This window comes from Rattus norvegicus, chromosome Y, assembly GCF_021556685.1.
Source record: "Rattus norvegicus strain SHRSP/BbbUtx chromosome Y, alternate assembly SHRSP_T2T, whole genome shotgun sequence".
Classification (NCBI taxonomy): domain Eukaryota; kingdom Metazoa; phylum Chordata; class Mammalia; order Rodentia; family Muridae; genus Rattus; species Rattus norvegicus.
The window spans coordinates 49,592,094-49,721,470 of record NC_141555.1 but is presented as its reverse complement, the minus strand read 5'-3'; the positions used below and the strand labels follow the sequence as shown (position 1 = coordinate 49,721,470).

Sequence of the window (129,377 nt, the reverse complement as noted above, 5' to 3'; positions counted from 1 at the left end):
ATAGGATGCCTTATGTTATGTTTGTAGACATTCAACCTCATCCTCGCTTCCTCAGTTCTTTTTTCCGCCTGCCCTATGTCCCTCACCACTTATACTAGTCTCTCTTCATTATTCTTGATTCTACACTCGTATTCCACATGTTGAATATCTTCCATACCATACTGTTTAAAACCCTACTTTCTAATCTCTGCAACCTATACCAGTTAAATGAACTCAATCCACCCACAGCTTCACATAAATACAAGTATATTAAAAAGAGATTCTTTGATATATATGAGAAAGAACACATGATTTTGCCATTCTGAGTCTTTCTTATCTTACTCGGTATATTTTCTATTTACATCTATTTTCCTGAAATCATCATAGTTTAATTTTCCTAGGGCTGAATGAAATACCATTGTGTATATTTTCACATTCTTATGTATCTACGTATCAATAAACATTCCTTACTCTTCTCAATAAAAAAGCAATAGATTTCTTTGTGAATAATGATGTGAAAGCTCAGATAGGGCTTGGGGATTTAGCTCAGCAGTAGGCCCTGGGTTCTATCCCCAGTTCAAAAAAAAAAAAAACTCAGATAAAAAAGCCAAAATTAATTACTGACAAATTTTCAAAGAGAAAAATAACTAACATATTTTTGTTCTATGAACTAGAGCAGTGTATGTTAAAGTTAAAAAGGATGTGGTATTCATACTATTTTTATACTAATTAAAAATGTAGAATATTCAATACTTTAGAGAATGCTTATAAAATTGGACATCACTAAGTGATATTTCCACTAAAAATTTAATCTTTTTATAAAATATTTTAGTTACATATATATATTTTCCTTCAAAATAAAGAAGATTAAGAAGTTACTGTCATAAAATTCAATAACAACACCAATGACTGGTTATATGAATAAACAACAGACTAGGAGTTATTGAAAACATCTCCAGTTAAATAAAGAGACTTATAAAAGAGATAGAATTTTAACAGAAATGCACATGTCAATCAAAATACAATAAAATCCTGAAACTCTACTAAGATGATTACTATGCATTCCTATGTCCTAAGTTTCATCAACTAGCATGGTACAGGAAGAGAAGTTATATGTCTGAAAAATGAATTCATATTTAACATAGTAACTTTCTTCATAAAAGCCAAGCAGACACTTCTCTATTTTGTTGCTTAAAAAGTGTGTACAAAGCACGGCTTTTGAATATAACACTAATATTTCAAAACTATGATTAAATATGCAAAGATCTTAACACAAAACCCAGGGTTTTCAGAGCAACCATACAAACTGAAGAAGGAAAAGAAAACATTTTTAAGTACATAGATATGCGTAACGAAGTCCCCAGCTAACCAGTAACAGACGGGTCAAATTTATTGTTCTATATATTGCATAGAATACTCTCTCCCAGTTCTTTATTCCTTAGCATATGTTATTGCGTATGTTTCTCTGTTTCTTATGTTCTGAGAGCAAGTGGTATTTCTCAAAAAATTAGTTCAAATCATCTGATCTTCACTCACACAAAAAGAAGCTGTTTACATTAGAGAAAAACAATTAAAGGTTCTCGTTCTTTATTGTGCAAAATTTATATTTGATTTTGTATGCTTAATATGCTTCTACACCTTAGTGATGACCATTCAAGATTGGCCTGAAATCCACCATTTTTAATTCACAATGTAATAGCCCTCTATCTAATCACAGAAAAGCCTTCAAAGTGTATTTACATAGGTTTATTTAATACAAATTCAGCTTATAGTTTAAGGGGAATAGTGATGGAAAACATCTTTTCATACATTTTCGGTACCTTCACATTATTTTATAGCTAACACACTGCAATAGAATCAAGATCAAATTATTAACATCTTACTAAGTTGAAATGAGAATTTTTTCTTTGTATAGTACAGAACGTATCATTGAACATTTTTGAGACAGTATTTCTTTTATATCCCTGGAGGTACCAGAAACTCTCTCTCTCTCTCTCTCTCTCTCTCTCTCTCTCTCTCTCTCTCTCTCTCTCTCTGTAGACAAAGCTTGCCTCGAACTTAGAGTTCTGCCTGCTTCTGCTCTCCAGTGCTAAGTTTAAAGGCCTGTGCCACCACACCCCGTGATTTTCTACATCTTTAACAAGCTCTTGTCTGATTTTATTCCAAATCTTATGAAGTTAGTTCCCTAAAGAACCTAGAAGAAATCCAATAACAAAAATGTATTTTACATATATAAGTCCCTCTTCCCGAGTTCCTGATTGATCTAGTCACTTAGCAAGCTCTCTGAGGGAACTGAAAACAACAAAATTTTGCTTTCATTAGAGGAATAAAGAAAAGGCCTTCTGACTGCACAATCTCATGATATCACAGAACAATTCTTCCAATACTACAAAGTGAAATCTTATAATGACTCCTCTACCTGAAGCCAAAGTTTCTTACCTTCTATTTGTTTGTGCACACTGTGACCACCATTTCATTTTAACCAGGTTTAACACAAAGGTATTCTCTGCCACAAGAATCCATTTCTACTATATTGACATATTCAGCCATGTTCAGTTAAATTTAAGCAACAACCACACCAAAGTCAGGATTTATAAAATATCTAAAAGATACATGGGAAGAAATCCTACAAAAATAAATTTATACCAAATAAATAAACAAAATGTCTTTTACTTTTTGTAACACAACATCTATGAATTTTCATTTTATTAATTGGTTCTGTGTATATTCATAAGCCAAGAAAATTGTATTTAAGCCAGGAAACCACTTGTGAGATTTAATTCTCTCTATTATATAGACTATGAAGACTAAACTTAGATATCAATGCATTTTACATGTTGTGTCATTTCACTGTTTCTCAGATTTTTTTTGTATACTTGAAAAAGTATAGCTGAATCTTGTTATTTAATATTTTTCCCATGCCTTTTCATTTTCTACTTAAATTCTGAGTGATAAGTCCAAATGGGATCTGATTATATATATTGACCCCATACGTATTTTTGTAAAAATTATAAGGCAAAGTTTTATATGCTAGATAGTATACATTTGGGAGAACTTTATACTTGAAATTAGGTCATTCATTTTCATTAGTTTTCTCTGAATGACTATTATTTACTAATTTGTATTAAATTTTTAGAAATATTTTGTGTGTTTGTTTGTGTGTGTGTGTGTGAGAGTGTGCCTGTGTGTGTATACATACATACATATGTGTATATTTGATAATTCAAACATAATAAGACCAGAGAAAGATGCTTGAGTGTTATTGATAATTTATGGATGCAGTGAATTTTTGTATATGCTGTATAAATAACCTTGAAAATATTTTCTGTGTATTTTTTAAAAGCAATTTTTATATATGTATACTAGATCAAACCTGCTAATTGCAGTTTTAGCTTTTTCCACACTAATTTTATCTCATTAGATGTCTAGAAAGAAATTCATGGATGCATGAATCAGATCTTAACACCAACTGTAGGTAGACTCAATGATATATCATTCTTTTGTCAGCTTTAATTCATAAATTATATATTTAATTTGGTCTATTTATATTAAAAACGTGTGCAACATTTTATATATATATATACATACATATGTATAAATATATACATACATATGTATAAATATATATATATATTCATTGATAAATTCCTTCTGTCAACAAACACTAAGAATTAATGATTTATATACATTATTACAAAATCTAAGAACATTCAGTTTCTTCCATAAACAACTACCATAATGCATAAATAATAGAACCATTTCCTGATTGACACGATTAACAAAAATCATTTGATGTACCATTCCTATAAACATATTTTGATATTATCCATCAGTGAGTTATTATTATTATTATTATTATTATTATTATTATTATCATCATCATCATCATCATCATCATCATCATCATCATCATCAAGGAGTTATTTAACTTTTAGTAAAGGGTAATATCGTAAAACTGAATCACAAATGAAGTCAGTATTTTTTCAATTCATATTCCTTTAAATTGTAAAATACAGTTTTGTTTAAATAGGTCATAATAAAAAGGGACATATTGGCTATAGACTGCAAAAGAGACCAAAGGAAAATAATGCCAAACTCTAATATTGTGCCAATATCAGAAATGGGAAATGATATTTTACTATTAATTTAATGAGACAAAATGTCATTTTTATTTAATAATTTTTCTTGAGTATTTTTTTGTATTTTCAGTTCAAATGTTATCTCCTTTTCTCCCTCTCCCATAAATCCCCCTCCAGTTTCTTTGAGGATGTTCCCATTCCCACCCACCCACTTCAACCTCAATGCCCTAGCATTAAACTAAACTAGGGAAACAAGTCTTCACAGGATTAAGGGCTTTTCCTTCCAATCATGCTGGACAGTGCATTTCACACATGTGGCTGGTATCATGGGTTCCTCAATCTGTACTCACTAGTGGGTTGTTTAATCCCCCGAATTTCTGGTGGGATCTTGTTGGTTGATATTTTTGTTCTTCCTGGGGTTTTGCAAATCCCTTCAGCTCATTAAGTATATTCTCTAAAACCTCCATTGAAACCCCCTTGTTTAATCCAATGTTTAGCTGCAACCATCCCCTTTTATATCAGTAGGGATCTGTCAGAGCCTCTCAGGAGACATTCACATCTGCCTTCTATCAGCAAGGGTTTGTGGGGATCAGCAATAAAGTCTGGATTGGTTGGCTGCATATTGGATGGATCCCCACGTGGGGCAGTCTCTGGCTGACCCTTTCTTCAATCCATGCTTAACTCTTTATCATTGTATTTCCTCTCATGAATATTTTGTTCTCCCTTCTTAGAAACAATGTAGCATCCACATTTTGGACTTCTTTCTGCTTGGGCTTCATATGACCTTTGACTTTTTCTTATGCATTCCACACTTTTGGGTTGATACACACTTTCAATTAATTTATACTATATGGGTTTTTACATCACACAAAATAATAATTTCAAGTTCCATCTTAAGAATTTTCTGAAAACATTGATTTTGATAGCTTAGAAGTACAGGTGTGTAAATGTACCGCATTTCCTTTATCCATTATTCTGTTGAGGGACATCTGGGTTCTTTTCAGCTTCTGAAATATATATATATATATATATATATATATATATATATATATATATATATATATGTGTGAATATATTATGTGTACATATATTATATGTATATATTATATGTATATATATGTATATATATGTATATATGTGTTCATATATATGTATATATTATATGTATATATATGTGTGTGTTTATATATAGTTGTTATCAACATATAGCATCATGTGTCCTTGTTATATGTTGGAGTATCTTTTGGGTATATACCCAAGAAGTGGTATTGCAGGAACCCCATGTAGTCCTAATTTTGTGAGAAAATTCCAGACTGATTTCCAGAGTGGTTATACCAGCCTGCAATCCCTCCATCATTGGAGGAATGTTCCTCTTTCTCCACATCGTTTTAGACATCGTTTTGTCAACTGAATTTTCTATTTTTTATCTTAGCCATTCTGATTTTTATGCTGTAGAATCTCAGGACTTTTCTTGATTTCCATTTACGTGATGGCTAGGGATGTTGATATTACTCAGTTAAGAATTCATTGTTTAGCTCTATACACCATTTTGAAAGGACTATTTGATTTCCTCTAACATAATTCTTTGAGTCTTTGTATATATTGAATTTAGCGCTGTATCATATGTAGGATTGTTAAAGATCTTTTCTTATTGTGTTCGTTGCTCCTTTTTCCTAATGACAGTGCCCTTTGTCTTACAAAATCTTTTCAATTTTATGAAATTCCATTTGTCAAATCTTGATCTTAGAGCATAAGCCATTGGTTTTGTGTTCAGGAAATTTCCCCAGTGCCCAAGTGTTCGATACTCTTTCGCATTTTTCCTTTATTAGTGTTAGGTTATTTGGTTTTATGTGGAGATCCTTGATACACTTTGACTTGAGCTTTTTACAGGGTGAAAAGTGTGGATTGATTTCCCTTCTTCTACATGCTAATCTCCAGTCTAAACAGCACTGTTTGTTTAAAATGCTATCTTTTTTCCATTGGATGGTTTTGGCTCCTTTGTCAAATATCAAGTACCTGGTGTGTGCCTTCATTTCTGGGTCTTCAAATCTATTCCATTGATCTGGGTATCTGCCTCTGTACCATAACCATTAAATTGTTATCATTATTTTTCTTTTTTCTTTTTCTTTTTCTTTTTTTTTTTTTTTTTTTTTGGAGCTGGGGACCGAACCCAAGGCCTTGCAATTGCAAGGCAAGCGCTCTAACACTGAGCTAAATCCCCGACCCCACTATTTTTCTGTTATACAGTTTGAAGTAAGGGATAGTGATTCTCAAAGCGTTCTATTATTGTTGAGGATAGTTTTCCCTATCATGGGGTTTTTGTTATTCCAAATGAGTTTTCAAATTTCTCTTTCTACCTCTATGAAGAATTGAGTTGGAATTTTGATGGCGATTGCCTTGAATATGTTGATTGCTTTTGGCAAGTTGGCCATTTTTGCAATATTAATGCTACCAACCCTTGAGCATGTCAAATCTTTCCATCGGAGATTTTCTTCAATTTTTTTTTTCTTCACAGACTTGAATTTCTTGTCATACAGACCTTTTACTTGCTTGGTTTGAGTGGCACAGGAGTATTTTTTATTATTTTTGACTAATGTGAAGTTGTCATATCCCTAATTTCTTCTCAACCTGTTTATCCTTGAAGTAGAGGAAGGGTATTGATTTGTTTGAGTTAATTTTATATCCAGCCACTTTATTGAAGATTTTTATTGGCTGAATGAATTCTCTGGTTGAATATTTGGGGTCACTAATATATACTATCATATCATGTACAAACCATGATATTTTTACCTCTTGCAATCTCTTTGATCTCCTTTTGTTTTCTACTTTCTGTGAATAAGATTTCCAGTACTATATTAAAGAAGTAAGTGGAGATTGGGCCACATTTTCTATTCACTGATTTTTGTTGTATTTCTTCAAGGTTCTCTCCATTTAAGTGGATGTTGGCTACTGATTTTTTGTAATATTGCTTTTACTATGTTTATGTATGGATATTGAATTTATGATTTGTACAAAATCTTTAACATGAAAAGGTATTGATTGTTTTCATTTTTTGTCAGCATCTAACAAGATGATCACTTGTTCCCCTACCTTGTGAGTTTCTTTATGCAATTGATTTTTTTATATGCTGACCTCCAGTTGAACCATCACCATTTCTTGAAAGTTCTGTCATTTTTCCATTAAATGATTTTAGCACTTTATCAAAGATAAAGTGACCATAGGTGTTTGCATTCATTTCTGGTTCTCCAGGCTTGGATATCTGGTAAAACTTTCAATTACCATGGGTGGAGAAAACAAGATATTCCATGACAATGCCAAATTTACAAAACATCTTTCGACAAATCCATCCCCACATATGATAGTAGATGGAAACTTCCAACACAAGGAAGGAAACTACACCCTAGGAAAGAGTAGGGAATTAATCTTTCAACAAACCCAAAAGATGATAGACACAAACGTAATTTCATTTCTAACAATAAAAATAACAGGAAAAAACAATACATTTTATTTATTATCTCTTACCATCAATGGACTTAATTCTCCAATAAAAAGATATAAACTAAGGGATTGGATACATAAAGAGGACCGCACATTTTGCTGCTTACAGGAAACAAACCTTAGTTATACAGACAGTCACTATCTCAACGTAGAAGGCTGGAGAGAAATTCCAGGCAAATGGTCCCAAGAAACAAAATGGAATAGCCTTTCTAACATTGAATAAAATTGACTTTCAACCAAAGATATCAAAAATAATAAGGAAGGACAAAATAATTGTAAAAAAAATAATACTAAGATGAACTATCAATTCCGAACAACTATGTTTCAAATGCTAGGGCACATAAATTCACAAAAGAAACATCAATAAAGCTCAAAGCTTATATTGTCCCGGAAACAATAATAGTGGGAGACTTCAATACTCCACGTAGATCAATGGATCATTTGTGGAAACTGAAACTAAACTGATACAGTAAAAATAACAGAAATTATTATCCAAATGGATTTCTCAGATATTGAAAGAACATTTCATCTTAAAACAATAGAACATACCTTTTTCTCTGCACCTCAAAGTAACTTCTCCAAACTTACCCATATACTCAGTAACTAAACAGGTCTCAATAGATAACAGAATATTCAAATAATCCCATGCACCCTATCAGATTATCATGGACTAGGGCTGGTCTTCAATACTTTCTTATTTTTATATATATTTTTTTATTATCGATATTTTCTTTATGTGGTATTTTTCAAACATCATCTTTCTTGATAGTTTGGCACTACGCCTTCCAGGTTGGGTTTAGCCTAGCAGTAATTTTTCCATTTTGCCTCTATTGTACCAAGAGTGAGAGCTAAATTCCATTCTTGGTTATATACTACATTTTGAATGAATTCTTTGGGCACACAGTGCATTTAATGTTTTCCTCTTTACTAAATATATATTATTACTATCTCATCTTACAAATTTGTAGTTTGATAATGACATTTTTAATATCATGATTTCTGAATGGATCTTTTGATCTTATTTTGTTTATATTTTATCTCCATTTTAAGTGGATTTTTCTTTGTGAATACTTTCTGTCTTTAAGTGTGTTTGTGTCTTTAAGTGATTTTATTATTGTTTATCAATGACAAAATGCAATTTATTTACACCAGCAGCCATACAGGAAGGGGAACACAAGAGTTAGTTGGCTAATTGTATAGTATGGGTTACTTATTCAAATATAAAAATCTCTGAAACAAAGGACAGTGATGAATTACACACTATCCTCCCCCAAAGATCCCAGCATAAAATAATTCCCAGTAATGGCCTGAGGTCTTGTGCTTTTGGGTAGCAGTTTATGGAAGAATAAACCCACTAACCACAGAAAATTTAAAAAGCACTTTCTTCCATACACACAGATACATAATAGGATTACAGTGTGGTCAATAAAGTCAATTGAAGAAGATGTAAAGAAGTATGTTGTTACAAGAAAGTGAGGACAAGGGAAGAATTTGAAACCACTGTCAACTATACAATGGTGAACATTTGTTCCCAAAAAGTAGTTTGTGTGCCAGAACAATAATAGCTGGACTGAACCCACCTTTTATCTACACAGAGAGGGGAGCTAAGGCTCTAATGGGAACAATGAAGACAGAAAACGAAAACAATAGCAAAAGGGGTATTAATATAAGCAATCTGTTAATGCAAACTACAACAGACATCTTTATGTTCTAACCAGAAATCGCAGAAAAACTAAAGTCATATTTCAGCGACCTATCTGATAACAAGAGTGAGCGAGCCATGGTCTTTCTCGCTTTCATGTTTTTCAAGTACTTTACAGAAATTAGAATCTCAGACTCCTTTTTCCATGATTTACTAAAGGGTTTTATATGCCTCAATTTATTAAGGAATCATTTAAAAGCATATGTAGCTCCTGACAATGTTTTATTAAAGTTCTCAAACTTCTTGGACTAAGATTCCAAAGTATAAGTAGGCCCAACCCTGAGCTGTAAAACTATGACAAGGCAATAATAACAGATATTTTCAAGGCCCAAGCACTATAGCACTGTACTATTGAGTACAGTGATCCAAATTAATTCAAACAAGAGAGAAGGAAGAAAAAGGGTTAGAAATGTTGTGAAGTATCAACACCTTCATTGTGTATGTCAGCATTCGTGGTTCTGCAATAAGTATTAAGAGGCAGTATCCAAGTAGCAATGGGAGGAAAGAACTCAGGAGAAGACAGGGAGATAAACTAGCATGGCAGGTGTATGTAAGAGAAAATGTAGACATGAACATGTCCCGTAATTTTGAAAAAAGATTTTTTCATTATTTTCTCATTCCAATCAAAACAGACATCCCTGAATGATTCTCTTGTAAGACTTCCATAAAAGAGTTAAAACAAAAACCAACATAAAAATTGAAAGTTTGAAAAGAAAAAAACAAACAAACAAACAAACAAACTTGTGTATGTTTCAGAGCAGGATCACAGGGAAATGAGCTGAATCTGGTCAATATGAAACCTAGAGTGGCAAGCAGGACCTAGAATTAAGAGCTGCAATAGAAAGGAAGGGGAGCAGTGATAGGAACATGGCCAGGTCTGAGAGATAAGGCTGGTCCTTTACAGGGGCACAGAATGAGGTAAGAAAACATTTCAAGTAAAGCAGCACCTTTCATTTCTGCTCACCTCAGTATTCAAATCTTCCAATAACCCCCATTTAGGGAATAATAAAGAAGAGTTATGGTATGTATGTCATTCACTTCCCATTCACTTTTAACCCTGCACCAAATTCAGGAAATTACAAACTTTCTAACTTCCAAGAAAAAAATACAGCCCCAGGTATAAGGAGGTCCTGAGGATCAAGTGACAAACTGCAATATGTGAGAGTAGAGAATGTGGATACATCTCATTCAACATAGCAGAAGTGTGATGGCCCAAGCTAAGAAGGGAAAAGGCAACTATATCAGGTAAACCAGGTCTGCTTCTCATAACATTAAACTCATTTGTATTATTCTTTCCTGTATAAAAGAAATAATTTATTTGGACTTACATTCCAGAATATAAGAATCAGTGATGGATGATATCAGAGCAAAGATACACAGGCAGAGGTTGCTGAAAGATTACATCTCAGAACACAAGCGGAAGGTGGAGAAAACTGGATTGAAATAGCTTATGTCCTTTGAAACATCAAAACCTACCCATAACTACATACCTCCTGCAACAAAGACATACCACCTAGTAAGATTGCATTTTTTGAAATTTTCATATTCTTAACTGTACTTAGTTCAAATCACTTTCCACCTTAATCTTCATTTTGAATGAAGCTGATTTATCCTGCAATGTGGCTGTACCATCTTCTCTTCCTAATATTGGCTTTCATCATGTGGATAATAGATGGTTCTGGATGCATAGGGGATGTTTTTAGTCCTATATATCACTCCCTTTATGTACTATACGAGTAGTGACATTTCAATGAGTTTCATTTGGAGAAGGTATAAATGGTTGAGCTTACATATACGGTTTAAACCTCTATTGACATTTTTTAGAAAATATCAGGTATCCATTCTTTGTTAATAATTTCTTCTTTATATGATAAACAAACAATAAAAATTTACCCAAATCAAAATAATTCTCTATATTTTAATATCCAAAGATACAGAAGAACATTAAGATAATGTGTAATATTAAATCAGCTGAACTGCATGTTCATTTAATTAAGAATAACCAGAATCATTGATACGTTTATGGAACATATTATACGATCAAATACCAAAGCATTGAATAAATAGTGGCAGAAGAAGAGGGTCATTTTATAGAATGTACCTTACCTTCAGATCCAGTATTTTCTTTCATGTAGCAAGAATTCAATTTAACTACTCTTCCTCAGTATTTTTCATCCTCTCATTGATTCTACTTTCAAAGCTCTATCCTATAACTCGCACGATTGTTAAATTTAAAACCAAGAACAGTACATGTGTCAATCATTTTCTGCCTTTCCTGATTTGTGTTTTATTCGGTTCAAAATGGTCATGATGTGTTGAAGTCATGAAGAATTTCTGGCTCATTTGATGAAAATTTTCTGAAAGCATATGTTATTCATAGTTTTAAAATACTGTTGATATGCTAAATAGTACTGGATATTATAGTTAAAAATCATCTGGATAAGGAATTTTTGCATGTATATCATAACACACTAAAATACTAAAGATAAAAAGTATAAGAGCTAGAATTTATTACTATTTTTACTCTTCTAGTGTTTGTAAATTTACAAAATCTGAGCAAATGACTTCTTTCGGTGAAATTCACATTCATGAGCTAATACATTCTAATCAAGCTGCTGTGTCATCTCCCATAAACTTGGATTAAATTCTAATTGCAATCCAAAATGTTTGTAGTAAGTAAATGGGCAAATACTTTGTCTGAATACACTAAATAAGCATGTAGTATAATCATAGGTTTCCTCTTAATTAAATATGAGGATATAACTTGAAAAAATACAGATATTAAAATAAGTTTTTGTTATATATCAGCTAATTATGGTCTGAGTAATGACTTAAATCACCAAACCATGAACAGTAAATAGGAATGTCTAGTGAGTTAGAGGTTCTTTCAAGCATCTTCAAGTAAATCGATCTAAAATAAATTCCTTTAAAATTCTCCTAAACCCACTTATCATGATATATTTCACATCTTAGTAAATAACACCAACATCTTTTCATTTGCTCAAAAAAAAAAGACATTGGCTTTCTTTTCTTCCTGCCCACCCCAGCCTCATTCTACTACAAAACACATCAATTTCCAACATAGCTCTCTGATATGACTCTTTTTCATTATCATTGACACTACTTCCATATAGACTTCAAAAACTTCTTTCAAATCATTCTCTGTAACATTTCATAATACATAAGTAACCAGAGTCCCTTACTATATACATACTGAGTTAAACAAACTTATTTAAACCTACTCAATGATTTCTAATACATTTTCTGTAAATGAAAATTATATTTATAATATTGTTTCTATATTCCCATATGTGACATTGCCTAAGCATCAGCTTTATTTGGACTGCTCTTCTATCTCTTAATCAATACAAACTTCTCTCATATGTACTTTTGGATAGGTCAAGGTCTTCATCCTTTTATCGACCTTATATTTACAGTGATTTTGCCCAAAATATAGTTCAATTCTGTTTCATTTAATTTAACTTAAATGTCACTTCCCTAAGAAAATCTCCATGACCTTATTTCTAAAATAGATTCTTCAATTACTTGCATGCTATTAACTCCAACACACTGATTTATGCATTCATTTCTTTCTTTTTCCTTGTATATAAAGCAGTATTTATAAAAGAAAGTTCATAATACTTTTTATTCATTCCTAATCTATACCACTATTATGAAGCCTGGTACATTAATGGAGATTTATTTAATTATTTATTGATTGATTGATTGATTGATTGCACGATTTAGTAAGTTGTAAAAAATAAACTTTATACTATTCTTCGTTTTAATGAATATGCATTCCATGCATTGGTTAAACCATCATGAAGTAATTATGTGAGTTCATAAATATATTACAATTCAATGACCTAAATGACATTGCCTAAACATTTTTTTTGTCAGCGATAGTCTATTTCATATTCAACAGCAATGCTTTGTTGACTGAGCAATTATCTCAGCTAGGAATACATTGACATGAAAGAATAAGATACCTAATTTTAATTCATAGCACCCATTTAAAATGCCAGGTGCAATTCATTTGTGGTCCCATCTCTGAAGATACAAAGGGATGATCATTCCTAGGGGCTGACTGGTCTTGGAGTCAAATTTTATTTGTGAGCTGTTCCAGTGAAAGATTAAAAACCAAGAGGACATACAGCTGTGTTTCCAGAGCTGAACCTGTACCTCATCTCTCTGTGGCCAGACACCACCAGAAAATGGCTGGACTTCCAGGAGTGATGACACACTAAAGAGCACAGGAGAGATTAACACTCTTCAGAGGGAACTTCCTGGAGCCCTCAGAACCCAGGAACAGAGGTGCAGTCTGTCACAATATACTTTTGGTTTCTATCTATTCCTTGTAGCTGATCCTGATCCACAGCTCTTGGTAGACAAGATCCTTCCAGAGAGATTTAGTATCCCTAGAGTGCTAACCCACAGGCTTACAGGAGGTTCAATCCATTGTCAGAGACAGTAAAAACAGCTAACCCCAGAGATAATGAGATGGCGAGAGGGAAGTATAAAAGCCTAAACAACATAAACCAAGGCTACATGACATCATCAGATCCCAGTTCTCACTCCAACGCAAGGTTAGGATATCCTCAACAAAACAGAAAAGAAAAAGAAATGTTTGTACTTCAAATCACTTAACATGATGAGGTTAAAGGATTTTAAGAAGGACATAAGTAACTCTGTCAAAGAAAAACAGGACAACAGATGTAAAGAGATAGAAGCCCTTATAGAGGAAACGCAGAACTCCCTTAAAGAATTCCAGGAGACAATAACCAAACTGGTGGAGGAAGTGAACAATCCATCAGGAAAAAATATTTAAACAGAAAGATCAATAACAAAAACAACAACAACAACAATATTAACAACAAAAAAAAAAAACACACAAAGAGATACACTCTGGATATGGAAAACCTGGGAAAGAGATTAGGAGTCAAGAATGCAAGCATCAAACAACAGAATATAAAAGACAGAAAAGATTATCAGGGTCAGAAGGTACCATAGAAAACATGACACAACTGTCAAAAAATGCAAATCACAAAAAACTCCTAACCCAAAACATCCCAGAAATCCCAGAGAAAATGAGAAGACAAAACCTAAGGATTATAGGTATAGAAAAGAATGAATACTCCCACCTTGAAGGGCCAGTAAATATCTTCAACAAAATTATACTAGAAATCTTCCCTAACCTAAAGATAGAGACAACCTTAACCATATGAAAAGAATAAAGTACTCCAAAAAAATTGGACAAAAAAGAAATTTCTACCATCACATAATAGTCAAAATATAAGTGCACAATTCAAAGAAAAAATATTAAAAGCAGTAAGGGAAAAAGTTCAAGTAATATAAAAAGGCAAACCTATCAGAATTCCAACAGTCTTCATAAAAGACACTATGAAAGTTAGCAGATCCTGGGCATATATCACACAAATCCTAAAAGAACAAATGTGGCACCCCAGGCTACTATAAAATCTCTCAACTACATAGATGGAGATACCAAGATATGCCATGTAAATAGCAAATTTACAAAATATATTTCCATTAATCCAGTCCTTCAAAAGATAATAGATCCAAAATTCCAGCACAAGTTGGGAAACTACACCCCACACAAAGCACGAAAATAATCTACTTTTAAAAAACACAAAAGAAGTTAAAAAAGATAGCCACAGAAACATAATTTGACATCTAAAAAAAAATAGAAAAAAGCAACAATTGTTCCCAAATACACTAAACATCAAAGGACTCGATTCTACATAAAAAGACAAACACTAACTGAATATATATATATATATATATATATATATATATATATATGTATGTATGTATGTATGTATGTATGTATGTATATATATATATATATATATATATATATATATATATATATCATTTTGATGCATGAACTGAACACAATTCAATGACAAAGACAAATGCTTCCTCAGAGTGAAAGGCAGTAAAACAATTTTTCAGCATATGTTCCCAAGAAAGAACCTGACGTAACCATTCTAGTATCAAATGAAAAAGACTTTCAAGCAAAAGTTATTAAAAAAGGTAATAAAAGACATTTCATACTCACCAAACGAAAAATATACCAAGAAAAACTCAATACTGAATAACTATGCTACAAATTGAAGGGCATACACATTTGTCAAAGAAACTTTACTAAAGCTCAAAACATATATTATATCATAAACAATAATAGTTGGACATTTCAATACACCACTCTCATAAATAGACAGATCATGGAAAGAGAAACTAAGCAAAGACACAAAGAAACTAACAAGGTATGAACCAAATGTATTTAACAAATATCAATACAACATTTCATCTTAAAAAATAATATACCTCCTCATGGGCCAGCCCTAAGATTGATCTTCTTTCTCCTGTTGGTTCTTCTTGAGGCAGCTGAGGAGGAAGAGTGTTAGTGGAGGGTGAGACTTTGTCTTACGATATATGTGGTCAGTTTTTGTCTTTCAAGATATTTCTGGTTGCTGTATGATAATATGTTTACTTATCTAAGTCTAAGTTACTATGTTACTGTACCTGATTTACTTATCTATGTCTCAGTCACTATGCTTTGCTACTGTAACTGGTCTGCCTTCTGAGACCAGAAACTGCAGTCTCTGGCACTTACCACCTCATTCTAAAACAGCAGGAGATAAAGTAGAGGATTACTTGCTGGAGCCTTTTCCCTTTTGTCCTTATGCTTCTTGCTTGTCAGGCTAGGGAGAAGCTTGGAGCAATAAACTTCTACTAAACCATGAGAAGTGCATAGCAATTACAGAAGTAAAACTTTTACATAGTCAAATATGCATAAACATAATTTCACACCTGGATTCAATAAACGTGCATTGATACATTTCCTCTCAAATTCAGCTGGGCCCAACTTACATGCAATCTCACAATTACATTCTTACACACAAAAACTCATAATTACATACTTACACAGACATCCATACTTACATATGCATATTGAGCAAAAGACCAAGGACCAGTGCAGAAAGATGGACTCCAATCTTTATTTCAGAGAGAAAGAAATCGCTTCTACACTTTTAATGCTAAGTTTATTCATCCCAAGTTTGTAAGAGAAAAGACTTCTTCCTTTTAACAAGACTAAGCCTGCATTAGTACTAAGAAATGACCTTTTCTGTCCCATGGTAAGGACAAACCTGCCTGCACCTTCTTTTCTTTCCAGCTTCTTCTTTTTTCCTCTTTTCCTCTGCATTCTGCTGATTGCTCTCTTATGTTACATAAGTTATTCCTCTCTACATTTCTTCTCAGCCCAGATCTTTTTGTATCAGCTCTACTTAGCTCAGTTCTCCTTATCTCAAACCGGACTTTTCAGCTCAGCCACTATCGAGCCCAGTCCATCTGTCTCTGTCCTTCCAGTTCAGACCTTCTGTCTCAGTCCTTCTGTGTGTCTTCTCTTTGTCCTCAGCACCTAAACATCTTTCAGAATACATGATCACGTCTTACAATGATTATCACTATTTCATATGAAAGATCAAAGCATAAATTGATATACAATTTTACAACCGAGAATGTTTACGTGAATATCCATCAGGAGTAATTATCTGGCTAAACCTTCATCACCAGTGTCAGCTCTACAGGTTCACTGAATATCCAAAACCATAGTTGATAGAGAAGTTATTTACAGATAAACCCAGTCAATATCTTATCCTCTGTCCTTGCACCTGTAACAAATCATTTGTTCTCTTTTTATGTCTCTTGATAACTGTTTTGCAACCTCTTGGAATGTGTCCTAAGTAGGGGAAAGACTGTTTACTATCTCAGAACAACTAACTGGTGATACCTGGGAGACTGGCAGAGTTGTCACTGCAATTTTGACTATTAGAAAGAGACTTATAGAAGTCCCATTATAAAAAGCTAAATGACCATTGATATAGTATTAGGAATTATTGTAGGATCATTATTAAGACTAAAGATTCATCTATTTGTCTGTATAGCATCACTGTGGGACAGTACAACTTTGTGGCCTGCAGAGATCTGCTCCAAATGTGTGTGATCTTACTCAAGGATTGTTATATATATCTAATAATAACAACAGGAATAGCACTTCAATAGCAGGAAACTTTCCCAAAATGAATCCCTTACAGCCTTGCTTAATAAGGGCAAACCAGTTGTGGATTATAAAATAATCCGAGGCTGTCCATCTGAGGATGATCACCTGCTAGTTTTTAGCTTGTCCTGTTATGGCTCCTGACACTTTATTCTCAGTCCTACATGGTACCTTCTCCAAAACTGAAATTATGATCCATCACAAAACCGGCATAAGCAGATACAAGAAGATTGAATTAATCCCATTCATTCTATGAGATCACTACAGACTAAGAATGGTCTTCAATAACAACAAGAACAACCAAAGACCCACATATACATGGTACCTGAAGAATGATTTACTCGATGAGAACTAGTTCAAGGAAGAAATAAAGAAAAAAAAGTAAAGACTTTTTAGAATTTAATGACAATGAAGGCATAACTTGGGAACACAAAGAAAAAAAAAAAAACAATGCTAAGAGGAAAACTCATAGCTATGAGAGATTCCACAAAGAAACAGGAGCTCTGGTACACTAGCAGTTTGACAGAACACCTGAAATCTCAGAACCAATAAAAACCCAAATGCAACAAAAGGACTAGAGAGCAGGAAATAATCAAACTCCGTACTGAAATCAACCAAGTAGAAACAAAAGGAATTATGGCATTTTTTTTTTGCATATGGGGTCTTGAGCCTCTTCAGCTCTTTCAAGCCATTCTCTGATTCCTTCAGCCGGGATCCCTTTCTCAGTTCAGTGGTTTGCTGCTGGCATTTGCCTAAGTATTTGCCATACTCTGGCTTTGTCTCTCAGTAGACAAAGTTTCTGTTTCTGTTGGCCTGCACTTCTTTGCTGCTTCATCCATTTTATCTAGATTGGTTGCTGTATATGTATGGGCCACATGTGGGGCACGCTCTGAATGGGTATTCCTTCAGCCTCTGTAAACTTTGCCTCCCTATTCTCTGACAAGGGTATTCTTGTTACCGTTTTAAAGAAGGTGTGAAGGATTCACATTTTGGTCATCCTTCTTGAGATTCATTAGTTCTGTGCATCTAGCGTAATTCAAGCATTTGTGCTAATAGCCTCTTATCAATGAGGGTATGCCATGTGTGTTTTACTGTGATCGGTTTACCTCACTCAGGATGATATTTTCTGGTTCCATCCATTTGCCTATGAATTTCAGAAAGGCATTGCTTTTGATAGCTGAGTAATATTCCATTTTGAAGATGTACTACATTTTCTGTATCCATTCCTCTATTGAAGGAATCTGGGTTCTTTCCAGCTTCTGGCTATTATAAATAATGCTGCTATGAACATAGTGAATCATGTGTCTTTTTTATATGTTGGAGCATCTTTTCGGTATATGCCCAAGAAAGATATAGCTGGTTCTTCAGTTATTTCAATGTCCAATTTTCTGAGGAACCTCCAGACTGATATCCAAAATAGTTGTACCAGTCTGCAGCCCCACCAACAATGGAGGAGTGTTCCTCTTTCTCCACATCCTCGCCAGCATCTGCTGTCACCTGAGTTTTCATCTTATCCATCCTGACTGGTATGAGGTAGAATCTCAGGGTTGTTTTGTTTTGCATTTCCCTTTTGACTAAAGATGTTGAACATTTATTTAGGTGTTTCTCTGCCATTCTAAATTCTTCAGCTGTTAATTCTTTGTTTTGCTCTGAACTCCATTTTTCAATAGGGTTATTTGTTTCCCTTTAGTCTGACTTCATGAGTTCTTTGTATATTTTTGATATTAGCCCTCTATCTGCTGTAGGATTGTAAAGATCTTTTTCCAATCTGTTGGTTGCTATTTTGTCCTAACAACAGTGTCCTCTGCCATACAGAAGCTTTGTAGTTTTATGAGATCACATTTGTCAATTCTTGATCTTAGAGCATGAGCCATTGGTGTTTTGTTAAGGAAATTTTCTCCAGTGCCCATGTGTTCGAGATGATTCCCCAATGTTCTTCTATTAGTTTGAGTGTATCTGGTTTGATGTGGAGGTACTTGATGCAGTTGGAGTTATGCCTTCTACAAGGCAGTAAGAATGGATTAATTTGCATTTTTCTACATGCTGACCTTCTGTTGAACCAGCGCCATTTTCTGAAAATGCTATCTTTTTTTCCATTGGATGGTTTTGGCTCCTTTCTTAAAAATTAAGTGATCATGGGTGTGTGGTTTCATTTCTGGGTCTTCAGTTCTATTCCACTTGTCTATTTGGCTGCCTCTGTCTCAATGCCATACAGTTTTTATCACTATTGCTCTGTAATACTGCTTGAGTTCATGGATAATGATTCCCAAGGAAGTCCATTATTGTTGAGGACAGTTTTAGCTATTCTGTGTGTTTTGTTATTCCAGATGAATTTATGAACTTTTCTGTCTAACTCTATGAAAAATTGGATTGAAATTTTGATGGGGATTGGAATGAATCTGTAGGTTGCTTTTGGTACAATGGCCATTTTTACTCTATTAATCCTGTCAGGACATGGACATTGGAGATCTTTCCATCTTCTGAAATCTCCTTCAATTTCTTCAGAGACTTGAGGTTCTGCTCATATGCTCATATCTTTTATTTGCTTGGATAAAGTCACCCCAAGATATTTTATATTATTTGAGGCTATTGTGAAGAGTGTCATATCCCTAGTTTCTTTCTCTGCTTGTTTAGCTTTTGTGCAGAGTTATTTTTATACCCAGCCACTTTGCTGAAATTGTGTATCAGGCTTAGTAATTCTCCTGTGGAACTTTTGGGGTCACTAAGTATACTATCATATCAACTACAAACAGTGCTATTTTGACTTCTTCCTTTCCAATCTATATCTCTTTGACCTCCTTCAGTGTGTGCTTGCTCTGGCTAAGATGTTGAGAACTATATTGAATAAGTTGTGAGTGAGTGGGCAGCCTTGTCTAGTCCCTGATTTCAGTGTGATTCTTTTAAGTTTCTCTCCACTTAGTTTAATGTTAACTACACATTTGCTATATATGTTTAGGTATGGGCCTTAAATTCCTGTACTTTCAAGGACTTTTATCATGAAGTGATGTTGAAGTTTGTCAAAATCTTTCTCAGCATCTAATGAAAGGATCATGTGGTTTTTATCTTTAAGTTTGCTATATAGTGGTTATGTTGTTTGTTTTCTGTATATTAAAGCATCTCTGCAAGCCTGGGATGAATCCTACTTAATCATAGTGGATGATTGTTTAATGTGTTGTAAGATTAGGTTTGTAAGAATTTCATTGAGTATTTTTGTGTCAATATTGATAAGAAAATTCGTCTGACGATCTCTTTCTTTTTTGGGTCTTTCTGTGTTTTAGTGATTAGAGTATTTGTGGCTTCATGAAAGCAATTTGGTAGTACTCCATCTGTTTCAATTTTATTAAAGAGTTTGAACAGTATTGTTACGTTATTTTCAATGAATTTTGGATGGATATCTGCACTAAACCAATCTGATCATGGACTCTTTGGTTGGGAGAGTTTTGGTGATTGCTTGTATTCCTTTGGGAGTTATGGGTTGTTTAAATGGTTTACTTTTCCTGATTTAGCTTTGGCACCTTGTATTTGTCTAGAAAGTAGTCCTTTTTCACCAGATTTTCAAGTTTCATTGAACATAGCCTTTTGTAGTACAATGATTTTTTTTTAATTTCCTCTGATTCTGCTGTAATGTCTCCCTTTTTAATATTTGATTTTGTTAATTTGGACACACTCTCTGTTTCCTCTTGTTAGTCTGGTTACGGGTTAATGTATCCTGTTGATTTTCTCAGAGAATCAGGTATTGGTTCTGTTGATTCCTTGTATTGTCACTTTTCTTTTTTCTACTTGGTTGATTTCAGCACTGAGTTTGATTATTTCCTGCCTTCTCCTACTCCTGCATGTATTAGCTTCTTTTTGTTCTAGAGGTTTTAGGTGTGCTGTCAAGCTACTGATGGATAGTCTCTCCTGTTTCTTTCTCCAGGCCCTCAGAGCTATGAGTATTCCTTTTACCACAGCTTTCATTGTGTTCCAAGAGTTTGGTATATTGTACCTTCTTTTTCATTGAATTATAAGAAGTCTTTAATTTCTTACTTTAATTTTTCCTTGACCAAGTTATAATTGAGTAGAGCATTATTCAACTTCCATGTATATGTGGGTGTTCTTTCCCGATTGTTTTTGAAGGCAGCCTAAGCCCATGGTAGTCTGGTAGAATGCATGGAATTATTTCTATATTTCCATATCCTTTGAGGCCTGCTTTTTGACTGATTATATGGTCAATGTTGGAGAAAGTGCCATGAAAGGCTGAGAAGGAGTTAAATCCTTTTGTTTTGGATAGAATGTTCTCTAAATATCTCTTAAGTCCATTTGGTTTAATCCTTCTGTTAGTCTGTCTATGTCTCTGTTTAATTTCTCTTTCCGTGATCTGTCTAGTGGTGAGAATGGGGTGTTGAAATCTCGTACTCTTATTATTCGTGCTGCTATATGTTCTTTTAACTTTAGTAAGATTTCTTTCATGTATGCAGGTGCCCTTTTATTTTGAGCATAGATATTTATGATTTCAAGTTCATCTTGGTGGATTTTTCCTTTGATGAATATAAAGTGTCCTTCCTTATGCTTTTTGATGACTTTTGGTTGAAAGTCAATTTTATATGATATTAAAATGGCTACTCCAGCTTGCTTCTTCAGATCATTTGCTTGGAAAGATATTTTCCAGCCTTTTACTCTGAGGTAGTGTCTGTCTTTGTCTCTGAAGTGTGTTTCCTGTAGTGCAAAATGCTTTGTCCTCATTACATATCCAGTGTGTCAATCTGTGTATTTTTAGTGGGGAATTGAGTCCATTGATGTTGAGAGATATTAAGGAATAGCGATGATCACTTTCTCTTATTTTCATAATTGGAGGATAGTTAATGTTTGTGTGCTTCCCTTCTCTTTATTTTGTTGTGAAAAGATTAATTCTTGCTTTATGATTTTACTTGCCTCCTTGTTTTGGGATTTGCCAGTTAGTGTCCTTTGTATTACTGGATATTTAGAAAGATATTGTGTAAATTTGGGTTTGTCATGGAATATCTTGGTTTCTCCATCTATGTTAATAGAGAATTTTGCTGGATAAAGTAGCCTAGGATGGCGTTTCTGTTCTCTTAGGGTCTGTATGATATCTGTCCAGGATCTTCCGGGTTTCATAGTCTCTAGTGAAAATTCTGGTGTAATTCTGATAGGTTTGCCTTTATATGTTATTTATACATATACTTACTGCTTTTAATATTTTTATTTTTTTTGTGTATTTGGTGTTTTTACTATTATGTGATGGGAGGGTTTCCTTTTCTGGTCCAACCTATTTGTAGTTCTGTAGGCTTTGTGTATGTTTATGGGCATCTCTTTCTTCGGATTAGGGAAGTTTTATTCTATAATTTTGTGGAAGATATTACTGTCCCTTAATGTTAGCAGTCTTCACCCTCTTCTATACCTGTTATCCTTAGGTTTGATCTTCTTGTTGTGTCCTTGATTTCCTGTGTTTTGGGCTAGGAGGTTTTTTTTTTTTTGTTTTTTTTTGTTTTTTTTTTTTACATTACCTTTGACAGTTGTGTCAAGGAATCTTCTGCTCCTTAGATTATGTCTTCCATCTCTTTTATCCTGTTGGTGACGCTCACATCTATGACTCCTGGTCTCTTTTCTAGGTTTTCCATCTCCAGGGTTGTCTTCCTTTGTGCTTTCTTTATAGTATCTGTTTCCATGTTTAACTCCTGGATTTTTTTGTTCATTTTCTTCTCCTGTTTTTTTTTTTTTTTTTTTTTTTCATTAGTTCTTTAAGGTACTTTTGTGTTCCCTCTTTCTGGGATTCTATTTGTTTACTTCTGTATTTTCTGTTGTCCTGTATTTTCTTAAGGGAGTTATTTATGACCTCCTTAACATCCTCCATGATCATGATAAAATGTGAACTTAAATCTAGATCTTGCTTTTCTGGTGTGTTTGTATATCCAGTGTTTGCATTGTTGGGAGATTTGGGCTCTGATGAGCCCAAGTAGTCTTGATTTCTGTTGTTTGAATTCCTGTTATTGCCTCTATCCATCAGGTTTCTCTGGAGTTAGCCTGTCTTGCTCTTTCTGACAGTGGCTTGACCGTCCAGTAGGCTCATGTGTCAGGACTGCTGTAGACATGTTTTCCCATTTTGTTTTTACCCAGTTATGGGAACAGAGAATTCTTACCTCATGCATGCAGTTTTTCCTGTCCACTGGCTTTCAGCAGTCCCTGTGGGCTGGAACCAGAAGGAACTTCACATATTTCACTTATATCCTTCTGTGGGGGGGAGGGAGCACAGAAGGCACAAGGTGTTTTCCTATTGAGCCAGTAATCTGGGCAGAGAGTAGTCTCCTCTGGTTTCCCAGTAATGTCTGCTCCTCTGAAGTTCTAGTTCTTCCACTTTCAGGATTTGTGTGCAGGGAGCTGTTTGACCAGTTCTGTTCAGATCCAGGCACAGTCTGGAACATGGTGCTCCTGCAGTTTTACTCCTCCTATATTCCTGGGTCCCAAGGCACTATGCTGTTTTTCTTGGGCCAGAGATGTGGGTAATGGTGGGCAGACGTTGCGGTCTCTGTGCCTTGTATGCTCAGTATTGCCCAGACTCCTGGGTGATCAGCTCTCTCTCCCACATCCTCTAGGATTAGGGAGCTCTGGGCCAGGATCAGCAAGGTTCAGGAGCCAGCTAGAAACTGGAAGTGCCTGGTCCCAGAGGAGTTCTGCTTTTGCATGTCCTGAATCCACTAGTCAGGTCACTTAGAGCAGAATAGTTGTCCTCACCTCTGGTCTCAGGCCTGACGTTGCTTCTCAGGCTGCCATTCAGCTCTCAATGAGAGTTACAACCAGAAATGTCTACTAGGTCACTATGAACAGGAGGCCCAGATGGAGCCAGGTGTTTTTTTTTTTTTTTTGTCAGGAATGTGAGCAGAGATCTCAGGAGTTTCTGCCCTTCTGATGGTCTAAGTGTTCCCCACCCCACAGAAGATTTGTGTGTAGGATATTGTTTGGACCAGTTCCAATCCATATGCCATTTGTACTGCAGGACTCCTGCAGCTTGACTACTCTTATATTCATGTGTCCAGCGGCACTATGCAGTTTCCTCTTGGGCTAGGGATGTGGGACCAGGTGGGCAGAAGTGGCAGTCTCTCCATCCCTGAAGTCTAAGTACTGCCCAGTCTTCTGGGTGATCAGCTCTCTGTCAGACAGAGTTTCCAAAGGAGTTTCAAATGTTCATTCCCTATACTACAGGTCTCCAGTCTTTCCAATTCTCCTCCAAATGTTTTGGAGAAGACATCTCTTGTCAAGGCGAGGTACAACAAGCCCCATCAGACAAAGAGGGCTGCAAAATTTCTACTTTTAAAGGTAATCTCAATGATTTCTCATATTCCACAAATAGATTAAGTCCTGCCCCCTCTCCACATGTGACTTTAATACCTTCGCCAGCTGCAAAACATGGGAGAAAGCTATGTCCACTCACAAAGACAGTCAAAGATGTCCCCCATCTCCACCAAAGTGCCTTATGCAAACTGCTTCGGGTTAAAAGCATTTGAAACCTGATTCTGCTAACAAAGGGGATTTCATAACTTCTCTATTAAACCAAGAGAACGTTCAGACTTCTCCACTGTTAAAAATGGCTTAAATCATCACTTATTGTCCGAGGGGGACAAAATGCAGTCACAAATACTCAAGTGAACCTCATAACACACATAACACCCCAAGCATTGACAAAACTTTCTGCATTTACACCATTAGATCAAGGACAATTGTCAATTTCAGAATGGGTCTTGAGAGTTCCACCCCCATGCAGGATGTGGTAGAAAATTCTGAGTCCAACCAGGAGACTCTTGTGCCTTCTGCACATAAAATAATGTAATCTAGCACACTCAACATCTCCCCCCATACTTCAAATGTCCCTATACATCAAAGAATTATTCAAATATCCTCTACCACTGAAAAGGACCCTCCTGACTTGTCATCAGGACCAAAAGAGACAAGTTTGTCAGAACACAGTCAATGAGCCATGCAGACTCCATATTTATACAACGTGCAGAGAAGATAAAACATCACCTAACTCCTCAGGGGACTCTAGGTCATTCTGTCCTGTAAGGAAGGGTTCCAAAATTTTCCACATATACATCAGAGGTGCTAGAATTTCCCAAAACTGTGAAGGATTCTCTGAGTAGTAATTTATCTCATAAAGCGACTGTGGGACAAGAAACATCTACAGAAGGAGTTCTACCCGCAGCCACATCTTGAGAAATGTCTTGTGGATGTGACACATGTACAAAAAATGTTCTAGGAAATATTCCATCTGTAGAGAATGTTATGGATCCAACTATATGTGAAGCAGGAGTGGTGTAACATGATTTGCAAACACCAGTGTCTGTAGTATCCTCGACATCTGAGGAAACGGATTCCTTGTATTTCATTAGTGAAAAAGAATGCATACGACCTCCTCAAACTTCACAGGAGGCTATAGGAATTTCCTTATCTCCTGAAGATCAGCCATTTTCCCCAACTACAGAAGATGCTACACGCTCTTCCAAATATGCACAAAGGGTTGCCAGTCCTTCTTTATACACAAAAGCAGACCAGAACATCTGCCAAATACCTCAAAAGCTCTGGGTTTTACTTCATCTTCTGAAGGGGCCTTGGAACCTGTTTTGACTCTCAAGCAGGCTAGGGAACCTGACACATCTGTACAAAAGTTGGTTTCCACTTCTGCAGAAGAAGAATTTTCTTTTGGAACTTCCACAATTACACAACAATATCTACAAACATCCTTATCTGCTCATGAGGCTCTCAGATCTCTCAAATATGTCCATGATGCTCTAGGAGAAGTCACATCTTCAGACATAGCTCTAATAACTTACTGCAATTCTGACGTCAAGCAGGATATCTACACATATATATGGTACATTAAGACCTTCGTCATCTGAGAAGGAAATCTTAGGATCTACTGCATCTGAACAGCATGCTTTACAACTATCCCCAGCTACCCAAGTAGATTTATTTTACATATCCACTCTGGGGAGAAATAGTAGACATTCTCCCTCTACCAAAGTGGACCACAGGCATCCAATTTCTAGAAAAACGTGTTAAGATTTGATCCTTCTGATGGAGTCTTGAGAAATTTCTCCTCTAAGGAAGACACTTTCAACCTTCCCCGTTCTGCCAGAAGGGATCTTGTGCCATCTTCTGCTGCCAAAGAGACACCAAAACTACAACTACTCCTCAGGTGAGTCCCACACCTCCATCTGAATAAAGGTCCTTGGAATTTTCAAAAAATGACAAAGGAATTATAACAAATTGCCAATCCTTACAAGGGCATGCTGGACATTACATTTTGTCCCAAGATGCTCAAGTACCTCCTCCTTCTACCCACAAGTCATGTTCACCCTCAACCCTAGGTTTTCAGGCAATTCCTTCACCTCTCTCTGGGGCTCCATAAAGTGATCTCCATGCTCAAAGTGATTTGTAATTGTGCAAATTAGACTTCAAAAATACAAAACCTTTTTTTCCCAAAGGTCTGAGGGATAGTCCACAGCGAAAAAAAAATCATTTAGACCTTGTGCCATTAGTCCAAGTATATCTGAAAAATTCCATGTCTTCTAACGCATCTAAAAATCAATCTGGCTCTAGCACTCTTCCTGGGAAACATTTACAATCAGCCATACAATCCCCGGGACCATCAAAATCAAAAAGGGTTATGTAGAAACTTAACCATCTGCCCAAAGGTCTTTAGGATGTTCAGCAACTTCTCCATGAGCTTGGTTAATCCAGAGAACGAAAGAACTAAAGCCATTTGCCCATGGTGTTTTCCCAAGAACCACACATCTCTTCTTTTCTTTTATGCCAAGACAGAGGCCAGCTTCCTTCTCCCCATCTCTGATCTCTTCATCCTATTTGTTCTCTCTCCCAAATGGCTCTTTACTCTGAATTTGAGTCCAATTATTAAACCATAGATATATGAAAGGAATATCTGAGAGGCAGTTGCTGTGAAGACGACACTTGTGACATCACAGAAGAAGCTAGGGCTCATCAGGATACAAGAGATTTTTATGGAGGGCCTAATGATGATGTCACTGAGAATTGCCATAGCCTACCTATAAACACCTACTCTTGCATTGGTCAGATTTGGAGGTGCCATTTCCAGGAGTGTCTTCTGTGACACAGTGGAAACTTTACATGCTACATCTCTCTAAAGCTAGAGACTTCTCTCTGCTTCATGAGTGGTTGCATGTTCTGAATGAAGAAAGTTAGTCAGGGGCTTGTCATGGTAGAAAAGATCTAGGAAACAAAAGGAAAGAGATTTTTCTGGATATTAATTTTTTTCCCAGGTCCAATCTGTGAAATAAAGTTCAATTCCCTAGGTTTTCTCTGTTTCCCATGTCCCTGTATTTTCCCTACAGACCTTTAATTGAATGAATATTGTGCTATATTTTCTCATTGTAAATTAATTGACAGGGGACATTATATATGTTCCTGCATGTGTACTCAAAATTTCATTTTTCCATTCCATTTTTTACAATGAATTTTGTAACAAACGTGGTGCAGCTATAGAGGGAATATAAGAGTAAATATTGTGTACCTCCTTCAAACGATGAACTCCCAAATCCATATTTTATCCTTAAATTACCAGACATCAGTAAAGCAAATGAAAACACGGAGTATAGAATTTGGTTCTGAAGTTCTATTAGATATCAGTTATCTAATATTTACCTTCCTGTGTTACCAGGGAAAGACTTGAGGGTTTTGGATGTATTGCCATGATTCTTCTTCGGGCCAAACATTAGTTCCTGAGTGATGGGCAGCGAGAGGTATGCTTGAGGTCCAGTGAAAACTCAACTTCAATAGGTTACAAGAAAAGGAGAGAGTCTATTTGGCATTGTCATTTGTGGATCCTATACTCTTGACCTAGTTACCCAGAATCCATATCCATGTAAATATTCCATCAATTACATAGTTGTATAAGCCATATATATATATATATATATATATATATATATATATATATATATATATATATATATATATATATATAGAGAGAGAGAGAGAGAGAGAGAGAGAGAGAGAGAGAAAGAGAGAGATAAATATAGATATAGACATAGATATAGATAACATAGATATAGATATATTAGGCACAAAAATTATACAAGATTGTTGAAGCTAAGAAGAGCATGCTGCCAGGAACTGGATATAGAACTTTCATTTGAGACACAGCTAGAGCATGACAAATACAGAAATGAATGCTAGTGGCAAACCAGAGATCTAAAAATGGTCCTCATGTTTGTAGATGTTGAGAACGGATTACAAGAGCTGAATGGACTTTCAACCCCATAAGAACACCAATTCAACTAAGCAGAGCTTTCTGGTACTACACCAACATTTAAAGAGTGTGTATGGACAAACATATGGCTCCAACTGCATATGTGGAAAGTATGGTGGTTTGGGGCATCAATGGAAGGAGAAGCCCTTGGTTCTCCCTTGTTTTTACTGCTAGTTCAAGGGATTGTCTAGGATTCTTTAGGGTGTTATAAAAGTAGGGTAAGGGGAGCGGTTAGGAATCTTATGGACAGGAAACGTGGAAATGAACAAAACATTTGAAATGTAAATATAGAAATAATCAATTAAAAAGAGCTATAAAACATGTGAAAAATTAAAAAAAAAAGAAATAAAGAAACGAAAATTGGCAGCTAACCAGACCTATTGATTCAGAAATATAAAGAGTCTCTGTCAGGTAATTGTAGTCAGAATACTACTGGTGGAAAGACTGAGATGATGAAGTCCACATTTGAAGTACTTCTCTTTCCCAGATATCAGTCTCAGAAACAAACTGCACTATTGGATTCCAAATCGTGGAGGAGTTTACCCTGAGCTGAAGACAGATTACTTGTCTTTTCCTTGTTCCTTAGCACATTTCTCTTCTGGGAAAAGAAATCAAAGCCATGAACTCTCAGGAAAACAACTGGTCCCTTTCCAATACCTGGCTTTTGGGATAAAGATATTAGTGATATAAACTCTCAGCTCTTGATTCTCATATGTTGAGGCACAGATAAAGGCTATCTCTTCAGCAACCCACTCAACCACTAAACAGGACACACTGAGCTTTCCAATGGACCAAGTATTTCTTCGTTTTTATACAAACACGGAAGGCCACTTCAATTTCCTAGGTTTTCGCTGTTTCTCAAAGGCAAGTATTTTCCTTAAAGACCTTCAATTGGATGATTATTGTTTTAATTTCTTTCTACATTACTTGAGAGGGTACATTTTATATATGTTCCTGAATGTGTAATCAAAAACTGTTTTCCAATTCAATTTTTTGCAATGATCTTGGCAGCAAAGGGGGCACAGCTCTAGAGTGAGTATGAAAGTGTAAATATTGTGTACCTTCTTCAAAACTACCATATTCTTATTTTATCCAAAAATTACAAGGCATCATTAAAGCAAAGGACAGCATGAACTATAGAATGTGTTTCTGTAGTCCCATTAGATATCAGTTCTCTAATATCTACCTTCCGGTGAAGAGACTTGAGGGTTTTGGATGTTTTACCATGATTCTTTCTTCAGGTGAAACATAAGATTCAGGAGGATGGGCAGGGAGAGGAATGGCTTGAGATCCAGTGAAACCTCAGCTTCATTAGGTTTGTAAGAGCACGAGAGAGTCTATTTGGCACTGTCATTTGTGGATACTACATTCTTGACCTTGTTTCCCAAAATCCATGTTAAAATTCCATCTAACCTCATATATATATATATATATATATATATATATATATATATATATATATATATATATATGTGTGTGTGTGTGTGTGTGTGTGTGTGTGTGTGTGTGTGTGTGTGTGTGTGTGTGTGTGTGTTTATAGACAAATCACTCACCAAAATTAGACAACAATGATGAAGCATAGAATTGTATGATTAGAAGAAAGGGATATAAGTCATTCCTGAGAGACACAGCTAGAGCATGTCAAATACAGAAGTGAATGGTAGTGGCAAACCAGTGAACTGAAAACAGATCTCTTGTTGGTAGATTTTGAGAAAGAATGACAAGAGCTGAAAGAGCTTTCAATCCGATAAGAAAAACAATGCCAACGAACCAGAGTTCCCTGGTACTATCCGAATATTCAAAGATTGTTCATGGATAGACCTATGGCTACAACTGCATATGTAGCAGAGAATGGCCTTATTGGCCACCAATGGAAGGAGATTCCCTTGTTCTAAACTAGGTTTCATTACCAAATTAAGGGAATGTCAAAGGGCAGTAAGGGGGATTATACAAGAAAGGTAGGGGGACTGGTTAGGGATCTTATAGGCAGGAAACTGGGAAAGGCAAAAATATTTGAAATGTAAATATGGAAAAATCAAATTAATAAAGCAAAAAAATTGTTAAAAAGTAAAAAAAAATAAGGTAAAGATAAGAAGACTGCCATCTATTCACACACATTGACTGAGAAATATTAAGGGTCACTATCAGGCAAAGGGAGTCAGAGTACTAATAGTAGAAAGACTGATATGATGAACTAGAAACATGTCTCTCTCCTAAACACCAGTATCAGACACAAACTGCACTATAAGTATCCAAATAATCAAGGAGTTTATTCTGAGCTGTGGACACAATACTTGTCATTAACTTCTTCCTTAGGACCTATTTCTTCTGGGCAAAAAAAAAAAAAAATAAAAGCCATGAGCTCTAAGGAAAGAAAAGAGCCCTTCCAAACACCTGCCCTTTGGGATAAAGATATTAATGATATAAACTCTCTGACTTACAGGATCCACTAGAAGCAGGGAAGTCCAGATGCTTCTCACAGGCTCTGAGCTCCTGATTCCATGTGTGGAAGGTTCAGATCAATTCTATATCTTCAACTTACCTACTCGATACCTACCAAGGACTCAGTGAGATTCCCCAGGGTCGCCATATTTCTTCCTTTTTTTTTTTATACCAAGACAGAAGGCCATCTTCGTTCTCCCCATCTCTGAGCTTTACATTCTCTTTGTTTTCAATCCCAAATTGATGTTTCCTCTGAACTAGAGGCCAATTAGTAAACCCTATATGTACTGAATGAATATACAAGAGGCATTTGCAGACACAACAACACTTGTGACAACACAGGAGAAGATAGGGCTCTCCAGGATACAAGAGATTTTTCATGGAAGGCCTAATGATGATATCACTGAGAACCGCCATGGCCTACCTACAAACAGCTTTCCTTACACTGACCAGATGTGAGAGTGCCTTTTCCAGGTATGTCTCCTGTGACACAGGAAAATCCTTTATGTACTCCATCTCTCGCTTCAATAGTGTTTACATGCTATGAATGGAGAAAGTTATTCAGGGTCCTGGCATGGGTAGAAATGATCTAGGAACTTGGAGCAGAGAAGATTCTTCTGGATAATATTTTTATTCCCAGGTCCAAACCTGTGACATACCGTTCAATTTTCAATGTTTTCTCTCTCTTGTAAAGGCCAGTATTTTCCCTTCAGACCTTTAGATGAAGGAATATTGTATTTCTCTGATTTATTGTACATTCTTTGATAGGTGACTTTATAAATATTCCTGAATATGTATTCAAAAATTATGTTTCGAATTCCATTTTATGCTACGTTTTTGGCAACAAATGGGCCCCAGCTATAGAGTGAGTATAACAGTGTAAATACTGTGTACCTACTTCAAATGACAAACTCCCAAATCCTTATTTTATCCAAAGATTACCAGACATCAATAAAGCAAAGGACCACATGACTATACATTTCAGTTCTCTAGTCATATTTGATATCTGTATGACACTATCTACCTTCCTGTATTCTCATGACCTGACTTAAAGATTTAGATGTGTTTCTGTGATTCTTTCTTAAGGCCAAATATAAGAAACAGGAGGATGGGCAGGGAGAAGAAAGACTTGAGGAACAGTGAATCCTCAACTTCAATACCTTCATAAGTACAGGGGGAATCTATTTGACATTGTCATTTGTAAATTCTACATTCCTGACCTATTTGTGCAGAATGCCTGTTAACATTCAACCTAACCACCTATGCAAATAGTTGTAGGAGCTACCAAAATATATATATATATATATATATATATATATATATATATATATATATATATACATATATAAAAATATAAATATAAAAACACACACACACACATCAGCCTCCAAACTAGATAAGTGTGATGAAGCTAAGAAGTGCATTCTGCCAGGAATCAGATATAGGTATGTCCTGAGAGACACACCTAGATCATGTCAAATAAAGGAGTGTATGTTTTTGGCAATCCAGTGAACTGTAAAGGACCTCTTGTTTGTAGATTCTGAGAAAGGATAACAAGAGCAGAAGGGGCTTTCAACCCCATAAGAACAACAGTCAATGAACCAGAGCTTTCTGGTACTAAACCAATATTCAAAGACTGTACTTTGACAGACGTATGCATCCAACAGCATATATAGCAGAGGATGGCCTTGTTGGTCATTAATGGAAGTAGAAGGCCTTGGTCCTTCCTTGGTTTGAATCCCAGTTAACGAAAATGTGAAGGGAGAGAAGAAATGGAGAGGAATCAGTTGGGGATCTTATGAGAGGAAACTCTTAAAGGAAATAATATGTAATATGAATATAGAAATTAGTTTCTTTAATAAAAAAATAAAATTTGTAATATATATATATATATATATATATATATATATATATATATGTGTGTGTGTGTGTGTGTGTGTGTGTGTGTATGTGAAGTAAATAAAAAAAAAAAAACTTCCAGCTAAAAACAGCTGTTTACTCAGTAATGTAATGTGTCACTGTCAGAAAATGGTAGTCAGAGATATAATAGTGGAAACAGTGAGATGGTGATGTCTCAACTAGAAGCACTTCTCTCTTGCAGATATCACTGTCAGACACAAACTGCACAGTAGATATCTAAAGCATGGAGGAGTTTACTCTGAGCTACGGATATAATACTTGTCCTTCCTTTCTTCCTTAGGGCCTTTTTCTTCTTGTCAAAAAGAATAAAGGCCATGTGCTCTCAGAAAAACAACTGTGCCCATCCCATTACTTGGCTTTTGGAATAATTAAATGAATGGTATAAACTCTCTGACTTCCAGAAACCATAAGAACAGAGAAATCCAGAAGCTTCTGAGAGGACCCCAGCTCCTGATTCCCATATGTGGAAGGCTAAGACCAATGCTGTCTGTTCAGCAATACCACTCAGCCCCTACTAAGGAGTCACTGAACTTTCACAAGCACAGATATTTATTCCTTTTTTTAGACAAGGAGAGAAGGGCCTCTTTCTTATCCCCACTTCTGATCTCATCATCCTTTTTGTTCTCACTCCCAAATAGCTGTTTTCTCTGAATTAGATGCCAATTACTAAACACTAGAGGTACTAAAAGAACACCTGAGAGGAAATGCAGTCACGAAAACACTTGTGACATCAAAGAAGAAGTAAAGCTCTCCAGGTTACAAGAGATCTTTCAGGCAGAACCTCATGATGACATTACTGAGAACTGTCATGGCCTCCCTGCTAAACAGCTTTCCTTACATGGACCAGATTTGAGGTTGCCCTTTCCAGCAGTGTCACCTGTTACATAGTGGAATACTTTATGCACTCCATCTCTCTAAATCTAGAGACTTCTCTTTGCTTTATTAGTGGTTACATGCTCTGAATGGAAAAAAGTTAGTCAAGGACTTAGAATGGGTAGAAAAGTTCTTGTAACATGGAATGGAAGACATTCTTCTGAATATTAATTTTATTCCCAGGTACATTTCGTGAAATACAGTTCAATTTTGTAGGTTTTCTCTGTTTCCCAAAGGTCAGTATTTACCCAACAGATCTTCATTCGAATGAATATTGTACTTCACTTTCTTATTGTCCATTAATCAATATGGGACCTTGCAAGTATTGCTGAATGTGTACTCAAAAATTCTGTTTTCCAATTCCATTTTCTGCAATGATTTGACAACAAATGTGCCCAGCTATAGAATGAGTATAAGAATGTAAATATGGTGTACCTACTTGAAATGATAAACACCCAAATCCTTACTTCATCCCAAAATAACCAGACATCAGCAATGCAAAGGACAACATGGACTATGGAATTCACTGACTCTATAGTCCCATTTCCTCAGTTTGCATTATCTACCTTATTGTTTTCCAGTAAAGAGACTTGAGGGTTTTGGGTGTTTTACCATGATTCTTTCTTCAGGACAAACATAAGATTAAGGAGGATGTGGAGGATGAGGAATAGCTTGAGGTCCAGTGAAACCTCAGCTTCATTAGGTTCATAAGAACTGGAGAGAGTCTCTTTGGCACTGTCATTTGTGGATTCTACTTTCTTGACGTTGTTTCCCAGAACCCATGTTAAAATTCCATCCAAGCTCATAGCTATAGGATATATATATATATATATATATATATAGATAGATAGATAGATAGATAGATAGATAGATAGATATATATATATAGATAGATATATAGATATATAGATATATAGATATATAGATATATAGATATAGATATAGATATAGATATAGATATAGATATAGATATAGATATAGATATAGATATAGATATAGATATAGATATAGATATAGATATAGATATAGATATAGATATAGATATAGATAGGTATAGGTATAGGTATAGGTATAGGTATAGATATAGATATAGATATAGATATAGATATAGATATATTTAGATAGATATAGATAGATATAGATATAGATATAGAATTAGATATAGATATAGATAGAGATAGAGATAGAGATATAGATATGCATGTGCATGTGCATGTGCATGTGCATGTGCATGTGCATGTGCATGTGCATACGCATACGCATACGCATACGCATACGCATACGCATACGCATACGCATACGCATACGCATATGCATATGCATATACATATACATATACATATACATATACATATACATATACTTATACTTATACTTATATACATATACATATACATATACATATACATATACATATACATATACATATACGATAGATATATTAGCCACCAAATCTAGGTAAGATTGACGAGTCTTAGAATTGCATGATTAGAAGAAACAAATATAGGTATTTCCTGAGAGACACAGCTAGAGCATGTCAAATACGGAAGTGAATGATCGTGGCAAAGCAGTGAACTGAAAACAGATCTCTTGTTGGTAGATTTTGGGGAAGGATAACAAGAGCTGAAGGGGCTTTTAATCTGATAAGAAAAACGATGCCAAAAAACCAGTTTTCTGGTACTAAACAAATATTGAAAGATTGAACATGGATCGCCTATGGCTCCAACTCCATCTGTAGCAGAGAATGGCCTTGTTGGGCACCAATGGAATGAGATGCCCTTGGTCTGTACTAGGTTTTATTACCAATTCAAGGGAATGTCAAAGGGCAGTAAGGGAGATTATACAAGAAGAGTAGGGGAACCGGTTAGGGATCTTATGGACAGGAAACTGGGAAAGGCAAAAATATTTGTAATGTAAATATGCAAAAATCAAATAAAAATTGCTAAAAAATAAAACAAATAAGTTATAGATAAGAAAAGTGCCATCAAATCAAACCTATTGACTGAGAAATCTAAAGGATCACAATCAGGCAATGGGATTCAGCAATACTATTGGAAAGACTGATATGATGAACTAGAAACACGTCTCTCTCCTAAATACCAGTATCAGACACAAACTGCACTATAGGTATTCAAATAGTCAAGGAGTTTACCCTGAGATGAGTACAGAATACTTATCTTTCATTTCTTCCTTAGGACCTTTTTCTTCTGTGCAAACAAAAATAAAAGTCATGAGTTCTAAGGAAAAGAACAGTGCCCTTCCCAACACCTGGCTTTTGGAATTAAGATATTAATGATATAAACTCTCTGACTTACAGGAACCACTAGAAGCAGTGGAGTCCAGATGCTTCTGACAGTCTCTGAGTTCCTGATTCCATGTGTGGAAGGCTCAGATTAATTTTATTTCTTCTAAGTACCTACTCAACTCCTACCAAGGACTCAGTGAGATTTCTTAGTGTTCACATATTTTTTTTCCTTTTTTTTTATACCAAGACATGGCTGAGTTTTACATCCCCTTCATTCTCACTCCCAAATGGCTGTTTGCTGTGAACTAGAGGCCAATTAGTAAACCCTGTAGGTACTGAAGGAATATCTGAGAGTTATTTGCAGATAGGACAACACTTGTGACATCACAGGAGAAGCTAGGGCCCTCCAGGATACAAGAGATTTTTCATGGAAGGCCTAATGATGATGTCTGTGAGAACTGCAATGGCCTACCTGCAAACAGCTTTCCTTACATTGACCAGAATCTAGAGTGCTTTTTCCAGGTATGTCTCCTGTGACACAGGGGAAATCTTTATGTACTCCTTCTCTTTAAAGCTAGAGACTTCTCTTTACTTCACTTGTGGTTACATGCTCTGAATGGAGAAATTTCGTCAGGTTCCTGGCATGGGTAGAAATGATCTAGAAACTTGAAGTGGAGGAGATTCTTCTGTATAATATTTTTATTCCCAGGTTCATTCCCATGACATACATTTCAATTTTCTAGGTTTTCTCTGATTTGTAAAGGCCAGAATTTTCCGACCTGTCCATTTTGTAAATGAATATGGTATTCCACTTTCTTATTGTATATTCCTTGATAGAAAACTTTGTAAATATTCCTGAATGTGTACTCAAAAATTCTGTTTTCCAATTCCACTTCCTGCTATGATTTTGGCATCAAAGGGGGCCCACCAATAGAATGAGTATAAAAGTGTAAATACTGTGTACCTATTTCAAATGATAAACTCAGTAATCCATATTTTATCCAAAGATAACCAGACCTCAATAAAGCAAAGGACCACATGGAATATACATTTCTGTTCTCTAGTCACATTTGATATCTCTACTACACTATCTACCTTTCTGTGTTCCCATGGCCAGACTTGAAGACTTTAGATGTGTGACCATGATTCTTTCTTAAGACATATATAAGAAGCAGGAAGTTGGGCAGAGAGATAAAAGGCTTGAACAGTGAATCCTAAACTTCAATACCTTCATAATTACAGGAGGGAGTCTATTTGACATTGTTATTTGTAAATTTTACATTTTGACCTAGATGCGCTGAATCCATGTTCACATTCCACCTAACCAAACCAAATAGCTCTAGGAGGCAACAAAAGTATATATATGCACATACATATGTGTGTGTGTACACACACACACACACACACACACACACACACACACACACACACACATATATATATATATATATATATATATATATATCAGCCACCAAAACTAGATAAGAGTGATGAAGCTAAGAAGTGCAGTTTTTCTCTGTTTCCCAAAGGCCAATATTTTCCTTACAGACCTTTAATTGAATATTGATTGAATATTGTACTTCATTTTTGTATTGTACTTTTCTTTATAGGAGACATTATATGTATATATTCCTGAATATGTACTCAAAAATTCTGTTTTGCAATTCCATTTTTTGCAATGAATTAGCAATAAAGCCTGCCCAGCTATAGAGTGAATATAACAGTGTAAATATTGTGTACATAATTCAAATGATAATTCCCAAATCCTTATTTTATCCAGAAATTATGAGACATCAGTAAACAAAGGACATCATTGTCTATATAATGCAGATATCTAGTCCCATTAGATATCAGTTTTATAATATCTACCTTCCTGTGTTCTCAGCACCAGACTTAAGGGTTTTGGAGTTTTTACCAGGATTCTTTCTTCATGCCAAACACAAGAATCAGGAGGATGGGCAGGAAGAGGAATGGCTTGATGTCCAGAGAATCCTCAACTTCAATAGGTTCATAATAACAGGAGGGAGTCTGGCTGGCATTGACATTTCCTGATTCCACTTTTTTTTTACCTAGTTTCACAGAATCCATCCTAAAATTCAACCTAACCACATAGCTGTAGGAACCACCAAATACATACAAATATATATATATATATATATATATATATATATATATATATAGATAGATAGATAGATAGATAGATAGATATAGATATAGATACAGATATAGATATGGATACAGATATAGATACATAGATAGAGAGAGAGAAATAGACAGATTGATAGATATAGATAGAAAAATGGAGAAGAGATACATAGATAGATAGATAGATAGATAGATAGATAGATAGATAGATAGATAGATACGTAGATAGAAAGAACAATCTGTCACAAAACTACATAACACTGATGACGCTAAGAAGTGCATGCTACCAGGAAACGGATCTAGATCTTTCCTGAGAGACCCAGGTGGAGCATGCCAATTACAGAAGTGAAGGTTATTGGCAAACCAGTGGAATGCAAACCAACCTCTTGTTAGTAAATTTGGAGAAAGGATTACCAGGAGTGAATGGACTTCAAGCACATAAGAACAACAATGCCAATGACCTATAGTTTTCAGTTGCTAAACCAATCTTCAAAGAATGTACATGGACACAACTATTGGGCCAACTGCATATGTAGCAGAGAATGGCTTGGTTATACGTCAATGGGAGTAGAAGCTCTGAGGCCTACCAAAGCTGGAACCCCAATGGAGGTGAATGTCAGGTGGTGATGGAAAAGAGATGGTTATGAGGAGGAACACCTTTATAGAAGAACTGGTGGGGAAAGGAATAGGTTTCTTATGACTGGAAAACTGGAAAAGTGAATAATATTTAAAATATAAACAAAAATATATAATTTTTATATAAGGAAAATAAAATAAAAGTTTTACAATCTGAACTGCAAAAGTGAGGAATCTCAATCCCACTTGAGAGGGAGAATAAATGAACCTCAGGAGGGAAGAGTGAGGGACCTGGTTGAGAAAGGAGACAGTAATGGAAAGAGGGGAACATGGTCAGTTATTGGTGGAGAGTAGGACTGAAACCCTGAGTGTCAGCAGAATGAATGGAAACAGGCAACCTCAGGAGCTCAAGTGTTGGAGGTGGTTGGTGGCTCTAGAATATTCCAGAGACCTGAGAGGTAAGAGATTATCAGGACTCAGTGAAATGTCCGGGAGTGGGTAGAGGGAACTTGAAGAGACTACCTCCATGAGGAAAAGAGATCATCAAGTGAGGGATAAGGTGGCCATCCACAAATCAATTCTCTGACACATATTTGTTCCTGTCTGAAAGAGCTTCAGGGACAAAACCAGAGAAGAGCCTGAGTAAAAGGAATTCCAGTGACCAGCCATATCTGGGAACCAAATTAAGTAGAGGCCCCCAAGGCCTGACACTATTACTCATGCTTTGCCATGTTCACAAAATGGAACTGACATGACTGCCTTCTGAAATACCTAACAACCAGCTGAAAGAGTCAGATGCAGACAATTACACTCAGTCAATGAACAGAATCTGCTAAGCCCTGTGGTCGAACTAGGGAAAAGCTCGAGGAAGCTGAGGAGGGGAGCAACCCTGTAGGAAGACCAGCAGTGTTAACTAACCAGGACCACAGTGTTTTTTTTCAGACACTGTGCCATCAATGAGGCATCATGCACCAGCTAATATGAGGCCTCTAAGAAAGGAGTTCTGGTTCTGGACACAACAAGAGAAGATGCACATAACAGTCAAGAGACTTGAGTTCCAAGGGAGTGTAGAGAGCTGGTAGACTAGGGGTGGAGTGGGAGACATCTTCATTCATATGGGCTTCTGGGTAGTAGGTATGGGATGTAGAACAGTCAGAATATGGGCTGGGAGAGGGATGAGATCTGGATTGTAAAATTCTATTAAATAAATTTTAAAAAAGAAAAGGTAAACTAAAATAAACACTTTCTTTCCCAACTTTTTTTTCCTTTTGGTCATGGTATTTTATAACAGCAATAGAAACTCTAGCTAACACATGGTATTTTGGACAAAAGTGTGCAAATGCTAACTAGAGAAGGATGACATCTCTGTGGAGTCAAGTTGCATGATCTGATTCAAATGTCCTTATTCAGAGGTAGCAACTAACAGGGAATTTCTAAGACTAAGTTTTCTATCATGACAGTGAATCCTTTTTAAGCCAACCATTATGGGAACCGTGATATCTGGAAACAAATCAAAAGACTGGGAATATAAAAGGAAAGTATCTTGGTGAAACATTCATGGAAGATTCCCACAAACTGGTTGATACTTATAAGTTCTTGTTATATGAGATAATAAAATTATCTTTTTTTTTCCGGAGCTGTGGACCAAACCCAGGGCCTTGCGCTTGCTAGGCAAGCACTCTACCAATGAGCTAAATCCCCAAACCCAAAATTATCTATTTTTGCCCTAATAAATAGTGTGCCAACAGTTTGTTCCAATGAAACTTTAGACAAGTAAAACAAAGTTGTTACAAGTGCTAGTGCTATTCAGACCTAAAACTGAAAGCTGTCTATGTGACAGGAAGCATAGGAGGAACACTTGTGGAAAAGAAGAAGAGTTTGTAGAAGACCTCATGCAGGGAAGTGCTTCATGCAATTGTAAAAAAAAAGTGTAAAAGACCTGAACTTTCATATTGAGTGAAAGTTGTTGAAGAATATTTGCAAGTGACTCTGAGTGGATTACATAAGCAGGTTTATTTAAAAATCCATATAAATACTAGAAAAAATGGCACCAAAGTGTAATAGAGCAGAAAAGAAAATAAAGTTGAAATTTGGTACAGGTTACAATATGGATGTTTTTAACTTGAACATGCTGAAGGTTATTTGATGATTTAATGTGATGAATGACTCAGATAATGTAACAATATTGCACGACTCTTTAATGAAATTGCTCTATACTGAGAACACAACAATTATCTGTGACAAAAATCTGTTCAATTATGGTTATATTCTTTAATATTTCTTTTTGAAAACATTCATTTAATTAAATAAAATTCAATAAGGAAGCAAAGATAACCCTTTTCATCTCTGACATATCCAATCTCTAAACAGGGTTATAGTGGATGAAACTTCATACAGCATTTGCCTACTCCAGGTATCATTAATTTAAAATAATAAGCATAGCAGTGTATCATATTTGTAGGCATTTGTTACTAAGATCTAATAATCTCCTCAGAAAGACCTCCAATAAAAGCAATCTAAAATAACTTGCCCATTTAAATATTAAAAATCTTAAATATGAAGCTTGCTTATCTTTTTCACAACATATACACCATTTGTTATTATTTCATTTTTAAATATGACTTTTAGTCACTCTACCCTTCTGATTTTGATATATGCCAAGCTTCACAAGTAGGAGACTGAACGCTTCTCAGCAGTCATCATTTTTCCTCTCATTTTCCACTGCATCTGGGCCATATTACAGTCAATGAAATTAATATTTTAAATAAATGATAATGGGATGCAAATATAGATTTTGATATTTCATACAATAAAACAGATAAAAAGAGGCAATAAACAGCCAGGTACAGATTTTGCTTTTATATGAAATCAATAAGTTAATAATATCTTATAATATCAACCCTAATTCATATTGAGTCAGTGCTGAAATATATGGAACAATTTTTGCGAAAAGATTAAGTAACTTTTCTGTATCTTTCTAAAAACAATTGGACATATTCAACAAAGAAGTGTCAGGCTCAGTTATTTTGTAGAAATAATTATAAAAAAAAAAACACTCCTCAAATATTCTAATAGGTAGATCTAGAACACAAGTTTAATTCTCAGGCTCCAGATAACCAGCTCACATAGTGCTGAGCACTTGCCTTCCCTGTGCATATACAATTTTAATTTCCATAAGAAATATTTTTTTTAAATCTCAAAAGCTATATTTACTTTACAGTAAGATTTTAGGAGAGAAATATTACTTTTTCCATTTTTATTAAATTGGGTATTTATTTGCATTTCAATTGTTTTTATCTTTCCTGTCCACACGCCTAACCTCTTCCCCTCACCTTTTATAGTGGTTGTCCCCTCCATATTGATATCCCCTTTCTTACTGTCCCAGACAACCAAATATCAAAACTTTTATAATTGGTTAGAGAGCCAAACCAAGAATTCTCAACTGAGGTATCTCAATAACTGAGAAAGACATCAAGAAATGTTCAGCATCCATAGTTATCAGAAAAAGGCAAATCAAAATGAGCCAGAGATTCTATATTACACCAATCAGAATGACTAAGATAAAAAAACTGATGCAGTAGCAGAGTAGGCTAGGATGTAGACAAAGTGGAACACTACTCCACTTTGGATAAAAATGTGGAGGTTCAGAGAAAATTGCAAATAGCTTTATCTGAAGACCCAGCTTTACCACTCACTTCAACAAATATACACAAACTTGATCCACATACAACAAGGACATGTGGTTGAACAGGTTCACAGCAGCCTTTCTTACAATAGTCGAATACTGGAAACAAACGTGATTTACCTCAACTCCACTGAGGAATAAATAGAGAAAAAAATGTGCTTTATTTAAACAAAGGAACACAACTCAGGTATTAAAAATGAGGACACCAAGAACTTTGTAGGCAAAGGGATGTAGCTGGAAATTAGTGAAGTAACAGAGATCAAAAAGGACATAACATGGGATGAACTTAGTGACAAGTCGATTTTACCTCATATCTCAGAATGCCCACTATACAGAGCATTTATCACATGAAGGGTAACATGTTAAAAGGTCAAATTGTGGATGCTTGCAACCAACTGAGAAGGGAGAACAAAATAATCATGAAAGGCAGAGGGATGGGGACTTACTTATATGTAGAGAATGATGGACAAAGTGTGGTTAGTTGCAACAATGAAAAGAGAAACGAGAGGATTCCAGAGGAAAAGTGGAATAAATGACAATAAGTATATCAGTGGTGGGTGGTAAACTTGGGTATCCCCAGGAAAGTCCCAGGTGCCAGAAATGCAAGAGGTTCCCATAAACCTAATGGGATAATGGTAGTTAAAATACCAAGCAGCAAAGAGGTAGAACCACTAGAGACTGCCTTCTATAGCTAGACATGCCCACCTGTGAAGGAATGGTGCTGCACACACAGTTCAAAATCTTTATCCTATAAATATCCAAGGCCTACAAGAATGCAAATACAAAAACAGAGCAAAGACTGAAGGGAAGACCCTTAGGAGACCTCCCCACCATAAGAACCATTTAATCCACAGCCTCTAAATCCTGGCCTTATTACTGTTTCAAGATGTGCTTGCAGATAATACCCTAATATGTCTGTCCTCTGAGGGGCTCCACCATCACCTGACCATGACAGATGTAGATACAGCTAACCTTTGGAAAGAACCTGACAGCCAGAAATGAATAGTTAGGGGAATGCCTGAAGGATCTGAAGGGGATTGAGCCTAAAATGAATAACAACAGGATCACTAAGTTTACACTTTCGAGGCTCAGGAAATTTATTACCAAATAGAATATACTTGGGTCAGTCAAAGGGTTCTGCTACATAGGTCGTAGAGCATATGGAGAAGACAACTGCCTCATTTGCCATATCTGGGAAGGGAGACAATTGGTCCTGTGGAGACATCATATCCCAGAGAAGGGGGATGTTGGAGGGCTAAAGTGAAGTGGCAAGGAGATGGGGGAGCACCATATTAGAAACGCAAAGGATCAGAATGGGGATTCAAGAAAAATACCAGTTTGAGCAATGACATTCAAAATATAAAAAAAACGAAGAGATTATTTTACACACATACTGTTTATAATATAAGATATTTATGTTTACAATAGAGATGTTCACATCTGTTCTCCTTAAGGATTTTATATTCATTATCTATACTGTTTCAGGTTTACTGAAAGTTGAAATCCATAATTTTTATAAATTACTTAGTATTGAAATTTAACAAAGATAAACAAAATTAAAGTTTTATCTTTTGTCCTTATAGCTATAAATCTTTAGTTACCTCGATGTTAAATTAAAAAAAAACATATTTTGTATTTCTATCCCATTAGGTTTCCATTCCATGCCTCAAATGTCTCTCAGTCTTTGCTGTACTTCTCTATAATCCCTCCATTGTCGCCCTCTGTTTCTTCACATTTGACATTCCTGTTCCTGACTGTGTCCCTCAGCAATCCATAAGTACATTTGTACTTCCCAAAATGGAGACAGTCTGGACCATGTCCCTTGACACTTACACTAAACTGGTCATACAGATACACAGTTTGGAGAATTAACATTCAGATTATAGCGAATTTGTATCCCATTTTTTCTTTTTGATCTGGATTACCTCATCTATGATGACTTTCACAAGATCCATTCCTATCCTGAAAATTCCATGCTTTCCTTATTCCGATCTGTAAAAGCATCCATTTTCTTTATGTCTTCATTTGTTAAGGAAGAACTTGAATATTTCCACATTATGAAGGGTCTCTATATAGGATGAATCAACATTTGGATATATACCCTCGAGTTATATCATTAGGCGTATCCATTTCCATATTCCTGAAGAATCATCATATTGGTTTCAAAAGTTGTTATAGAATTTTGCCTTCCCACCAGGAGAATAGGAATGCTCCCCTCTCTCCATTATACAGTAAAGATAAGTTGGCTCATGTGTTATTAACCTAGGTTTTCTGAAATGATGAAAAAAATCTCAGAATAATTTTGTTTTGCATTTCCATAATGTATATGGATGGTACATATTTGCCATTAGATTCTTATTGATTTCAGTTCTTCAATTGTGAATTTTTTTGTTTAGATATGTAGCCCAATTTAATTCTTTTTCCTTGATATATAGTTCTTTAGTTTTTTATTTTGGTTTATAGAAGCTCATTGCTCAACGTGTACATGTAACCAATGCTTAGTATTTTTGAAAATAGCCACTTTAATTTAAATATGCTAAGGTCAAATCATAAAATGTGCTCCCATTAAACTCATAGAATTGGCAGATCTGTTGTAGCTAAGAAAATTCATTAAGGTCACTTTATGAAACATCCCTATATCATAAAACATAATCTATGTACATATAATTGTAGAATATACTTTAATTGTTTAATTTTTTGAGAATTTCCACCAAAGTATTTTGAGGACAATTTACCCATTTATTTTGTCAACATCACTCTATTTCTTTGAATCCTACTTTTCTGTAACTTCTACATTAAAATACTGTTTAATAATCCCATGATAATCCCTTACAAAAAATTTTTCAATCCTCCAACAAAAGACACTAACTGTCCATAGTGTGTCAGTTAGGAGTAACAGCTTTCAGGCATTTATACTGCATTTTGGACTGTGACTGGCTTGAAGCTGTGCAGGAAACCACACCTGCTATGTCACATGAGAGTAGCAATTCTTGTATCCAGACGACGCTCTTTATGTCTGATCCCACCCACAATTTGGGCACCTACAGTCTCTTAGCACCTTGTTTCAGGATGGCTTTTTAGTCTTGGGGTATAACATGCATATCCAACTCATTATGGCTGAAATCAATAAAATGTAGACAACTATATAATGAATGAAAGGAAGAGGTCACTCCTGGAAAGTATTAACAAGATTGTCATAACCTCTGGCCATGTTAGGTAATGAAAGGTTTGAATTAATAAAATGAAAGAGAATATAGGAAACATGGAGAAAACACAGATTATTTAGATTTACAGTCCAAAATCTAGAATATATTTTAAAGCATTCGTGATTTATTGTGGGGAGCGGGTGTAGCGGCAATCCCAAGATGGAGCCCGGGACTGCTGCCGAGTTTCAAGACTAGCACCTTAAATTAAGCCACGCCCAATCGTGAGAGCTGCCCAGGCGCACGATGAGGATAGATCAGGCCATGTGACGTGGACCTATGAATGGAGGTTACGCAGACTGGACGGTTGAGGTGGTTGAGGGAGGATATAAGGGAGTGGGCTCAGGGGCTGGATGAAGGCATTGTTCATGCTTGCAGACAAAAGGGTTCCTGAATATACTGCTTTGAGAAGAATGTGGGGTGTCACTCCTTTCCTGCTGGTCGGGGTTGGAAGTGACAGTAAATACTATATGTATTCGATTTATCAATATTAAATCAGCTCATTTTTTATAATTTAAACAGCTCTATACTAAACAATTACATAGAATCGGTATTTAATTTCTCCCACCTCAAATATCATAGGACCACATGTATTCAGTTGAAAAGAAATGAATATACATTTAAATAGCATTTAAAGTGTCTAAGACTATTTCATAAAGTAGAGAAAAGGATTGAATACATTAAAATTATATTTTTGAATCTGGTATTATCTAACAATGACAGAGAAAATAAGGAGAGAGAGTGAGACAGGGGGACAATGAGGCAAAAGGGAAGGTAATGAGAGAGGGAGAAAAAGTTACAGACGACTGACACAAAGAGAGGAAGAGAGAGTATTACACACTAATTTACACCTATACACACATATTCTCAATAAAATACTTGTGAACAGATTCAAGTGAACATTATAAATAATCTTCAACCAGATAAGCTTTCTTCAAATCCCAGACATACAAGTTTGATTAGTCTTGGGGAAGCTGTAAGTATGGAGGATATAGTTCAACATAATAAAGGCAAGGTACAAGAAGCCTACCAAAATCATCTTGCTAAAAACATTAAAATCAAATTCAGTTCCACTACAAGCAGGAGAAGACAAGAATATACACTGGTTTCATACCTATGTATTATAGTTTTTGTAATTTTAGTTAGAACAATATGACAACTGAAGAAGATCCAGGGAATATAAATGAAAAATGAAGAAATCAAAATGTTCTCATTTGCAGATGTTGTGATACCATTTTAAAAACTCTAAAAATGTATCAGTCTCTTAAGACTGAAAAATAGGGTCATAAAAGCAGAACATCATATGAACACACAAAATTCCTTAGCTTTACTTTTTGCCAATACAAACCATACTGTGAGAAAATATGGGTAAAATTCCCCTCACAATAACCTGAAAATATAAAATTAAATATTGTGGATAAAAATATTTAAAATGCAAAGACCACTATGAATCAGATAGAAGTGATCCTGAATAGCGACAATTGTTCTCTAAAAGATTAAATTTCTTAAAGTTGAAAATACATTCATAAATAGTAGAATTCAAAGTGAATACTCAGAACACATTATCTTTCCTGTTTTCCAATTTCAAGCAATGGGAGAAAAATCAGGGAAATATTCCACTTGAAACACTCTTAAAATACATAACAAAATACCCTGGATTAGCAAAGTTATAAAGCATACTATTAGTTAGAAGACATATGAAGTAATTATGATCCATCCAGAATATATATGGAAATGTTCCAGCTGATGTTCTGAAGGACCTTAAAGACTTGAATAAATTAAAGCTTTTATACTTTTAAGTATAAGTAGATAATATAATAATGTCAATTGTTAATTAATTAATAAAGCTAATGCAATAAATATTGATTAGAAAATTTTACTACAATAAATCACCCACTTATATGAAACTCAAGAATTTGACTATAATTATTCTACTATAGGACAGAGGACAACTTTAAAGTGCAAAGTGCTAGAATGCTTATGAGATAATTTTAAAGAGAAACAAAGAGGGAGGAAAAATATCATGAGATTAAAAAATGTAAGGGTTACATACACAGTGTGATGTTGTTGGCAGAGTGAATATTTCAAAGGATTGGAGCGTCCAGGATTTATTTATTGATTTAAAAGGTGAGGTTACATAGCAACAGGAGTCTAGACTATCAGATCAGATCTCCAGAAAATGCCAAATGTTCCTGTTAGTACTACTATGTTATAGTAATCATAAAAGTGCCAAGGTAGGAAATTGAAGGTTTTTTTCACCTCACAAGTTACAGTTCATAATGGAATACAAGAAAAGGACACACGGAAGCAGCATGAAAATTAAGAGGAACTCTGCTTACTAATCTGCTCAGCTACCTTTTCTCTATAACCTCCTCAGCTTACTAGTGTGGGTACCATCCACAGTGTGCAATATCCCCAAATATCATGTACCCATCAAAAAAATGCAAAATACTGATGCCTACAAGCCATTCTGATGGAGTCAGTTGCTCAATAATGCATCATTTAGACAGCCACAATAAGCAATCACAGCAAGCCATAAAAGGAAAATAGAAAATTTAGCCAACAAAAGATAAGAGTACCCCTTCATGAATGGAATTTGAGGTCAAAAGTGAAGTTCTATATGAGGAAGAAATTAGAAGGATTATACCAGAAATCACACTTTATTTAAAACAAAAAGTGACAACAAGACAAAGCCACAAATAAAATATTGTGAAATTTGACATTTTGAAACCTCTTCTGGAGATTGCAGGATAGACTCAGGACATGGTTTTTGGCTGGCAACAACATTGACAATCCAGTGTTTTGGTGGAGGATTTTCCATCAGATGACTTAGCTTTACTACAGATGCTAGGTCCAAATTACAAATCATAGTCAGTCAAGTGTTTGCCACATCTTGTGCTCCAAAGACAAGGAGCAGTTCATTTAGTGATGATTTGTTGATGACTCTAACTCATATCAGAGTCATAGATATTGCCAGCATATAGAAAACCACAAGACCCATTGTCAAACACGTATTCTCCGCATTGCCCACAGTCACCATAGTAATATCAGTGGTGAGCTCTACAGTATGATTTGTTTCTGTTTCCTGTTTTTGCATCGTATAAACCTTGTTTCTTTGTCAAACAGAGAAGATTCAAATAAAATAATGAATAATTTTTGCATTGAAAGCTATTGCTGGCTTGTAGTTGTAGTTGAAGATGAGAACCTCAAACAATCTTTACTCGATCTTCTTTTTTTAGAAATGGGGTTGATTTGCTTTTGCTTTTGCTTATTGTTACATTTTGTTGATTTTTTATTTTATTTTGTTTTCTTTTTCTTTTTATTCTTTTCTACATGCAGAGATCAATAATTGGTCGGAAGAATTTCAAGTACAAATTCAGATGGCCGGAAAAAGCCCAGCCTTTCTGACAGGTCCACATTGTTGGTTATAGTATGTTTTTTTTTTTTTGTTTTGTTTTGTTTTGTTTTTTCTTTTGCCTTTAATGTTACCCATTTCCACTTTCTTGGATCCTTTTATACTGGCATAATTAATACTACATATATATTATAATTATTTGAATTTCGACTCTGAAATTCTAACTGCTCTATCTCCCTTCCATAACCAGAGACATGGATTGAGTCTTGTATGGTCTCGTTTTGATTCTTAGATCGGGAATCTTCCTGCGAACACTGAACACTGTCCTGTTCCCAAATTGATTCTCTATAGTTCAATAAAGAAGCTCTTGGCCAAGCAGTTGTGTGGATATCTAGTATTCCTGCAGTCAGGTTAGTAGACACAGGGTGGAGAAAGGATTTAGTACTTCAGATGGAGTAAGATCTACCAGTCATGTGATATCTAGTATGGAGTGGCAATTGGTGTAGCAGGCAGGATGTTAGAAACACAGTAAGATTAGAGCATACTTGAGGTGGTGAGCAATGACTAATGTCAACTGAGCAACTGAGCTAGGGCAGATTTAGAGGTGTTGAGTAGGGAGTAAAAAGGGTAGCTTGCTGTTTGGTAGAGGCTTAAAAAAATTGAAAATAGAGCTAAAACACATCAAAAGTTCCTCAGCGTATGTGGCTTTCAAGTGCATTCTAAGGGAACCTGATCAGCTCTGGTGGCTTGGTCTTCCTGGAGCTTAAAGGGAGGCAGTAGCAACAACCCCCTGCAGAGTCTTATGAGAGCAATCCATGACCATAATGAGCGTGTCCAAAGTCACTTGACCATGAGAGTTAGAGCTAAACCACATGTATCTTTTGATTATAACCATTTCTTCTTTGTGATCTTTTAGTGTTCCATTTGCTCAAAACTATTAGTGAAGAGGGTAAAATGATTCTAAAGGCTATTCTTGGTTGTCAATTATTCATCTGAGATTAATTAAACTCCAAGGACAGAGGGAATATGTGTCAAATTTCTGCATAAGGTCAAGGTCAAATGTATTTCTTATATGGATCTTTGGAGTAGGATGTTGCATCTTTAACCTAGAACTTTATCAAGATCTAATTGTTACATTTATTTTTTCAGGCATCTGCAGATACATTCATTTGAGGAATGAATCCTTCTCACTGGAGACCATAGAGGGGACCTGCATATCAATAATAAACATCACTTCAAGACATCAAAGCAAAATATCAAAGTGAGAATGTAATAAATTTATTAGGACAGTGTTTTGCAAACAACTTCTTTCACAAACAGTCTTGGAAGGAGAGTTCTGAAATTTTGCATTTCATATTTGACCTTGCTGGTACTCTGATAGAATCAACTCACAACTGTTTGGGACCTTATGGGCAATTAAACACTACAAACAGAGCTGAATGCATCATATGCTCTGCCGTCTGTGTTAATATGGGTACAGTGAAGAACAACTATAATATATCTATTAATCTGTTTTTCAAACAGCATCCTCATACAATTGTGGACTTCTGTGGGTTGTAGGATGGATAGATTGAGAACACTGGCTGAGAGCTGCAAATGCCGAAGTGGGATGGTACATGTTGGGGTGTGAAAGGCCTGTGTGTAGATCATAAACAACTTCACAATATTCATTGCTTTAATAATTACTAGGAGGTGGACTTCTGTAAAATGACTTCAGCAGATCAGCATGGTAGAGAAACAGTAACTGATTCTCTGTAGATTTAAATGCATTGGATTGTGGAACATAGACTTAGAGGTAGAGACATGTCAGCACAAGAAGACTGAATAATCAAACTTCTGTTGCCCCTTAAATTTCCCTACCACAATTTTTGAGGCAAACAGCAACCGATTTTTGCACTGAGTAATAGAATAAAAGCCAATTTGTTGAAAATGTCAATCATAAGAAAATGCTGACATCTTCTGTGACGCACATCAACTCTCTGCCTGGCTTCAGGATGGCTGAATGTCTCCTGTTAGCATGGACTTTTACTGCCACCCCTTTTATAAGTGCAGAGCTCCAATCTGCTTCAGGCACATCATCAGCTCCCCATTCTGTTGCAGGTAGATTAGATCACTGTGTCTGCCTATGCATTCTTTGTCTACATATAATAACCCAAGGAACTATTCTCTCTCCAGTGAGCTGTTGTAAGTAATCTTGAATCCCATTGGTGTTGTTAGTAGATGTAATGTCTTCAAATCTCAGAAGACCATGTTTGTAAAGGAGTTGATTGAGGAAGTCTTGGATATTTCTGTAATAGGGGTAATTGGGATTGATGAACAGGACTGCCTTCCCACACAAGATCTTGCAGTTCACATACACATGAGCCATGCTGACAGGGTGCATCTTCCCAGAAAAGAATGTTTAGTTGAAGATACTGGTCTGTTTGAGAATGGCAATACCAATGTATTCTTAACCATGCATTCTATTTGAATCCCCATAGAAAACATGGAAGAAAGAAGCTTTTACCCTTTCCTGCTTGCAGTTACATTGCTACCAAACCCTCACAGACATTAGAACCTACATACTGAATATTTATCCATATACCAATGACCAGATGGATGAGACATCTAGCCTATTGGACTAATAAACTAATAAAACATTCTAGGACTTTACAAATAGTCAGCCATTGTTAAATTATGTGGTCCATAGTCTGTGATCATTGTGACTAGTCTGATTCCTCTGTAGAGAGAAATTCATCCGTTAGTTGGGGAACAACAACTACTACACCAGGTATCTATAGAAGACCTTCTACAGGAGTTTGTCTCTAGTAAGAGTTTCAGCTCAGTTACAAATTTTCAATGGCAACATTCCCTTAATCTGATTTTCATATGATTCTTTGATACAGTCATTCTTATTTTCTATAGTTCTTGGCAAGAGAATTAAAATAGCAATAATAACCTATCAGTGAAATGCACAGTAATTTATTTGCATGAGTGCATCAGAGAGAAGGATTATAGGATAAACAAGAATTGGAAAACAAGATGTCTTTCCTTCTGAGGACCAAGCCCATGAAACTTGAACTAAATACAAATCTGAGACACATTGTCTGAAGTTTGGTCTTTCCTTCAATCATGGGGCTCCTAGTGAAGGAGCTCAGGTCTCAAGAGTTGGCAAAAATTACCTTTATTGCTGAGTCAGGTCAACTGCTGAATACCTCATTCATGGACCTGAAGAAACTCTGTGTCCATCCTGTTATAATGTGTATATATCTATGTATCATTCATAGAATGGACACTTTACTGTTGGTTTGAAAGCAACAGTTTGTCCCTGGAGAGACACAGATTTCTTCTTTAACACATTATTTCACAGGCTAATGGTGGGTCTCATAAGTTCATTCCGGGAGTTGCTTTACAATAATCACTCATTTATCTGGAAGAAACACTTATTAATGTTGTGAGATCTACTAGAACAATATCAACCATAATTTTCCCTTCCCAGTTTAGTACTGAGTCATACTCCACTAAAGGTCTGTGGTCTCTGATGAAGGCAGCATCTCCCCAGACTAGACTGAATATTGCTCTTGGCACTGCATTTATGATACATCAATATGATTTCCTTACCACTTTCATCATCAGGAGATTTTTTCTAATTCTTCATTTCATCTAATGGGTCTAATCTACATCATCACCCAGGATGAGATTTGAGAGTTTTGCTAAAAAAATTAAAAAATTAAAGAAATAAAAGAGAGGAAAACTGCAAGCTTATCTCACCAATTGACTGAGAAATCTAAAATGTTAGTCAGTGTAAATAGTAGTGGAAAGACTGAGATGTTGAAATCTCAACTAGAAGCACTTCTTTCTCCCAGACATTAGTATAAGAAACAAACTGCACTATTGGCATCCGAAGCATAGAGAAGTTTACACTGACCAGAGGACACAATACTTGTCTTTCCCTTCTTACTTAGGACTTGTTTATAATTGACAGAAAGAATGATGCCATGAGCTCTCAAGAAAATATCTGTCACTTTCCAAACACTTGGCTTTTGGAATAAAGAAATGAATGATATAAAATCTCTGACTTCCAGAAGCCATAGGAACTGAGAAGTCTAGATGCTTCTGAGAGGCTCGCAGCTCTTGATGTGGAAGACTCAGGTCAAGGCTATCTCTTCCGCATTCCCATTCAATCTATACCAAGGTCTCACTGAGTTTTCCCAAGGACCACATATTTTTTCCTTTTATTTTAGACGAAGACAGAAGACCAACTTCCTTCTCCCCTTCTCTGATCTTTTCATGTTCTTTGTTCTCCCTCTCAAATGGCTGTTTACTCTGAATTACAGGCCAATTTGTAAACCCTAGAGGTCCTGAAGGAATATCTGAAAGGGAGTTTCAGTTACAACAACACTTAGGACATCACAGAAAAAGCTAGGGATCTCCAGGTTACAACAGAGTTTTCAAGGAGGGCCTAATGATGATGTCACTGACACTAGTCACAGCCTATATGCTGAACAGCTTTTCTTACATGAACCAGATACAAGGGTGACATTTCCTGGTATATCTCCTGTGACACAGTGGAAACCTTTATGAACTCCATCTCTCTAAAGCTGCAAACTGTTCTTTGCTTCGTTATTGGTTACATGCTCTGAATGGTGAAATTTGGTCAGGGACTTGTCATGGATAGAAAAGATTTAGGAACATGGGATGTTAGAGATTCTCCTAGATAATATTTTGTTCCCAGGTTCATTACTATGAAATACAGTTCAATTTCTAGGATTTCTCTGTCCTCCAAAGGCCAGTATTTTCTCTACAGACCCTTAGTTGAATGAATATTGTATTTCATTTCTTATTGTATATTCCTTGATAGGTGATTTTATAAATGTTCCCGAATGGGTACTTAAAAATTCGGATTTCCACTTCCATTTTTTGCAATGATTTCTCAACAAAGGCGCACAGCTACAGACTGAGAATAACAGTGTAAATATGGTGTACCGACAACAAATGATAAACTTTGAAATCCTATTTTATCCAAAATTTCCAGATATCAGTAAAGCAAAGGACCACATGGAGCATAGAATTCTCTTCTTTAGTCGCTTTTGATATCATCTGCAATATCTACATTCCAGTGTCTCACGGTCATATTTAAGGGTTTAGGATGTTTTACCATGATTCTTTCTTAAGACCAAACATAAGATAGAGGAGGATTGGAAGAAAGAAGAATGGCTTCTGGACCTGTGAAACCTCAACTTCAATAGGTTCATAAGAACAGGAGAAAGTCTATTTTGCAATGCCTTTGTGGATTCTACCTTCTTCACCTAGTTGCGCATAATCCATGTTAAAATTCCACCTAACTTCATACTGTAGGAGTCACCAAAAATACATACATACATATATATATATATATATATATATATATATATATGTATGTATATATATGTATATATATATATATATATATATATATATATGTATGTATATATATGTATATATATATATATATACATATATATATATATATATATATATATATATTTGCCACCAAGAAACCGGATGTAGATAGATCCTGAGGGACACAGCTAGAGCATGTCAAATACAGAAGTGAATGCTAGTTGCAAAGCAGTGAACTGAAAACTGCCCTCTTGTTGGTAGATTTTGAGAAAGGATTGCAAGAGTTGAAGGTGCTTTCAACACCATAAGAACAACTTTGCCAATGAACCAGAGCTTCCTGGTACTAGTACAATATTCAAAGACTTTACATGGACAGACCAATAGCCCTAAATGAATATGTGGCAGAGAATGGCATTGATGGGCACCAATGGAAGGAGAAGGCCTTGATACAACCTAGGATTATCTTCTAGTTCAAGGGATTGTCAAGGGACAGAAAGTCTGGTTAAAGAAGGGATAGTGAATATGTAGGGATCTTATGTGAAGGAAAATGAGAAAGAAAATATTATTTTACATGTAAATATCAAAATATCCAGTTTAAGAAACCACTAAAATTTGCCAAAAAGTAAATAAAAGAATGATATAAATGATAAGAAAACTGTCACCTAATCATGCCTATTGACTCAGAAATCTAAAGTGTTATTCAGAGTAATATTATTGGAAAGACAGAGATGATGAAGTCTCAACTAGAAGCACTTCTCTCTCCCAAATATCAGAGTCAGATAGAAACTGCACTTTTGGAATCCAAAGCATGGAGGAGTTTACTCTGAGCTGAGGACACAATACTTGTCTTTCCATTCTTCTGTGGGACCTTTTTAATTTGGACAAAAAGAATGAAGGCCATGAGCTCTCAGGGAAAAACTGTGCCATTCCCAACACTTTCCTTTTGGAATAAAGAAATGAATGATATAAACTCTATGCTTTCCAGGAACCATAAGAACAGAGATATCCAGATGCTTCTGAGAGGACCCCAGCTCCTGAATCCCCCATGTGGAAGGCTAAAATCAATGTTTTCTGTTCAGCAATACCACTCAACCCTTACCAAGGAGTCACTGAGCTTTCCCAAGCACACATCTTTCTTCCTTTTATTAGACCAAGACAGAAAGGCATCTTCCTTCTCCCCATTTCTGATCTCTTCATCCTCTTTGTTTTCACTCCCTAATAGCTGTTTACACTGAATTATATGACAATTACTAAACCTTAGAGGTTCTGAAGGAATACCTGAGAGGCTGATGCAATCATGACAAAACTTGTGACATCACAGAAGAAGATAAAGCTCTCCAGCTTGCAAGATATTTTTCAGGCAGATCCTCATCATGATGTCACTGAGAACTGCCATGCCCTACTGGCTAAACAGCTTTCCTCACATTGACTAGATTTGAGGGTGCCCTTTCATGGTATGTCTCCTGTGATTCAGTGGAAACCTTTATGTACTCCATCTCTCTAAAGAATATGTTATTCAAGGGCTTGGAATGGATAGAAAAGATCTTGTAACATGGAGTAGAGAAGATTCTTCTGAATAATAATTTTTTATTCCCAGGTACTTTTCATGAAATACAGTTCAATTTTGTAGGTTTTCTCTGTTTTCCAATGCAAGTTTTTCCCAACAGACCTTCAATTGAATGAATACTGTATTTTACTTTCTTATTGTACATTCCTTGATATGGGACTTTATAAATATTGCTGAATGTGTACTCAAAATTTCTGTTTTCAAATTCCATTTTCTGCAATGATTTTGGCAGGGATGACATCTCTGTGTATTCAAGTTGCATGATCTGATTCAAACGTCCTTATTCAAGAGGTAGCAACTAACAGGGAATTTCTAAGACTAAGTTTACTATCATGACATAGTGAATCCTTTTTAGTCCAACCATTATGGGATCCGTGATATCTGGAAACAAATCAAAAGACTGGGAATATGAAAAGGGAAGAATCTTGCTGAAACATTCATGGAGTAATGCAATTCATATCTATTAGATTACCACAAAGAGGTTGAGCCTTCTGATTGCTGCCTGCTACCCAACACAATCCATATTATCTTTTATTCATTCCAAAGTAATAATAGATTAATGAATAAGACTCTATATAGAGAGAAAGTTTGAATTTAATTTGAACTTAAGTCCAAAGATATTACTGTTTGTATGGGAGTGTTTTGTTTACTACATATATTATAAAAAGAATTTGTGTAAGAATTTCAATTGGAATTGCTTGGAAAAGTTTCTGTAGCTTGCAGGAATGGTTTACCTTTAATGAGTTTACTGTAGCAGTGAATTCCATTTTTTATATCATTGTTTTTTCTACATCTACTGATGGAAATGACAATAGTTAGATTAATTTTCACACACTTGGAAAAATTTCACTTACAAAAGGAAACGATTATTGAAGAACTTCAGGAATGATCTTTCTCACTACTTATGGACTTTCTTCATGTACGCTGGTATTGGCTTTTGGAAAAAGAAAGGAAAATTCATTTTTGCATGTCTCAAGTTAGCAAAAGTTTTATAGAAAAAAGTCATTCTACTCTAATTAAAGGAGATATTTATCTAATGGAAAATAAGTTTTAAAAGAATTTCAAAGGATAGCATTTGGGTTCTTTTTAAACTGTCGTACAAGAAAAAAATTCAGTTTGGTTATTTTGTTTTTTAATGTACAAATGAGTACTAATATAAGGGTAAAATTTTGTGACATAGAAATATTACATACACAATAGCCATCCCATCAAATTACTCTTGTTAATTGTGATTTTGCATTCCCTTGCAATTCAGAATGAGTATCTTAATTTTTTTTGCATTTTGCCAATGGGGATTTCTCATTTTCTCAAATAACATGCTCTTACATTTTTATCTCAAAATATTTACAATCAATTTTGCAAAAATATATGTACTACAGAGTTTCTTTATGCATGTACTTAATATCAAAATATATCATATAAACTTTACCTATTGTAATTCCATTCACCATGGCACAACAGATTTATTCTGGTTCTACATGTTTGACAAATACACCTGCACACAAATGGTTGTTGCTATCACAGAGCAGACAAAAATTTGGCAACATAGAATGTTGCAATAAAAATCAATCAATTAGAATTAAAGCAGTAAGTCAGGTAGAAAATTAAAGCTTTATAGCTTGAAAACAGTTCTGACCAACAAAACTTCACACGTGTGAGCTTTGAAATTTAAATACAATATATTGTATGGCAATATGAACCCAGTCTAAAATGATCATCCTTATGTCCTTTTAGAAGATCTAAAATATTTATAGTATTCTTTTGAATGTATAAGGCATTTTATATTTTATAGTGAGTGTTTTCTCAGAGGCACTTGTCTCTTTACATTCTTATTTGATTTATGATTAGATAATGGAGAGCCAGTATTCCATCCCAGACAGTAAGATTTTAGATGCTGTATTCCATCACTATACCACAGCACTTTTAAAATTTTTTTAAATGAATTCAACTCGTAATATTATTCTAATTGTGAAAGTCTTATACAAAAACAGTACTGCTTCATGTAAGGAATTAAAATCGTATGATTTCATTCAATCAATTAATAATTTTATATTTTCACAGTTTAAAAAGCTGTTTGTATGTGACTGAAAATACATGGAAGATACATGTATCCCAACACTGACCCAATACTCTCTATTGCTGTCTTATCCCATAAAAATCTTTCTGAGAGTGTTTTAAGCTATGTTGGAAGATATGCCAATTCTTCTTAACCAATAAAACCAATAATACCAACTGTCTATTTTTCTTTCCAATGAGTTTGTGTGTTCATATAAGAAAATGGAACTATTATTTCAATTACTTTCCTTTAAGAACAAGAAATGCTATAGTCTGCTGACCCTTGTCTTTCATACATAATGAAGATTCTTGAATCTTTTAACTTAAGCCATCATCTAGAAGCTCTCATTTCTTTGAGGTTAGCCTCCTGTTCCTTTCTCACTCATGTCCTTCTTTTTTAATTGGATATTTTATGTATTTACATTTCAAATGTTATAGCCTTCCTGGTTCCCCTCTTTCCCATACACCCTCCCCATGCTTCTGTGAGTTTGCTGCCAATCCTGCCTGTCCACTCACACCTCAACACTCTGGCCTTCCCCAACACTAGGGAAACCAGACTTCATAGGACCAAGGCCTTTCATCCTATTTATGCCGGAAAAATGACATCCTCTTCTACATATGAGGCTGAAGTCATGGATGCATCCATGTGTACTCTTTGATTGGTATTTAGTCCCTCACTTCCTTCATTCACTGGACAACAGCTTATTATGATTCAATGCTGACAGTGCTGTCCTTGCATCAGGAAAATAATGGTCAGTGAGCCTGAACCTCAGGAAGCTGAATGTTCATACAAATGCATGAACACATGCAACCAGAGCTTGATTCACACTGAAAAAAAAAAGCATGCAAATATTTTCCACATAGTGTGCAATGAACACTTGCCATGGGTTTCAGTGCTGTTTCAAAAGACTATTGCCAATATTACTTGGTGGCCAGCTCCATGAGTGAGTGGGTCATCATTTATTTTAGATTATTTACTTAGTGTTGAATATTGATAGCCTCAGAGAAATTACTTCCAGCAGATCTTTATACACAATCATGGTTCTTTATTTGTTTTTTTTTTTTTGTTTTTGTTTTTGTTTTCTTTGGTTTGGTTTGGTATCAAAATATATACAGCAAAAAACTTAGCATTTTACCACTTTTGATATAGTGCTCAGTATCTCTGGTGTGTGCCTGTCACTCCCTCTCTGACCCAGATCTCTTTGAATTTATGGAGCTGAGATGCCATGCATTTTACACATAGTAACCATCTTCCTTCTCTCTCCTCCCAGACGCCAAACCTCCTGCTTCTTACCACTGTTGATAAAAAACTTTATATTCATTGATATATGCAGCACCAGAAAATATCAGTCATTTTGCTGTTAACTTGGCATCCTCAGGTTCGTTCCATGTAGCATACGTCAAATGCCTGAGTGATATTACACCCCAAGGATAGCCCACAGCTCATAATTCTTCAAGATAAACTTAATTTTTTCCAAATATCAATATTTGCCGATGACTCTTAAAAGCTTAACATCCCTGTAGCCCTCCAGCAACCAGAGGTAAAAGAAAGGATGGGGGGTATTGTGGATTGTGGGTGGTGGCCCTGTTTAGAAAAGTTCATTGGAGCAACTCCCATCTGTGATTTCTGGAAAGCAAAATTTTTGTTCTCAAGTTGGAATACGTAGCTTGTTCCATTAGCAAACATTTCATGAATACACTATTAGTTCAGTTCTGTAGAGTTGTCATAACAAACAGGAAACAGCAGCAGTGGCACAACCTAGTAGGACAGCCAGGCTTCTGTCAGTAACCTGGACAGAGAGAAGTTCTATGCTGTGCTTCTCTCAGGGAATTGAAGATCAGCAGAGACTCAAGATCCACAAACATTGTTGCTGTTGCTTTCTTTGTTTCTCTTAGTCTGCATAGCCAGATTTCGATTGGAACAATATAAGATGTTGGCAATGTTTGTTGCTGCTACAAATATATTACTGTAGCTGAGTAATCCTGTGCATCATTTTCTCCTCAGAGGGATAGAGGCTATTCCAATCATTTACACCTATTGCTGCTAATGTTGAAATGGGTAATTCAATATGTGATGAGAGGAGAAAAATCAAGACAGTGTAGATCCTTTGACCATGTTTCCAATATAAAAAGTTTAAAAACAATTACAATCTATGATCTGTAATGGTACTGCAAACTCTTAAAACCACCTCAAAAGCAGTAACTTATTCTTACCGTTGTATTAAATAAAATACAGTTAGTTAGAAAAAGGTGAATATGTAAGCCTGATGGTGCCTTTGGTCAAAATGATAATTATCAAAACTATGATTTCAAGCAAGTTTATAAAATAATGTTTGTAAGACATGAGGCTCTTCTGTTAATTCTCCTATTATGTGTGGTTAAAGGCACATGCCATCTAGTTGTAGGGATAAGGAATGACTTATTTTTGGAGAAAGTGTATGATTGAGTTAGAGTAGCAAAGGACATCATTTTAATCCCCAAGTACATAGAAGTCAGATTGGTAGAACCATCATCATGTTAAACCAGCAGAAATGAGTACTCAGTCAGAACCATTTAGCAATAACATCATTTTACTCTTATTTGGCTAAACCATATACGTCATGCCTAGGCAAATTCTTTTAAAGCAAGGATTTTGCTTTGTAAAAGCATGTATGTATGTAGGTATAGATGTATGTTTGTATGTATGTATGTATGTATGTATGTATGTGTATATTTGTATATATGTGTATGTGTACATAAGGACATATGTTTATATTTTGTATACTTGTTTATATATGTGTATATGTATATATGTGTATGTGGCCACATGAGTATATATATATATATATATATATATTTGTATGTGAATTTGTGTATATATATGTAACATACAAATACACTCTATTTTCTAATATTATGAAATTTTTCTCATATATTCATCAGGACTCAAGAATTTTAAAAGCTGCTTCATTAATTTTGATTCATTTTAAAGTACTGCTCAGAAAATAGATTCAATATGGGTCATTAATTTTTTTGCTATCAATTTTTTTATCTTTTTCATAAAAACACAAATATTTACTTTAGTTATGTGACTGTATATATGTTTTAGCATGAGACATAACTAATTAGCTTTTCCAGCATGTGATATAATTTCAGGATACTATTAGACCTATGTGAGGTAGAAACTATATCAAATGACTTCAATATGTGATAGATCAGAGTGATAGATAGAAAGATATATAGATATATAGATACATACATACATACATTCATACATGCATAGTTACATTGATGAAAGATCACAGATGATAAGTAGACAAATATCACAAACTCAGAATCATCAATTATGAAATAATTAGTATTGAAAGATTAAAATATCTTCTAATATGGAGCAAAATTTTAAATGTGAATTTTGTTCATATTTTAATACCTAAGGGAGATATGTCAGACATAATCTTTAAAATAAAATGTCTATTTGACACTTCCACCCAGGTAGATAAAAACATGAAATACTTAACCTCATTTACATCAATCTGTCAAATTATTCCATCATATTGTCTTTGTTCCTTAAATGCATAACATCATACTTTTTATCCCTGTTCAAATCAACCATCAATTTCCACCCTGCTCTGAATTCTACCTCAAATCCTATCACTATATAAGTCTCTAATAGATCCTCATATGCTATCATGAAAATTATTCATGATGAATCACTTTTAATCTTTACTAACATTGCTCTCGTAGAGGTAACTATTATTTCTCTGTCACAAATGTGATCACTATCCCCTTCTCTGTTTTCAGTACTATTTTCAACATCAATCATTTTTTAAATGCTCGTTATATGAGATAATAAAATGATCTTTTTATTTTTTTCGGAGCTGGGGACCGAACCCAGGGCCTTGAGCTTGCTAGACAAGCACTCTCCCAATGAGCTAAATCCCCAAAACCAAAATGATCTATTTTTCCCCTAGTAAATTATGTACCAACAGTTTGTTTCAATGAAATTTTAGACAAGAAAAACAAAGTTGTTACAAAGTGCTGGTTCTTCTCAGACCTAAAACTGAAAGTTGTCTATGTGACAGGAAGCATAGGAGGAACACTTGTGGAAAAGAAGAAGAGTTTGTAGAAGACCTCATGCAGGGAAGTGCTTCATGCAATTGTAAAAAAAAAGTGTAAAAGACCTGAACTTTCATATTGAGTGAAAGTTGTTGAAGAATATTTACACGTTACTCTGAGTGGATTACATAAGCAGGTTTATTTATAAATCCATGGTAAATACTAGAAAAAATGGCATCAATGTGTAATAGAGCAGAAAAGAAAATAAAGTTGAAATTTGGTACATGTTACAATATAGATGTTGATAACTTGAACATGCTGAAGGTTATTGGATGATTTAATGTGATGAATGGCTCAGATAAACTAACAATATGCATGACTCTTTAATGAAATAACTCTATACTGAGAACAAAACAATAATCTGTGACAAAAATCTGTTCAGTTATGGTTATATTCTTTAATATTTCTTTTTTAAAACATTCATTTATTTAAATAAATTCAATAAGGAACCGAAGATAACCCTTTTCATCTTTGGTATATCCAATCTCTAAACAGACAGGAGTATAGTGGATGAAACTTCTTCCAGCATGTGCCTAATCCAGGTATTATTAATTTAAAATAATAAACATAGCACAGTATCATATTTGTGGGCATTTGTTACTAAGAGCTAATAATCTCCTCAGAAAGACCTCCAATAAAACCAATCTAAAGTAACTTTCCCTTTAAATACTAAAAATCTTAAAGATGAAGCTTGCTTATCATTTTCATACATATACACAATTTGTAATAATTTCGTTTTTACATATGACTTTCAGTCACTTTACTTTTCTGATTTTGATATATGCCAAGCTTCACAAAGAGGAGATTGTATGCTTCTCAGCAGTCCTCATATTTCTCCCATTTTCCACTGCATCTATGCCATATTACAATATATGAAATTAATATTATAAGTAAATGATAATGGGATGCAAATGTAGATTTTGATATTTCATAAAGTATAAAAAATAAAAAGATTCAATAAATTACTAGGTACAGAATTTGCTTTTATATGAAAACAGTAGGTTAATAATACCTTATAATATCCACCCTAATTCATATTGAGTCAGTGTTGAAATATATTTGACAAATTTTTGAAAAGATTAAGTAACTTTTCTGTATCTTTGTAAAAACAGTTGGACATATTCAACATAGAAGTGTCAGACTCAGATATTTTGTACAAATAATTTTTAAAAACAGTCCTAAAAATATTCTAAAAGTTAGATCTAGAACACAAGTATAATTCTCAGGCTCCAGATAACCAGCACACACAGTGCTGAGCACTTGTCTTCTATGTGCATATACAATTTTAATTTCCATAGGATATAAATTTTATAAAATCTCAAAGCTACATTTATTTAACAGTAAAATGTTAGAAGTGGAAGATTACTTTTTTCCATTTTTATTAAATTGTGTAATTATGTGCATTTTAATTCTTTTTATACTTCCTGTCCATCACCCCTAAACTCTTCCCCTCACCTTTTATAGTGGTTGTCCCCTCCACATTGATATCACCTTCCTTACTGTCCCAGACAACCAAATATCCAAACTTTTAAAATTGGTTAGAGAGCTAAACCAAGAATTCTCAACTGAGGTATATCAATAGCTGAGAAAAACATCAAGAAATGTTCAACATCCACAGTTATCAGAAAAAGGCAAATAAAAATGAACCAGAGATTCTACATTACACCAATAACAATGATTAAGATATAAAACTGTTGCAGTAGCAGACTAACCTAGGATGTAGACAATGTGGTACACTCGTCTATCGCTGGTGAGATTAGTACCTGTACAGCCACTTTGGATATCAATGTGGAGGTTCAGAGAAAATTGCAAATGGCTTCACCTGGAGAACCAGGTTTACCACTCACTTCAACACATATACACAAACATGATCCACATACAACAAGGACATGTGGTTGATCAGGTTCACAGTAGCCTTACTTACAATAGTCAAATGCAGGAAACAAGTGTGATATAGCTCAATTCCACTGAGGAATAAATAGAGAAAGTGTGTTATATTTAAACAAAGGAACACTACTCAGGTATTAAAAATGAGGACACCTAGAAATTTTAGGCAAAGGAATGGAGCTGGAAATTAGTGAAGTTAGAGATAAAAAAGGAAATAACATGGGATGAACTTAGTGACAAGTGGATGTTAGCCCCAAAGCTCAGAATTCCCACTATACAGACCATTTACCACAAGAAGGGTAACACGTTAGAAGGCCAAATTGCTGATGCATGCAACCAACTTAGAAGGGAGAAGAAAATAATCATGGAAGGCAGAGGGATGGAAGGACTTATTTAGAGGTAGAGAATGATGGACAAAGTGGGGGGATTTGCAACAATGAAAAGAGACAAGAGAGGATTCCAGCGGAAAAGTGGAATAAATGACAATAAGCATCAGTGTTGGGTGGTGAACTTGGGTATCCCCAGGAATGTCCCAGGTGCCAGGGATGCAAGAGGATCCCATAAACCTAATGGGATGATGGTAGTTGAAATACCAAGCAGGATAGAAATAGAACCACTAGAGACTGCCACCTGTAGCTAGGAATGCCCCCCCCACCAGTGAAGGAATGGTGCTGCCCACACAGTTCAAAATCTTTATTCTATATATATCCAATGCCTACAAATATGCAAATACAAAAACAGAGCAAAGACTGAAGGGAATACCCTTAGGAGACCACCACACTATAAGAATCATTTCAACCACAGACTCTAAATCCTGGCCCTATTCCTGATTTCAAGATGTGCTTGCATATAAGACCCTAATATGTCTGTCCTCTGAGGGGCTCCGCCATCATCTGACCATGACAGATGTAGATACAGCTAACCATTGGACAGAACCTGACAGCCAGAAAAGAAGAGTTAGGGGAATGCCTGAAGGATCTGAAGGAGATTGGAGTCTAATATGTAGAACAACAGACTCATTAAGTTTACATTTCAGAGACTCAGGAAATTTACTACCAACTAGAAAATACTTGGTTCAGGCAATGGCTTCTGCTACATAGACCGTAGAACATATGGAGAAGACAACTGCCTCATCTGCCATATCTGGGAAGGTAGTCAATTGGTCCTGTGGAGACGTCATATCCCAGAGAAGGGGGATGTTGGAGGGTTAAAGTGGAAGTGGGCAAGGAGATGGGGGAGTACCATATTAGAAACGAAGAGGATCAAAATGGGTTTGGGAATTCAAGAAAAATACCAGTTTGGGCAATGACATTCAAAATATAAACAAATGAATATACTGTTTATAGTATAAGATATTATTTTTAAAATAGACATAATCAGATCTGTCCCCTTAAGGACTATTTATTCATTATCTGTAATGTTTCAGGTGTACTTAATGTTGCAATCCATAATTTTCATAAAATACTTAGTTTTGAAATTTTACGTAGATATACCCAATCAACGTTTTATCTCCTGTCCTTATAGCTATAAATCCTTAGTTACCTCGATTTATAATTAAAAAAATATTTTGTATTTCTATCACATTAGGTTTCCATTCAATGCCTCAAATGCCTCTCAATTTTTGCTGTACTTCTCTATATTCCCTCCATTGTTGCCCTCTTCCCTTTTTCTTCACATTTGACATTCCTGTTCCTGACTGTGTCCCTGAGAAATCCTTAAGAACATTTGTACTTCCCAAAATGCAGAAGGGGCACTAAGCTGATCATACAGATACACCGTTTTGAGAATTAACATTCAGATTAAAGTGAATTTGAATCCCATTTTTCTTTTTTTATCTGGATTACCTCATTATGATGACTTTCTCAAGATACATTCCTTGTCCTGAAAATTACATGCTTTCTTTTTTCCAATCTGTAAAAGCACCACATTTTCTTTATGCCTTCATTTGTTAAGGAACAAGTAGAATATTTCCAAATTATCAAGGGTCTATATACTAGGATGAATCAACATTTGGACATATACCCTCGAGTTATATCATTAGGCATATTGATTTCCATATTACAGAAGAAACATCATATTGATTTTAAAAGGTGTTATAGAAGTTTGCCTTCCCACCAGGAGAATAGGAATATTCCCCTTTTCTCCATAACACAGTAAAGGTAAGTTGGCTCATGTGTTATTAAACTAAGTATTCTGAAAGGGATGAAAAATCTCAGAATAATTTCGTTTTGCATTTCCATAATGTAAAAGGATGATACATATTTGCCATAAGATTCTTATTGGTTTGAGTTTCTTCAATTGTGAATATTTTTTAGATATGTAGCCCAATTTAATTATTTTTTCTTGATATATAGTTCTTTAGTTTTTTATTTTGATTAATAGAAGCTCATTGCTGAATGTGTACATGCAAATAATGCTTAGTATTTTTGAAAATAGCCACTTTAAATTAAATTTACTAAGGTCAAATCATATAATGTGCTCCCAATAAACTCACAGAATTGGCAGATCTGTTGTAGCTAACAAAATTCATTAAGGTCACTTCATAAAATCTCCCTATGTAATAAAACATTCTGTATGTACATAAAATTGTAGAATAGACGTTAATTGTTTAATTTTTTGAGAATTTCCACCAAAGTATTTTGATGACACTTTTCCCATTAATTTTACCCACAACACTCTATTTCTTTGAATCCTACTATTCTGTAACTTCTACATTAAAATACTATTTAATAACCCCATGATAAACCCTTACAACTAATGATCAAACCTCCATCAGAAGACACTAACTGTCCATAGTCTGTCAGTTAGGAGTAACAGCTTTCAGGCCTTTTCACTGCATTCTTGACTGTTGAGTGGCTTGATGCTGTGCAGGAAACCACAGCTTCTATGTGTCATGAGGACAGCACTTCTCATATCCTGAAGACACGATTTCCCTCTGATGTAACCCACAATTTTGCACCTACAGTCTCTTTGCCCTTTTTTCAGGATGGCTTTTAAGCCTTTTGGAAGGGGTATAATATGTATATCCAACTCATCATGGCTCAAATCAATAAAATGAACACAACAATATAATGAATGAAAGAAGAGTTCATTCTTGGAAAGTATTAACAAGATTCTCATAACCTCAGGCCAAATTAAGTAAAGAAAGAGTGGGATTAACAAAATAAAAGAGAAGAGAGGAGACGTGGAGAAAACACTTTTTATATTTACAGTCAGAAATCTATAATATTTTTTAAAACATTAATGATTTACTATATGTATTTGTTATACCAATATTAAATCAGCTCAATGTGCATAATTTAAACAGCACTATACTAAATAATGACACAAAGTCAGGTATTTAATATCTCCCACCGAAAATATCATAGGACCACATGTATTCAGTTTAAAAATTTGATTAGACATTTAAAGAGCATTGACAGTTTCTTAGACTATTCCATAAAGTGGACAAAAGCATTGAATACATTAAAATTCTATTTTAAATCTGGTATTATCCAACAATTGACAGAGAAAAAAGGAGAAAGATTGAGACAGGAGGATAAGAAGAAAACAGAAAGGTACAGAGAGAGGGAGAAAGAATTACAGACTACTGACAGAAAGAGAGGAAGAGTGAGTATTACAGACTAATTTCCACTGATACATACATATTCTCAATAGAATCCTTGTTAACAGATTCAAGACGAAGTTAAAATTATTCTTCAACCAGGTAAGCGTTCTTAAATGCGAGACATACAAGTTGGTTTATCACATATATATATCATATTATATATATATGTGTGTGTGTGTGTTTTTGTGTGTGTGTGTATACATATATATATATATATATATATATATATATATATATGTATACACACAAAAGTACGGTAGTATATAGATTGATAAAAGGCACAAAGACACCATTATTTTATTAGGTGCAAAAAAAATTAAAAAATTACTGGTAAAAAATAAATATATTCATTCAAGGCAGAAGTCCTGGAGAAGTTATAGCTATAGATGATATAGTTCAACATAATAAAGGCAAAGTAGAGCAAGCCCACCACTATCGTTGTGATAAAGGGAGAAACACTTCTCTCTCCCAGATATCAGTGTCATACCCAAACTGCACTATAGGGATCCACAGCAAGGAAGAGTTTACTCTGAGCTGAGGAAAGAATACTTTTCTTTCCCTTCTTCCTTAGGATCTTTCTCTTCTGGGAAAAATTATAAAAGCCATGAGCTCTCAGGAAACAACTGGGTCTTTTCCAACAACTGGCTTTTGGAATAAGGAAATTAATGATATAAACTCTCTGACTTCAAGGAACCATAACAAACAGGGATGTCCAGATGCTTCTGGGAGGACCTCAGTTCCTGATTTCCATATGTTGAAGTCTCAGATAAAGGCTATCTCTTCAGGGAACCCACTCAACCCCTAACCAGGGCTCACTGAGCTTTCCAATGTTCCAAGTATTTCTTCCTTTTTTATACAAATACAGAGGGCCAACTTCTTTCTCCCCATCACTGTAGTTTTTACCCTCTTTCTTCTCACTCCCAAATGGGTGTTTACTCTGAATTAGAGGCCAATTAGTAAACCTTAGTGGTACTGAGGGAATATCTGATAGGCAGTTGCAGACAGGACAACACTTGTGACATCACAGAAATAGCTAGGGCTCTCCAGGATACAAGAGACATTTCAGGCAGTTCCTAATGATGATGTCACTGAGAGATGCCATGGCCTACCTGCTAAACAGCTTTCCTTACATTGAACAGATTTGACCATGCCTTTTCCAGGTGTGTTTCCTGTGACACAGTGGAAACCTTTACATACTCCATCTCTCCAATGCTAAGTACTTCTATTGTTTCATTAGTGGTTACATGCTCTGAATAGAGAAAGATAGGGGTTTGTTATGGGTACAACGGATCTAGGAAAATGGAGTGGAACAGATTCTTCCAGAAAATAATTTTATTCACTGGTCCATTCCTGTGACATACTCTTCAATTTCCTAGGTTTTCTCTGTTTTTCAAAGGCAAGTATTTTCCCTACAGACCTTCAATTGATGAAATATTGTAATAATTTTTTTCTACATTTCTTGAGAGGGGACATTATATATATTCCTGAATGTGTACGCAAAAATTGTATTCCAATTCAATTATTTCAATGATTTTGCCAAAAAAGGGGACTAGGTACACAGGAGTATGACAGGGTAAATAATGTGTACCTACTTCAAATAGTAAACTCCTAAATTCTTATTTTTTTCAACAAATTTCAGACATCAGTAAAGCAAAGGACCACATGGAGTATCGAATTTGTTTCTCTTGACCTTTTTGATATCAGTACTACAGTATCAACTGTGAGGAGCTGTCCGAGGAGCTGTCCTCACAGATGTGAGGAGCTGTCCGAGGAGCTGTCCTCACAAACTCCATTACAAGATGGCACCGGCATCCGGCAGAACGCACCTAGTAAAAAGGGCAATATGCAGGCGCCTGGTAACTTCCCTACTCAAAGGGACACGTACGTTTTGGTACGTCATCTGGAATAATTGGCAGCGACCAGTCAGAGAGTGACACGTCCTAGGCGAGGATAGTTTCCTATATAAGGGACGGTTATTCCTCACTCTCCGTCTCCGCATTGTAAGCTTATGCTCTCCCTCTCAAGACGCATTAAAGCTTTTATGTAGTAGGATCCTGTGTGTGCCGCGTTGTTCCTGCTGGCGAGACGAAGCGCGGGACATCTGGTGCTGAAACCCGGGAACGACCTCGCCATCGTCAGCACCTTCGGAGATCCCTTGGCGACAAGGAGGATTGAGAACTGCAGGTACATACATTCGGAGAGGCAGCCCTCTCTTGGAATTTGGTCTGGGGTTGTCACCGCCTTGGGAAGAATTTGTTGAGGCTATAGTATTTGTCCTGGGAGCCACCCTACTCTTTATGTTCTGTTTTCACCGTTTTCGCTGTTAAAAGGATGATCACAGCAGCTGAAGGCGCGTCTCAGTCTCTCGTATATAAGTGAGCTTCGCGCAGCTCCCTTTTACCTCGATTTTGACTGTTGAGGAACAAGGACGCGATGAGGCCGACGTAGATAAGCGGCACCGTCCGGGGAGGCGCGTGTAAGACTCCCATACATAAGAGAACAGCGTGTCCGTCTCTACCCTTTCACCTCACGCCTTGTCAGACGGACGTAGATAAGCCGCCGGGGTTCCTGGCCCATCATGGGATCCTCACAGTCTGTGGTCACGGCCTTGGAAACAGTGTTAAAGCAGAGGAACATCAAAATTGGAGGAGGAACACTTAAAAATTTTGTGAAGGAGGTGGAGAGGGTGGTGCCTTGGTTTGCCTGTTCAGGCTCGTTTACGATTGCCTCATGGAACAAACTTGGAAAAGACCTTGACAGAAAATTGGCAGAAGAGGATCTGCGCCTAGGGACCAAAGCTATATGGAAGCTGGTTAAGAATTGTTTAAAGGATGAAACGTGTAAGGCAGCAGTAGTAGAAGGACAGGCCACTCTCAAGGTAGTCCGGGAAAGTCTGTCAGAAACCAAACGTAGTGAGAGGTTGGGCGCGCGCAAGAAAAAAGACGTTCTAAGAAAGAAAAAGTGCCCTCCCGGTAAGTCCACAGACAAGGGAGCGTTGAAATTTTCAGATTCCAGCACTTCCTCCTCTACACATAAACCAGGAGGGGGAGCCAGCCTATACCCTGTGAAAGAGCTAGAAGCGCTGAACCTCGACAGTTCTGAAAGCTCTGAAAATAAAACCTTAGACTCAGAGGAGGAGGCTGAGCTAGATGAGGAAGCAGCTAAATATGAGGAGGAAAGATATTACCCAGATGAATGTAGGGGAAGTAATAGAAGCCTTCTAGCGTGGCCGCCACCAACGGCGCCTCCTCCATATGAGACACGCTCACGCGCCTTCTCACTAGTCCCCGAGAGGGTGAGAAGAAAGCTGAGTATGACATTTCCTATCTTTGAGACTCCAGAGGGAGGACGGGTCCATGCCCCTGTTGAATATAATCAGATTAAGGAATTAGCGGAATCAGTTAGAAAGTATGGAGTCACGGCCATCTTTACTCTAACACAACTCGACAGGTTGGCCATGACAGCATTGACACCAGCTGATTGGCAGATGATTGCTAAGGCAGCCCTTGCCAGCATGGGCCAATACATGGAATGGAAAGCGCTCTGTTATGAGGCAGCCCAAACACAGGCCAGAGCGAATGCTACGGCCTTAATACCTGAGCAACAAGAATGGACTTTCGAACTCTTAACAGGACAGGGCCGCTTTGCAGCTGATCAGTCTGCTTACCACTGGGGCGCCTATGATCAGGTCTCCAGCACAGCTATTAGAGCCTGGAAGGCACTGTCCAGGAGAGGAGGGATTGATAATCAACTTACAAAATCATTCAGGGACCCCAGGAAAATTTCTCAGATTTTGTAGCTAGAATGACAGAGGCTGCAGGACGAATCTTTGGCGATCCTGAACAAGCAGCACCACTAATAGAACAGCTCGTTTTCGAGCAAGCCACCCAGGAGTGCTGAACAGCCATAGCCCCCCGAAGAAATAAAGGGCTACAGGATTGGCTTAGAGTTTGCAGGGAACTTGGAGGGCCCCTTACTAACTCAGGCCTGGCGGCTGCCATTCTCCAGTTCCAGCAACCTTAAAGGGACGGATAAAAGATCATGCTTTCAATGTGGGAAAAAAGGCCATCTAAAAAGAGACACAGGATGTCAAAAAGAGACAGGGGGTCTGCAACCCTCTGTGTCCGATGTGGCAAAGGCTACCATAGGGCTGACCAGTACCAATCAGTGAGAGACATTAAAGGCAAACTAGTCCCTCCTTTGGAGACTCGACCTAATGAGATGTTAAAAAACGGGCTGGTGGGCCCCCGGTCCCAGGGCCCTCAAAGATATGGGAACCGCTTTCACAGGGCCACGACCCCGGCAGAGGAGGTCCCCCAAGAGGCGACACAAAATTGGACCTGCGAGCCGCCTCAGACTTCTTTCTAATGCCCCAGATGGGCATTCAGCCAATTCCTGCTCAGACTGTGGGGCCTCTACCCCCGGGAACCATAGGCCTTGTCCTTGGGAGAGGATCTCTCGCCCTACAAGGACTGATAGTCCAACCAGGCCTTGTTGAAGCTCAGCGCTCTCTTGATATTCAGATTCTTTGTTCAAGTCCCCATGGGGTTTTTTTTCTATAAGTAAAGGAGATAGAATAGCACAGTTATTACTCCTTCCGTGCTTCCAGGCCACGATACAGGGTACCAAGGGAACCATGGGGTCCACTGGTCATGATTCGGCATATTTGGTGGTTCACCTTAACAACCGCCCAAAATTGAGCTTAGAAATTAATGGAAAGAAATTCGAAGGCATACTGGATACTGGGGTTGATAAAAGTATAATTTCCTCAAAATGGTGGCCTCAATCATGGCCTACCACAAAATCTTCTCACTCACTACAAGGATTAGGCTACCAGTCATGCCCTATGATCAGCTCTGCCACTCTAACTTGGACAACTGCCGATGGCCAACAGGGACAATTTATTCCTTATGTACTTCCCCTGCCTGTTAATCTTTGGGGGGGATGTTATGCAGACCATGGGACTGACCTTACCTAATGAATACCCTAACAAGTGGCCCACATGATGTCAAGGATGGGCTATAAGGAAGGGAAAGGCCTAGGGCTATTAGAACAGGGTTGTCTCACGCCCATTGAACCGATCGCCAACCCCCATAAACAAGGCCTGGGTTTTTCCTAGGCGCCATTGGGGCAGCACGACCCATACCAAGGAGGACGGAAGACACAGTGTGGGTTCCCCAATGGCCATTAACCTCTGAGAAATTACAGGCAGCTACAGGACTGGTGGATGAACAATTAAGATTGGGACATTTGGAGCCCTCTACCTCTCCTTGGAACACCCCAATTTTTGTAATAAGGAAAAAATCAGGAAAATGGCGACTACTCCATGACTTGAGGGCCATTAACGATCAGATGGAATCCCTTGGACCCATTCAGCGGGGCCTTCCTATACTCTCGGCCCTACAAAAAGATTGGAATTTGGTAATAATAGATATCAAGGATTGTTTTTTCTCTAGTCCTTTTTACCCCCCAGATAGGACCAGGTTTGCTTTTACTGTCCCATCAATTAATCATATTGAACCTGATAAAAATACCAGTGGAAGGTCCTACCTCAGGGCATGGCCAACAGCCCTACGATGTGTCAGTTATATGTTCAGGAAGCCCTCAAACCAATCAGGGAGACCTATCCAAATTTACTGTTAATCCATTACATGGATGATATATTGATGTGTAATAAATACTTAGAATTACTCAAACAAACCTATTCCTTATTACAAAAAAACCCTTAAACAATGGGTCTTACATATTGCTACAGAAAAGGTCCAAATTCCTGACACAGGTCATTTTCTAGGATCCATTATTTCCCTGATAAGATTATACCCCAGAAACTGGAAATCCGTAGAGACCACCTCCATACTCTTAATGACTTTCAGAAGCTCTTGGGAGATATCAACTGGTTGAGACCATTTTTGAAAATCCCTTCCGCGGAATTAAAACCTTTGTTCGAAATATTGGAAGGGGACAGCCATATCACCTCCCCTCGTGTGCTAACTCCCGCTGCAACCAAGGCCTTACTAAAAGTAGAAGATGCCATAAAACAGGCCCAATTGCAACGCATTGATTGGTCTCTACCTTTTTCACTCTGTGTACTAGATACCAAGGATTTACCACTGCCGTTTTATAGCAACAAGGTCCACTCTTATGGATCCATCCACATGCTTCCCCTGTGAAGATTATTGATTGGTATCCAGCTGCAGTAGCACATCTGGCTATTAAGGGCCTAAAAGCTGCCATCTGTCATTTTGGGACTCCACCCCAATCCTTGATTATCCCATATACACCCTACCAGGTCCAAACTCTAGCCGCTACCTCTGATGATTGGGCAGTGCTGCTCACATCCTTTACAGGGAAGATAGATAATCATTATCCTAAACACCCCCTATTGTGTTTTGCAAGATCACAACCTATTGTTTTCCCTCGCATCACATCCCACAGACCATTAAAGGAGGGGATAACGGTGTATACGGATGGGTCAAAAACAGGGGTGGGAGCATATGTGGTAAACTCCCAAGTATTCTCACGACAATATTTTGAAACCTCACCCCAAGTGGTAGAATGCCTAGTGGTCATGGAGGTCATTGAAAAATCCCAGGTTCCTCTAAATATTGTTTCAGATTCCTCCTATGTGGTTAATGCTGTTAGTATTCTTGAAACCGCCGGTATAATTAAAACAACTAGTAAGGTGGCAGATATTTTCCGAAAAATCCAAATTATCCTATTAAATAGAAGATTCCCTGTATACATTACTCATATACGGGCCCATTCTGGACTCCCTGGCCCAATGAGTTCAGAGAATGATTTGGCTGACAAAGCCACAAAAATGAAAGCTGTGGCCCTGGCCTCTCCTTTAGAGGCCGCTAAAGCTTTTCATGGCAATTTCCATGTCACCTCAGAAACTTTACGCCGCCGCTTCTCTATAACTAGAAAAGACGCACGTGATATAGTCACCCAATGCCAACAGTGCTGCCAGTTCCTCCCAGTTCCTCACATCGGGGTCAACCCGAGAGGAATACAGCCATTGCAAATCTGGCAAATGGATGTTACTCATAATTCTTCTTTTGGAAAATTACAGTATGTGCATGTATCTATAGACACGTGTTCTGGCATTCTACACGCCACCCCACTTACAGGAGAAAAAACAACACATGTCATTCAGCACTGCCTTGAAGCATGGAGTGCTTGGGGAAAGCCAAAATGTGTAAAAACTGACAATGGCCCCGCCTACACATCTCAAAAATTCCGTCAGTTTTGTGCTCAGATGCAGGTTACCCACCTGACGGGCCTGCCCTACAACCCTCAAGGACAGGGAATCATAGAGCGTGCTCATCGGACGCTCAAATCATATTTAATAAAACAAAGAAGGGGAAATATGATAGAACTCCCCCCAACACCCCGAGTGGCAACTGCTCTGGCCCTTTTTTTTGGGGGGTGGTTCTTTTTTTCGGAGCTGGGGACCGAACCCAGGGCCTTGCGCTTCCTAGGTAAGCGCTCTACCACTGAGCTAAATCCCCAGCCCCTGCTCTGGCCCTTTTAACCTTAAATTTTTTAAATCTTGATGAAGCTGGACAAACAGCGGCTGAGCGACATTGCTCAGAGCCCAAGAGGACAAAAGAATTAGTTAAATGGAAGGATGTATTAACAAATGAATGGAAATGCCCGGATCCTGTTTTAATAAGATCCAGGGGAGCTGTTTGTGTTTTTCCACAGGACAATGAAAATCCCATATGGATCCCAGGACAACTTACTAGGAGCATCACAGCAAGTGATCAAGAAGGGACTGGGACTCCTGCACCTCCTCACTCTTCTTCCATGGATGCCAGCAATGGTGCAGAGCGAGCTACGATGGGGAATAATCTCAACCTTTCCACTCCCGATGCCGGTGACGTACCACTAACAGGGATTTAGGGTTGGCCTATTTACCTAAGGATCCACAGGTTGAACGACTAAAAAAAAAAAAAAAAAGAAAGAAAATAGGACTATTCCCCTTAAGGGCAGCCTTTGTTTTGGCATATTCAAAAAAACATCTTTTGATCTCCCTTGCATTATGTTATATAATCAATCTTCTGCTTGGTTAAGGGAGGCCTCATGGGGAACTGGTGAGGAGGACATTGTGGCTAACGCCACAGTTCTCTATGGTGGTGGCCTTACATTGGGTTAATGGTAGCTGCACTGATCTTACGCCCATGGCGATGCTACTTGGAGAAAAGGGCGAAAAGGGACAGTTGTCATTTTCCTGGACGGGCAACATCAAACCTGCTGCCTCTGTCTGGACAGCTACTCATATAAAATATCGCAGTAGTTACCCGCATGCCTCGCTTTATCCCGATCCCTGTTGATGCCCCGGGGACCATGACCTTATTTAGAGGAAAAAGAGACTTTGGTACTTCTGCAATTATTGCTGGCATTATTGCTACAACAGCAGTCGCTGCCTCGGTTACTGCCTCGGCATTGGCCTTGTCAAATTCAGTACAGACAACCCAAACTATCAATGATTTATCGGCCACCATCTCTGTGGCTCGGGACAGACAGGCCTCAGCCAATACTCAGATATAGGGAGGCCTTATGCTTGTCAACCAACGTATAGATCTGGTCCGAGAGCAATTAGACATTCTATGGCAACTGGCCCAGCTTGGCTGTGAGCAAAAACTCCCAGGCCTTTGTGTCACCTCCATATAATATGACAAATTTACCCGAGCTGCTAATCTAAGAGTCTTTCACAGCATCTGTTACAGAATTGGACCTCGGAGTTTGAACAGACACTTCGGCAGCTGAGAGCGACCATCATTCAAGTAAATTCTACCCGACTGGACCTGTCTTTGACGGAGGGATTGTCGTCCTGGATCACCTCAGCAGTCTCTTATTTCAAGGAATGGGTGGGAGTGGGACTTTTTGGAGTGATCCTCTGCTGTGGATTAGTGTTACTCCCCTGGTTGCTTTGCAAATTGAGATCTCAAACAAGAAAGGACAAAGTAGTGATCGCCCAGGCGCTTGTAGCCCTTGAACAAGGAGCGTCAGCCGATATCTGGTTGACCATGCTCAAGCAACAGGTCGCCGGCTGGACAGCTCTTGCACTCCTAGAACCTCGGTTCATTGCACAGGATTAGAGTGTCCGGCTTGAGCAGCCCATGAGGGGTGACGAGCTTAGCATTGCACACGGAAGTTCTACCAAATATGCTCCCTGGAAGGCATGTCATATTACATGAGGGTTCCTGCCACAGTTTTCCCTCCCTCAAAAAATGGCAGTGCGACGGGTCGGGAGTGCCCTGGGTCCCAACAACAGCCTAAGGGTATCTCTCTTGTAGAGGTTCGCCAACTTTGTACGAGGATATGACCTCTGTCTTCACACTCCTATATCTGGGTGTCCTGTTTGCTTAAAAAAAACAGAAAAGGGGGAGATGTGAGGAGCTGTCCGAGGAGCTGTCCTCACAGATGTGAGGAGCTGTCCAAGGAGCTGTCCTAACAAACTCCATTACAAGATGGCACCGGCATCCGGCAGAACGCACCTAGTAAAAAGGGCAATATGCAGGCGCTTGGTAACTTCCCTACTCAAAGGGACACGTACGTTTTGGTACGTCATCTGGCATAATTGGCAGCGACCAGTCAGAGAGTGACACGTCCTAGGCGAAGATAGTTTCCTATATAAGGGACGGTTATTCCTCACTCTCCGTCTCCGCATTGTAAGCTTATGCTCTCCCTCTCAAGACGCATTAAAGCTTTTCTGTAGTAGGATCCTGTGTGTGCCGCGTCGTTACTGCTGGCCAGACGAAGCATGGGACAATCAACCTTCCAGTGTCCCATGTAAGATTTGATGGTTTTGGATGCTTTTCCATGATTCATTCTTCAGGCCAAATAAAAGTTTCAGGAGGATGGGCCGGGAGAGGAATGACTGATATCCAGGGAACCCTCAAATTCAGTAGGTTCATAAGAACAGGAGGGAGTCTCTTTTGCATTTTATTTGTGAATTCTACCTTTTTATTTCTTTTTTTCGGAGCTGGGGACCGAACCCAGGTTTTTGCGCTTACTAGGCAAGCGCTCTTTCCCTGAGCCAAATCCCCAACATTTATTCTACATTCTTGACCTAGTTGAACAGAATCCATGTTAAAATTCCACCTTACTTCCTCACTGCAGGAGCCATCAATGTGTGAATATATATATATATGCCACCATATATATATATATATATATATATATATATATATATATATATATATATGCCACCAAAACTAGATAATATTGATGAACCTAAGAAGTGCATTCTGCCAGGAACCAGATATAGATGTTTCCTTAGAAAAAATTCAGAAGTGAGTGCTAGTGGCAAACCAGTGAACTTAAAATGGACTTCTTGTTGGTAGATTTTGAAAAAGTATTACAAGAGGTGAAGGGGCTTTAACCACATATGAACATCAATGCAAATGAATCAGTGCTTTCTGGTACTAAACCAATATTCAAAATAGGTACATGGACAGAACTATGGCTGGAACTGCATATGTGGCAGAGTATGTCCTTCTTAAGCATCAATGGAAGGACAACCCATTTGTTCTCCCTGGGTTAGACTCACAGGTCAACGGATCTTAAATGAGGAGTAAGGGGCATAATAGAACAAGAACAGGAACATGGCTAGTGGTCTTATGGGCAGGAAATTGGGAAAGGAAATAACATTTGAATATAAATATAAAAATATCCAATTAATAATAAGGAATAAAATATGGTAAAAAATAAAAAAAAATGAAAGAAATTAAAGAAAAGAGCACAACCAACTAATAACACCTATTGACTCAGAAATCTAAAAAATCATTGACAAGGAATGGTAGTCAGAGATATACTAGTGAAAAGACGGGGACAATGAAGTGTCTAATACGATCACTTCTCTATCCCAGATAACAGGGTCAGACAAAAACTGCACTAAATGAATGCAAATCATGGAGGAGTTTACTCTGAGCTGAAGACACAATACCTGTCTTTCCCTTCTTCCTTAGAAACTTTTTCTTCTGTGAGAAAAAGAATAAGAGTCATGTGCTCTCAGGTAAACAACTATGCCCTTCGTAACTCACGGATTTTGTAAGAAATTAATGATATAAGCTCTCTGATGTCCAGGAACCATAACAAGCATGGAAATACAGATGCTTCTGAGAGGCTCACAACTCCTAATACCCATATGTGGAAGGCTCAGATCAAGGCTATCTCTTCAGTGAATTCACTCAAACCCAACGCAGGACTCACCAAGCTTTCCCATAGACCATGTGTTTCTTCCCTTTTTATACAAAGACAGAAGGGCAGCTTCCTTTTCCCCTTCTCTGATATCATCTTCCTCTTTGTTCTCACTCCCAAATGGCTGTTTACTCTGAATTAGGAGCCAATTAGTAAACCCTAGAGGTACTGAAGTAATATCTGAAAGGCAGTTGCAGTCAGGACAACACTCGTGACATCACAAAAGAAGCTAGGTCTCTGCAGGATACAAGAGATTTTTCAGGGAGGGCCTAATGATGATAACACTGAGAATTGCAATGGCCTACCTGCTGAACTGCTATATTTACATTGACCACATTCGAGGGTGACCTTTACAAGAGAGTCTACTGTGACACAGGAGAAACCTTTAAATACTACATCTCTCTAAATCTATAGAATTCTCTTTGTTCATTATTGGTTACATGCTCTGAATAGAGAAAGAAAGGGCCTTGGTATGGGTACAAAGGATCTAGAACCATGGAGTGGAAGAGATTCTTCTGAATAATTATTTTATTCCCAGGTCCATTCCTGTGCCGTACAATTCAATTTCCTAGTATTTCTCTGTTTCCCAAGGGCCAGTATTTACCTTTAATTGAATGTATATTTTATTACATTTTCTTATTGTACATTCATTGATAGGGGACTTTATAATATTCCTTAATGTGTAATCATAAATTCAGTTTTCCTTTTCAATTTTTTTGCAATGATTTTGTCAACAATGGTGGCACAGCTATAGAATGAATATAACAGTGTAGATACTCTGTACCTACATCAAATGATCCCAAATCCTTATTTTATCATAAATTATGAGACATCAGTAAAGCAAAGGACAACATGTGCCATAGAATGTGGTTCTGTAGTCCCATTATATGTCAGTTCTCTAATAACTACCATGCTGTATTCCCAGTGCCAGACTTGAGGGTTTTGGATATTTTATCATGGTTTTTCTTCAGACAAAACATGAGATTCATTTGGATGGGCAGGGAGAGTAATGGCTTCAGGTCCAGGGACACCTCAACATTACTAGTTTCATAAGAACAAGAGGGAGTCTATTTGGCATTGTCATTTGTGGATTCTAAATAATTGAGCTTGTTTGTTCCAAAGAATCAATGTCAAAATTATACCTAATCTCATTTGTAGGAGCCACCAAAATATATATGTGTATGAGTGTGTATATATATATATATATATATATATATATATATATATATATAATCTATTATATTATCACATATATATATATATATATATATATAATCTATTATATTATCACATATATATATATATATATATATATATATATATATATATATATATATATACACCAGCCACCAAAACTAGATAAGAGGGTTGAAGCTTTGAAGTGCATGCGGCCATTAACAGGATATAGTTGTTTCCTGAGAGACACAGGTAGAGCACGTCCAATACAGAAGTGAAAGCCAGTGGCAAACCAGTCAACTGAGAATGGACCTTTTGATGTTAGATTTTGAGAAAGGATTACAAGAACTGAAGGGGGTTCAACACCATGAGAACAATAATGCCAACGAGACAGAAGTTTCAGGTTAAACCAATATTCAAAGAATGTATATGGACAGACCTAGTGCTCCAACTGTTTATGTAGGAGAGGATGGCCTTGTTGGGCACCTAAGGAAGGAGAAGCCCTTTGGTTTCATTCCTAGGATTAACTCCCAGTTTATGGGAATGTCAAGGGGCAGTAAGGTTGGTTATAGAAGAATTGGATGGGGACTGCTTAGGGATCTTATGGACCGGAAACTAGAAAAGTACATAACATTTTTAATGAAAATATAGAAATATACAATTAAAGAAGCAAAAAAAATGTTAAAATGAGAGAAAATGAAAAAAGTTATAAAAAAGAGAACTGCCTACTAATCACATGTATTGACCCAGAAATATAAAGAGTCACTGTCAATGAATGGTAGTCAGAGTAATACTAATTGAAAGATTTAGACGATGAAGTCTCAACTACAAACACTTCTCTCTCCAAGATATTAGTGTCAGACACAATGTGCAGACTGTAATTTCTTCATCCCACACATAACTGTTGCCTTTTATTTTGATGTTGAAAAATAAATCGAGGTTTGGATTCGAGAAGCATCACTGATCATAGTATTCTGCTAATGCAGTTTATCCAAGATTCTTAAGAATTCAACTGCCAACAGATCCCAGAACGTATAATTTACTTATTACTAAGCAAAATTAGCACTTTAAAGTGTATTTCAAGGCTGTGTCATTTTGGTAAATAGAACTAGTAGGTACTAAGCTATAGTATTTATTTAATTTACTGTTGAAAAGTATTCTTCTTTTATGTGTGTGTTTGCTGTCATGTATATATGTGTACCTTGTGTGTACCTTGTCCCTTCAGAAGCTAGGAGAAGAGAATGAGTTCCTGGCATTGGAATTGCAGATGGCTGTGAGATGTCATGGGGTACTAGGAACTGAGCAAGTTCCTCTCAAAGATCAGCAGGTTTCCTTAGGTCCTGAGCCATTCCTCCAACCCTATTTTAACTTTAACCAAGTGTATTCATCACCACTAGAAAGTTAAGAACCTACAATCAGTCCCCTTGTACTGCTTTCTTTTTCCACTCCCTAGAGACAAACATTTGTAATTATCCATCCCATTTGACTCCATAACTGTAAATGTTTTGATTATTCAGTATTAAACATTATCAATGAGCTGACAATTAGCTTTCAAATAAAAAAATTATGCCAGCAAAAATCAGCAAAAGTTTTTGGTATGGCATCTCCACAATCTCCATTCTGAATTTTTCAGATTCATTCCTGCCCCGCAGCCCTAACCCCTCTTCTTGCCACACAGTGGCTGCTCTTCTATTTTCATGTCACATGTGGTGTTCACTCCCATGCCCTCCTGGCTTAACAGCTTATTTTATCCCTTTCGTGGTCCCCTTCCCAGTTTCATTACACACACACCGAACCTAGGTTCCCCATTGAGAGGAGGCAGGCAGAATTTGAATGAGGACTGTAACAGAATTTCAGAATGAAGGTAAACTGGACTGCACACTGGCTTCTTCACGTTTTTCTTAAAAATTTGCAATTATATTTCAAGAAAGTATAACTTTATTTTCTATCGCATTAAATATGTAATAATAAAGAAACTGACTGACAGAATCTATTCGCCAATCTCACTGTATGGAAGTCTATAAATGAGAAGTCTATGACAGAAAACAAACTACATTCATATAGAGACACTGATCTTACACAGTCAGCACAGGAAACAAATGTGTCCCATTTTTTACCAAACAGCACAAGAGTAATAAGAAGCACACATGTGGTGAATATGAAGCAGCTTTACCTGACCCTGCTTTCTTTCTTTCTTTCTAACGGTACTAGGGACTGAAATCTCCATCCTGTGCCTGATTGTGCCTGCCTGCTGTCACCTGGCCCTGCCCTTTATTTCCCTTTATTTTAGAATTATAAAAAGTATATTCAATGAACAGTGATGTTTCCTAAATTCTCATGTCAGGATCACTGCTTCCCTGCAAGGGTTCACCCGAGGCCCCTATGCATACAGCATTCTGCTCACGCATGCTGCTCCAGTCCTCGCATGCAACTTTCTCTACCCAGCACCCCACAGTCACATACTTTTCAAAACACAAATCTGACATAATGGTGACATTTTGATATAGATCAAAACATTAACTCAGGCTTAGAGAGATGGTTCAGCAGTTAAAAACACTGACTGCTCTTCAAGAGGTCCTGAGTTCAAATCCCAGCAACCACATGGTGGCTCACAACCATCTGTAAGGGGATCTGATGCCCTCTTCTGCTGTGTCTGAAGACAGCTACAATGTAGTCATATACATGAAATAAATATAAAAATCTTAAAAATTATTAACTATATATCTATGCTATCCAAAGAGAACTTTAGGCCAATAAAAATATAAAGAGCTAATGTAGTCTAACATCCTTACTTTAATAATCTTCTATGGACTTCTCTGTCTGAATGGCCTAGTTGTTGTACAGCTGGGATTGGATACAGACAGCTAGATTCCCAGTTCTTGGCTTAATGTTTTCAAGATCTAATCACCACATTTACCTTTACTAAATCATCTGTGTAAGGATCTTTTCTTTTAATTTAAAATTCAGCATCTCATAGTCCTGTAACTCTAATATACCAGTAAAATCATAAAATATTATATTATATATAAAACATATTATATACAATATATAACATATATATTTTTCTCCCACTCTGATTGGGTTGGTACTCACTTCTAACAAATGTCCCACTGCATTTACTAAACAGTAGAAAAACAAGATAAGGTGTTTTGGGGACTAGATTGGCATCTGGGATAATTGTTTTGTAATCATATTAGTTAACTAGACCTGTGTCAGTACTGCTGTATAACCTAACTGCAGATATATCTAAGATAAGTGTGAATATTCCATACATGCTTTTTGAGGGTATATAATTTATTCCCAGAGGAAAGTGTTTTCTCCTGCATTCTTATCAAAGAGACCCCAGTCCATCTTGAGATCGCAGATGAGGGCATAGCAGGAACTGATAATACAAAAGAAGACCGCAGGTAAGAGAACACCATGGTGTCAGAGTGACATCATTGTGGAGAAAGAGGAGAGAAAAGCAAAAGGAAAGAAAAAATTACTAGGTTGAATTATAGTTCCTTAGTAAAGGTAGATTCTTCATAACACCAGAAAGAAATCAAACTGTTAAAATAAACATCCTTAAAAGAATCATTATGAAACAATGGTTAATAAGAAATATGACTTCTTTGATGTGCCATTACAATCATTGAACTAACCATAAACAAAATTATACAAATGTTTACTAGGGGTCTGCAACATTTCAGTGTACTCTTTGGATGTCTAAACATGAAATTTAAACTTCTAATACTAGGTGACAGCTTAGGGTAAAAGATTGGGAGAAAAAAACAATGCAGAACCACAGGAAGATCCTGCACCACTTTCTCTCCAAGAGCACCTGGGGTGTTTTTTTACTTTAGAGCCTCCTTCACACACTGGATCATCAATGCTTAGCCTTCAGGAGCACAGAGGACCCCAGAGAAAGCGCTGAGAACACAACAGAGGCTGTGATGAGGCACTTTCTTGCCCTTTATGTTCATGGAACCGAGCTTCCCTCAAGCTACAGAGATCCATGCCTTTCACTCCCCGCTTCCCCCAACTGAGGCATCACCCATACAAAGGCTAATCTGTCATTATGCTGGAAACTTTTGGCTTTATTCTGAGAACACAATAAAGCACATCAAATCAGAATAAAAATAATTTGTAAACATTGTTATACAATTTGAACTTTTTGGTTTTGAGTGCCATTTGTTCTCTGAAATCCTCCTCTGGTAACTTCTTGAGTCCCCATGATGTTCTCCAGTTTCAAGATATGGCTAGATATCCAATAAACTGGTTCTGCGTTACCAGGAAAAATAATGATCACATCATCTAACCTCAAAAAGTTTTAAATTTTGGTCAGTTTCTCATACTGTCTCATGCATTCTCCACAATTTGTCCTATTAAACAAGTATTTACAGATCATTTTAAAGTTATTAATGAGTTGAGTATGGAATGATACAAGGGTAACTGATAATTTGCTGAGTAACAGACGTTTGCTACATAAGTGAAGCTGAGTTCAAATGAACTACAAAGAGCTGCAAAAACATCAAGGAGAATGGGAGTTTCCCACAGAAGGTAATGGATGCCCGCAGCATTTGTGATATTTCTAAAAATAGAAATATACAATAGTGCGAATGCTAGGAGGATAAAGTGATGTCATTCAAGATTGAAGACATTTTTGAAAAGGTTTAAGGTATAAAAGTGTGTTATGTTTAAAAAATTGTTGTTGGGGTTGGGGATTTAGCTCAGCGGTAGAGCACTTGACTAGGAAGTGCAAGGCCCTGGGTTCAGTCTCCAGCTCCGAAAAAAAGAAAAAAAAATTGTTGTTTATATAGGGTTTATAAGACATAAGACAACACACAAGATAGTTTGTAACCACTTGAAATAACATTGGAAGAGACATAGGCCTTGATTACTGAATGCCTTCTTGGACCTTAGGATCATTATTTTAGTCAAATAAATGCTCAGACATTTACTGACACCAGAATTGCACAGTCAGAAAGACCTGATACCTTGCAGGTCTAGAAAAACTGGATTCAGTATGTCTTATCTCATAAGATACATAACTGTTTGCTGACACAATCATTATTAAATGGTAAGGCATATAAACTTACACTTAGGTATATGTTAAAATAATAGACACTCACAATTTATCACTTCTTCCTGGTGTAAACTGTGTTGTTCTCTACCCTTCCCAGGTTGCATACATTCTATCTGCATGACACTGTGTATTGCTGCTCCACTGCACATCTTCTTTCAACTCCACATGCAACAGTCAGTGGCAAAAACTGGGTCTGATGGAAAAATTTATACCAAAGAAATCAAGAAACACTACAACCCAGTGTTCTCAACCTATACTCCCACACCAGAGCTGGTTTATTAAATAAATATACACCAGCATATCACTTATTTAGCGTTTTTTTAGACAGTTAGTAGGAGGTAAAGGCATGTGATCCTAATTGGATCTATCAAAAAAAGAAGAAAATAGAGGAAGATGAGGAAGAAGGAAAAAGGAGGGAGAGGAGGAAGAAAAGAAAGAACAGAACAGAAAGTCTCTGTTTGGATAGGAAACAATCTTCAGGTTTAAATTATAATCACTGTGGTTATTTGAATAGTTTTGGCCCAACAGACTGAAACCTGGGTCCAAAGAGAGTGGCACTATTAAGAGGTGTGTCCTTGGTGGAAGAGACAGGCTTTTAGGTCTAATATGTTCATTCCAGGCCCAGTGTAATATACAGTTTCCTTATGTTCATAGTGTATCAAGGTTTAGAACTCTCAGCTCCTTCTCAGTGTCAGTCTGACTGTACTCTGTCATGCTTCACACCATGAAAATGGATTAAACTTCTGAAACTGTAAGCCAGCCCCAATTAAATGTTTTCCTTTATGAGAATTGCTGTGATGATATTGTTTCTTCACAGAAATAAAGTCCTGAAAAGTCATAAGAATTTTCTTCAGAAGCATATTGGTCTAAATATTTATATTAGAACACTGAATTTGAATTCTATGTGTCTAACACATAATTTGTTATCTAGGTATGTTTGAATTTTTTCAGAGGTCAGCTAAGTAGTAGGTATTACCAGCTTCATGGGTCATTAAAACCCGCTCACAATTTATCTACCAAGGTTTGCAAAAATAAAGCAATTTCAGGAATGGAATGAAATCCAGTCTTCAATATTTAAAAAATAAGATGAATATAGAGATTAAAAGACAAGATATTTGATGATAAATTAGAAACCTTTAAAATGAAATGTGTATGTTAAGTCATGTAATCCACACATTTTATTTCATTTCTCATAATGGAAATATAATAATAATAATAATAATAATAATAATAATAATAATAATAATAATAAATTAACCAGCTTACTAGTAAGTGAGGACTTGCACAGAATAACAGGCATATATTCAGTAAGTCACACGCTGGTGTTAGTCTAGTGAGCATAAGTAGTATCAAGTCTTATTACTGAAAGCGGATGCTCTTTATTAGTTACTGAAGAAATAAATATAAATTGTTGTCAGAAGAAAGTAAATTAATACTGAAACAAAACACAGTATACTAATCTTCCTGTATTTCTATAATTTTGCCTTGTCTTTATAATACAATTTTTAAGATGGTGTTAGCAGCTTCCTGTTTCTAAGCCCATTTATTCTATGACACTTGTAGGAGAAACACATGTAGATGTACTGGCTTTTAAATATCTTCACAGACTATTCCAGAGTAGGTAATATTTACCTCAGATTCCAATGATGCACCCATGCTACATTTTGGTCTCATTTTTTATCTTCCCTATTTCCCTAATAAAGAATATTCCTCCTTTAAGTCCTCCTCCTTCTTTGGTATTGAGAGGATGTCCTGGAAGGATGCGACCACCACTTTAGTCAAGCAATTACACCTTATTCTTTCTTGGGTTACCCTGCTAGTCCACTTCAGTAATGATAAGAATCACAGTAAATCAAATCATTGCTATTCTACCAGAGGAGTCTCTCTGTTACACATATGCCAAATTTGAAGCATAATATATGGAACTAATTTATAGAACTGACATCTATTGAGTTTAAAATAAATATAAATTTCATAAGAGCTGCGGACCCATAGCCATGATAGGAATGAAAGTGAAATAAGAAGGGAGAGAAGTGAAAGGTAGGAAACCAGAGCACCAATTAGCAATCCATCTCTTTTTGAGGGGTGCTTAAAGGGTCTGCATGTGAAGGGTGTCTAGTCTCTCAAAAGTCACCCACTCTGATAATAAACACTTTTCAACCCAAATTTAGATGAAAAGTAAAATGGGGCAGACATTGTTTTCAAAATCCAAGCTTTGGAGTAAGCTGAATTATGCATAAGGTTTTCACCTAAAAAAAAATTGGATTTTGTCCTATAGTCCCCCAGATCAAACTACTGATTTTTGAGATTACTACTGTTCTCTGAGAAATAGACAGAAAATCTGCAACATATAATAATGTAAATCTGTATGAACTCAGAGGAAATTATAGCCTGTATTCTGACTAGTTATATGCTGCTTGACATTCTCATAATGACAGGCAGCAATAGTGGGCACAGCTCCAGCGGTCATGAGTTCATGACTTCCAGCAGCTGGTTCTCCCCAGTGCAAAAGCTATGATTTGTGGTCGTCTAAGTGCATGAAATCCACTTGGACTGACCATATTCTCAATGCCCATTAGTTACAGGACACAACTTTCTCATCTGTCAGAAGTATGGGTGTTCTGTCACTGGTCATCAGTAAGTTTATGTGCACATATGATTGCACATGGTACTCCTTAGGTTATGACAATTTTCATCTTGGAGTATGAAAAGCAGCCATTCTCAGTTTCATTCACAGTTAAAGATAATACAATCCTAGAGACAGGAGGTAAAAAAAATAAATGGTTTAGATTTGAGTTGGAATCCAGACACTGTCTCTTCCCAAACTTATGTTTACAGGAGACTTGTACACTTACGTAATTGGAAATAGAATGGGGCTAACCAGTACTAAGAATAAAAGAGGAAAAGGGAAATAGCAATTCTATTTACACACTTTTGTACCTCACAGAATGCTTCCCTGATCCCCTTTGACATTTAAAGTGAAAAGGAATTCTTGGAGTATGGAGTACCATTAAAATATGTCTACGATAATTCCGGGAAATTATGTTAAACCATACATAGAGGCTAAGGGAGCAGTACTGTGGTAGAGCAATGCTCTGCCTGTGTGAGATCTGGACTTGACCTTCACATCAATAAAAACACAGCTGGTGGGGATGTGGATAATGGGAACATTCCTCCATTGCTGTTGGTAGTGCCATTTGGAGGTTTCTCAGAAAAATGGGAATAGTTCTAACTCAAGACATAGCTATACCACTCCTGAGCATATAAACAAAAGATTCTCCACCATCCCACAAACACTTGCTCAATTTTATTCATGATAGTCAGAAGCTAAAAGAACCTAGATGACCCTCAGCTGAGGCATGGATACAGAAGATGTGGTACATCTACAGAATGGAATACTATTCAATTATTGAAAAAAAAGACATCATGAATTTTGCTGGCAAATGGGCGGAGAGTATCATCCTGATTGATGTATCCGAATCCCAAAACGACATGCCTGGTATGTATTCACTAATAAATGATATTAGCCATAAAATACAGGATACTCATGGTACATTCCACAAACCCAAAGAAGTTAAACAAGAAGGAAGGCACGATGGAGAATGCTTGGAACTCACATAGAGGGGGAATAAAAATGTCATTAGAGTCAGATGGAGGGAGGGAACTGGGTGGAAGAGGGGATAACAAGGGAAATGTGGGGGAATTCAGGAACAGGTGTGGGGAGGAGAAGGAGGGATGGCCAAAAGGACAGGAGAATGAGTGGAAAACTGCAATTGACAGGGGTAGGCATGGGCAACTCTAAGATGAGAAAGACCTGGGATAAGGGAGGTCCCCAAGATCAATGGAAACATCCTTAGCTGTTACTCACAGCATTGGGGATATGGTACCCAAAGAGGCCACCTCCTGTAGCCAAGGCAGGAATCTCAGTGGAACAACAGAGACACCATCCCATCCAAGAAACTTGACCCAAAATCTTTCCTGTCTTCAAGAAATGCAGGGACAGGGGATGGATCAAAGACTTATAGAATGGCCAACCAATAACTGGCCCAACGAGAGATGCATCCCATGGGCAAACACTAATCCCTAACACCATTCGTGATGCTCTGTTATGCTTACAGACAGGAATCTAGCATGGCTGTCGCCAGAGAGGCTCCAACGAGCAGCTGACTCAGACATATGTAGGTACCCACAGACAAACAGCAGGCAGAACTTGAGGACTCTTATGTAAGAATTAGAAGGAAGGATTTGGTGACCAAGAGGGGACTGGCACACCATAAAAAGACCAACAGAAGCAATTAACTTGGAACTTTGAAGCTCCCACAGACTGAACCACCAATGAAAGAACATACACAGGTTAGACCTTGGCCTCCCTGCACAAATGCAGCCTGGATTTCATATCAGTCCTGAATAACTTGGGGTGGGTGTTCCCAAAAGCTGTAGCCTGCATGAGGGATATTTTCTAACAGGGCTCCCATGTCTGGTTTCAGGGGCAGTGGATATGCCTAGCCTTTTAGACACTTGACGTGTAAGGGTAGGGGGAAATCCAGGAGGAACCCTAATTGTCAGAGGAAAAGGGATGGGGGAATTCAGAGAAGGAATGTGGGAGGGGTGATGAGGAGGTGGCAGTGGGCAGGATGTAAGGTGTATTAATTTAAAAAAATAATAATAAATGGGAAAAACATATATATATATATATATATATATATATATATATAATTCTAAATATAATATAATTCTAAAACTAGGAAAAGAATGCAAAGAATTAAAAGAGGCAAAACAACCTGGAAACGAATAGTAAGGCATGGGGAATCTTCTTACCAAATTGAGATTTAATACACATTTTACAGTATTGGCAAAAAAGAAACACAAAGGGAGAATCTGGGAATGGGCCCCACTGCCCCCAAAATGCCTAATTGATTTTTAAAGCGGACATTCAATAGAGCAGAGACAGCTCTTTGCAATAACAGTAGTGTTACTCAAAACTGACAGTCAGAGATCTAACAGAAACTTTGACTATTTCAGAACTTACATGGGAATTCAATCAAAATAGATTATGGACTTACCTGTAAAACAAGAAAATAGGACACCAATAAAAATGTTAAGACCGAGATAGAAAAAAAAAAAGAAAAAAAAAGAAAAAAAAGAAAGAAAAGAAAAGAAAAGAAATCTTAAGAACAAGGCCTTGGTAAAGAGTCATTCATACAAGGAAATATTGATAAATTAAACTTTGCCTGTTAAAGGCCACGTTAGGAGAAAAGCTGCAGCAGAAGCTTCTTTCTGTAGCCCTGGCAAACCTGGAATTCTCTGTAGACCAGAATGATTTGAAACTCAGGGATACACCTGCTTTTGCTTCCCTAGCACTGGGATTAAAGGCATGGGTCTCCACAGCATGTCTCGGGTAATATTTATTTATAAAAACTTCCAGATTTTAAAAACTACCAGATGAATTCTACCTAATATGTAAAGAACTCAACAAATTAAAAAAACTAAGAGGAAATTCAACAAAGGGTGGATTAAAAATATACAATGATAATTCCTTAAAAAACAAGAAATTCCAAAGGAAATGACTAAATTCCAAATTTATCATCTAGCAGAGTGGCACCTGTGCTTACAAATTGCTCTGCAGAGTGACAGATGAGAACTGAAGCAACCTCTGATCTACTGAAGTTCGCCAGAAGTGTGCTAAAAACAAGACAAAGCTTCTTTCTGGGATTGGGTCAGTGTTTAGATGGCTGGTTGTTCTTCCAGAGGACCCAGGTTTAATTCCCAGCATCCATATGGTTGTTCACAGCTACCTAGAACTCCAGTTCCAGAAGGTTCCTTATCCTCTTCTGACCTCTAAGGACATCAGGCTCACACATGGTGCAGACATACATCCAAGCTCAACGTTCACATTCATAAAAATATTAAAGGAAGAGAGAGACATTCTCTGGTATTTCACTTGTGTTTTCTACATGCTTGTGTCACACCACGGAGCTCAACCAACCAAACTCAGAAACAGGAGTCTTACACAGAAGGTAAATCTTACAGGTAGCAAAAGACGGGTATTTCACATTTATAAACCTATAATATAGATGAGTGCCTCTTTCAGGGTAGCACAGTTCATAAGGGAGCAAAGTAAGCCAGGCCCACTCTGTCTATTATCCCAAGACCATGTTTCAGCTCTTGACACATGAGGACTTTTCACTCAAATGCTTCTTTAAAATTCTTTCTGGCAGAGGACTTGGTTAAATTGAAAGAGGAAGGTAATTAAACCTTACTGTAGGCAATGCAAAATTAGGTGGGAGATTAGAAAAAAAAAACAATTAGAATCTTTAGAGTTGTGTTTGTTTGAGGAGGAAGACTTGGGTGGGGAGGTGTTTGAGACAGGGTCTTGGTGTGTAGATTTGGCTGTCCTCAAACTCAAAATCCTCCTGACTCAGGCTCTCAAGTGCTGGGATTACTGATCTATGCACCCACACCCAGCTGTGAAGTTCTTGATATAGGAAACAGAATAGTGTGTGTGTAAGTGTCAGGGACAAGAAGAAACACCCAGCAGTTTCTACACTTTGTATCACTTTACTTTGCTTTAGTCTTTCTGTAGCAGAGATTAAATATGTTGAGTAGGTGATAATATTTCACTTAATTTGGTAAGTGTTGATTCCCCTTGTGTAAACAGGTAAAAAATTTGCCTTTAAAGAATATATGCTCTAGGATATCCTTCAAAGCCATTAAAAATATGTACTAAGCACTGAGAAGCCTGCCTGACTCAAATGCAAATGCTATGTGTCAGTAAAATACTAGGTGATGATAAAATTTTTCTTTTCTTTTCCACTAAATAGAACAGAAGCACTATTTTACTGTACAAAACAAATTTTCTTTCAACGTTTCAATGAAAACCATATACTGCATACTATTCAGAGTATCACTGAAGACTCCACAGCATAGCTGAGTATAAGGATATGCTTAGCATGCTCAAGACTTTGTTGTAAATCCCCAACATGTGTATGTGAAATGTGTGGACATTTTTTGTCCACTGGATTCTAAGAGGTATATAGATGACATGTCTTATTTATTAGCACAATAGCCAAATTCCTAATTTTTTTCCAATACTACCTTTAAAATGTATTTTATTGGGGCTAGACTGATGGCTCGATGTTAAGAGCAATGGCTGTTCCTCCAGAGGATACGGGTTTATTTCCTAGGACTCACATGGCAGCTTACAACTGTCTGCAAATCCAGGAATATATATATATATATATGTATATATGTATATATATATATATATATATATATATATATATATATATTCTTCTGGAACTTGAGATATATATATATATATATATATCTCACACAAACTCACACACACACATGTATGTATGTATCTCCCTCCCCACTTAAAATGGAGGTGAACACAGACTGCACAAAGTTGTCTTCTCATATCACATGCAGATAACGGCAAGCACAGAGCCCCCATTACATATACGTTAGAAATGAAATAAAATTGTACAAAGATCATAATGCTAGGCAAATTAAACATACTAGCTAAATCATTTCCAACTTGAAATAGCATTAATGTCTCTATTTTCCTCTTATTCAGAGATAATGTATTCCCTTGCAGAGGGAGGACTTACTTTCATATTGGAGCTGACTCCACACTGCCTGAACCAATGCTGTGGCTGTTAGTGTGACTGGCAAGTTCCTGGCTTGGCACTCAGTGGATGTGGTGATTAGGACAAGGAAGCAGGAAATGGGTATATCTTCTGATAAACACACCTGCATTATTCTTGCTCACTGTACTTCTGTGCTTTCTCAAACACAGCTCTGTAACATAGAATGAAACCACAACACCCTATCTGATTGGTTCTCTATTGTTTACCTAGATTTTAACACTGTGACATTGGGTAGTACTCAGGGCATTTGGCAAGCTTACAAAGAATATTAGTACAACAGAAATGATCACAAGTCCTTGAAGTGAATTCTAGCACTGTTATCCATTTGGTAGTGTGGATTTTGAAGTTCAATCTTTTATGCATATTCATTCCCTTGGTTCCTCTACTTCCTAACTGGGGGGCTTGGCTAAATATCTTAACCACTGCTTTAATTCCCTTCCCTATAAAATGAAAGTCAAGTGTTTGTCTCTCTCAAAGACTTTCTCCTTGATTTGCTTAGCTAAGTTTCTTTAACCTCTCCAGGCCACAGTCCTAGCTCTTGTAATTTGTACATGGGGTCTATGTCACCTAGTCCTAACAAGCATCTTTCTAAGTAAGTCTAGACTGTGCAAACCCAACATTCATCGGAGCACTTACACCTGTCTTCAGCAAGAATCTGCCAGGTTGGCTTAGACAGGGTCTATAATCCAATGTTTCCTTTTAGGAATTTCCTTTCCTTAACTGCTTGGCTATAAGCCCTCATTTCTTTGTTACTATTGTAAGTCGAGTTGCAAACACAGAAGAATAATAATCACTTTTCCACAATTGCAATGTTTCTCAATAAAACGCCACCTTTAGACCTGCCTAGCTCTGCTTTTCGTATCCAGGGCTGCTATTAGTACATGTAAATACTTCCAGTAATGTCTAGCCATGGGCACAGTCTGTCTTCTGTGGGCCAGAGGACAATGTTATTGGTCTTTGATCAGGGACATCCATCTTCATTTACCCCCTGAGATAGGGCCTCTCTTACCCTTAAATTTCCCAAGTAGGGCTGGTTGGCCTACTCCTCCAGGTGATGGAATTATCCTTTGTCAGGCTACCATGTGATGTTTCATGTCCTGCAGCTGCTAAATCTACTGTAAACTTGTTACATGCTTTCATTTTCTTACTGTAGAATGCCATAATCATGTCTTAGCTTTCCCCAAGTTCTCTTCCTATTCTAGTTATGGAAAGGGATTTACTAGATCGAAATATATATATTTTGGTTTTTCGAGACAGGGTTTCTCTGTGTCAAACTCGCTCTGTAGACCTTGCTGGCCTCCATCTCAGAGATGTGTCTGCCTCTGCCACTTAAGTGCTGGGACTAAAGGCATGAACTACCACACCTGCATAGAAGACATATTTTTCAAAATAATAACTGCCTGAGAATAAATAATCACCACCCTGTAACTTTACTGGCAGTGACATCATCACCCAGCAGATATTATCTTAACTTCCATTATTCTGCTACTAGTGAATGGAAACACTGCTAATGTGTTTATTCTGCAAAATTATGGTTAAGACCTTGCCAATTAAGGAGTCAATTTGGAATGTTTTCCATGTAGAGGTCTGGCTGCAGCTGAAATATCGTTCCTTTCAGCTCTCCATTCCCAAGGCAAGAGTGTTCTTTGCCTCACTGATGCTGGGTTTGGTGATTGCTTTTGCATTAGGCAGGGTAGGCTTCCTTTGGTCCTGCTGTGGGAATTCTTAGACAGCAAGAAAAGATGCTTTAAAAGTATTTGTGCCTTAGGACTTGCTTTCCTCAGTGCCACACGAGGAGATTCACTTCCCAAGGCTTGCTTCATGGGGTGGGGCTCTAGAATTAACACCCATGAAACAACCCCACTCCCAATTGAAAGGTAAGAGCTAAGCACAAATAAAACAGGGCAGAAGCAGTTCTACTGGATGAGTTCAACCTACTCCAGTGAATTTCCAGCTGACCCAAAGTGTTTCCAGCAAGAACAATTTACAATTATTTAATTTACAAAATTTTGGGTGCATTTATATGTGGCAACAACAGCTGATGAGTATTCTTACTATGGTGAACTATAAAAGACTTTGAAGAGACTCGTATATAGTCTTGTCTGCTCCCAAAATACGATATAGTAGAAATGAGGCCTTATTGTCTATTTGTCTGCTCATTTCTTCTGCCTTTTCTTTTCCAGCTAAAATATGTCAATGTAATAAATTCATTGGTTTTCACTGATAGCATCAATATGAAGTCATATGTACAGATTAAAATGAAAATTTAGAATTCTACCAAGTCTCAACTTTCTCTCTAATCAGATATTGTTGTATAAGTTAAACTCAAATAACAATCACTTTGCTTCCTTCAAGACTCAAAAATCTTACAACTTCTGAACAATAAAATATTATAGATACTTTACAATCTTTAAACTATTTTGTAGGAGTATTACAAAGCTATATAACTTATATTTAAATTGCTGTTTTTTTGTGGTTGTTTTGTTTAGTTTATTTTGTTTTTTGTTTTTCTTTTTGTTTTTATTTTTTGAGACAGGGTTTCTCTGTATAGCCTTGATTATCCTGACCACGCCTAGAACTCACAAAGATCAGTGTGCCTCTGCCTCCCAAGTGTGGGAATTAAAGGTATGTGCCACCACTATCCAGTTGAAATGTTGTTTTTATTATAAGAACAATTAAGAAAATCAATGTGACAAGAGAAAAGAATCAAAGAAAAATTTAGGTGTCAACACAGTTGTTACTTTTTACAAGTCTTCAGTGAAGAAGAAGATAAAGGTTTAAATTTTTTCAAAGCTATAGTTAATATTATATAGAGACATAATTTATGTATACATGATTTATATGTAAAAAACAACTATACTTTTTTTTTAAAAATCAGCATAATAACAGCAGAAAAATGGCAATTACTAGTTAGGAAAATCCGAGTATATTTATATTTTAGTTTCCTGGTATCCACAGGTATTTAGCCAATTTTTTGAGACAGATTGTAAATCAGTTCCTTCCCATGTGAGGGCATTACAAAAGAGTGTAATAACTTCCAAAAGAGATAATGTTTTGAGCTACTTTCAATAGTAAGGCAAAAATGAGAACATTTATCCAAATGAGTTTTTTTTTTTTTTGCTAATACCACATATATCTTTTAACGTTAATAGAACAAAGATTTACCTAGAAAATTAAAAGCCAAAATTACCATTTTTATTATAGTATAAGCAGATTAAAATGTGGATGAGAAGTCTATTTTTCAGGGCAGCAAAAGAGGAGCAACTGGCTGAACCCCAGAGAAGCAGCACTTCAGGACTATGTGTGCTTATTCAGAATAATAAAGCAGCTACTTCTGCAGAGGTCCAGACTGGAGCCGAGAAAACCTCTCTGAGAGCATCAGCCTTCAGAGTGCACAAAGATACCCAGACAAGAACTGGGCACCAATAACATGGATATGAGTGAGCTCTACATAGGGTCTCCTTCAAAAATGTAATAGCTAATCCTACCTCAACCTAAGAAGTCTGAGGAAACATGACATGTAATTCCCCCACACTCACCTGCCAACAATCCCTATTATGTATGTGAACAGTAAGGTTCTAATTCCACTAGGATATTATGTGAATTACAAAACGTCAGAAGTTGCAGTTGGGGATTTAGCTCAGTGGTAGACTGCTTGCTTAGCAAGCACAAGACCTGGTTTCAGTCTTCAGCTCTGAAAAAAATAAGCTACAAATGCAATACAATCTAATGAAATACTCTCTCCTTAAAATTGCTAGAATCAATAGTGTTACATCTTTCTTCTCCTATATTTCCCAAATACCTTTCTTTCCAAAGCAAAGAAATCTTAAGGAAATGAGAACCTAATTAAAATAATAACCACATTTTTCAATCCAAATTTCCAAGAAAACACTTGGAGTTGTTTCAAATGTGATCATGAATGAAATATGAATCTTTGAACAGAGATTGGCTGCTAGCTGAATTCTTTTGATTCCAAAAATTAATGACAGCAAATAACTTATTTCAAATATGTTTCTTTTTTAATGTAACAAAAGAGGTCAAATAAATATTATCATGATTAATCTTTCTTTTTTTTTTATTAACTTGAGTATTTCTTATATACATTTCGAGTGTTATTCCCTTTCCCGGTTTCCGGGCAAACATCCCCCTCCCCCCTCCCCTTCCTTATGGGTGTTCCCCTCCCAACCTTCCCCCAATTGCCTCCCTCCCCCCATAGACTAGTTCACTGGGGGTTCAGTCTTAGCAGGACCCAGGGCTTCCCCTTCCACTGGTGCTCTTACTAGGATATTCATTGCTACCTATGGGGTCAGAGTCCAGGGTCAGTCCATGTATAGTCTGTAGTGGCTTAGTCCCTGGAAGCTCTGGTTGCTTGGAATTGTTGTACTTTTGGGGTCTCGAGCCCTTTCAAGCTCTTCCAGTTCTTTCTCTGATTCCTTCAATAGGGGACCTATTCTCAGTTCAGTGGTTTGCTGCTGACATTCGCCTCTGTATTTGCTGTATTCTGGCTGTGTCTCTCAGGAGCGATCTACATCCGGCTCCTGTCGGTCTGCACTTCTTTGCTTCATCCATCTTGTCTAATAGGGTGGCTGTATATGTATGGGCCAAATGTGGGGCAGGCTCTGAATGGGTGTTTCTTCAGTCTCTGTTTTAATCTTTGCCTCTCCCTTCCCTGCCAAGAGTATTCTTTTTCCTCATTTAAAGAAGGAGTGAAGCATTCACATTTTGATCATCCGTCTTGAGTTTCGTTTGTTCTAGGGATCTAGGGTAATTCAAGCATTTGGGCTAATAGCCACTTATCAGTGAGTGCATACCATGTATGTCTTTCTGTGATTGGGTTAGCTCACTCAGGATGATATTTTCCAGTTCCAACCATTTGCCTACGAATTTCATAAACTCCTTGTTTTTGATAGCTGAGTAATATTCCATTGTGTAGATGTACCACATTTTCTGTATCCATTCCTCTGTTGAAGGGCATCTGGGTTCTTTCCATTTTCTGGCTATTATAAATAAGGCTGTGATGAACATAGTGGAGCATGTGTCTCTTTTATATGTTGAGGCATCTTTTGGGTATATGCCCAAGAGAGGTATAGCTGGATCCTCAGGCAGTTCAATGTCCAATTTTCTGAGGAACCTCCAGATTGATTTCCAGAATGGTTGTACCAGTCTGCAATCCCACCAACAATGGAGGAGTGTTCCTCTTTCTCCACATCCTCGCCAGCATCTGCTGTCACCTGAGTTTTTGATCTTAGCCAATCGTACTGGTGTGAGGTGAAATCTCAGGGTTGTTTTGATTTGCATTTCCCTTATGACTAAAGATGTTGAACATTTCTTTAGGTGTTTCTCAGCCATTCGGCATTCCTCGGCTGTGAATTCTTTGTTTAGCTCTGAACCCCATTTTTTAATAGGGTTATTTGTTTCCCTGCGGTCTAACTTCTTGAGTTCTTTGTATATTTTGGATATAAGGCCTCTATCTGTTGTAGGATTGGTAAAGATCTTTTCCCAATCTGTTGGTTGGCGTTTTGTCCTAACCACAGTGTCCTTTGCCTTACAGAAGCTTTGCAGTTTTATGAGATCCCATTTGTCGATTCTTGATCTTAGAGCATAAGCCATTGGTGTTTTGTTCAGGAAATTTTTTCCAGTGCCCATGTGTTCCAGATGCTTCCCTAGTTTTTCTTCTATTAGTTTGAGTGTGTCTGGTTTGATGTGGAGGTCCTGGATCCACTTGGACTTAAGCTTTGTACAGGGTGATAAGCATGGATCGATCTGCATTCTTCTACATGTTGCCCTCCAGTTGAACCAGCACCATTTGCTGAAAATGCTATCTTTTTTCCATTGGATGGTTTTGGCTCCTTTTCAAAAATCAAGTGACCATAGGTGTGTGGGTTCATTTCTGGGTCTTCAATTCTATTCCATTGGTCTATCTGTCTGTCTCTGTACCAATACCATGCAGTTTTTATCACTATTGCTCTGTAATACTGCTTGAGTTCAGGGATAGTGATTCCCCCTGAAGTCCTTTTATTGTTGAGGATAGCTTTAGCTATCCTGGGTTTTTTGTTATTCCAGATGAATTTGCAAATTGTTCTGTCGAACTCTTTGAAGAATTGGATTGGTATTTTGATGGGGATTGCATTGAATCTGTAGATTGCTTTTGGTAAAATGGCCATTTTTACTATATTAATCTTGCCAATCCATGAGCATGGGAGATCTTTCCATCTTCTGAGGTCTTCTTCAATTTCTTTCCTCAGTATTTTGAAGTTCTTATAGTACAGATCTTTTACTTGCTTGTTTAAAGTCACACCGAGGTACTTTATATTATTTGGGTCTATTATGAAGGGTGTCGTTTCCCTAATTTCTTTCTCGGCTTGTTTCTCTTTTGTATAGAGGAAGGCAACTGATTTATTTGAGTTAATTTTATACCCAGCCACTTTGCTGAAGTTGTTTATCAGCTTTAGTAGTTCTCTGGTGGAACTTTTGGGATCACTTAAATATACTATCATGTCATCTGCAAATAGTGATATTTTGACCTCTTCTTTTCCGATCTGTATCCCTTTGATCTCCTTTTGTTGTCTGATTGCTCTGGCTAGAACTTCAAGAACTATATTGAATAAGTAGGGAGAGAGTGGGCAGCCTTGTCTAGTCCCTGATTTTAGTGGGATTGCTTCAAGTTTCTCTTCATTTAGTTTAATGTTAGCAACTGGTTTGCTGTATATGGCTTTTACTATGTTTAGGTATGGGCCATGAATTCCTATTCTTTCCAGGACTTTTATCATGAAGGGGTGTTGAATTTTGTCAAATGCTTTCTCAGCATCTAATGAAATGATCATGTGGTTCTGTTCTTTCTGTTTGTTTATATAATGGATCACGTTGACGGTTTTCCGTATATTAAACCATCCCTGCATGCCTGGGATGAAGCCTACTTGATCATGGTGGATGATTGTTTTGATGTGCTCTTGAATTCGTTTTGCCAGAATTTTATTGAGTATTTTTGTGTCGATATTCATAAGGGAAATTGGTCTGAAGTTCTCTTTCTTTGTTGTGTCTTTGTGTGGTTTAGGTATAAGAGTAATTGTGGCTTCCAAGAAGGAATTCGGTAGGGCTCCATCTGTTTCAAGTTTGTGGAATAGTTTGGATAATATTGGTATGAGGTCTTCTATGAAGGTTTGATAGAATTCTGCACTAAACCCGTCTGGACCTGGGCTCTTTTTGGTTGGGAGACCTTTAATGACTGCTTCTATTTCCTTAGGAGTTATGGGGTTGCTTAACTGGTTTATCTGTTCCTGATTTAACTTCGATACCTGGTATCTGTCTAGGAAATTGTCCATTTCCTGAAGATTTCCAAATTTTGTTGAATATTGGTTTTTATAGTAAGATCTGATGATTTTTTGAATTTCCTCTGAATCTGTAGTTATGTCTCCCTTTTCATTTCTGATTTTGTTAATTTGGACGCACTCTCTGTGTCCTCTCGTTAGTCTGGCTAAGGGTTTATCTATCTTGTTGATTTTCTCTAAGAACCAACTTTTGGTTCTGTTGATTCTTTCTATGGTCCGTTTTGTTTCTACTTGGTTGATTTCAGCTCTGAGTTTGATTATTTCCTGACTTCTACTCCTCCTGGGTGTATTTGCTTCTTTTTTGTTCTAGAGCTTTTAGGTGTGCTGTCAAGCTGCTGACATATGCTCTTTCCTGTTTCTTTCTGCAGGCACTCAGCGCTATGAGTTTTCCTCTTAGCACAGCTTTCATTGTGTCCCATAAGTTTGGGTATGTTGTATCTTCATTTTCACTAAATTCTAAAAAGTTTTTAATTTCTTTCTTTATTTCTTCCTTGACCAGGTTATCATTGAGTAGAGCATTGTTCAATTTCCACGTATATGTGGGCATTCTTCCCTTATTGTTATTGAAGACCAGTTTTAGGCCGTGGTGGTCCAATAGCACGCATGGGATTATTTCTATCTTTCTGTACCTGTTGAGGCCCGTTTTTTGACCAATTATATGGTCAGTTTTGGAGAAAGTACCATGAGGAGCTGAGAAGAAGGTATATCCTTTTGCTATAGGATAGACTGTTCTATAAATATCCGTTTAGTCCATTTGGCTCATGACTTCTCTTAGTCTGTCGACATCACTGTTTAATTTCTGTTTCCATGATCTGTCCACTGATGAGAGTGGGGTGTTGAAATCTCCCACTATTATTGTGTGAGATGCAATGTGTGTTTTGAGCTTTAATAAGGTTTCTTTTACGTATGTAGGTGCCCTTGTATTTGGGGCATAGATATTTAGGATTGAGAGTTCATCTTTGTGGATTTTTCCTTTGATGAATATGAAGTGTCCTTCCTTATCTTTTTTGATGACTTTTAGTTGGAAATTGATTTTATTTGATATTAGAATGGCTACTCCAGCTTGCTTCTTCTGACCATTTTCTTGGAAAGTTGTTTTCCAGCCTTTCACTCTGAGGTAGTGTCTGTCTTTGTCTCTGAGGTGTGTTTCCTGTAGGCAGCAGAATGCAGGGTCCTCGTTGCGTATCCAGTTTGTTAATCTATGTCTTTTTTTTGGGGAGTTGAGGCCATTGATATTGAGAGATATTAAGGAATAGTGATTATTATTTCCCTTTATATTCATATTTGGATGTGAGGTTATGTTTGTGTGCTTTCATTCTCTTTGTTTTGTTGCCAAGACGATTAGTTTCTTGTTTCTTCTAGGATATAGCTTGCCTCCTTATGTTGAGCTTTACCATATTTTATCCTTTGTAGTGCTGGATTTGTAGAAAGATATTGTGTAAATTTGGTTTTGTCATGGAATATCTTGGTTTCTCCATCAATGTTAATTGAGAGTTTTGCTGGTTACAGTAACCTGGGCTGGCATTTGTGTTCTCTTAGGGTCTGTATGACATCAGTCCAGGATCTTCTGGCCTTCATAGTTTCTGGCGAGAAGTCTGGTGTGATTCTCATAGGTCTCACTTTATATGTTACTTGACATTTTTCCCTTACTGCTTTTAATATTCTTTCTTTATTTTGTGCGTTTGGTGTTTTGACAATTATGTCACGGGAGGTGTTTATTTTCTGGTCCAATCTATTTGGAGTTCTGTAGGCTTCTTGTATGTCTATGGGTATCTCTTTTTTTAGGTTAGGGAAGTTTTCTTCTATGATTTTGTTGAAGATATTTACTGGTCCTTTGAGCTGGGAGTCTTCACTCTCTTCTATACCTATTATCCTTAGGTTTGATCTTCTCATTGAGTCCTGGATTTCCTGTATGTTTTGGACCAGTAGCTTTTTCCGCTTTACATTATCTTTGACAGTTGAGTCAATGATTTCTATGGAATCTTCTCCTCCTGAGATTCTCTCTTCCATCTCTTGTATTCTGTTGGTGAAGCTTGTATCTACAGCTCCTTGTCTCTTCTTTTGGTTTTCTATATCTAGGGTTGTTTCCATGTGTTCTTTCTTGATTGCTTCTATTTCCATTTTTAATTCCTTCAACTGTTTGATTGTGTTTTCCGGGAATTCTTTCAGGGATTTTTGAGATTCCTCTCTGTAGGCTTCTACTTGTTTATTAATGTTTTCCTGTGTTTCCCTAAGTGTGTTCATGTCTTTCTTGAAGTCCTCCACCATCATGATCAAATATGATTTTGAAACTAGATCTTGCTTTTCTGGTGTGTTTGGATATGCCATGTTTGTTTTGGTGGAAGAATTGGGCTCCGATGATGGCATGTAGTCTTGGTTTCTGTTGCTTGGGTTTCTGTGCTTGCCTCTCGCCATCAGATTATCTCTAGTGTTACTTTGTTCTGCTATTTCTGACAGTGGCTAGACTGTCCTATAAGCCTGTGTGTCAGGAGTGCTGTAGACCTGTTTTCCTCTCTTTCAGTCAGTTACGGGGACAGTGTGTTCTGCTTTCGGGCGTGTAGTTTTTCCTCTCTACAGGTCTTCAGCTGTTCCTGTGGGCCTGTGTCTTGAGTTCACCAGGCAGCTTTCTTGCAGCAGTAAATTTGGTCTTACCTGTGGTCCCGAGGCTCAGGTTCGCTCGTGGGGTGCTGCCCAGGGGCTCTCTGCAGCGGCAGCAACCAGGAAGACCTGTGCCGCCCCTTCCGGGAGCTTCAGTGCACCAGGGTTCCACATGGTCTTTGGCTTTTTCCTCTGGCGTCCGAGATGTGTGTGCAGGGAGCAGTCTCTTCTGGTTTCCCAGGCTTGTCTGCCTCTCTGAAGGTTTAGCTCTCCCTCCCACGTGATTTGGGTGCAGAGAACTGTTTATCTGGTCTGTTTCTTTCAGGTTCCGGTGGTGTCTCAGGCAGGTGTCCTGCCGTTCCTGGGCCCTCATGATTAATCTTTCTAAATAGCTTACCTAAATCCTCACCTACAATGATTCTAGGTGCAGAGTTAATGCATAATCCTCCATCTTAAATCAGGCAGCAGAAAAAAAAAAACAAAAAAATAAAAAACAAGCACAGTAGCAATTTTCAAAGTTCACTTAGTACAGTGCTGTTACTATGGTAACCCAGGCAGACTACTTCTTTGAAAGAATCACATCAGAGTCTAAACAAGGTCATGTCGTGGTCTTTTACTCTTTTTTCCTCACAAATGTTTCCTTTGCAACAGCCTCAATAGAACAGTATCTAGATAATTAGTAATTTTGACTAGATTCTATTGTCTCAGTAATTACTTTTAAAGACTTTGTTTTTTAGGACACTGTCCAATAAAGTAACCTAACTAGGGCTGGGACGATGGCTCAACTGGTAGGACGTCTGCCTAGCAAACTGAAGCCCTGAGTTTGATTTCCATCACCATATAAAACTGGTTATGTTGTTGTTGCACATTCCTCTAATCCCAGCACTTAAGAGGGAAATAGAAGGAAGGGAGTCGGAAGTTCAAAGTCATGCTTGCTACATAATGAATTTGAAGCTAGTAAGACCTATGTGTGGCCTAGCCCTGTCTTTTTTTAATTTTTATTTGAGACTTGCACATTTTGTTTTGTTTTGTTCTGTTCTGTTCTGTTTTTTGTTTTCTCCCTCGAGACAGGGCTTTTCTGCGTAACTCTGGCTATCCCGGAATTCTCTCTATAGACAAGGGTGGACTCAAACTCAAAGATCTACCTGCCTCTGTCGGGATTAAAGGGATGCACTGTTACCACCTGACATGAGACCCAATCTTAAAGAAAGAAAAAAGGGAAGGAAGGAAGGAAGGGAGGAAGGAAGGAAGGAAGGAAGAAAAGAAGGAAGAAAATGAAACCTGAACACGATTCAAAGTCAAAATTTTGCCATTCCAAGTTCTTGACTTTTTGGTACAAAAATTATTTATGTATCCAATATGTAGCAATATTAAAATATATTTAAAACTTTAGGGATATGATAAACAAAATTAATAAATGGCCACACCATTTTTCTCTCCAGGGCATTCATGCAGCATGTACACCTATAAAGTCTATACCATGATTTCAGGACAATTCTTACAATGATTATGTGAAGTAAAAGATGTAGCAATGTGTAAGACAAACACAGCCATGACAAATGGGGTCAAGGGAAACAGGAGAAGGAAGCAGAATTACCTCTTACACTGCATGGTGGGGCAGAATGAGCCCCATGGCACAGTGACCACATGGCACATCACACTCAGACCCCTGAGAACGAGCCTGGTATCACAAAATAAAAATAAGGAGCCAGGCAGGGTTACTCACTTCTGTAATCCCAGAACTTGAGTGGTTATGGCAGGAGGATCAGACATTCACGGTCATTCTCACCTGCATGTCCTCTGAATGTCAACTTTTATTTGTGGCCTAGCAAGCTGTGTGAGAGTTTTGTGCTAAGGGTTTTACTGATCACTGCTTACACAAAATAGTATAATAGAAGCCTTTCAAAAATATGTGGTTTTAAACCTCCATAAATTTACCACTTTAACCATTCCTTAGTATATACAGTTAAACAAACCTCTATAATTTTAAATCAGATATAAGGAAACTTCTCTTAGTACCTTGTAATGAAAGAATAATGTAATCTGATATTTTTTTTTGTTTTTGAGAAAAGAATATAATTATATATATATATATATATATATATATATATATATATATATATCAGATAAGTCATCAATGCATCAAATATATCAATGTAAAACTGTACCAATTTAAACTATACTTGAATAGGAAATATATGTATTTACTAGTACAGGACTGCTTCATGTATAGGTAAATTATGTTGGCTCAAAGTTCTGTTCACATACCCCAGCCCCCTGTGATACTGGGGACAAAGCATCCATTTCCTCATAGTCCAACTGTTCAAACACAGAGGTCAGAAAACAACCTGATGGAGGTAGTTCTTTTTCTCTACCATCGTGCTCAGGGACTGAACTCAGGCTGTCAAGTTTTGCTTCAGGTGCCTTTACTTGTGAAGCCATTTTTACTGGCTCATCCCAACCTTCTTTGTAATTCTTCTTACATCGTGCTAAGGACAGACCACAGAGTTCTATGAATTAGAGGTAAGCTATATATTACTTATTTTGGGACAGGATTTTATTATGCGGCCAGGTTGGCCTGAACTCACTCTGTAAATAAGACAGGCTTGGACTTGTAATCCTTTTGGGTTGTTAAAAGTCTTTATGTAAACATAAGTTCCTCAAGGCTGAGTCTCAATAACGAGCTTCGTGATTGAAGATGGTGTGAAGAACCTAACCAGACTACCTTAGACTTTCCCTTTGAAAGTCACTCACTGTTCACTCCTTTATCTGAATGGGCCTGTGACTATCCAAATCTGTCAAATGTTTTCTCTGTGTGTGGGAAGCTTGGTATCAGTGTCTTCCTAGGCATTCTCCACCCTATTTTTTGTGACAAGGTCTCTGATTGAATCTGCAGCTCAATGATACCATAATAGGAGTGGCAAGTAAGTCACAGTGTCTATCTCCCCAGACCTCGAGTTATAGGTGTTTGCTGCCTTTCACAGCCTTTACATGGGTGTTGGGGACCAAATTCACTACAGCCCTAAAATGTATGCTCAGCAGGGCACCATCCTTTACCAATCTGAAAGCTAAACATGTTATCAGACATCCTAGATCTATACAGAGTTCCACTTGTTTTGCTGTAGCCTGCTTATTGGCAGTGATCATCAATGTGATAAATGCACTTATTTATGTTTCTCTTTGTTTTGTATCAAATAAAATATTATGTGATCACCTCCAGTGTTTATAACCTGAGTCTGTGCTCCCAGGCTACTAGCACTTAGGTTTGCCTCAAGAATTAACTATTCCTTATTTCCTGAGGTAAGTGCTGTATTTTGTGTCAATAGTACCTTCCAGCAATTTTAACTTCCTAATAAATATATTACTGGTATAATCTATCCCAGCACTCATTTATATCTAAGACAGGAGGCAGATGTTTCTGATAATTTAGTAAAAGAAGCCATATCACATCTTTTTTCCAAATCAACTGTCAAATCTATAAATCAAGGTGCATACTGGTATTGAGTACTGGCATTCCTTAGCAAGAACTAAAATTATGGAATTCCTGTGGAGGTGTTTCCTTCACTGAGGTACTCAATTAAATTCTAACACTTAACAAGAATGGCTACATTTATCAATACTATTCTAGCACAGACCTTATGTCATACTGTGAAAGTTCAGGGACACCAATATCACGGTACTAACAGTGACCTCATCTGACATGGCATCAGATACATATTACAGCAACAGTAGTTTTGAACTTCTGAATATATCTCCCAATAGAGCCGCACAGAAAAGTGTACTGAGAACAATTTACGTGCGTATTTAAAAAGCTCTTTACTAAACTGCATTAGTCAAAGCTCTTTGCACTTTGTAAGGTGTGGGCTGATGCTCTCTACTCAGCAGACAAAGAAGGAATACATTTTAGTGCAAGGATGGAAAATCACTGACAGTTCATGGGAAATGGTAAAAATTCAAAATGAGTGTCTGCATTTGGTTCTAAACTTAAAAGACTTTTTTTTTTCTATTCCCAACAGAAGATCAGTAGCAAGTCATAGCAGGATGCCATGGAAATGAGAAACTGAAGCGATCAGAGAACTCAATTTGCAGTTAAATGGTCTGTAAACAATCCTTACATGTTCATCAAAGAAAATACTTAAATATTAAATACTTGGTTGGAAGAGGGATTCTTGTGCACCTAACCATTTCTTAACCTAACTAATAAACAAGGAAATTTCAACCTCCCAAACCCCCTCAAGGAAAAACAACAAAAAATCCTCACAAACAAACAGAAAAAAAAAAACAACACTCTAAACCACTAAATTAAAACCCAAGGCACCCATAGGTTAAAGCCACTGAGCAACAGACAGGATTGAAACAGCATCACAATTCTTACCAATTGACTGAAAATCTTAGTGATAATAACTGTTAATTGAAATGAGATTAAAACTATATTCAAGGCTAAAGTGAGATGTCCGGGTTCTGAAGCCTCAGCACAACCAGCAGCAGTGATGGCAGAGTCCAGGGCAACAGAATGCAGTAGTAAGGGCTCAGATGGGAGAACTCAGCCTACCTTTGTGAGTGTTGTAAAGGGCTGGAAATGTCAGGGTGAAAAAAGTTGTAGAGTATTTGCCAGGCAGCATTTACTGGAAGAGGAAAGGCTCTTCTTGTGTCACGGTACCAGCACAGGCACTGGATGAAGCGAAGCCAAGCAGGAATGCACTGAACAGTGGCTCGCACTCTGTATGTATTTCTGCTGCAAAATTCTGGTTCTGTGAAGATTTCAAAGAAGAACAAAAACAATATTGCAATTCAAATAAATTAACTGTTCATACCATTTAGTCACACAGTACAACTACCCATCAGCATATCCATAAAACCCTAACCCGTGGGTTCACAGTCACTTTCTCCTATGCAGACACTACTTGCACAACCTCTTTAGTGGCTGAGAAAATGAGAGAAGCTTAGGTGACTACTGGGCAATTCTTTTTGTGATTTCTGAATATCCTAGAACCAAAACAAACAATTTTGTACTTTTTTCAAGTGTAATAAAACTATAGGAAAAGAGTCTATGAATAAAAGGAAGAAAAACACATGCTTTGTTCTATGACTTTAAACATAGGAAAATGTAGAAATATTACGGGTACAGAGACAGCTTTGTAAGTGGCAAGTTACTATAAACATACACCCAGAGCACACGCTCTATGGCCTCCTCATAATCATAGAATGCTTATGGCTCATTATTGTTTTTTATTGCTGCTCTGCAGTAGTTTTTGTTTTGGGGACAGGATTTCATTTATGCACCCCAGGATGACTGGCCATCCTATGGGTTCAGCCTCCTCAGTGCTGGGATTGCAGGTGAGTGGTGGCCTGCCATACCCAATTTATCATTATCTTTTGTGAGTACATGCTAGGTCTCTCTACATTTAGATCTTTGTAATTAATGCAAACTTCCTAACTAAATTAACTTGGTGTCACCTAAGCATGGGTAAAGAGCCAGAATAAGGTCAAGACTTCTGAACTGACCAGGATGTTCTTTCTCAGGCATTCGACCTGATTCTAAGCAATCAGTACTTGGACCACTGGCTCCTACAATGGCATCCTGAGCATTTCTATTAGGACAAGCTGCTGGCACTCTAGCAGTTGTGATACAGCTACCAACACATATGAACATTGAGATATAACTGCAGAATTCTTTAAATGTAAGATGTAAATGTTTTGGCAATAGGTTGACTAAAATCCTAACACAACTTAAATGCCGAATAAATGATTTCAGATAAGGAGATTGCTAACAGGGTGCCAAGCACATTTAATTCCGTGTGTAATGCTATTGGATGAGTTTTCATCATGACATTCACTGTCGTTGTTATCATTCCCAACAGTTCTTTGTTTATGCTGGCATTCACTAGTGTGAATAAAAAAATCATACTATATCTTGCGGATCATTTGGCAACAGGCCCTTACTCTCATCCCATTTAAGTTCAAATTGTAAAAGCAGATCATATATTCCAGGTCCAAGTGAATCACTGACAGGCTGTTCAGCTGATCGGCCATCCAGAAATTGGCAAAGCCTACCTTATGAAAGGCACCAGTAAATACTCAAAAATGAGAATAAGAAAGGAAAAAAATGAGAAAATATAGAATCAGTTCTCTACTGCAAGGCTGACCATTCAGAATGACTGCTGTTACAAAGGAAACCAATAAATAACACATGTACACTAAGCCCAGACAACGAGGGTGTGTAACCCAGTAAAGTAGGAAGGAGTTGAATGCAAAATCGGAAGGTAAACAGTGGAAGAGTGTGTGGTTGTCGTTGGGGAAAGCAGAAACCAAGTGGAGGGAGAATATGCTAGCCATAGTGGTTCGTTCCTGTAGGCCTTCACTTAGAAGGCTGAGGCAGCAGTGCAACAAGTTTGAGGCTAGCCTGTGCTACGGAGTAAGAAAAATAAGTGATGTAAGCACAAGAGGCAACCCGGTGTTGGACTACAAATCATTTGTTGGACAGGGTACACTTGGCTGACTACAAAGCTCTTCTTTGCCTATAAAAGACAGGAAGGGACAGACAGTGGTGGCTCATGCCTTTAATTCCAAAAGATGGAAGAAGAGGCATGCAGATCTCTGAATTGTTATCCAGCCTGGTCTACAATGTGAGTTCTAGGACAGCTGCACAGAAAAACCCTGTCTCACAAAATCAGGGAGAGAAAAACAGGCAGGGAGTGTGATCATCTGAGGCCTGTTGCATTCTCTAACCTAAATGACACTCTTAGAGCATTGGGTTTCAAGCCCAGGATCTTATGCATATGAGGCATGCACTCTACCACTTGACTGCACCCACAGACTATATAATATTGATTTCACTAATGTAATGGTAATGACTGTGTTGGCCTTAACATTTCCACAAAAGTCACCTCTGACAACTATTCTGAAAATAATGATAAATGTGTTGTTAAGCAACTAACTCATGCAATATATTCTCTTAGAGTTTATAAATGGGTATAGCTCAATTCTTATAACAATTCTCTTAAGGGGAGTAGATTGAGACAGGCTGCACTATGTACCCCAGGCTGGCCTCTAACTTGAAATTCTCCTGCCTTTACTCAGTAAGGCCAGGATCATAGTGTGTAACAGCACGGTAAACTTTCTCATAGTATTTCCTAAGATAGTCCTTTGTTATTCGCATTAACACAAATTCAACTTGACTGGTTCTCTTTAAACCTGTTATAATTATAAAAAAAAATTCCTGTCATTGCAGAGGAGAACCAGATACTGGTTGTTGTGCAGGGGACCCAGTGGTACCTGCGTGGAGGAGAATGGATAGAGATAGCTTTTGACTTTATCCTCTTAGTCTCCCTTTTCTTTACATTACAGAAGAAAATTTATAGATAATATTGCATTCCTCTGACACTATAGTAATTCTGAAAATGAGCTTAAATTCCCAGCTCTCTGGATGTATCCTTTTTTTTTATTTAGTAGACACATTCTACCAGGGAAACTATGGCAGGCTTGCCCTCAGATGTGGTTGGTTCTTTCTCTTTATTCTATAAACATTTCTCTTCAGAGGGATACATGACTATATAATATGAATCAATCTTGAATATCATCTATAACAGATAAGGTTTGAATTAGCTATGGAAACAATAATGACAAGTTTTGAGACACTGGTCTCTGGAGCCGATATATTTTGATTCTATGATCCTCAGCCTGTGCTGATAACCACTGAACACTCTCCAGGTCCCTTGAGTTCATGTCCATGCACACACAATTTTACTCAAAAAATTAGTAAAACCTGATCTGTGCCCAGGCACTCATTGCACATGCCTTTAGAGTCAGAGGCAGCAGATCTGGGTGAGTTCAAGATTAGCCTGTTCTGTAGATCCTGATCTCAGACAAACAGGGCCACACTGAAATACGTGCCTTGAAAAATAACAACAACAGCAGCAGCAGCAACAAAAATAAACAAAACCAAACAAATTGATCGCTAATGATATAACTAAGGACTCTATTTTAAAACTTTAGTTAGCTTACTAGAAGAATGAGGTAATGTTACTATTGGAAAGTCTGGGACTTTGTGCTATCTAATTGGATTCCTAGTTGGGGCAAAAAATGATAGGATAGAGGACAAAAGACTTCCTTAGTATAAATAGAATGCACTATATTTGACACAGTAACTTTGCAGAAAGATAGTACTTAAATTTCTTAATTTTTTTTGGGGGGAAAGAAGGTAGCATAAGTCAATTATAAAGATTCCGATACAACTATGAATATAAATGTTGAGCAATCTTTTTTTTAAGACCAAGTATTTTTCAGTAAAAATAATGGAGAAAAAAGGGAAATAAGATATTTATTTTAGGACAAAAGTTTACAAACATTTTCAATAAATAAAACTATGGTGAAAACATTAAGTTAATACTCTGACATACATTTTAGGGAATAATTTTATAAATGAAGTTTGAGTAAATAGTCGAACTGATTTTAAATGACCTATACCCTATAACACTTCTGTTTTAGTAATGATATTATAAAAGCAACAAATCACTTCTTCAAAGAAGACGTTTACTAGTGTGTTAATCCTTTTTATACCTCACTCTAGCCTATTCAACCAATCAGTCTAAATTTATCATCACACAGTTCAGACCTAGATACCCATCCATTCAACAGGGATCATTCTACTCATCAGAGAAAGTAATTATGCATGAAATGATGGCTTCCTACTCAAAAAAAAAAAAAAGGACTCACCGAGGCACTGCTCACAAAGTAAGCATCTATACCATCCTGCTATTGCAACATCATCACAGTAAGCTTTCCGAATCTTCCAAAACCGTCATTTAGAAATAAGTTTATAGAAATGCTAGATCGGTGGCTCTATAGTTATGTACTGCTGATTTTGTGGATAAAGGAGCTTAGTTCCCATCACCCATGCTTGGTTCACCACTGTCTACAACTCAAAATTCAGGGATCAGACACACTCATTAGGCTTTCATGAAATCCAACCACATATGTGGTACCCATACATATACATATATGTAGGCACTCACATATATGTTTTAGACAAAAATAAACACTTCATAGGGATTTATAGTTAGAGGAAATCTAAGAGAATACTGAGGTAAATGCAGTATAAAGTAGCCTTGGACTTCTGATCCTTCTACCTTCAAATTCTAAGTAAGGGATTATACAATAACACTCTGCCTGACTCTCTTTTCTTTAGAAAAAAAAGTGCTATATTTTACCACACTGGTTAATTAATTATAATATATACAATCAATTCACTATCTGACTTCCATGTTATAAATGTTCAAGTATATCTGGTATCCAACAAAAGCACTAACTCCTGAATCTGGGCACTATTCCCTTGTCCCAATGTGAATCCTCCCTCTAAGGCTGTGCAATCCAACAGTCCAGTGAGGAATTTGAGGAAGTCAGTGCTAATGTACTATGCTCAAAATATTGTGCATGCCTTCTAGACTTACCAGAAGTTTAAACAACCAAAATCTGGATTTATAGTAGAAAGTTTTTTGGGGGGTTGATAAGAAAGAAGTGCATAAACCCATAAAGCGCAAGTGAATACACATATATTGGGATGATACCAATTGGAGCAAAGAAGCACGGCAGAAGACTCAGGAACCATAATATCACCAGGAATTCAGCAATCTGTAAAGCAGAGGGAAGACAAAAGAGAGAAAGTTCCTCATTATCATTACACAGAATAGCCTTTAATAAACAAATATATATAAAATGATGCACAGTTCAATAATCCTCTAGTGGGAGGTTGACTTGAGCACTGATCAGGTTATTCATGAACACCCTTGCATTCAGTCACTCAGAGTGGAGTACATCTATGGAGTACCAGTAAGTCAGATGCTCTGTGAGAGCGGAGAACACTCAGAAGACTCTTAGTGAGCTGGCCATTCTTTTAGTGAGGACATGTTCACAAGACTCTGTGCTGTACTACCTCAAAGGGATGATGATGAGACAAATTGTTTCTTGAATTAAGTTAAAAGGTGAGGAAATGATTTAATCCAGCTTGTCTCCAACCATTTGTGTTGATGCGCAGTAGAAAAAGGAATTCAATCAGAAGATAGCTACCACAGTAGATTCTTATCAAGGACCACACAGTTCTATCTATTTCAAGTTTATAAACAACTGAAAGAAATATATTGGTTAGTTATCTACCATGTTCCCTTTAAATACCTTTTCTCATAATTCTCTAAGTCACAGACCTAGGACAAAATATTTCTACAAAGACAATCTGTATATAGATAATCTTAATAGTCAATAAATATGCATCTAGGCATATTTCTTCTACCTCTTTATGCTGCAGAGTTCCATTAGATTAATTTCTATCAAACTTTTTTAATCATGGTATTCCATAGTTCTATATGTTTTTTTTAATTTTCATTCTTTTTCTAAAGTATAAAACAGCAGGTTTAAATGGCATTGAACAGTAAGACCAGACTTGGTTTTTGTTTGAGACATGCAGTCATGACAATCCTGCAGCATGCTATGTAGACCAGACTGGCTTCAAACACAGGGATCATCTTTCCTCTGCCTTCTGTATCCTGGCATTAAATATGTGCCATGCCTAGTATAAGACTAGTTTAGTCAATGGGAGCTTTCTATATGATACAACCTCTTCTACTTTGCTGTCTCTGTCATTACACTAATTACACTTACTTCTACTGCACAGATTTGTTGTAAAATGAAAAGATACAAAACACAAGGCAAATGTCACATAATAATAGTTGACATCTATGGAATGTTTAAAACATTAAGAGTTTACTTTGTTCTTGGTACATTTACATGTAAAATAGTTTAAATCATTATAATAGCTTCATGAATTTAAATTATTATGCCTATGTTGATGGAGAAAACAAGAGCACAGAAAGGTTGAGGAATTTGCTCTGGATTATTGAGCTAAATGTAACATTTGGTTGGCCTGGCCTTGTACTTGAAGGTACCCATCTTCCTCTGCCTCCACACCTGGCTGCAACTTTTATAACTGTGCACGAAGCTGGTGCTCTCAAGTACTATGTTGCTTATATGCCCATTCACACCACTCGGGAACACTATTGATCTCCACTTCCTACAATTCTGATATTCAAACACTTTAGCTCTGCAAATTAAAGCTCTTAAAGACATCTACTCTCCAAATTACTTTTCCCAAACCTATGCTACACTACTCCCACTTCAGTCCTAATGCATCTTACCTTTTAAAAAGTGGGTTTTTTCCCAGCACCTACTGTGCTCTTTCATTTCATCTCAACCAAATTATATTTCCTTAATTTATATAATCATTTTTTTAAAAAAATATTTAGTAACTTAAAAATAACAGGTCAGAAAAAGTGTTGCTTTGAAATCAAATATATAAATCAAATATCAAATCCTAGTAGGAGAAATTATTTGATTTAGAATTTCTGGTTCTCAGTTTCCTCTTGGTCAATAGAAATATCATCTGTTCTCATACTGGTCTAAAAAAAAATGCTTAAAATGATAAGTTATTAGGAAAATGCAACTTAAAAACAAAGACAATACCTCACATCCACTTGGATGGACGTAAAAGCACCCTCATACATTACTGGTAGTAATGGAAAGCGGTATAACCTCTATAGAAGAAAATAAGATGCTTTCCTATAAAGTAAAACATGACCCAAGCCTGCACACCTACTTGGGTTCCATTTCTCGCCCCAATAGGAGGGAAACAACTCACCTACGTCACCCGTACAGTGTTTTCTGATCAATACATGTGAGCCATAGCAAGCATATGCCCATAGGTCCTAATATCATAATATAAACAATGAAAAATTTTAAGTTTAGTAGACCCAAAGAGTCTATGAATGGACGAATGGATAAACAAAAAGTGATATGTGGAACGTAGTACGGATTGATGCCACAACGTAAATGAATATTGAGAACACACTAAGTGAAAATGCCACAAGACTTCAATCACATGGACTATCTACTGGAGGTATATCCATAAAGACAGAAAAGTTCTGTAGTTGTCGACAGCTGGAGCAATAGAAATTTTTGACTGGGCTCCCTTCTAAGACAGTAAAAGGTTTAGGTAGATTGTATAACAATATTGACATCTTCTTGTAAAATAGTTAATTCTGAGGTCAAAAAACAGCTTAAGCAAGCATGACAAAGTGAGTTTGCACCATATAAAAACAGGCTTTGTCATAGATACTTATAATTTAGTGCTGTATCATGAAGACAGTCATGCCGGGAAAGTTCACTAACCAGCAGCCTAGCAAAATAATCAGCCTCAAGTTCAGTGAGCAACCTGGCCTAAGGGAATAAAGCAGGGATAAGAAAGACATCTGTTATCCTCTTTTGGGCTTTTTCATGTACACGTGCTGGGTATACCTGTATACAGGAATCTGACACACACACACACACACACACACACACACACACACAAAGAAGGAGTGTTCATCTTTTATACACTTCATTTCACTAAAAGAAGTAATTACAAAGGGGGAAAGTAATAAAATATTGAAGTTTACATTGAAATTCCATCTTAAGATTAACTGTTTTAACTGTTTGCCACTCACAGATTTGCTCCAACATTCCAAAATTTCTAATTCTGTCTGGTCAACTTGACATAACGTAGAGTGACCTGGGAAGAGGTACCCCTATTGAGAATGTGTTGTGACTGTGTCTCTGGTAGACGGTCTTGACTGATGGCTGATGTGAGAGGGCCGCAAATAAACTCAAGTAATTATGGAATAAGCTGAGTTCATGGAGTTTCTATCTAAGAATAAGAATACCACCTCTGTGAATAATGGATCCATATAATAAAAGCTGCATACTGTTCTATTCTAAACTCTCACATAGTTTAAAATCTTAGTGAGAGGATACTAACATTCATTAGCATCTGTTGGGCTAAGTGATGTTTTATGTTTCTTGCTGTGTATAATTTTATTTTCACAGTAAAAACATACATGATTTTACAGGAGCTAAATGAAGAAACAGAGTTAAATCAAGTACGTCATCTAAGGACACAAATATTTAATTTCAGTAATCTGGTTCCAGAGCCTTCTGGACTTGTATGTAAAATATTTACAAATCAGAACACGTCTGTGAACTCAAAAAAAAAAAAAAACAATGCCCCAAACAGAAGTCTATTCTATATCTTTTCATTATAATCTTTGCTGCATTGAGTCCAGTTGGTGGATATGTTTTCTTTTGTTGTTTTGGGACCTAAATCACTGTTGAAACTCATCACAAAACAGTGCCTGCGCTTTACATCCCTTTCCAGCCATAGTAAGTAAGCACTGTCTTCTAATACGAATTGTCAATCTTTTTGTGAGCTAAATGAAATAAGTGTATTTTTGGAGTTTGGCTTCTTTTGTTTATTTTTAAATGGTTAGTTTCATGTTCTATAAACCTCAGTTATAAACTTTCATCTGTGTCCCTGTATGTGGCTTCAGTTCATTCCTCTCTCTTCTCCACACCATCCCATTGGGAAAAAAACAAAACAAAACAAAACATCTATTACATTGTTGATAGAACTTTGTATTGTTCCAGTTTGGGGACATAAACATAGTACAGTTACTAATGTTCTCGAGTGCTTATACGTAGGTGTATGCACTTATCTCTATTCCTAGAGAGGTTCATAGGTTACTGCCCACAAACATAGGTTACCTCCGTTTTGGTAAATAGTGCCTAGCAACACTCTGAAGTGCTATGCCTACCTTTCACTTCCAGTATTACTGCCAAGATGTGCCACTATACAGAGCAACACAACTCCTGTACACTCCAAATATATGGCTATGTGAGAGGCTTCGAGGCTGCTACTGTTGTAGGCACATTGGCACAAAAATATTTCTTTGTATTGTAGCCTCTTAGGTTGTACATTTATAAAAAACAATATAATTAAATTTTTTTAACATTTTACATATACTACCAATTATTCTCAAAAAGTCTTTCAACAATCAATAGTCCTACCATTAATTTACAAGTGCTTATTTTATACACTTAAGTCTACTGCAATTGTTAAGTCATAAGTGAAATCTGGCATAATTTGATTATTTTAAATTGAGCAAAGGTTAATAGAAGAAAAACTGAAAAACAAAAATCTGTATAGAAAAAATTATTTTTATGAAATTAAAACTCTGGGATATGAGATTTTTTATTGAAAATTATTGAACACTAGGTCATGTTCCCTTGAGAGACCATAGCAATTTTTCACATAATTTTTATGTGAATGCAAAATGAAAAGAATCTTGCTTGTACTTGCTTTACCGCTGCTGTGCTTCTCTCTGACTCTCAACAGTGCTATCTTCTCAGTACCTGAGTGGAGTTAAATAAAGACAGACAGCTGGCCTTATCTGTTTACCCTACCCCTCACCAATACTCACAAAAATCAAACAAAAAAAGGTTCTGAGGTTAGAGTGTAATGCACAATGTTAGATATATAAACTGCATGCATTAAAAATAAACTCAGAGTAATACAGTCTATGTTTACTAAAAACTTAGCTTGTCAAATAAGTTAAAAAAATAAAAAAACGCCAAAATCTCCCTTTCCTTTAATTCACATGAAAAGAAAGAAATCTGCCTTTTTCCTGACTTATTTAACTCTTAAGGATTGACTTCTCCTAGTTTTTCAGTACTGGGGACTGAACTCAGGAGTCCATTTGAGACAGGCAATCATTTTGCTACTGAACTACATAACCCTCTCCTTCCTCTGTACGCCCAAACCCTTTTTTTTTTTTTTTTGTCTAAAGACTCATTGCGGTCAAGGTCAGTTCCTATGTGTTCAAGTCACATAAAGGTGACTTGCGGGTTTACTGGGGAAATAGCATAGTGAGCAGAGAGCTTAAGGTGCAAGTGTGAGGATCTGAGTTTGAATGCAAGAAATCCACATAAAAAGCAAGATTTTATAACATGAATCTATAATCCTTGTGCTCCATCCACTGGATAGCAGGGTGAGATAGGAGAATATTAGACACCTATAGGCCAGCTTGAATGGCATAGACGAGGTAAACAATAGAGAAACCCAGCCTCAAAACCAAAGGGAACAATGCCTGCCTTGTTCCTCTGATATTCTAACTGTGCAGGGGTCACATTTACATTAATGGATAATACAAAAACTTCAGGTTCTAAGTTACTTATAGATGAACAAATAAAGATAAATTTATAATAATCCTGTATATTTAAGGTACTGAGTTCATTGAATAGATGAGGAAACTGCTGTAGAAAAGAAGAATTTTCCATTGGACCAAAACAACCCATAAATGGTGGACCTGGAACTGAAAGTCAGACCGAGTTCTGCTCTTTCCATGGCAGCTTGGTAATCTGGTTGGTCGTGTGTACTGTAGACGTTTCATGTATCCTAGACACGTAAACTATAATTACCCTACATGCACAGAAACTGGTTAAAAATTATCATATCTCAGCAATATTAAATTGTATGATTTGTGTGCATAATACTTTTTAGCAACTAGTGGGAAGGAGGACCTTGAAGTTTTGGTTGTAATGGCTGACCTGTCTTTCTAGCTACAAAACTCTAATAATACAATGAAAACATACAGTCAATTGGAAAGTTCCTGCAATGCCTTGCAAATAGGTTTATAACTTTGTGATATAAAGTAGGCAATTCTGAGGAAAAAGCATCCAAGAAATAATAAAGTTCTGTACATCACTTAATTTCAATTGGTTTTCTCTTCAATCCATTCAGACTTCTCCAAATATTGTTAAACTTCTCTTATGCTGCATGTAGTATTCTAGTGATTAGAGACAAAAGTCCAGCAATAAAGGTGTTTGAGACCAAGTACAACTATTTCTTACATATTAGTGGCAAGTAGAGACAGGAGTATGTGATGCACTGTCATGTCACAAGCATCTGAAGAAAACTAATATGGCTAAAGGGATAGAAAAATAGAGAGGAGACCATATAATGTAGTGTGCTCACTGAATGCCTCACTGAGAATACAGCATTAAACAGAGATCTAAATGAAGGGAAAGAATAAGGCAAATTGACACCCTGGGAAAGAGCTCCCTAAGCAACAGATGTGTCCAAAGAGTAATGGATTCAACTGAATGAGCATGGGGAGAAAGACAAGATAGGAAGTAACCAACAATTAAGGTGCAACATCATTGAACATACTGTTTACTATGGAGGGGGAGGGTTTGAAGAAAGGGGAACAGAAGGAAACCACATTGCACAGACTTGTGGTTAGAAAAAGCTCAGGGTAGACGCACACTGTTGTACGATAAACAAGAAACAACTCTTGAGACAAAGATAGTAATAATGGATGGAGTGAATAGTGATAAAATTCAAAGAATATGAAGACAGTAATAAGATTTCATGTTTGTGTAAGTGATAAAATACGAAGGATGTTGTTTGGAAACTAAGTGTTGGCCAAAGGTAAACTATCATGTGTGCTGTCCCCAGCGAGTAGTATTATTAATAGTAACGGTGAGCAACTGATTCTAACACTGTGACAAAAGTGATGTGCCTTCCTACAGACCTGAAGGGTTCAAGTTATCAAGAACTAAATTCTTTACAAACATGAGCCAAAAGGAATAAAAGCCATGAGCTCTCAGTAAAACAACTGTGCCCTTCTCAAAACCAGGCTTTTGGAAGAAAGAAAATAATGATATAAACCCTCTGACTACCAGGAACCATAACAAGCAGGGAATTACAGATGCTTCTGAGAGGTTCCTGTTCCTGATTAACATATGTGGAAGGCTCTGACGAGGCTATCTCTTCAGCGATCCCACTCAACTCCTACCCAGGAATGACTGAGCTTTCCCATTGTTGACATATTTCTTCCTTTTCTTATACCAAGACAGAAAGCCACTTTCCTTCTCCCCATGTCTGATATCATCATGCTCTTTGTTCTCTTTCCCAAATGGCTGTTTACTCTGAATTGGAAGCAAATTAGTAAACCTTAGAGATACTGAAAGAATATCAATGAGGCAGTTGCAGACACAACAACACTTTTGACATCACAGCCGAAGCAATGGCTCTCCAGGATACAAGACATTTTTCAGGGAAGGTGTAATGATAATGTCACTGAGAACTGCCATAGCCTACCTGGGGAACAGCTTTCCCTTATATTAACCAGATTCGAGGGTGCCCTTTACAGGAGTGTCTCCAGTGACACAGTGAAAACCTATACATACTACAACTCTCTGAAGGTAGAGACTTATTTTTGCTTCATTAGTGGTTACATGCTCTGAATGGAAAAACTTTGTCAGGGGCTTGGCATAGGTAGAAAAGTTCTGGGAACATAAGGTGGAGGAGATTCTTCTGGATATTTCTATTTCCAGGTATATTCCTGTGAGATACAATTCAATTTGTTAGGTTTTCTCTGTTTCCCAAAGACCAGGATTTTCTTTGCAGACCTTTAATTGAATGAAAATTGTATTACGTTTTCCTATTGTACATTCCTTGGTATAGGACTCTATATATTTTTTCCCGTATGTGAACTTAAATATTCCTCTTTTCAATTCAATTTTTTCCAATGATTTTGGTAACAAAGGGGGTCAGTTTTAGAGTGAATGTAACAGTGTAAATATTGTGTACTCTTTTCAAAAGATAAACTCCCAAGTCCTTATTTTTTCCTAAAATTACCAGACATCAGTAACACAAAGGACAACATAGACTATAGAATACAGTATTGTAGTTCCATTAGATATCAGTTTCTAATATCTACCTTCCTGTGTTCCCTCGGCCAGTCTTGAGGGTTTTGGATGTTTTACCATGATTCTTTCTTTAGGCCAAACATAAGATTCAGGAGGATGGGAAGGGAGAGGAATGAGTGAGGTCCAGGTATACCTCAAATTTAATAGGTTCTTAAGAACAGGAGGGAGTCTATTTGGCATTGTCATTTGTTGATTCTACATTCTTGAGCTAATTGTGCAGTATCCATGGCAATATTCCACCTAACGTCATAATTATAGAAGCCACCAAATATATATATACAGTATATATCAGTATATATATATATATATATATATATATATATATATATATATATATATATATATAGAGAGAGAGAGAGAGAGAGAGAGAGAGTAACAAATCAGGATAAGATAGATGAACGTAATAAGTGCATTTTTCCAGGAACCAGATATAGATCCTTCCTGAGAGACTCAGCTAGAGCATGTCAAATACAAAAGTGAATGCCAGTGGCAAACCAGTGAACTGAAAACGGAACTCTTGTTGGTAGATTTTGAGTAAGGATTACAAGGGCTGAAGGGTCTTTCAACTCAATAAGAACAAAGATGCCAACAAACCTGGTACTAAACCAATGTTCAAAGACTGTACATGGACACACTTATGTCTCCATCTGCATATGTAGCAGAGCAAGGACTTGTAGGGCACCAAAGGAAGGAGAAGCCCTTGGTCATCCATAGGTTTGACTCCTAGTGAATGGGAAAGTCAAGGGGTAATAAGTGTGGTTATAGAGGCATAGGAGGGGGACTGCTTAGGGATCTTGTGGAAATGAAACTGAATATAAACATAACATTTGAAATGAAAATATATAAATATTCAATTAGGGGTTGGAGATTTGCTCAGTGGTAGAGTACTTGCCTAGCAAGTGCAAAGCCCTGGGTTTGGTCCCCATCTCTGAATAAAAAAAAGAAAAAAAAAAAGAAATATCCAACTAAAAGGGCAAAAAAAATGTTAAAAAAATTAAGAAATAATACAAAAGAGAACTGCCTGCTAATCACACCCATTGACTCAGGAATCTAATGATTCACTGTCAGGGAATGGTAGTCAGAGTAATTCTAGTGGAAAGAGTAAGATGATCAAACATCGACTAGAAGCACTTCTTTCTCCTAGATATCAGTGTCAGACACAAACTGCACTTTATGAATCCAAAGCATGGAGGAGTTTACACTGAGCTGAGGATATAAAATTTGTCTTTCTCTTCTTCCTTAGGATGTTTTACTACAGGGTAACAAAAATAAATGTGATGAGCTCTCAGAAAAACAATGGACCCCTTCCCAACAACTGGCTTTTGGAATAAAGAAATGAACGATATAAACTCTCTGCCTTCCAGCAACCATAACAAGCAGGCAAGTCCATATGCTTCTGAGAGGCATCTTGCTCCTGAATCCCATATGTGGAACACTCAGATCAAGTCTATCTGTTTAGTGAAACCACTCAATGGCTATTCAGGCCCCACTGAGTTTCTCATGAACCATATTTTTCTTCCTTTTTTTATACCAAGACAGAATTCAAGCTTCCTTCTCTCCATCTCTGATATTGTCATCCTCTGTGTTCTCCCTCCCAAATGGCTGTTTACTCTGAATTAGTGGCCAAATAGTAAACACTATTGGTACTGAAGGAATATCCAAGAGGCACATGCGGACACAACAACACTTTTGACATCACTGAAGAAACTAGGGCTCTCCAGGGTACAAGAGATTTTTCAGGGAGGGTCTAATGGTGATGCCACTGAGAACTGCAATGGCCTACCTTCTAAACAGCTTTATTTACATTGAAGAGATTTGAGGGTCCCCTTTACAGGATGTCTCCTGGGACACAGAGGAAACCTTTACATATTACATCTCTCTAAAGCTAGAGACTTCTATTTGCTTCATTATTGGTAACATGCTCTGAATGGAGAAAGTCAGTGGCTTGACATGGGTAGAAAATATGTGTGGAGGAGATTCTTCTGGATAATAATTTTTTTCCCAGGTTGATTCCTGTGATATACCGTTCAATTTTCTACGTTATCTCTGTTTCCAAAAGGCCAGTATTTTCCTTACAGATCTTTAATTGGGTGAATATATTACTACATTTTTTCACTGTACATTCCTTGCTATATATATATTCCTGAGTGTACTCAAAAATTCTGTTTTCTAATTCAATTTTTCAATGACGTAGGAAACGAAGAGGCCCCAGCCATAGCGTGAATATACCAGTGTATATATTGTGTACTACTTGAAAAGATAAACTCCATAATCCTATTTTATCAAAAATTTACCGGACATCAGTAAAGAAAAGGAAAACAGGAATTATAGAATGTGGATCTGTATCCATACTAGATATCAGTTCTCTAATATCTACCTCCTGTGTTCCCAATGGCAGAATTGAGGCTTTTGGATATTTAACCATGATTCTTTCTTTAGTCCAAACATAAGATTCAGTAGGATGGGCATGCAGAGGAATCGGTGAGGTCCATTGAATCCTCAACATCATTACCTCATTGGTTTCATAATACCATGAGGGTTTATATTTGGCATTGTTCTTTGTCGATTCCAAATCTTTGATCTAGTTTCCCAGAATCCAAATTAAAATTCCACCAAAGCTCATAGTTGTAGGAGACAGCAAATATATATATATATATATATATATATATATATATATATATATATTCAGCCACCAAATCTAGATAATGCAGAGAAGTGTCACTGAGAGTAACAAGATATAATTCTTTCCTGAGAGACACGGCTAGAGCTTGTCAAATGAAGAAGTGAATGGTAGTGGTAGACAAGTGAACTTTAAACCCACCCCTTTTGGTAGATTTTAAGAAAGGATTACAAGAGCTGAAAGACTTTCAATACCATAAGAAAAATAATGCAAATGAAGTAGAGATTTCTGTTACTAAACCAATTGTCAAAGACTGTACATTGACATACCTATGTCTAAACTTCATATGTAGCAGAGGATTGCCTTGTTTGGCACCAATGGAAGGAGAAGCCCTTGGTCCAATCTAGCTTTGACTACTAGTTAAAGAGAATGTCAAGGGCAGTAAATGGGGTTATAGAAAATGGGAGGGTTCTGGGTAGGGAACTTATGGCAGGAAACTGGGAAAGAAAATAACATTTGAAATAAATATATAATCAATTTAAAAGAGCGATGAAATTGTCTAAAAAAATAAAAAAAGAAAGAAGAAAAAGAGAAGAAAACTGCAAGCTAATCACACCTATTGACTCAGAAATCTAAAGGGTCACTGTCAGGCAATGATAGAGTAATACTAGTGGAAAGACTGAGATGATGAAATATCAAGTAAAATCACATCTCTCTCCCAATTATCAGTGTCAGAGATAAAATGCACTATAGGATTCCAAATCAATGAGGAATTTCCTCTGAGCTGAGGACAAAATACTTTTCATTCCTCCCTTCTTCTTCAGGACCTTTTTCTTCTGGGCAAAACAAATAAAAGCCATGAGCTCTACGGAACAATGGTGCCCATCAAATAACCTGACTTTTGGGATAAAGCTGTTAATGATATAAACTCTCTGACTTCCAGGAACCATAAAAAAAAGGGAAGAACAGATGCTTTTGAGAGGCACCCTACTCCTGATTCCCATATGTGGAAAGCTCAGATCAAGGCTATCTCTTCAGAACACACTTAACTAATACCCTGGACTCACTGAAATTTCCCATAGACGAAGAATTTTTTTTTATACCAAGAGAGAAAGCCAACTTCCATCTCCCCATCTCTAATCTCTTCATCCTCCCTGATCTCCCTCCCAAATTTTTGTTTATTCTGAATTATTAGCCAAATAGTAAACCCTAGAGGTACTGAAGGAATATCTGTGAGTTGCTGTCGTGCCAAAGCTTGTGTCATCACCGAAGAACTTCGGACTCTCCAGGATAGAAGAGATTTTTCAGGGCAGGCCTAATGATGGTGTCTCTGAGAATTCCATGGCCTAACTGCTAAACAGCTTTCCTTACATTGACCAGATTTGAGGGTGCCTTTTCCAGGAGTGTATCATGTGACACAGTGGAAACCTTTATGTACTACATCTCTCTAAAGCTAGAGATTTCTCTTTGTTCATTATTGGCTACATGCTCTGAATGGAAGAAGTTATTCAGAGGCTTGGCAGAGGTAGAAATGATCTAGGTACATAAAGTGGAGGATATTCTTAAGGATAATAATTTTATTCCCAGTTCCATTCCTGTGACATACCGTGCTATTTCCTAGGTTTTCTCTATTCCCAAATGCCAGTATTTGCACCACACAACTTTAATTCACTGAATATTGTATTACATTCTCTTATTGTACATTCTAAGATAGGGGATTTTTAAATATTCCTGTATGTGTACTAAAAATGTTATTTTCGAATTCAGTGTTATGCAATGATTTTGGCAACAAAGGGGGCCCAGCTATAATGGATACAGCAGTTTAAATATTGTGTACCTACTTCAAATGATAAACTCCCAAATTCTTATATTTTCCAAAAATTCAAGATATCAGTAAAACAAAGGACAGCATGGACTATAGACTGTGGTTCTGGAGTCCCATTAGATATCAGTAATGTAATATCTAAATTCCTGAGTCCCAGAGACACACTTGAGGGTTTTGGATATATTTCCTTGATCCTTTCTTCAGGCCAAACATAACATTCATGAGAATGGGCAGGGAGAGGAATGGCTTGAGGTCTAGTTAAAACTCAACTTCAAGAAAAAAGACAGGACCCAACCGCCTGGTCAGGTGGGCACTCCTGAGGCTGCAGAGCGGAAGAGACCACCAACACTGCTCACCCCTGCCCACATCCCTGGCCCAAGAGGAAACAGTATAAGGCCTCTGGGCTCCTGTGGGGGAGGGCCCAGGAGCGGTAGGACCCCTGCCTGAGACACCACCAGAACCTGAAGGAAACAGATTGGATAAACAGTTCTCTGCACCCAAATCCCGTGGGAGGGAGAGCTAAACCTTCAGAGAGGCAGACAAGCCTGGGAAACCAGAAGAGAATGCTCTCTGCACACACATCTCGGAATTCAGAGGAAAAAGCCAAAGACCATCAGGAACCCTGGTGCACTGAAGCTCCCGGAAACGGCGGCACAAGTCTTCCTGGTTGCTGCCGCTGCAGAGAGCCCGTGAGCAGCACCCCACAAGTGAACTTGAGCCTCGGGACCACAGGTAAGACCAAGTTTTCTGCTGCAAGAAAGCTGCCTGGTGAACTCAAGACACAGGCCCACAGGAACAGCTGAAGACCTGTAGAGAGGAAAAACTACAAGACAGGAAGCAGAACACTCTTTCCCCATAACTGACTGAAAGAGAGGAAAACAGGTCTACAGCACTCCTGACACACAGGCTTATAGGACAGTCTAGCCACTGTCAGAAATAGCAGAACAAAGTAACACTAGAGATAATCTGATGGCGAGAGGCAAGCGCAGGAACCCAAGCAACAGAAACCAAGACTACATGGCACCATCGGATCCCATCGAAACAAACGTGGAATATCCAAACACACCTGAAAAGCAAGATCTAGTTTCAAAATCATTTTTGATCATGATGCTGGAGGACTTTAAGAAAGACGTGAAGAACTCCCTTAGAGAACAAGTAGAAGCCTACAGAGAGGAATCGCAAAAATGCCTGAAAGAATCGCAAAAATCCCTGAAAGAATTCCAGGAAAACATAAATAAACAAGTAGAAGCACATAGAGAGGAGACACAAAAATCCCTGAAAGAATTCCAGGGAAACACAATCAAACAGTTGAAGGAATTAAAAATGGAAATAGAAGCAATCAAGAAAGAACACATGGAAACAACCCTGGATATAGAAAACCAAAAGAAGAGACAATGAGCTGTAGTTACAAGCTTCACAAACAGAATACAAGAGATGGAAGAGAGAATCTCAGGAGCAGAAGATTCCATAGAAATCATTGATTCAACTGTCAAAGATAATGTAAAGCGGAAAAAGCTACTGGTCCAAAACATACAGGAAATCCAGGACTCAATGAGAAGATCAAACCTAAGGATAATAGGTATAGAAGAGAGTGAAGACTCCCAGCTCAAAGGACCAGTAAATATCTTCAACAAAATCATAGAAGAAAACTTCCCTAACCTAAAAATAGAGATACCCATAGACATACAAGAAGCCTACAGAACTCCAAATAGATTGGACCAGAAAAGGAACACCTCCCGTCACATAATTGTCAAAACACCAAACGCACAAAATAAAGAAAGAATATTAAAAGCAGTAAGGGAAAAAGGTCAAGTAACATATAAAGGCAGACCTATCAGAATCACACCAGACTTCTCGCCAGAAACTATGAAGGCCAGAAGATCCTGGACTGATGTCATACAGACCCTAAGAGAACACAAATGCCAGCCCAAATTACTGTATCCAGCAAAACTCTCAATTAACATTGATGGAGAAACCAAGATATTCCATGACAAAACCAAATTTACACAATATCTTTCTACAAATCCAGCACTACAAAGGATAATAAATGGTAAAGCCCAACATAAGGAGGCAAGCTATACCCTAGAAGAAGCAAGAAACTAATCGTCTTGGCAACAAAACAAAGAGAATGAAAGCACACAAACATAACCTCACATCCAAATATGAATAGAAAGGGAAACAATAATCACTATTCCTTAATATCTCTCAATATCAATGGCCTCAACTTCCCATTCAAAAGACATAGATTAACAAACTGGATACGCAACGAGGACCCTGCATTCTGCTGCCTACAGGAAACACACCTCAGACACAAAGACAGACACTACCTCAGAGTGAAAGGCTGGAAAACAACTTTCCAAGCAAATGGTCAGAAGAAGCAAGCTGGAGTAGCCATTCTAATATCAAATAAAATCAATTTCCAACTAAAAGTCATCAAAAAAGATAAGGAAGGACACTTCATATTCATCAAAGGAAAAATCCACCAAGATGAACTCTCAATCCTAAATATCTATGCCCCAAATACAAGGGCACCTACATACGTAAAAGAAACCTTACTAAAGCTCAAAACACACATTGCACCTCACACAATAATAGTGGGAGATTTCAACACGCCACTCTCATCAATGGACAGATCATGGAAACAGAAATTAAACAGTGATGTCGACAGACTAAGAGAAGTCATGAGCCAAATGTACTTAACGGATATTTATAGAACATTCTATCCTAAAGCAAAAGGATATACCTTCTCAGCTCCTCATGGTACTTTCTCCAAAATTGACCATATAATTGGTCAAAAAACGGGCCTCAACAGGTACAGAAAGATAGAAATAATCCCATGCGTGCTATCGGACCACCACGGCCTAAAACTGGTCTTCAATAACAATAAGGGAAGAATGCCCACATATACGTGGAAATTGAACAATGCTCTACTCAATGATAACCTGGTCAAGGAAGAAATGAAGAAAGAAATGAAACACTTTTTAGAATTTAATGAAAATGAAGATACAACATACCCAAACTTATGGGACACAATGAAAGCTGTGCTAAGAGGAAAACTCATAGCGCTGAGTGCCTGCAGAAAGAAACAGGAAAGAGCATATGTCAGCAGCTTGACAGCACACCTAAAGGTCTAGAACAAAAAGAAGCAAATACACCCAGGAGGAGTATAAGGCAGGAAATAATCAAACTCAGAGCTGAAATCAACCAAGTAGAATCAAAAAGGACCATAGAAAGAATCAACAGAACCAAAAGTTGGTTCTTTGAGAAAATCAACAAGATAGATAAACACTTAGCCAGACTAACGAGAGGACACAGAGAGTGCGTCCAAATTAACAACATCAGAAATGAAAAGGGAGACATAACAACAGATTCAGAGGAAATTCAAAAAATCATCAGATCTTACTATAAAAACCTACATTCGCCAAAACTTGAAAATCTTCAGGAAATGGACAATTTCCTAGACAGATACCAGGTATCGAAGTTAAATCAGGAACAGATAAACCAGTTAAACAACCCCATAACTCCTAAGGAAATAGAAGCAGTCATTAAAGGTCTCCCAACCAAAAAGTGCCCAGGTCCAGACTGGTTTAGTGCAGAATTCTATCAAACCTTCATAGAAGACCTCATACCAATATTATACAAACTATTCCACAAAATTGAAACACAGGGAGCCCTACCGAATTCCTTCTACGAAGCCACAATTACTCTTATACCTAAACCACACAAAGACACAACAAAGAAGGAGAACTTCAGACCAATTTCCCTTATGAATATCGACACAAAAATACTCAATAAAATTCTGGCAAACCGAATCCAAGAGCACATCAAAACAATCATCCACCATGATCAAGTAGGCTTCATCCCAGGCATGCAGGGATGGTTTAATATAAGGAAAACCATCAACGAGATCCATTATATCAACAAACTGAAAGAACAGAACCACATGATCATTTCCTTAGATGCTGAGAAAGCATTTGACAAAATTCAACACCCTTTCACGATAAAAGTCCTGGAAAGAATAGGAATTCAAGGCCCATACCTAAACATAGTAAAAGCCATATACAGCAAACTAGTTGCTAACATTAAACTAAATGGAGAGAAACTTGAAGCAATCCCACTAAAATCAGGGACTAGATAAGGCTGCCCCTCTCTCCCTACTTATTAAATATAGTTCTTGAAGTTCTAGCCAGAGCAATCAGACAACAAAAGGAGATCAAGGGGATACAGATCGGAAAAGAAGAAGTCAAAATATCACTATTTGCAGATGCCATGATAGTATATTTAAGTGATTCCAAAAGTTCCACAAGAGGACTACTAAAGCTGGTAAACAACTTCAGCAAAGGGGCTGGGTATAAAATTAACTCAAATAAATCAGTTGCCTTCCTCTATACAAAAGAGAAACAAGCCGAGAAAGAAATTAGAGAAACGACACCCTTCATAATAGACCCAAATAATATAAAGTACCTCGGTGTGACTTTAACCAAGCAAGTAAAAGATCTGTACAATAAGAACTTCAAAATACTGAGGAAAGAAATTGAAGAAGACCTCAGAAGATGGAAAGATCTCCCATGCTAATGGATTGGCAGGATTAATATAGTAAAAATTGCCATTTTACCAAAAGCGATCTACAGATTCAATG

The 129,377-nt window shown here is 36.9% G+C and overlaps 1 long non-coding RNA gene across 1 annotated transcript; it reads right to left on the bottom strand.

The window, feature by feature from the left end:
- Positions 1-11,520: 11,520 nt before the first annotated feature.
- On the bottom strand, positions 11,521-120,435 carry LOC134484508 (solute carrier family 53 member 1-like). Its single transcript, XR_015647321.1, has 6 exons — positions 120,305-120,435; positions 112,112-112,292; positions 107,215-107,413; positions 56,846-56,925; positions 15,607-15,666; positions 11,521-11,615 (listed from the first exon to the last, which is right to left on the bottom strand). It is a non-coding gene; the product is annotated as a solute carrier family 53 member 1-like (long non-coding RNA).
- Between the last annotated feature and the right edge of the window lie 8,942 nt (positions 120,436-129,377).